The 121,896-nt window shown below is 43.0% G+C and overlaps 3 protein-coding genes across 4 annotated transcripts; 2 read left to right on the top strand and 1 right to left on the bottom strand.

Moving 5' to 3' along the window:
* Positions 1-498: 498 nt before the first annotated feature.
* Positions 499-22,720, top strand: TMCO1 (transmembrane and coiled-coil domains 1; the record flags this gene model as incomplete). The annotated part of the gene is made up of 7 exons (XM_084249113.1): positions 499-786; positions 1,210-1,287; positions 3,735-3,794; positions 7,612-7,658; positions 10,330-10,397; positions 12,825-12,969; positions 22,622-22,720. The coding sequence occupies exons 1-7, from the start codon at positions 717-719 to the stop codon at positions 22,718-22,720; spliced, it is 567 nt and encodes a 188-aa protein (XP_084105239.1). The 5' UTR covers positions 499-716.
* A 15,926-nt stretch (positions 22,721-38,646) lies between these two features.
* ALDH9A1 (aldehyde dehydrogenase 9 family member A1) lies at positions 38,647-62,171 on the top strand (the record flags this gene model as incomplete). 2 transcript variants are annotated; one of them, XM_084249111.1, is made up of 11 exons in its annotated part: positions 38,647-38,827; positions 41,384-41,529; positions 47,331-47,460; positions 48,592-48,726; positions 49,728-49,924; positions 50,906-51,046; positions 53,533-53,721; positions 53,948-54,035; positions 57,075-57,216; positions 59,710-59,822; positions 62,033-62,171. In XM_084249111.1, the coding sequence occupies 11 exons, from the start codon at positions 38,647-38,649 to the stop codon at positions 62,125-62,127; spliced, it is 1,557 nt and encodes a 518-aa protein (XP_084105237.1). In that variant the 3' UTR covers positions 62,128-62,171. The 2 variants fall into 2 exon arrangements, with proteins under 2 accessions (XP_084105237.1, XP_084105238.1); XM_084249112.1 differs by lacking the exons at positions 38,647-38,827; positions 48,592-48,726 and having other exon boundaries at positions 41,470-41,529.
* A 5,243-nt stretch (positions 62,172-67,414) lies between these two features.
* Positions 67,415-72,582, bottom strand: MGST3 (microsomal glutathione S-transferase 3; the record flags this gene model as incomplete). The annotated part of the gene is made up of 5 exons (XM_084250358.1): positions 67,415-67,551; positions 68,435-68,507; positions 70,518-70,575; positions 71,094-71,167; positions 72,466-72,582. The coding sequence occupies 5 exons, from the start codon at positions 72,580-72,582 to the stop codon at positions 67,415-67,417; spliced, it is 459 nt and encodes a 152-aa protein (XP_084106484.1).
* Positions 72,583-121,896: the final 49,314 nt, after the last annotated feature.

Here is a 121,896-nt window from a genome sequence, read left to right as displayed (position 1 = left end):
TATTCTTTAAATTCTCTGCTTCAATTCCTTTCGCTAGCTTTCTCTGACCACGCGCTCGGATGGGTCACCGCAGAATCTGGTCATACACCTATAAAAACCCTTGTCACACCATATACTCGTTTCTCTCCTTCACTAGGACGTGATTTCCTTGACACCAACAGCCCACGACGAATTGATTTTTCGTACCCAGTTTCACATCCGTGGCCGGGAGCCTAAACACAGGCGTCCTGCACATGTTTGCAGCAGTTATTCTTCCTGCTTCACGCAAACAGGCTAATCTATCCGATCGGCCTCAGAATCTGTCTCTGCTAAGGTTGAAGAGCCGACGAGCCCCGACAGCCACAATGTGGCCGAGGAGCAGGCGTGGCCACCATCCTTGCGGGGTATTGCTTCCGGGTTAGGCTCTGCGTCTGCCGCTCAAGTACCAACTCTCGCGAGATCTGGCCAGAGACCCGGCTCTTCAATCCTGGCTCGCGACCTGGGTTTCCGCTGTGTGACGCCGCTACTCAACATTCCGGAACAAGCCCTATTGGCGCTGCGCCCCGGAAGCGGAAGTGCTCTTCCAGACTGTCAGAGCCCGTGTTTGGTGGAGGTGGTGGTAGTGGTGGTGGACTGGAGTTGGTGGTGCAATCTGGGAAAATTGTGTTCGTTCCTTTTTTTCCTGGTTGTGGAGCGTTTCCCCTGTGGCGGGTGGGAGTCAGACACGAGAGTGAGAGATGAGTACCATGTTCGCGGACACATTGCTCATCGTTTTTATCTCTGTGTGCACGGCTCTTCTTGCTGAGGGTGAGAGCAGCTGCTTTTACGTTTGATCAGCCCCCAAGGGGAAGGATCCTAGGCCCAGGGCCCCTCGCGCCAACAAAGGAGAGATCGCGAGGCTTGCTTATGGGGAGGGGCAGCGTGTCATCTTTTCCATTCTAGGGAATCTCGGGGACTGGAGCTGCAGGGGTAGTGGGGAATCCCCTGGCCAAGTGTTTTTGATCGATGGTAGATTTCATTGTGTATTTGTGAAGACACCTTATATCACGGTCGTTTGGGTCGAAGCGTCAGTTGTCTTAACATTTGAAAAAAGTTAAGTACTGCTAAGTATATAGCAGCTACTGGTAGTTATATAGCAGAAAGTTGAAATCCTTCCTTATGTAACAGTAACCACTAATAGCGGTTGTGACTGTTCCAAACTTTATTATTATGTTGCTCTTAATATTTAAGGTATCACCTGGGTCCTGGTTTACAGGACAGACAAGTACAAGAGACTGAAGGCAGAAGTGGAAAAACAGAGTAAAAAATGTGAGTATGGTAGCATCCTTTGGAATAGCTTCAACATGTCATGCTTCCTGAATGCATGCTCACAGTAGGAGCATCAACTGATATAAAAACTTTATAGGAGGGCCTCACCTGGTGGCGCAGCGGTTGAGTGCTGGGCTGCGAAGCTGCCCGCAGCCTCTGCAGTGCCGGTCTGATTCCCTGGGCGAGGGTCCCACGTGGCGCGCAGACCTCTCCTGCAGCACCTGCTGCTCCCCTCAGCAGTGTATTTCATCAGTCTGCCTGTTCTGTTCCCTGCTCTGGCTCTGGTGAATTCTCTTGCCCTCCCGCGCTTCTGACTGTACCCAGTGCTTGTAGAAAATAAATAATTCTAAAAAAACAAAACAACAAACTTTATAGGAATACAAATATGAATCCAACTGAAAGTTTGTGTAGAAATGTAAGACTTTTATGTAAATTGTATAACAAAAACTAAAACAGAGTAAGAGCCCTGAGAGGTAGGTGTTATGTACTGTGATTATTCTCAAGAGATCCCCTCCATGGTGGCCAAAGGGGTTAAACGCCAGCACTATGAAGTAATACATAACTATTGCAGCATGGGTTTGATCAGCAGCCAGGGAGGTGAGCTCCATGGTGCAGCAGCTGCGGTGTAGGCCAGAGATATGGGGAGGTGAGAGGATTCACCAGAGACAGAGCAGGGAGCAGAACAGGCAATTTTACTAAATACACTGCTCAGGGGAGCAGTAGGCAAGACAGGGAGGGAGCAGTAGGCAAGAAGGGAGAGGGCTGCTGTGCCATGTGGGTTAGCTCCCTGGCCAGGGATGGAACTTAGACCTTAGCAGTGATAGCACTGAGACCTAACCTCTAGGCCACCAGGGAGGCCTCATAATTATAATTTTTAATATAATTCTTTAATATTCTTGCTTTTAGGGTAAGTATCAGGTGAGGTGATGTTGGTATTACGGTGTTATGGTCTTAGGTACGCTAGAGTGTTTATCAAAACTCAGTAAGCATGTATTATTTTCATTTATCTGTCTACAATTGTACCTATTATTTAGGTAACCATAACTGAATGAATGTATTCCTGTCTTCTATAGTGAAAATGAGAATGAAACTATAGGCCACTGTAGTAACCTGAGAGCACAATTGAAAATTGTGCTTACACTTTACCTAAGGAATCACTCTCAGCTGATAAGAAAATCTCAGTTTTGTGATTGTATTTTCTTTTTTTTTTTTTCCTTAAGATATTACTCTTCTAGAGGTGAGTGAAGGTATTTCAACTTTTTTTTTTTTTTTTAAAGACAGATTTTTTTATTTATTTTATACAAGCACTGGGTACAGTCAGAAGTGCGGGAGGGTGAGAGGATTCACCAGAGCCAGAGCAGGGAGCAGAACAGGCAGAAGGACTGAAGTACACTGCTGAGGGGAGCAGCAGGCGAGGCAGAAGAGGTCTGTGCGCCATGTGGGACCCTCACCCGGTGGCCGGGGATTGAACTGGTGCTGCAGAGGCTGCGAGCAGCTTCGCAATCCAGCGCTCAACCGCTGCGCCACGGGGGAGGCCCCTGTGATTGTATTTTCATATAATCTTTTATGGGTATTTGATTAATGATGTTTACAATATTGTTTTCCTTAGAACATTGTGTCTACTTTTTACTGTCAACAGGTATGGGAAAAGATGCTGGAAACGGGGGAAGGAGAACACAGTGACTATGATGGGACTATGGGTGCTTTGGTGGTGGTAAAACTATGGTGACCATACCTGAGGGGAGAAATCCTTTATTGTGAAAAAACAAAGATGTTTTTAAAAAAAATCAGTTGAGAGCATAATCAGTCAGTTTGTAATTTTCTTTTTTTTTTTAAAGATTTATTTTTTAGGGCCTCCCCTGTGGCTCAGTGGTTGAGCGCTGGGTTGCGAAGCTGCCCGCAGCCTCTGCAGTGCCAGTTCAATCCCTGGCCGCCTGGCGAGGGTCCCACATGGCGCGTAGACCTCTCCTGCCGCCCACTGCTCCCCTCAGCAGTGTACTTCGGTCCTTCTGCCTGCTCTGCTCCCCACTCTGGCTCTGGTGAATCCTTTCACCCTCCCGCGCTTCTGACTGTACCCAGTGCTTGTATAAATAAATAAATCTTAAAAAAAAAAGATTTATTTTTTATTTATACAATAGCTGGGGTGCAGGCCAGAGGCGTGGGAAGGTGAGAGGATTCACCAGAGACAGAGTGGGGAGTAGAACAGACAGACCGACCGAAAGCACTGCTGAGGAGAGCAGCGGGTGAGACAGGAGAGGTCTGCCATGCCATGTGGGAATCTCCCTGGCAGGCCGAGAATCGGACCCGCACTGCGGAGGCTGCGCTGAGCCACCGGGGAGGCCCCAGTTTGTAATTTTCTTGTAGTCTTTCATTGGCTCAGTTGTGATAAGCATCCTTTGTTTCTTTAGCATAGTGCATAATTTTGACTGTTACTATTTTGTTTTCAGTGGAAAAGAAGAAGGAAACAATAACAGAGTCTGCAGGTCGACAACAAAAAAAGAAAATAGGTAAGATGAGTTATTGGTATACATAAAATTTAGATTTTCTTGGCAAAATATTTTTGTGATGATACAATGAAATTTTTAATAGTGATAATAGTGTTTGCATACATACTTTATTTTACTTGATTCAAACTTTTTTTTTAAAGATTTATTTTATTGTTTATAAAAGAACTGGGGTAAGGCCAGAGGTGTATGTGGTGAGGGGTGAGAGGATTCACCAGAATTAGAGTGGGGAACAGAACACGCAGATTGACTGAAATACACTGCTGAGGGGAGCAGTGGGTGAATCAGGAGAGGTCTGCTGTGCCATGTGGGTATCTTCCTGGCCGGGGATCGCACTTGTGCTGCAGTGGCTGTGAATAGCTTCATGGGTTGCATCTTAAACCCTTGCGCCAACAGGGAGGCCCTGATTCAACTATTTTTAGGACAAGTTTAAGCAGGTGCTCCTTTTTGTTCTTAGCTTTGAAATTTTAGTTTTAGTGTAATGTTGACCTTCACCACTTTTCAACTTGACTGAGGATTGCTTTAGTTTGTAAAGCCTTTCGTTTTTCATATCTGAGATTTATTTCTAATTAAGTCTGCGTTATTTGTATACATTGTTGCCATAGCTTCCTTACAAGGTTGACTTGTAATGGTAATCCACTAAGTGGTAGGAAATTTTTTTTTTTTTTAATAGAGGCATGTTTTATTTATTTATTTATTTGTTTGTTTGTTTTGTTTATACATGCACTGGGTACAGTCAGAAGCACGGGAGGGTGAGAGAATTCACCAGAGCCAGAGCGGGGAGCAGAGCAGGCAGAAGGACCGAAGTACACTGCTGAGGGGAGCAGCGGGCGGCAGGAGAGGTCTGCGCGCCATGTGGGACCCTCCTCCGGTGGCCGGGGAGCAGCTGGGGATCGAACCGGCCGCGGGCATCTTCGCAACCCAGCGCTCAACCGCTGCGCCACCGGGGAGGCCCGGAAATTTTTTAAGTCATTGTTATCTAGTTTTAAAAAATAATGACAGCTTAAAAATAATGACAGTTTTTGTTTTGTCAGTGTAATTTAGAATTGAATTACAGAATGTGATTCTATTCCAAAAAGACAATTTGTAAATTATTAGATATGATTTGTATTTATATTTTATTATGCTTTCTGATTCTGAAATCAGGAAAAAATTGTTGTGAAATTGTCTTTGGTTTAGAAGCTTTGTCCCTATAACTACATCACTGCTTTTATCCCAGGACAAAATTCTATGGGAGAACATTTTTAAAAGCCATAGAAGGATTTTTAAGCGGGGGAGTACCATAATTTTGCCTTTTAAGTAAATCTGACAGGCTGCTTTGTGGAAGGTAGGTTTGAGTTAACATATTTGGAGGCAGTGAGATTGGTTAGGAGTTTTCAAATAATATAGGTAAGAGATGTTAGAAATCCTAACTAAGGAGGAGGTAGTAAGGAGGAGAGAGGTTGGATTCATAAATATCTAAGAGAACTAAATATCTAAAAGGAATATTACCAGGACTTGGTGTTGGTTGAGAGTAGTAGGGTGTCAAGGATCCACCAAAGTTTCTGACAAACATATTTTCTGTACCTTTCTTTTTAGATCTCCACCCCAAGCCTTCTCCTTCATTGGTAATCCAATTCCTCTTTAACTTGCTTCATGCAAATTCACCTCATCAGCTCTGACCCCAGTTTTCAGCCTCCACAATTAAAAAAAATTTTTTTGCTACATTGTAAGATGGAAGATAGACCTTAACTCTGTTCGTTCTTGTTCATTTCCTACTATATGTCTTCAACACCTCTACTCTCTCCTGCCTGTGTCCTTTTCCTCCCAAGGAGTACAGACTGCAGCAGTTAAGGGTATAGGATCAAATCTTCATTGCATGATGAATGGTTTAGAAACTATAGTCCAATCTGAAAGTCTTCCTGTAGGCCTGTTCATGTTCCTTTCCTTTTCTTGCCTGAATTTACCAGTCCTTAACACCAGTTAAAAATATTGCAATGTCATGTTTTTTGTTTTAGAGGGTTTTATATTTTTATTTTATAATCTGCCTGTGAGAGGATTTTTATGTGTTATGTTCATTCATTTAATCCATTTAGCTCAAAAAAGTACCTGGCACATAGTAGGCAGACATAAATGTTTGTTGAATAAATTAATCCTGGTAATAAAAATACATGATCAAAGTAGGTGGTTGCATGATGTGTACAGAGACCGTTGGTCTGGGAGTCAGGAAGCTCAAACTTGTCCTGGCGTGGCCATAAAACAATTTTGTGATCTCTGACAAGTCAGTGCCCCATTGTTGGGTCTGTTTCTTTGTAGGTACAGAAATGATGTCCCTTATGTTGATGGAATACAGTTTGGGTTCTGTGCATATGATAAATGAAATATATGTGTCATTTCCTAGCTAAGTGACATAACTGGTTATTTTTAGACTTGACTATGATATCAAGTAACCTAAATTTCAAATTTGTATTAATTGGCTTTTTTTTTTTTTTTAAATAGAGGCATGCTTTATTTATTTAGTTTGTTTGTTTATTTATACATGCACTGGGTACAGTCAGAAGCGCGGGAGGGTGAGAGAATTCACCAGAGCCAGAGCAGGGAGCAGAACAGGCAGAAGGACCGAAGTACACTGCTGAGGGGAGCAGCGGGCGGCAGGAGAGGTCTGCGCACCATGTGGGACCCTCCTCTGGTGGCCAGGGAGCAGCCGGGGATCGAACTGGCGCCGCAGAGGCTGCGGGCAGCTTCGCAACCCAGCGCTCAACCACTGCGCCACCGGGGAGGCCCATGTATTAATTGGCTTTTAAAATTTATGTATTCTTTTTTTTTAATAGCGGCATATTTAATTTATTTATTTATTGGTTTGTTTGTTTGTTTTTTGTTTATACATGCACTGGGTACAGTCAGAAGCACGGGAGGGTGAGAGAATTCACCAGAGCCAGAGCGGGGAGCAGAGCAGGCAGAAGGACCGAAATACACTGCTGAGGGGAGCAGCGGGCGGCAGGAGAGGTCTGCACGCCATGTGGGACCCTCCTCCGGTGGCCAGGGAGCAGCCGGGGATCAAACCGGCGCCGCAGAGGCCGCGGGCAGCGTCGCAACCCAGCGCTCAACCGCTGCGCCACCGGGGAGGCCCTAAAATTTATGTATTCTCTTAAAGAAACAAAGATGGGTTAAATATGCCAGATGGGTAATTAATATTTGAAGCCGAAATACAATTATTATTTTACACTTATGAATCAACTAATTTGGTAATTACTGCTGATATAATAGGAGAATATCTTAATGTACTGTGTTAAAACACTTAACACAAGAGGTAATTTTTAGGGCCTCCCCGGTGGCGCAGCAGTTGAGCGCTGGGTTGCAAAGCTGCCCGCAGCCTCTGCGGCGCCGGTTCGATCCCCGGCTGCTCCCCGGCCACCGGAGGAGGGTCCCACATGGCGTGCAGACCTCTCCTGCCACCCGCTGCTCCCCTCAGCAGTGTACTTCGGTCCTTCTGCCTGCTCTGCTCCCTGCTCTGGCTCTGGTGAATTCTCTCACCGGCCCGCACTTCTGACTGTACCCAGTGCCTGTATAAATAAATAAATAAATCTTTAAAAAAAAATAAAAAGAGGTGATTTTTAAAAATTAAACTTTAAATATTTTTATTTATTTGACTGGAAATATTTTCATGCTCTGCTGCATTTTAATTTTGTGTTAGTACAAAGTAACAATATTTTAGGTGTTCTGCTCATCTTTTTAAGTGATATTAAGGCAGAAGTATTTATAATACCCAAGCTGTGATATTTTAATATCTACTTAATGCTCTGTATTGTGTGTAATTAACCATTTAATTAATTCTTCTCAGAGAGGCAAGAAGAGAAACTGAAGAATAACAACAGAGATTTGTCAATGGTAAGAGTCCTAACTATAAATTCATGGTAAATCACATAAATTTTTTTAGCCAAAGACCCTGATTTATATTAAGTGCACTGTACTTTCCTTTTTAGAAAGTTATAGTCTATGCAGGTTATAAATAATATTGTGAATATTTCTGGACCATATGGAAGTAAAAAATAGGCTAGTGGGCTGAACTGTCCCTTCAGTAATATGAATAGCTTGTTTTTCTTTTCCATTTCAAGTGAGTTGGCTTTATTCTAGTAGCACAGAATTCAGGATAGAACAAAGACTGAAGACAAGCACCCTTTGGCAGAATTCTCCACTGGGTTTACTCTGACTTCACAGCTAACGTAAAAACAGCTGGGTGAGAAGAACTGAAGAGAACACAAGCCTGTGTATGATTTTTTTTTAAAGATTATTTATGGTTACAAGAAGTGGGGTGCAGGCCAGACATGTGGGAGGTGAGAGGATTCACCAGAGACAGAGTGGGAAACAGAACAGGCAGATAGACCACAGTACACTGCTTAGGGGAGCAGCGGGCGAGTCAGGAGAGGTCTGCTGTGCCACGTGGGTGTATCCCTGGCTGGGGATCGAACTCACGCTGCAGAGGCTGCAGACAGCTTCACAGTGCTGCACTCAACCCCTTGCACCACCAGGGAGGCCCTGATTTTTTTTTTTAAACAAGAGTTTATTCTTAAATGTACAACAGACTCCAAGACACCCTATTCTAGCAATTGGTGGCAACAGATATGTGAGGGAATCCAAATGTTTAAATAGGAGTGTAATGAGGAACACCATTGCCTCAGGCACAAGCAACAGCTTAGTTTTTGCCAGATTCCTTAATTCCACCTGTGGTCTTGGGGCCTTCCCTTCCCTTCTCCCCTTCCTGTTTCTGCTTGAATGCCTTACCTTTTTTTTTTTTTTTTTTTTATAGAGGCATGCTTTGTTTTGCTGGTTTGTTTGTTTGTTTTGTTTATACATGCACTGGGTACAGTCAGAAGCGCGGGAGGGTGAGAGAATTCACCAGAGCCAGAGTGGGGAGCAGAACAGGCAGAAGGACCGAAGTACACTGCTGAGGGGAGCAGCGGGCGGCAGGAGAGGTCTGTGCGCCATGTGGGACCCTCCTCCGGTGGCCGAGGAGCAGCCGGGGATCGAACCGGCGCCGCAGAGGCCGCGGGCAGCTTCGCAACCCAGCGCTCAACCGCTGCGCCACTGGGGAGGCCCTGCCTTACCTTTCTTGTCCATCTCCTTGGCCTGCTTCTTGGGCTGCTTCAGGGTCTTCTTGCCACCTTTGTGGCCAGACATGGTGCCTCATGAATAGCTTTGTGAGACTGTCTTGAAGATTATAGCTTGTCCCTTTCACAGACTTCACAATGTGTACCCCTTAAATTTTCAAATGAAATTACTTATTTTCTTTTTCTTCCTGAATCTTTGATTTTATGGTGACCTGGATGAGGCATTATAGATAGGCTCTATTGTTGTCTTTTGTTCTGAGTGTTAGGCATACCATATAGTGGAAAGAAAAGTGATTTCATTACTCATTTCTTATTTATAAAGAGAAGTTTGTTTAAGCGTATTTTTCTAAAGTATAGATAAGCTAATGATATGATTTGACTGATTTTTCTACTTAATTTCTGTATGTTTAACAGAGCATCTGAGCTCTGCAACAGTAGTCTTGTGCTTACCAAGAGACCTTTGTCATATTTCTCTATCTTCTGTTTCTTGAAATTCTTATTATGAAAGATTATATTTAGGGGGCCTTCCTGATGGTGCAGGGAGTTAAGTCTCAGCACAATGAAGTTATCGGCAGCCACTGTAGCACAAGTTTGATCCCTCGCCAGGGAGCTGACCCACATGGCACAGCAGACCTCTCCTTTCTCACCTGCTGTGCCCCTCAGAGTGTATTTCAGTCAATCTGCCTGTTCTGCTCCCCGCTCTGTCTCTGGTGAATCCTCTCACTGCCCCCCTCAATACCTCTGGCCTATACCCCAGTTCTTGGATACATAAATAAATCTTTAAAAAAAGAAAGATTATATTTAGAAGTCCTTTTTTTTAAAAAATAGCTTTTCTCTTCTGTGAATTGTTATTACACGTTCACAGTAGTAAATTTGGAAATTACAGAAAGAAGAGATAAAAATTGCCCAATAACCAGTCTTAGCAGTCTTCTCTTTATTTATACTTTTATGGCATATATCATTAAGGAAGTTTGAACTAGAATAAGTGACAATAGTTTAAACAGATAAATGGTTTTTCTTTTCCTTGCTCAAGAAGTCTAGAGTTGGCAGTCCAGGTGGTGAAGCAGCTCAATAATGTCATCAAGATCTCAGCTTCTGCCATATCTAGTTTAAGGTTGTTGGTCGTTTGATAACTGCTTATCTTCAGGTGTTATATTCTTAATTCTAGGCAAGAATAGTGGGCCAAAGGTCCAAGGGATGTTGGCTGTGTTTGTCCCTTTTTAAAGGGCCTATCAGTACTTGTACTTATAATTCATTAACTAAAACTTAGTCACATGGCCAGCCCATACTATTTATCGGAAGGTGTCAAGGTAAAGAGGTAGAGGATGGGTTAATCAAATAACTTTTTTACTAAGGAGTGCATATAAAAAAATTACTTAAAATCCAAATGTGGGTGTGCTGTTAGTGGTTTTTCTTTAGTGTGAGCTGACAGTTCTCTGGTCTCCTTACAGGTTCGAATGAAATCCATGTTTGCCATTGGCTTCTGTTTTACTGCTTTAATGGGAATGTTCAATTCCATGTGAGTGTCTTTTTATATGGCTTTATCTAACTTTTGCTCCAAGTGAACGTTACATGTGAGCAATTAACTTTTTGGTAATATTTTAAATGTTTCAAAATTACAGAAAAATGGCAAGAATAGTATATGCACTATCCAGATTCACAGTTAACAATTTGCCCTATTTGCTTTTTCCCCTCATTCTTTGTATCATGTATACACCCACACACATATATGCATGTACTCATACATACATTATTTTGTATTTTCTTAATCACTTGAGTGTACATTATAGGCTTCATGCCCCTTTACCAATCAGAACTTCAGTGTTTATTTTTTAAGACATATGAGACATTCACTTACATAACCTTAGTTCAATTTTCAAGTAATCAAGATTACCAAAATCTGGGAAATTTGATTTTGATAGAGTATGTTAGGTTATAATTTTTTCACACTTTTTTTTTTTTTTTAAGATTTATTTATTTTTATACAAGAACTGGGGTATAGGCCAGATGAGCGGGAGGGTGAGAGGATTCACTGGAGACAGAATGGGGAACAGAACAGACAAATTGATGAAATACGCTGCTGAGGGGAGTAGCGGGTGAGACAGGAGAGGTCTGCTGCACCAGTGGGATTCTTGCTGGCTGGCCGGGATCGAACCCGCACTGCAGAGGCTGCGGACAGCTTCACAGTGCGGCACTCAACCCACTGCACTACCAGGGAGGCCCCATCACTTTAATTTTTATAGTTTCCATTATTGTCTGATTAGATAACTTTTTCATAGAAGCATATAATAGAAGTTGATATCCCCAGCACAACAGCATAAACCCTGATCATATTTTCTTCTGGCTTTTTTCTTTTAGAAACATTTCCTTGTCTATCTTAGAAATATAAAAGGAATTGTTCTCAGATACTAACACTATGTTAAAAATTCTCAGAATATTGTGTTTATAATTGAGTCCTCTACTTTTTTTTTTCATTTACCACTAGATATTACATGAGTTTCTCTTTAGAAATGTTTCTCCTTTTTTTTTAACATTTTTTTTTAATAGAGGCATGTTTTTATTTATTTATTTTGTTTGTTTGTTTGTTTTGTTTATACATGCACTGGGTACAGTCAGAAGCGCGGGAGGGTGAGAGAATTCACCAGAGCCAGAGCGGGGAGCAGAGCAGGCAGAAGGAGCAAAGTACACTGCTGAGGGGAGCAGCGGACGGCAGGAGAGGTCTGCGCGCCATGTGGGACCCTCCTCCGGTGGCCGGGGAGCAGCCGGGCATCGAACTGGCACCGCAGAGGCCGCGGGCAGCTTCGCAACCCAGCGCTCAACCGCTGCGCCACCGGGGAGGCCCCGAAATGTTTCTCCTTTTAAGTGTTTGTGTTAGGAACCTTTCAGTCTTTGGAAAAGAGGATTCTTTTTTTTTTTTTCTTCTTCTTTTTTAAAGAACACAAGGGAAGGAAATAAGGAACTTTTTTTTTTTTTAAAGGGCTTTTCTCTCTTTTTTTTTAAGAATTATTTATACAAGTTCTAGGTACAGTCAGAAGCATGGGAGAGTGAGAGAATTCACCAGGGTCAGAGCGGGGAGCAGAGCAGGCAGAAGGACCGAAGTACACTGCTGAGGGGAGCAGCGGGCAGCAGGAGAGGTCTGCACGCCATGTGGGACCCTCCTCCAGTGGCCGGGGAGCAGCCGGGGATCGAACCGGTGCTGCAGAGGCTGCGGGCAGCTTTGCAACCCAGCGCTCAACCGCTGCGCCACCGGGGAGGCCCTGGAAAAGAGAATTCTTAAAGTCTATTAATGTCGTGATTTAGCACAGTGGTTTTGTAAGTGTAGTCTGAGGATCCCTGGAGGTCTGGGAGACTCTTAGGAAGCCCTGGAAATCAAAATTTTTCTTGTAACATTTTTCAGATGTTATTTGCCTTTTTTACCCTCATTCTCTTGTGAATGCACCTCAGAGATTTCATGATATGTAATGTTGTAACAACCTGAATACTAAGTAGCTATGAGAATTAGCAGTTTTCTATTAAAACATTATTTGCCAAAAAGTGTTTTTTTTTAACTGAATCTTTTTCATTTTAGATTTTACATAAAACTATTTCTATTGACATATAATCGCTACCTTTTAAATGATTTAATAAATATTTTAACATTTCTCAGTTTGAATTTGTAAAACAGTAGTAAATATTGTTATAGATAGATATAAACAAAAATGTTTTAGGGGCCTTAGTAGTGTTTTAATGTTAAGGGGTCCTTATATTGAAAAAACTAAAAATGACTAGTTTAGAAAAAGACTGATCAGAAAAATGTAGGCCCTTCCTTCTATCCTTGGACTTTAGGTCACCCTTTCTTTGTTTTTTTAGAGATCAAGGGACTCTATTTCTGTCTCAGATTCTTCTCTGGAACTAAGCAGCTTGTCAGTCTTCCAAAAATAACAGTTCTTTGTTTTTTCCTTTTCAGATTTGATGGTAGAGTGGTGGCAAAGCTCCCTTTCACCCCCCTTTCCTATATCCAAGGACTGTCGCATCGGAATCTCCTGGGGGATGACACCACAGACTGTTCCTTCATCTTCCTGTATATTCTCTGTACCATGTCTATTCGACAGGTGAGTGACCACATTCACTATTTAAATGTGTATGTAGGTCCTTCCTTGCTCTCCTACTCTATGTTAGCTCTTAATTCTGTAGTACTGCAAGTGTCTACCTCTTGCTACGAGATCTTCCATTTGCTTGTTTTAGAATCCCAGCATTATAGTTAGTAAAGCCGTTTTAAAGTGCATTGGTCTAGGTTATTGATTCTTAGGGATGGGAGGTAGCCGTGAAGCCAAGCATGGCTCCCATATCCCAATCTTAGGTGCAGCTATCTAATGGTATAGAAGTAAAGAGTAGTTTTTGTGTTCCCAGCATCATCTTTTCTTTTTTTTTTTAAAGATTTATTTATTTATGCATACAAGAACTGGGGTACAGGCCAGAGGTGCGGGGGGTGAGAAGATTCACCAGAGACAGTGGGGAAGAGAATAGGCAGACTGACTGAAATATACTGCTGAGCGGAGCAACGGGTGAGACAGGTGAGGTCTGCTATGCCATGTGGGTAGCTCCCTGATGGGGGATCAAACTTGTGCTGCAGAGGCTGCTGCTGCTGCTGATTGCTTCACAGTGCTATGCTCAACCCGTTGTGCCACCAGGGAGGCCCGGCATCATCTTTTCTTATTATTCCAGCAATTTTTCGTACTTTAGGAACACAGATAAGTGTAATAAATGGTGATTTTAAGTTATTCACCATTGTGATAGTTTGGTTTATAGAGTTTACATTTGACCAGCAAAGTGATCAGACATTTATAGTGAAAGGGACAAGAGCTAAGAAAGATGTATAGAGGGGCGGGTGATGAGAACATCGAAGAGAGACTTAATATTCAATTAGTCGAAGAGAGACTAATATTCAATTAGTGGAGGAAGATTCAAGCAGAAAGGTTTAGAGAATGAAGTGATTTTTGAGATGGGACTTAAAAAGGTGCTGGGGGGGTTTAATTAACGTTTCTCGTTCAAGAACTCCTTATATTTCAAGGCACTGCAGTTTTTGGATACACTGCCAATCAGCAGGCATTGTGGTGGAGAGGCTGGCTGGTTGTGACAAGTAATGCTTTCTCACTTGTCTGTCGTCTTCTGAATTCTGTCTTTGCATGTACAAATCAGTAGGAAATAGAATTTTAGTTTGAAACTCACAAATATCTTCAGGATCTTTTTACTGCTTTCTCCGCCTTTTCTGTCTCATCCCCACAAATACAAACCTCCAGTCATTCTGACTTGCCGGGCAGTTTTCATGTTTTACTCACCTAGATTTACTTTTTGTTGTGTTCTTCTTTATATCCGGATGCTCCCTTCTCCTCCTTTCACACATTGAATACAACTTTATATAGTTAAGGCTTCCCGAAATCATTTTGTGACACTTAATACATCCTGAAGCATAGATGTAAGAGGGTCATGATGAGATGCAGAAATATCAAAAGACAATTATAGGGCCTCCCCGGTGGCGCAGCGGTTGAGCGCTGGGTTGCGAAGCTGCCCGTGGCCTCTGCGGCGCCGGTTCGATCCCCGGCTGCTCCCCGGCCACCGGAGGAGGGTCCCACATGGCGCGCAGACCTCTCCTGCCGCCCGCTGCTCCCCTCAGCAGTGTACTTCGGTCCTTCTGCCTGCTCTGCTCCCTGCTCTGGCTCTGGTGAATTCTCTCACCCTCCCGCGCTTCTGACTGTACCCAGTGCATGTATAAACAAAAAAAAACAAACAAACAGACCAGCAAACAAATAAATAAAGCATGCCTCTATACAAAAAAAAAAATAAATAAATAAAAAAAAAAAAAGACAATTATAATAGTTAGCAAAGAATGTGTATGACAGGGCCTCCCTGGTGGCGCAGCGGAGTAGTGCCTCAGCACTATGAGGCAGTCCCCAGCTACTGCAGCATGGGTTTGATCCCCAGCCAGGGAGCTGATAGATGCAGAAGATCTCTCCTGTTTCACCTGCTGCTCCCCTCAGCAGTGTATTTCAATAAATCCACCTGTTCTGCTCCCTACTCTGTCTCTGGTGAATCCTCTCACCCCCCCCCCCCCATATCTTGCCTACACCCTAGTTCTTGTATGCATAAATAAATACATCTTTTAAAAAATTCAAATAACAGAAACAGACAGCATATCAGCGCTTGTATACTGAGGCCTGAGAGCCAAAGCATACAGTTTGTGATATTAAGTTAAAATAGGAACATCTACAGCTCCTAGACTGGTACAGCTTAGTGAAATAATTGCTTATTGAATACAGAAAACAGTGGTAAAGGAGCAGCAAAAAAACAGAAAAAAACAGTGCTTGCAGATTTTCTTAAGATGACATTTTTTTAAAATCAGTTAATCCTTTAATCAGTTAATCAGCCTAAGATAGGGCAGTTTCATTTCACATATTGAAATATGGTAACAGGTCATAGCAATTGAAAATAAATCGAATTATCTTTTCTTATTTTATCTGTCTCCCTTTGTTTATTTCCTCATTGTTTAGTGATTAATGATGAGCTATCTTGACCTTCACATCACAACTATTTCCTTTGTGTGAATTTGTAGCAACGGAAATGATAGCTTCCATCAGAGGTGTTAAGTTAGTCTGGGGTAGTGACAGAATTCAATAATAAAAGGAAGTTTTCTTAACTTTTTTTTCTTCTTATGAGTCAGTAGTAGATTGAATAAGTTGGTGATAGCCTCTAGATATAGTACACTAAATCTCAGTCAAAAGCCACTTAAATTGACCTGGTAGATAGCTAAGGAAAGACCGATCTATGCTTATAAATTTATATGATGGTAAAAACTGTGAAAAGAATTCCCTTTCTTTTTTTTTTTTAGATTTATTTATTTATGTGTACAAGAGCTGGGGTGTAGTCCAGAGGTACAGGGGTTGAGAGGTTTCACCAGAGACAGAGTGGGGAGCAGAACAGGCGGACTGACTGAAATACACTGCTGAGGGGAGCAGTAGGCGAGATAAGAGAGGGGTACTGCACCATGTGGGTCACCTCCCTGGCCAGGGATCAAACTTGTGCTGAAGTAGCTGCGGATAGCTTTATAGTGCTGATGCTTAACCCCTTGCGCCACCAGGGAGACCCCAGAATTCCCTTTCTTGAAAGCAAAAAGTAGTTTTGAGGAAAAGTAGAAGAAAACGTTTATCTGTTTTTTCCTTTTGCCATTCATATTTTAATATATAATTTTATGCTTGACTATAATCTAAAAAAAGTATCACTGAGGATTTGTCATTGTCTTCTTCAATAGCTACATATTATCAGAACAGTGATAAGAATAAGTAAATCTTATTTTTTCTCACACTTTTGACTTTTAGGGGAAAGAATTTTGATAAACCTTGTATATTTGTTTTTATTTGTGATGTCAGTATATTTTAGAGTCATGAAAATGATAGGATCAGATATCTGCCCTCCCCTGTACCTCGCTATTAATTTATGTCACTTAAGGTATAGATAGAATTTAACTCATTAGTGTCAATATAGCTTATCTACAGGGTATTTTCATCTGATGTATTCAGTGAGAGAATGTATATGGTTCAGAAAATGATAGCTAAATACTAGTTGAGAAAAATAAATTACTGAGGCATTGTCTTAATCTGATATCTCTGTGAATTATTTCAGTGCATGAGTTAAGTGCTTTATTTAGAATATCTCCTGTCATTTCTGAAGATTGATTCACGTCTTTATACTATGTCAGATTCTCTCTGATGTTGAGAATACAAAAGTAAAAAGCGATGATCTCTGCCCTGTGGCATTTACATGGGAAGATAAATCCATAAGTAATAGTAGAATGTGATTCATGCCATTTGTGTGTGTGTGTGTGGAGGGGGTAACATGATATAGGAGAGAAAATAAATAACCAGGAGTTCCTATTATGAAACTAGGGTTTTATATAAAAGGGCCATTTGCACTGTATCTTAAAGAATGATAAGGGCTTTCCAGTCTCACTGGAGTGTAGTTAGCATGGGAAACAGGATGAGTAGATGTGTGGAGGCTTGAAAGTGTGCAGTGAATACAGGGACTGTTGGACCCAGAGTTGGTAGCAGTATATAACAGTGTTGTACATTTCAGTACAACACTGATTTCTTTCTTTGTGTGTGTATTTCTTATACTGCAAATCTGGTAACAAATTCTCTTAATGTTTATTTATCTAAAAAGATCTTTTTTAAAATCTTTATTCTTGAAGAATATTTTCACTGTACATAAAATTATGGGTTGACTCTGCATTTGTTTTAATTCTTTCAGCATTTTAAAGTGCTTCTCTGCTGTCTTCTCGCCTCTATTGTTTTTGATGAGAAGGCCTTCATATTTTGTATTTCTGGATAACATGTTCCTTCCTTTTCTCTAGCTGTGCTCAGATTTTTCTTTTTAAGTTTGGCTTTGAGCAATTTGACTGTGATGTACCTAGGTTATTTTAAAACATTTTATTCTACTAGACTTGCTGGTTTTCACTAAATCTAGGACAATTTCAGCTATTATTTCTCTAGTGATCTTTTTTTGCCCTATTCTTTCTCTCTTCCTAAAATTCTGGTAATGTTGGTTTATAACACTGCATATGTTTTAAGGGTATATCTCTTCTGGAGATAGGGTAATTTCTATTACTCTCTCTTCAAGTTCTTTTACTCCTCTGGCATCTCTAATCTGAGTTGACTCTAAAAACATTCAATGTTTTAAAATTTTTGATGCAGTGTTTTTTTCATTCCAGAATTTCATTTGGTTATTCTTTTCCTTCCTCTCCCTTCCTCCTTTTCTTCCTATCCTCTTTATTTTTCTTCCTTTATCCCTGCTGAGATTTCCTACTTGTTCATAGCTTATGAATGCTTTTTTAAAAATGTCATTAAGCATAGTTTTTTAGAAAACTATGCTTTAAAAAAGTTTGTCTTCTAGGGCCTCCCCGGTGGCGCAGCGGTTGAGCGCTGGGTTGCGAAACTGCGCGCGGCCTCTGCGGCGCCGGTTCGATCCCCGGCTGCTCCCCGGCCACCGGGGAGGGTCCCACATGGCGTGCAGACCTCTCCTGCCGCCCGCTGCTCCCCTCAGCAGTGTACTTCGGTCCTTCTGCCTGCTCTGCTCCCTGCTCTGGTTCTGGTGAATTCTCTCACCCTCCCGCACTTCTGACTGTACCCAGTGCATGTATAAACAAAACAAACAAACAAACCAGCAAACAAATAAATAAAGCATGCCTCTATTAAAAAAAAATAAAAAGTTTGTCTTCTAATTCCAACATCAGGATTGTCTCAAGGTTAAGCTTTATCTGTTAACCTTTTCTCTTAAGTGTGCGTCTTGTTACCCTGTTACTGGTATATGTTTAGTAATTTTAGATTGTATCTTGGACATTGTGAATGATGGGTTGTATAGACTCTGGATTCCATTATTCTTTGAAATAGTATTGATTTTCTTTTTGCTTAAGTAGACAATGAACTTGGTGCTCATTCTCCAAACTCTTCTCCTCTGTGGTTGGTAGCACCAGATATTTCAGTTATTTTAGTCCTAACTGGGCTTCTTGAAGGCTGTTTCATAAATGTATAGTTTGAGTCAGCCAGAGATGTGGGCAAACTTTGGATATAGAGTTTTAAGCTCTCCTCTGTCAACTCTATTTTCCAGTATGTTTTACCTCAATTATAAGCAATTTTTGCCCTAACCCTGTCCTTTTATTCTCAAACCAGCAAAGGCTACACATTCTGAGTTTGACACACCACATGGTGCCCATCTGGGGTCTGCCATCCATTATGAGATTTAAAAAATCTCATTTGCATTCTAATATTCTTGACTAATCCTCAAATAATTGACTAAACAAGAGATGTAGGGAAATTTTCATTTGAAAAATGGTTAAGAGGGAGAGAGAAAAAGAGATTGATCCCTGACTTTCCCTAAAAGACCTTTATTACACAGGAAGCCCTTGGACAACTAGGACAGAAAATATTCACTGAAAATGAATATTTCTTTTGGAATTTCAGTTTACTCTTTGTAAAATATGTGTTGAAGTCTGCAATATAATTTACAATATAGACATTTTCTAGAATGTTAGAGCCACAGCCACAGGAGACTATGGCTCCTTGAAGGTGCAGATAGTCAGCAGGAGACTTCATGTTCATGACCCTTTTTTATCTTTTTCTCTACTGGTTTTTTACATGGGATTTTGTTTAAAGAAAGGAATGTGGCTTATAGTTTCTAAAAATGGTTGATCTAGTCATCTCCTTTTGAGTGCAGGAAATTGAGATTTGGTTAAATGAAGAGAAATTGCTTTTTGTTTTCTGGAGTCTTCTGACTGCTAACTCAAAATATTTAAGATATACCAGTATTGTATTTTTTCCCAGTAAATATTTCATCTCTATGCCATTCTCCCAAAAAGCCTTTGCAGATATAATGTGAAAATCTTGGGACTATTAGATGGTATATTTGAGGGATTGCATTTAATACCAGCTTTATGAATGTAGTAAAGATTGTATTATGGGAACTTGATGAGAAATTGTCATCAGTTGGAAGCTAAGTCTGGTTGCCAGGAGGGAACTGAAGATTGCCTTGGTGGAGTTATTTTAGACCAATGACTAAGGGATAAAATTTAGCAGAATGTGTTTATTGCCTGTGACCTGGGTCTTCCCAAAATATCCAGTTAGCAACCAACAACTTCCTTGTCTTGATCACCGGTTCTTTCTTATCCTTTGCGAAGAGGAAGGAACGCAAATCCTGTGGTGGTATTTTTCTGTTTTTGTTTTTTTTTTTTCCAACAGAAGGCATGATTACGGGAAAATGTCTTTCCTTTGTTTTTTCCTTTAAGGCATGTACTCTTCAGTGGCTATCCAATTACACAGGACTGGACAAAAATTCAAAGTAATTATTTTTGTCACAATCCTTACCACATATTCTACGTTGCATTTCTGTTATATTCAGTATTATCTTCAGTATATATTACAGTGCCTATGTTTTAGCAAAATGGATATTTCTAAATAAAATCTTGCTAATTAAGAAGATCTATCTGAAAGGGGCCTCCCTGGTGGCGCAGGCAGTTGAGTGCAGCACTGCGAAGCTGTCTACAGCCACTGCAGCGTGGATTCAATCCCCACCTGTCGTGGAGCAACCTACATGGCGAGGCAGACTTCTCCTGTCTCGCCCACTCCTCCCCTCAGCAGTGTATTTCAGTCATTCTGCCTGTTCTGCTCCCTGCTCTGTCTCTGTTGAATCCTCTCACCCTCCCTCGCCTCTGGCCTGTACCCCAGTTCTTGTATAAATAAATAAATCTTGTTTAAAAAAAAGAAGATCTGACCTCAGAAATTTGAGGTCAAAAGAAAATTGACCTCAAGGAGGAGAATTAAGAGAATATAGGGAGGGCCTCCCTGGTGGCGCAGTGGTTGAGCGCTGGGTTGCGAAGCTGCCCGCAGCCTCTGCAGTGCTGGTTCGATCCCCGGCTGCTCCCTGCCCACTGGAGGAGGGTCCCACATGGCGCGCAGACCTCTCCTGCCACGCCCACTGCTCCCCTCAGCAGTGTACTTCCGGTCCTTCTGCCTGCTCTGCTCCCCGCTCTGGCTCTGGTGAATCCTCTCACCCTCCCGCGCTTCTGACTGTACCCAGTGCTTGTATAAATAAATAAATAAATCTTTAAAAAAAAAAAAAAGAATATAGGGAAGGGCCTCCCCTGGTGGCGCAGCAGTTGAGCACTGGTCTGCAAGGCTGCCCGCAGCCTCTGCAGCGCCGGTTCATTCCCCGGCCGCCGGCGAGGGTCCCACCAAAAAAAAAAAATATATATATATAGGGAAGAAGTCAACTTTAATGGATGATTTTGTTGAAAGATATAAAGGGTATAACATATACAAAAATACCTGCTACATAGTGGGAAACTCATTATCTGTAGGATATTTTATTTTATTTTATTTTATTTTATTTTTTAAAGATTTATTTTATTTATTTATACAAGCACTGGGTACAGTCAGAAGCACGGGAGGGTGAGAGAATTCACCAGAGCCAGAGCGGGGAGCAGAGCAGGCAGAAGGACCGAAGTACACTGCTGAGGGGAGCAGCGGGCGGCAGGAGAGGTCTGCGCGCCATGTGGGACCCTCCTCTGGTGGCCGGGGAGCAGCCGGGGATCGAACTGGCGCCGCAGAGGCAGCGGGCAGCTTCGCAACCCAGCGTTCAACTGCTGCGCCACCAGGGAGGCCCATGTAGGATATTTTAATTAATTTTTTTTAATTTAAAAATTTTTTAAAGATTTATTTATACATACAAAAGCCATGGTACAGGCCAGAGATGGGGGCGGGGGGAGGGTGAGAGGATTCGCCAGAGACAGAGTGGGGAACAGAACAGGCAGACTGACTGAAATACACTGCTGAGGAGAGCAGTGGGCGAGACAGAAGAGGTCTGCTGTGCCATGTGGATTGCTCCCTAGTGAGCTGGGGATCAAACTTGTGCTGCAGAGCTGTGAATTGTTTCATATGCTGGTTTTGTTATATTTATATAATTTAAGTTTGTTATATTAACTGATGAAATGGAAGATAAAAAGTTTTTTTTTATGAAAACTAGTTTAATATGTGTGAATTTCTTTAAAAACTTTGGAATTAGCTACAAGTGTGACAACTGAAAAAGATGAGGGAAGGTGTGAAAAATCTAGGAGGATTCTGGACTCAGATTGCTTTGCAAGAGTAAACTCTCTTACCCGTTCAAAACAATTGAAATGGAATGTTTCAGTTTCAGCTTCAAATCATGCAGTAATAACGAAATCCAACCAGAATATCCATTCTCCAAAAAAGACCTTGCTATAAGAAAAAGCTGAGGAATGTACAGTTGTCCCACGGTATCCAAAAGGGATTAGTTCCATGACCCCTGCCAATACTGCAGTGTATGGATGTTCAGGTGCCTTACATACAATGCATGGTGTTTGTGACCTGTGCACATCCTCCCTTATACTTTAAATCATCCCTGGATTACTTCTATTCCCTAATACAGTATAAACGCCATGTAAATAGTTGTTATGCTGTATTGTTGATTGGGGAATATTGATAAGAAAAAGTCTGTACATGTTCAGTACAGACATAAACATTTTAAGACTAATAATTACCTAGTACGAATTTTCCACCTGCACTTGGCTGAATCTGCGGGTAGGGAACCACATCCTACTGAATGAGGAAGATAATGAGGTGGCTAAGTAGGACCTACATACTTTGTTTTTTTTTAAAGATTTATTTATTTATGCATACAAGAGCTGGGGAGTAGGCCAGAGGTGCGGGGGGTGAGAGGACCCACCAGTGACAGAGTGGGGAACAGAACAGGCAAATCGACCGAAGTACACTGCTGAGGGGAGCAGCAGGAGAGGTCAGGAGAGGTCTGCTGCGCCATGTGGGTTGCTCCCTGGCTGACCAGGGATTGAACCCGCGCTGCAGTGGCTGCAGAGAGCTTCGTAGGTTATGTCTTAAACCCTTGCGCCACCAGGGAGGCCCAGGACCTATATACTTTATGTGCTTTCTGTTAAAAGATTACCTCTTATGATTCTTCACTTGAAAAAAATCTGCCTCATTGGTTAGTACACTAAGGTCCTATCAGGGAAGAATGCTTTTTGTTCCAGGGGTTCCATAACTTTGTAGACCTTTTAAAAAATAATATAGTGGTAATCCTCCTATATTAGGTCATAGTTGTACTTTCAGGCCTTCTCTTCATATGAGGTTTATTAAAATACTCTTCTCTATCTCTCATTAAAAATCATTTATTCTATTTTCTTCACAGAACATCCAGAAGATTCTTGGTCTTGCCCCTTCACGAGCTGCCACCAAGCAGGCAGGTGGATTTCTTGGCCCTCCACCTCCTTCTGGGAAGTTCTCTTGAAATCAAAAAGAACCTGATAATTCCTGTCATACCTTTTCAGACATTCATATCAGACTGGCAACTATTTTGTAGCAAGAGCCATAGGCCGCCTTAGCACTCAGGCTGCATTTTATTTTTTAGTTATTTCTAGACTTTTTAAATATGATTCAAATGAGAATGGCACCCAACAAATGTGATAGTGCTTTTGGTCACAGATTTAAAATAAAAGTGTTGGTTAGATAAATTCAAGTGATGTTTATATAATGAGAAGCAAATAGCATCTTTCTTGTTTTGCTTACACCAGTATTTTCTGTGAGACTGACTCTAGGTTGTACTATGTGCCATGTACCATGGGTGTGGCTATTCATGAGCATTTAGAGATCAGAAAGAAAAGTTTAGTTCATGTAATTCTTAATTGGAACTATTTAAATGTGCATTTTAAGCCAAGTATACGACCTGAGCTCAATAGCGGCCAAAATTTTAGCAATTTCATCTACAAGGAGAGATCCTTTTTGTTTGCCATATTTCTATCTAAAACATGCTTTTAGTAATCTGAACATAAATGTGGTAAACATCAGCAGTGTTAAAATAAAATAAAGGATTGAAATAACAGTTTTTAATGTATTATTTTATCATACCACCTCCTGTGCACAATATGGAGTTGTCCTGTTAGAGGAATTGGAACGTGTGAGTGGAAAGGAAAATAGTAACTCATGGGAGTATAAAAATGAGGGTTCTTAGCAGTTCCTTTTACACCCTAGTACCAACTATGGGATTTTTGCAAAGGTCTTCCCATGGAGGCGAGCCAGGCGAGGTTAATCTTGTAGAGCTTCCTCTTAGCCACACTGGTCTTCGGTTTTTGCCATGCTCTTGTAAAGGATGAAAAGATGCTTGCACAACAATCTTCCCCTTAACTCGTGGAATTGAAAATCCTGTATGAGTGATAACTCTAGCAATAAGTACACACATTTATCAGTAGTTTCCTTAGGCGCATGTATTACACCAGTCAGAGCAGATTCTCTGTTTGTGAAGTAACAATCATTAAACTGACAGCAAACTTCCCCATGACATGAACTCTAGAAGACAGTGGGGGTAATAGCTTCAAACCTGAAGAAAGTATCACCTAGAATTTTATACACAGCTGAACCATAAGATGTGGGCGTGGGGTGGGGCAGCATTTTCAGAACTACAAAATCCAAGATAAATGATTATTATTAAAGGATATATCCAGTGACAAAGTAGTTTACCCACCCAAGGGGAAAGTGTGAGATGCAGGAAATAATGGTAAACATAGTAATTGATAAAATATGGATAATGTGTTATGGATTATTATTATTATATTATTATATATTATATTATTATGGATTATTATTATTATGGATTATTATTATATTATTATACCATTAATTATATATTATATATTATATTATTATAATTATATATTATATTATATATTATATTATATATTATATAATTATTAATATGATTATATTATATTATTATAACACATTATTATAATGTGTAATGGATTATTATTTTAAATGTGTTATGGATTATGTAGTTTAAGGCTTATCTCAGGACAATCCCATTACACAATTACAGTTCTAAACCCCATTTAATAGGTGAAGAAACTGGGGCAAGAGAGGTTAAGTAACTTGCTCAAGATCACTTAGCTGGAGAGCAAGAGTCAGGTTGAATTCAAACAGTCTAAACCCAGAGTTTAGGCTATGTTATAGTCTATGTTAGATTATGTTATAGCCTTCCCATAGGTGTATGACAGTTCTTTTTCCATCACCTTCCTGTGTCTCCTTTACCAAAGTATGTGAGCTCGGGCCTCCCCTGGTGGCGCAGTGGTTGAGCGCTGGGCTGCGAAACTGCCCGCAGCCTCTGCAGAACGGGTTCCATCCCTGGCCACCGGCGAGGGTCCCACATGGCACACAGACCTCTTCTGCTGCGCTTGCTGCTCCCCTCAGCAGTTTGTTTCGTTGGTCTGCCTGTTCTGTTCCCCGCTGTGGCTCTGGTGAATTCTCTCACCCTCCCGCACTTCTGACTATACCCAGTGCTTGTATAAATAAATAAATAAATCTTTTAAAAAAAAAAAGTATGTGAGCTCTAAAGTTGGGACTATGTCATATCTTGTTTGATCTTTTTTTTTTTTTAATTTATATAATAGCTGTGGTACAGACCAGAGGCACGGGAGGGTGAGAGGATTCACCAGAGAGAGAGCGGGGAACAGAGCAGGCACACTGACTGAAATACACTGTGAGGGGAGCAGTGGGCGAGACAGGAGAGGTCTGCCGCGCCATGTGGGAATCTCCCTGGCCTGCTGGGAATCGAACCCGCCCTGCAAAGGCTGCGGACAGCTTAACAGTGCGCTGCGCTCAACCGCCTGTGCCACCGGGGAGTCCCTCTTGTTTGATCTTGTTTCCTCAAGTCACATGAATGGGGGGGACTGAGCAGGAGGTCAATAAAAGCAGATGAAAAGGAACAGGAATCTGCTTCAAGGTTACTTTTGTCGGATGGGATGCCTGATAATGCATAGTAATGACCGCTAATGGTCTTTTCTCCATGTCATTAACTTTTCCTGGCAGAATTATAATTAAAAGTTATAATGAAGAAAATGATTATGATAACAAAGATGACCAAAATTATAGAATATCTCAAAGCATAAAAAAAGAAAGAATCATACTCAGAGTTCTGACATCACCTTTGTAAAATGAGAATATACTTTACCACCCACCCCTGTGGGCTTTGCAGCTAGTGCTTTCTACTCAAATTTCCTATGGATGACATTTCCTGTGGATGAGGTTTTCATAATTTGTATTTCTTTTTTTCTTTATTGAGGTGACTGGTTAACAACTGTATATGATTTAGGGAATAGGTTCACACCTATGAAATTTATTTCAGTAAAAGTGGGTGAATAAGAGAGAAGGAAGGGGAAAGAGAACATCTAAAGAGTTAGTTACTCTATTTTTTTTTTAAGATTTATTTATTTATTTATACAAGAACCGGGGTACAGGCCAGATGCATGGGAGGGTGAGAGGATTCACCAGAGACAGAGTGGGGAACAGAACAGGCAGACTGACAAAATACACTGCTGAGGGGAGCAGCGGGTGGCAGGAGAGGTCTGCTGCACCATGTGGGACCCTCGCCCGCTGGCTGGGATCGAGCTGGTGCTGCAGAGGCTGCAGACAGCTTCACAGCGCTGTGCTCCACCGCCTGCGCCACCAGGGGAGGCCCTAGTTATTCTTAATGGGTATATTACGATGAAGTAACTCTATCAAATTAAAATTTACTACACAGAAGACTAAGGGCAACTGCAACCTTGCAATTATTTTTTTTTTTAAATTACTTGCCCAGAAAACTGTTTAGACTAGTCATTAGGATGACATAGATCTAGATCATGACTGAGTCACCGGAGATGAAATTTCAAGCCAGAGGAGTCTATGAGCATCTCTTCAAACACAAGATTTGGCTACTTTGTCTATGGAGAAGATAGATTGTCCCTCTGAATTTAAAAAATATGTTTTTACTTGGAATTGGTGTTTTTAGTTATTAAGTTATTAATATCCGCACTGGGCTACTCAGATTGTACTTACAATATGCTAGTCAACGCTGTGAAAATGCAGGTACAGCTGAATTTAGGAACAGAAAGCATTCCAAAGTCTAAGGCAATTTGAAATTGAAAAGCAAACGTATGGGTTCTCATATCTCCTGACAGCGTTGTGTCCCTCTTTTCCCATGTAAGTCACCCTCTTCAGGGTCAGGGATTTAAAGTGGCATCAGGTTGATGAGTGGCCAGAATTCCCTTCCATCAAAATCAAAGCAATTTTGCCATATGCTAGTATATAGGAGGGGTTTTTCAAAGAATAAGTGTAAGTACTGCCTTTCAATACAAGTAAAAAGTATCATACTTTTTCATTCTTTTACGAATTAATTCTGCATGAGTTAGGATCTTGCTTTGAGTTTTAAAACTTTTAAAATTAATTCTTGCTTTGAGTTTTAAAACTTTTAGAATGGAGAAAAATCTCAAAATAAAAAAAATTTTAAAAAGTATAAAGATATCAAGATACCTACTATTGAACTTCACTAATTATTAACTCAGTCTTGTGCCTACTCTGTACCTGCTTCTAGTCCTAATTTTTTTGAAGCAAATCCTAAGCATCATGTCTTTTATCTATAATATTTCAGAGTTTTAAATTATGTAATCTCAAAGCCATTTTCACCCCCCAATTGATAATTCCTTGATATTATAAATCATCTATAGGTGTTAAGACTTTTTATAGTTTCTTTTAAAATTTGTCAGTTGTTTACATGTCTTTATAACTTAGGGGTTACATTTTCATTCCTCCACATGTGCACGTTTCACTTACCTTCCACCAAAACTCCTATGCCAGTGCCCCACCCCCTCCCTTCCCCTATACTCTCCCTCTCTCCTCCCTCCCCTCTGTTCCCTGTGGTAACCAGTATATATATTTTCTGAATCATGATCCAAATAAGATAACCATATTGCAGTTGGTTGTAAATATCTTCTATCTTTTGTTGTGCATTCTCAAACAAGAGTGCATCCGAGTCACCTAGAAGGCTTGTTAAAACATGAACTGCTGGGCCCAGTCCAATTTCTGATTCTAAATTGGGTGGAGCTTGAGAATTTGCTGCTGGTTTGAATCCACTCACTCATTAGCTCCCCACCTTTGCTGTCTTTTTCTCCCTCGCAATTTGTTGAAGAAATTGCAGTTTACTTTGCAGAATTGCCCTCAATTTGCAATTTTTATTTTATATCATTCTTCCTTTTTGTACGATGTATGTTTAGCAGTCCCTGTAAAATACTTACCACCAGTTCACCTGTGCACCATCGCCATAGTCCATTGTGCTCTTCCCTTCCCTGTTTTGATCCCTCTCTCTCCCCCCTCCCCTTGCAGAATGTTTCTGATATATAGTTGCCTGTTTATTTTGTTTTTTAATGGCATGCCTATTTTATATACTGTTGGTTGTCTCATTGTAGTGTTAGCAGCGTTTGATAATTAATTAGGAGTTGAAAAATGATATTCTAGTTTTAGTATCCTTTCACTTAACGGATAACATACCTCGATAGACAACAACTTCCCTTTGTCTATTGTTTGGTTATCCAGTGGTACAATATATGCTTGGTTCTCTCATTTTCAACACAGTGGGTGGTTTTCTACCATCCTCCAATGCTGAACAGTTGCATGTGTGTGTGAATATCAACTCATAAATTTAAACATACTTGTTTGACTTCAGTCCACTGAAATTATAATTCTTGTACATACTCAAAATGTCCCACTTTTGGCCAGTGAAAGGCTCTTTAAATTGGCTTCTGGGTCCATTTGCTATGACCCTAGGCAACATCCTTGCAAAGCAAGATGACAAGATGTTCTAGGACCACGTCACATTTCCTGTCTTACTGGAAAACAACACTTTCTCCAAGGAGCCCTCCTTGTTTTGTTTTGTTTTTTTAAAAACTGGGAAATGGTGTTTTCAAAGTCTTTTATAGACTAAGATGGGTAATACATTTTGTTGTTATTCTTGTTTTAAAACAGAATACATCATGAATTTGTACTGATACTCATCTCCCCTAATATTCAGGGATACAGAGTTTTTACTTCATTTCTTTGATTTGTTTTTCTTACACTAAAAATTCTAGTTTTCAGTACCAGGAATAATAAGTAGAGTATCACATATTTACTCAACAACATACTCTCTACCTCAATATTTACCCCTAAATCTCAGAATGTTAATACCAATGTTACTGCCAACAATATGATTACTAAAAATAGTTAAGTTGATTTGAGAGTTGGAGGGGGTGGTTCAGGAGGGATTCTTTAAGATACACCACACTCTGGGTTCACAGTCAAGTAACAGATTCAAGTTACCTAGTAGTTTTTTCTAGAGCTTATACCACCAACTAAATATACAATTACATTTATTTTGCTTTATTTTTAATTCGGGGGGCATGCTCTTTAATTTTAACTTATCATAAAAATGACATATAATGTTTTAATGGGTTTCTAGGCTAGCCCACAAAAGCATATTTAACCTAGATAAAGATGAGCACTACCTACCAATTATCAGACTTCTTTTATAGGTCTAACCCTATTCATGAGTCCTGAAGTGGGAAGAGGGGCAGGTACAGAGTATTACCAGGAACAGTTTTTTTTTTTTTTTTGAGATTTATTTATTTATTTATACAAGTACTGGGTACAGTCAGAAGTGCGGGAGGGTGAGAGAAGAGCAGAGCAGGCAGACTGACGAAGTACACTGCTGAGGGGTGCAGTGGGCGGTAGGAGAGGTCTGCGCGCCATGTGGGACCCTCCTCCAGTGGCCAGGTTGCAGCCAGGGATCGAACCGGCGTTGCAGCGCTCAACCGCTGTGCCACCGGGGAGGCCCACCAGGAACAATTTTATTTTAAACCAACAGTGGGGATGTCAGGAACACCATCTACCGTGACACTGCTCCCTTATTCTCCCACTTTTGTTGGGTAAAGTAGGGAGACCCAGGGGGAGGAGGATACCATGTGCAGTCACCACCACTAACTCATTCAGGTTCTTATCACTATCCCCTTAATTGACCTGCACCGCCTCCCAAGTAGTCGCTGTTACTCTGGTCTCTTCAAACTCCAGTCCATCGTCTTCTATCCTGTCCTGGAAATTAATCTTTATAAAATATGAGATAGATTGTGTTACTCCCCCAAAGAAAGTTGTCCGATGGCTCCCAGTGGTATTTATTTATTTAAGATTTATGTATGCATACAAGAACTGGGGCACAGGCCAGAGGCATGGGGGTTGAGAGGATTCACCAGAGACAGAGCAGGGAACAGAACAGGCAGACTGACTGAAATACACTGCTGTGGGGAGCAGCAGGCAGGTCAGGAGAGGTCTGCTGCGCCATGTGGGTAGCAAACTGGCTGGCTGGGGATTGAACTCGTGCTGCAGTGGCTGTGAATAGCTTCATAGCTTGCGTCTTAACCCCTTGCACCACCAGGGAGGCCCCGGTCTTTAAGTAAATGTAAGCGATTTAGCACAGAAAATCATCCCAGTATGGATCTCCAGCTTCTCTCATACATTCTAGACCCTGGTCAAGCAGATTTATTTTTTAAATTCTATGTTGTTTTGGGCCTCCCCGGTGGCGCAGTGGTTGAGCGCTGGGTTGCGAAGCTGCCGGTAGACTCTGCAGCGCCGGTTTGATCCCCGGCTGCTGGGCGAGGGTCCCACATGGCGCGCAGACCTCTCCTGCCAGCCGCTGCTCCCCTCAGCAGTGTATTTCGTCACTCTGCCTGTTCTACTCTCTGCTCTGGCTCTGGTGAATCCTCTCACCCTCCCGTGCTTCTGACTGTACCCAGTACATGTATAAATAAATAAAATTAAATTAAAAAAAATTCTATGTTGTTTTCTCTGTCTGCAATGTTCTTATTTGCCTAATTTTTCCTACTTAGCTCAAGCATCATCTCATAGTTTTCTCTGTGCTTTACATGACTGGGTTGTTTCTTCTCTCTGTGTTTCTGTTTGAGCTTTTCATATATGAGTTGTTTATAAAGATGGGTAAGTCTCTTAACTTTCTACGTGTCAGTTACTTTATCTGGAAAATGGGTCCAGTCATACCTCTCTTGTCCAGCATCCATTTAACTGAGTCTTCAGATGCAGCCTGTCAATGCTCTCGAGAAGCATGGCAACTGACGCCCACAGCCCATGATGCTCTCTGCCTCGTGTGTGTACTCCAGTCCCCACCAATGAATTGTATAAAATTACTTGTTTTACTCATTATAATTATATCTAGAGATTATGTAAATTAATGAAATATGAATGTAAAAAGAGAACTGCCTCTATGAAAACTAATTTGAATGGTTTATTTATGGAAGATTCAATAAAAGCATGTTGCTAAAAATTGTTTTCACTTTATGTGGGCGAGATAACAGAAACTGAGAGAAGTAGTAAACATGTAGAAAGATTCAGCATTTTATCCTTGCCTACTATTTTAGTTCATTCTCCACATTAAAGAAACCAAAACTGGGAATCAGAATTGATGAAGTACTCATTGTGGTTATAAAAATATTTTATTTATATTTATTTATTTAAGATTTATTTTATTTATACAAGAACGGGGGTACAGGCCAGATGCGCGGGAGGGTAAGAGGATTCACCAGAGACAGAGCAGGGAACAGAACAGGCAGACTGACGAAATACACTGCTGAGGGGAGCAGCGGGTGCAACAGGAGAGGTCTGCTGCACCATATGGGTTGCTCCGAGGTTGGCGGGGATCGAACCGACACTGCAGAGGCTGTGAACAGCTTCACAGCGCTGCGCTCAACCGCCTGCGCCACCAGGGAGGCCCCTTGTAAAAACATTTTAGAAGGCATCACATGAAACACAGCATTTTCATCACGCACAATTTCTGTTTAAATTCTTCCAATTTTGAAATTTTTTTTGAGTTGCAAATGTTTGATTCTGTCAAATTACTGCTAAAAAGTAAACAAAGGTAAGGATTCTTTGGAAAAGTATCAGTCATGATGAATTAAAAAAAAACAACTAACCATAATGCCCCCAATAAAAACAAACAAATGAGGTGATAGATTTTAGGTTTGGTTTATGCAAGAAGAAAACCAGTTTTCTGCAGTGGATTCCTACTCAAGGAAAAAGCTGCCCTCCATAAATAGTGAATGGGTATGTATTTTATGTTTTAAGTTAAAAGTATCTGAAGCTTGTTTGTACATTTTTTTGTGATTCCATTCTTTGTGGTATAATCTATATAGAACATTAGTTTCAGGTGTCCAACATACCGATTTGATATTTGTATATCCTGAAGAATCAAATGAATCTTGTTAACACCCATCACCATACACAGTCACAAAGATTTTTCATGTGAGGAGAACTTACAAGATCCACTCTCTTAACAACTTTCAAATATGTAATACGATACTACAAACTGCGCATGTACATATTGCACATGTACACGTGTATATGCTGGACAATACATGGCCAGGACTTACTGTGCAGCTGGAAGTTTGTACCCTTTGAGCCCCTTTACCCTTTTTGTCAACCCTGTGCCTCTGGCAACCATGAATCTGTTCTCTGTATCTGTGAGCTTGTTTCTTTTTTTTTAAGATTCCACATGTATGAGATTATGTCATTTTCTTTCCTTGTCTGACTTTGCTGAGCATAATGCCCTCAAGGCCCATCTATTTGTCACATGTGACAGTATTTTCTTCTTTTAAAATGGCTAAGTAGGGCCTCCCCGGTGGCGCAGCGGTTGAGCACTGGGTTGCTAAGCTGCCCGCAGCCTCTGCAGCGCCGGTTCGATCCCCGGCTGCTCCCCGGCCACCAGAGGAGGGTCCCGCATGGGGCGCAGACCTCTCCTGCCGCCCGCTGCTCCCCTCAGCAGTGTACTTCAGTCCTTCTGCCTGCTCTGCTCCCCGCTCTGGCTCTGGTGAATTCTCTCACCCTCCCCCACTTCTGACTGTACCCAGTGCTTGCATAAATCAATCAATCAATCAATCTTAAAATGGCTAAGTAATATTCTACAGTGTGTGTAGACCACATCTTTATTCATTCCTCAGTAGACACATAGGTTGTTTCATATTTTAGCTATTATAATGTGGCAGTGAATGTGTGGCTACCTATATCTTTTTAAGTTAATATTTTCATTTTGGGGGGGGGGATATATATATCCAGAAGTGGAATTATTGGATCATGTGGTAGTTCAATTTTTAATATTTTGAGGAATCTCTAGATTGCTTCCCATAGTGGCAAGAGATGATATTTTAAGTATCTTCCTCAGACTGTTAGAGCTAGGCACCATTTCTTTCTTTCTTTTTTTTTTTTTATAGAGGCATGTTTTATTTATTTATTTTATTTGTTTGTTTTGTTTATACATGCACTGGGTACAGTCAGAAGCGCGGGAGGGTGAGAGAATTCACCAGAGCCAGAGCAGGGAGCAGAGCAGGCAGAAGGATCGAAGTACACTGCCGAGGGGAGCAGCGGGCGGCAGGAGAGGTCTGGGCACCATGTGGGACCCTCCTCCGGTGGCTGGGGAGCAGCCGGGGATCAAACCGGCACCGCAGAGGCCGTGGGCAGCCTCGCAACCCACCGCTCAACCGCTGCGCCACCGGGGAGGCCCCTAGGCACCATTTCTAATGCAAGAGAATTATGTTTGGATACAAGGCCCACCTGACTACTCATAAATATAATCGAAGGCCTCTTATATGGGAGTGATTTTAGACTTCCATTTGCTGAACAGTCAGTGCCAATAAGCAGAGGTCATATCAAGAAGGTTGCAAAAAAGTCTTTCCAACTACTTTTCTCCCCATCCCCCTTCTTTAGGTCTTGGCTCAAAGGTCATTTCAGTAAAGACCTTCTCTGGCCTTTTATTTAAAACACCATGAATTCGGATCATTTTAGCACTCAATCACTTTTTTTGCTTGACTTTTCTCCATAATACCTTCTAATGTACCATAACACTCACCATGTTGTGATGTACCATATACTGTTCCTAGTAATTTACTTGCTTGTCTCTTTCCACTAGAATATATGAAGACAGGGATTTGGAAATATTCTATTCATGAATGTATCTTTAGCACCTAGAACAATGCCTGGTGTATAGTAGAGACTTACAAATATTTGTTAATGAATGAATGAGCAGTAAAAGTGTCAAGTGCTACTCCAAAAAAAAAAAAAAAAGGCAATACGAAGAGTCAGGAAAGCATCCACTGCATTTGGCAAGACAGAGCTTATTATTGCCCCATCCCAAGTGGTTTCATTCAAGAGGCAGAGAGATTAGGGAGTGAGTAGGAGTTGAAGGAGTAAGGACAGCAGGTGTGTCAGCAGGTATACTTTTTCTAAAGGCCTGGTTCTGAAAGAAGGAGAGATACAGGTCTGCAGCTACAGGAGATGTGGGTAGGGATGAAGGATGAAGGGACTGTTATTTTTAGATGAGAGAAACTTGGATTTATTTGAAGGCTGAAGAAGTAGCTTAAGTAAGTCACTGAACTGATGAATGGCAACTGGGATATGGGTTTCCTAAGGCCACCCAGCTGCGTCTCTTTGTACTATGCACCTTAGAAGAGACTAGAAAAGGGGGTGAGTGGCAGGAACAGTTCTCTGGGGCTCAGCCTCTGTTGAACTAGTACAGCATCTTCCCCACACTACCCACCTTAGGAAAGAGGAGGAAACCAGAGTGGTGAGGGGTGTGTGAGAAGAGAGCACGAGCCATAGCTCAGACTCAACCTGAAGTTGCACAGGGACTTGATGGCAGCTTGTCTGCACCTGTGAGTGCCCAGCAGTTTTTCACTGTCTTCCCCCACCCACTGAGATAAAAGAAATTATCTTTCTACTCTTTTTTTTTTTTTTAGATTTATTTATTTATTCACACTAGCACTGGGTACAGTCAGAGCACGGGAGGGCGAGAGAATTCATCAGAGCCAGAGAGGGGAATAGACTGACGAAGTACACTGCTGAGGGGAGCAGCGGGCGGCAGGAGAGGTCCGTGCACCATGTGGACGCTCACCCTGCAGCCGGGGATCGAACTGGCACTGCAGAGGCCACCGGCAGCCTCGCAACCCAGCGCTCAACCGCTGCGCCACCAGGGGAGGCCCGATCTTTCTACTCTTTCCCTAACTTTCTGGTGAACCCTTTCCTTGCTTTGACAAACCCGTAATTTCCTTACTGGTGGGAAATGGAAGGGACTTATTTATTTATTTATCTATCTATCTATTTATTTATTTATTTAAAGATTTATTTATTTATTTATGCACACAAGAGCTAGGGTACAGGCCAGAGGTTGGGGGGGTGAGAGAATTCATCACAGACAGAGTGGGGAATAGAACAGGCAGATTGAGTGAAATACACTGCTGAGGGGAGCAGCAGACGAGTCAGGAGAGGTCTGCTGCGCCATGTGGGTTGCTCCCTGGCTGCCCGGGGATTGAACTCATGCTGCAGAGGCTGCGGATGGCTTCATAGTGGGGTGCTTAACCCCTTGCACCACCAGGGAGGCCCTGGAAGGGACTTATTTTATTTGGGGGGCTTTTTTAAAGATCTAGGGCAATCTCTCTTGTACTCATTGGCTAGATTGGGGTCAGTGCCCACCCCTAAACCCACCAATGCCAAGGGGAATAAGACAACCCTGGTTGGCAGAAAACTCCTAATAGAAAACAGGTGGAAAGTACTTGACATCAATCTTGGCAATGAATTTTTGTAGCTGACTCCAAAGCAAAGGCAACAAAAGCAAAAATAAACAAGTGAGATGACATCATACTAAAATCTTCTGCACAGTAAAGCAAACCGTTGAAATAAAAGACAGCCTACTGAATGAGAAAAAATCCTTGCAAATCATATATCTAATAAGGAGTTAATACCCAAAATAGATTGCACATAGCTCAATAACAAACACAAAAACCAACAATTTGATTAAAAAATGGGCAGAGGGTCTGAATATTTTTTTTCCAAACAAGATATGCAAATGGCCAACAAAGTACATCTTATCTTAAACAGATAAGAAATAAATGGTAGGACACAGACGAGGGAACACTTGTACACTTGGTGTAATGTTAATTGGTGCAGCCAACATGGAAAACAGTATGAGGGTTCCTAAAAACTTAACAATAGAGGGCATCCCTGGTGGCGCAAGGGGTTAAGCAACCTCACTATGAAGCAATCCGCAGCCTCTGCAGCATGGGTTCGATCCCCCTGTCAGCCAGGGAGCAACCTACATAGTGCAGCAGACCTCTGCTGACTTGCCTGCTGCTCCCCTCAGCAGTGTGTTTCAGTCAGCCTGCCTGTTCTGTTTCCCTTCTGTCTCTGGTGAATCCTCTCACCCCCCCCCCCACATCTCTGGCCTGTACCCCAGCTCTTGTATGTATAAATAAATAAATCTTTAAAAAAAACTTAACAATAGAAATTACCTTATATCAGTTCCACTTCTGGGTATTTATGCAAACAAGCAAAAATATAACCAAAAGATATATATAACCCCATGTTAACTGCAGAATTATTTACAATAGCCAAGATATGGAAACAACCTAGGTACCCACTGAAAGATAAATGAATAAAGAAGATATGATGTATTTTTACAGTGGAATATTATTCAGTCATAAAAAGGGAAACCTTGCCATTTGTGATACAATGGATAAACCATATGGAATTATGCAAAGTGATACAAGTCAGACAGAAGGACAAATATTGTATGATTTCATTTATATGTGGAATCTAACAAAAATAAACAAAACTCATAGACAGAACAGAATGGCGGTTGCCAGAAGGGATAGGTGGTAGGGGATGAATAAAGTGGGTGAAGGGACTCAAGAGGTACAAACTTTCAGTTATAAAATAAATAAGTCATGGATATGTAATGTACATCATGGTCACTATAGTTAATAATGCTGTAGGGCATAAAAGCAAAAGTTGTCAAGAGAGTAAATCCTAAAATTTAACTTTGTGTGGTGACAGATGGTAACTAGAATTATTGTGACCATTTTAAAAATATTGAATCATCATGTTGTGTACCTGAGGCCAATATAATATCTCAGTAAAAACTTTTTAAAATAAAAGATAAAATATAACCCTGGTTGAGTTAGTCTGCTCAGGATTTACCCTATTTGTATGGGTGTGAATCAGACATTGGAACACACTGCACTCTTGGGAAAATGGAGAGATGACTTTTAGGTAGGATACAAACGGTAAGAGCAATGATTTAAAGAGGCAATTCAAGGTAGAAATTCCCCTCATGTATGAGGGGAATTCAGGCCCCAGTGGGTTCTAGCCTTTCTTATTCTGTATCTTGCTATTTGCTGCTGCCCCCTGGTGCAGGAATATTTCTATCATGACCTTTCTTAAAGCTTTGGGGCACTGGAAAAAGCAACTTGGCAGTGAAGATTTCAGAAACGTATTGGATATTTGCATCTGTAGACCTCCTTCCTGAAATTCCCTTTTTGATGTATATGGGTTTGCTTTTTGTAGTTTTCTGATTCTTCTCAATCTACTGCTAGGAGTGTGCTTCCCCCTAGTGGTGGAGACTGGCGCAGCCAACTCTTTAGGGGAATGTAGTGCTTTTGGTCTTGGAACCACCAGTCCACTGCACAGGGGAAGGCAGAGAGGGAGGGGCAGTGCACTACCCTGAGAATGGGTACTCTAACGGGGCCAATGGGAGGCGCCCTGTGGTTGAGCATCAAGGCACAGACCTCAAGAAAGCACAGTAGGCATTATTACATTTTTATATTCCTAGACTCTCCTACCTCTCCTCAAGCCTGCCACGAAACAAAACCAAAGTAAACAAAAGGGTTTTTTTCTCCCCTTTACATGGCAATAAGCTTTAAAAACAGGTGCTGAAGAGAGCAGGTGGGCCCAGACAGGTCTCTGACGCACCTTTTGACTCCCTTGTTTCCTATACTCTGCGCATCATCTTTCCCTTCCAGTGCGTCTTCCTTCAGTCAAGCCTGCCCTCCCTAACTCCCCTTTCCTCCATTTCCTTTATTCTCTCTGCTGAGTCCTCTATAGCCTCTGTTCTTTGCTGAGATTTTTGCCACAGCCTCAGTTCTATTACAGCTGAGTTTGGCCCCACGTGGTTTGAGTACTGCTGTTTCCATTCCAGGACCAATGCCAACAAACTCAGGAGCACTGAGGGGGTTACAGTTGGCAGAAAGTGCTGGCGAAGTTGACCAGAGGGCTTATTTCAACTTCAAACCTGAAAAACACTCCCTGGCATCTGCTGGTAGGTAAGGAAAAAACATGGAGAGATACTACAGCAGTCCCCTGAAGAGAAACAAGGCTGCAGGAAATAAGGGAATGTCAAATTACAACTAATCTCTGTTCATGGAAGTCTGCTGCAGTCCCTGGAGTTAAGACAGACAAGAAGGCCAACGTGAGACCCCTTAGTCCTAGGCTGCCCGAACAGGAGTGCGGGCAAGCAGCAGCAGCCTACCCCTCACCCTGGCGAGGGCTTTGTGCTTTACATGCTGTTCCTTAAGCTTCTGCGTGCCACTATTTGTCAGTAATACCATTTACACTGCACTTTCAAAATTTAAAACGCACACTCACATCACCTTATCTTATGTCTCCTTGACAATCCTACCCCTCAACTTAGCTGTGAAAAATTTTGTAGAGAAACTGCAGCTTTAGAACACAGTAGTGCCCCAAGCAGTTCTTTTTTTTTTTTTTTTTTTTTTTAAGATTTACTTATTTATGCATAGAAGAACTGGGGTACAGGCCAGAGGCATGGGTGGTGAGAGGATCACCAGAGACAGTGGGGAGCAGAACAGGCAGGTTGCCTGAAATACACTGCTGAAGGAGCAGCGGGGAGTCAGGAGGGGTCTGCTGTACCACGTGGGTTTCTCCCTGGCTATGGATCGAACTCATGCTGCAGAGGCTGCAATTGCTTCATAGGTTGCCTCTTAACCCCTTGCGCCACCAGGGAGGCCCAGCAGGTCTCCTGGCACGCCAAGCCGGCAGCAGGACCACAAGCGGCATCCCCGGAGGCGCGGCGGCAGACCTGCAAAGATGCCTCAGTTGGAAGGGGGAGCAGGGAAAAGAAGTCCCCCTCCCCCGCCATCCCTTGCCAAAGCGAGATAGACAGATAGACAGACAGACACCCTAGTGAGTCGTCCGGGTAACTGAGGGTCTTACCTGGATTACCTGGAACCCTGAGGAGAGGCTCCCCGGGCTTGCAGACTCCGCCCCGGAAGACCTTTCCTGGGACTCCAGCCCCCTGACTCCTCCCCCGCGCCCCGCTCCCTGGGACCTCGGCCCCGCCCCAGAGACTGCGGCCCCGCCCCCCGGGACCCGAGACCGCGGCCCCGCCCCCGGGGGCCGTAGTCCCGCCCCCGGGACCTAGTCCCCGCCCCCATAATCATGACCCCCGCCCCTGCCCCGCCCCCTGCCCCGCCCCCTGCCCCAGCGTCGCGTCGCTCGGCCCCGGCTTTCGTGCCCGCGCCGCGCAGCGCCTCCATGTTTCTCCGAGCCGGCCGGGCCGCGTTCTCTCCGCTTCTTCCGGCTCTTCGGCCCGCTGCTGTCGCCGCCATGAGCACTGGCACCTTCGTCGTGTCGCAGCCGCTCAATTACCGCGGCGGGGCCCGCGTGAATCCGGCGGACGCCTCCGGCTCCGAGAAGACGTTCGAGCCCGCCACGGGTAACGGGCCGGCCGGGGCGGCGGGGCGGCGGGGCGGGGCGGGGCGGGGCGGGGTGCCCGGGCGGCTGGCGTGGGGCGGGGGCCGGGGCCGGGGTCTTGGGGGGCCGCTCCCCGGAGATCACATTCCGCCGCCTGGCATCCTCGTTGGGCGCGTTCGGCAAAGGTGTGTGCACACAGGTGAGCGACGGTGTCTCGGGTGAAGTCGCAGGTGCCGCCGCCCAGGTTCGTGCAAACACGACCGCGGGTGGAGGGCCCCGGAGGGAGGCGCGGGAGCTGGGGAGGCCGGCCGGGTGCTGGGGGAGTTTTGCAGCCACCTGAGCAGAGTCCACGGCTCTCGTGCGCTGGGTCCGGCCGCTGCCGATTCTGTTGAGAGCCAGGACGGCCGTCCTGTATCCTGCGCGTGCACACATTTCCAGGGAGCGTGCACAGATTGCATCTAGTGAGCGTGAATGAGGACTTTGTTGCCACCCTGTAGTGTTAAAATGTTTCTGAACGGAACCGAAATTGGAAAAAGGGACGTCCTCTGTTTATTCAGGGCTTCATACACGTGTGGGCGCACTGTGCTGTGCCCTGGATTTGCCCCTGGAACTCGGAAGATCCGAAAACTAATAAAGAAGAGGGTTTTGGTTTTGCTTTATGTTGTGTTTGCTTTACTAGCTTTTACGAAATATTTGTGGGGAGAAAAATGTAAATGTTTTGTGTAAACCAGAACAGCCTGTAAGCCAAAAAGAGAAACTGGATTGCAAAGGCCTGCAGGATCCAGGATGGACCCATCACGATAAATCACAGCAGGAGGAAGCCACAGAGAGAATGGACCCTCCTGTGGCGGCTCCTGCTCCCCCAGAGAGCAAAGTTATCATTGCCACAATTTATCGTTAATATAAGAGTGGCTGTACTATGAAAGTACATAAGTCCCTCTTCCCCTGTGTGCTGGACTGGACAGTCAATGACGGGTAAGATCAGAAAAGATTTCTGACGACCTAAGACAGGCGCAGTCCCCAAGGGGATTTTAATGGTTCCCACCTTTTAACTATGGAAAATAATTGATGGAAAACAAGTCTGGGAAATGTTGAGACACAACCAAGGCATGTTGTTAATCATTAATAGTCTAGGTCTTGTGCTGAAGAAATTCAATTATGGTGAGAGAAACTGGTTCTATGACTTCTAGCAAATGTGTAACCAAGTAGAACTATAGGAATAATAAATAGTACTAGAAAGAATAAAAATATAATGTTAAAGATATGACAAAAATGTATAATCATAGTAAGAAATCATAATGTTAAAGAAAGCCTCCACTGGGGGTGTTACGATGAGTTCTTGATTCCTTGATAAATAATAGACAATATGTTATGTTATTCATGTTCCACTGCATTTACGATAAATCTGACGTATGATTAACCACATACCGTGAAAAACATATTGAGGTAATGACTTTAGAAATGTATAAAAAGAGAAGGCTGATTCCAATAAAGTGCACTCAGATTTTCACTCTCCCTTGAGTGTGTCTGTGTGTCATTTCTTTCGTCCCTCGCCCTAATTCCTTCGACCACCTTCTGCTCGTTCTCACTCAACCCCTGAGATTGTCTCAATCTCCCGCCGCCGCTGGGCTGGTCCGCGGCACCCTCCTATATGCATGAGGAAGTAGCCTCTTAGTTCCCATTCCTAAATTGATACAAAAGAAAAAGAAAAATTGTTTTTCATTTTAATAACTTACAATGTGTGATCCGTGGTCAATTGCTTTTCATTTTAATAACTTACAATGTGTGATCCGTGGTCACTACACTTACCTACTGGCTATTCAAGTTTGTAATGAAAAGAACAGATTTTTGAACTCTGGAAAAAGCTGAGTTCCAGTTCTTGTAGGAGGGGAAGCTAACTGCTCATAGACATAAAGAATTCATGTTAGTAGATTCCTCTCAGTCAGATGAGGGTCTAGAAAAATGAATTATTTCATATTTGCCCCCACAATAGGTTAGGGAATGAGATTGGAGGAAGAAAAGGAGAGATTGGGTGTTTTTACATATGAGAAAATAGTTGTCCTGTTTTTAGGGATATCCTTTCCTGATATTGCTTCTTATTAACCATATTCATTAAGTGTCAGTATTATGATAAAATTTATGTAGAACACAGAATCAGGTATTTTAAATCAGAGCTTACGATTCAGGAGAAAGAGTACTTTCAATTTTGATTTTGGAAGATTACTGAAATTCTCAAACTTTGTTAAGGAGCTTCACAAAGTCATTGACAGGAAATTCATGTTAGTAAACCCAGCTGTAGTATAGAGGAGGGCAAGATTTCTTAATCTGACTTCATGACATGATTGTAATTCTGTGATGTGGTTCAGCACATTTTCCTTGAGAAGTCTGCAGCTTGTTTTAGACTCCTAAAGGGTTCAGTGACCTTAACATGAGTTAAGAACTGCAGGAATAGGGGTGGTCATTGATCAAACCATACTGAAACACAAAGAGATCTGTCATAGTATATTTGGGTAGTTCTTAGGTTATTTAAGCAGGTGCCAATAGTTTGAAGTAACCTTGACTCTGCTGGTTTTTATAGGGCGAGTGATAGCTACTTTCTCATGTTCTGGAGAAAAGGAAGTAAATTTGGCTGTTCAGGATGCAAAGGCCGCTTTTAAAATATGGAGTAAAAAATCTGGCATGGAGCGCTGTCGAATTCTTTTGGAGGCTGCCAGAATCATAAGGGTATGTTTTAATTTATTCTCTTCTAGAAAGGTTCTTTTGCAGGGCTTGGAGGGTTCTTTGTGATGATTTGTAGGTAGACTTTGATGCTCTGTTAGGTTTTATCTTTTGTATGAATCAGAAACATTTCCGTATGTCCACTTTGGTATGTGAAACAAACTTTCTTACAGTAATTCCCAGATGGGTCTTGGCTCTGGGTGAAGGGCCCTTGGCAAGCTTGCTTTTCTGTCTTTGTTGGAGTTAGAATGTAGTCTCTGTAGCTTGTCTTCTTTTCATTACAAGTACTGGTTTCCTCTTTAGTCTTTCCTCTGATGACTCTCAAATCGACCTTTCATTTCCAGATTTGTTTTCTTCCTCCTAGATCGTCTGGAAAGATTTCCTAGATTCATAGATGTTGCCCCCTCTTAAAAAGAAAGTGGGGCCTCTCTGGTGGCGCAGTGGTTGAGCGCTGGGTTGCGAAGCTGCCCGCGGCCTCTGTGGCACCTGTTCAATCCCCGGCTGCTCCCCGGGCACCAGAGGAGGGTCCCACATGGCGCGCAGACCTCTCCTGCCGCCCGCTGCTCCCCTCAGCAGTGTACTTCGGTCCTTCTGCCTGCTCTGCTTCCCGCTCTGGCTCTGGTGAATTCTCTTACCCTCCCGCGCTTCTGACTGTACCCAGTGCATGTATAAACAACAACAACAAAAATAAATAAATAAATACATAAAACATGCCTCTATTAAAAAAAAAAAAAAAAAGAAAGTGAAGGGCCTCCCTGGTGGCACACGAATCAAGCGTCAGCACTGTGAAGGCTGTCTGCAGCCTCTGTAGCACGAGTTCGATCCCCGGCCAGGGAGCTACCTACATGACGCAGCAGACCTCTCCTGTCTCCCCACTGCTCCCCTCAGCAGTGTATTTCAATAGATCTGCCTGTTCTGCTCCCCACTCTGTCTCTGGTAAATCCTCTCACCTCCCCCACTCCTGCACCTCTGGCCTGTACCCCAGTTCTTGTGTGCATAAATAAATCTTTTAAAAAAAAAAAGTGAAACTTGTTACAGTCTTAAAAAAGCAGAAGTACTAGGCGCATTTTAGAGAAAGTTGGGAAATTTAGAAGAATGGACACCAAAATGAGAGTCTTGGTTATCTCTGATTGGTAGGACTGCAGAATTTTTTTTTTTTAAGATTTATTTATATATACAAGAACTGGGAGGGTGATAGAATTCATCAGAGACAGAACGGGGAGAACAGGCAGATGGACTTTTTTTTAATTCATAAATGTGTTAAGTCAAACTGTGAAGGGCCTGAGAGTTGCTGGATTTGCAAGGGTTTTCTTTTGTTTTTGTTTTTTTAAAATTTATTTATTTTATATAAGAACTGGGGTACAGGTCAGAAGCGCGGGAGGGTGAGAGACTTCACCAGAGCGAGAGTGGGGAGCAGAACAGGCAGATGTAGCGAAAACACTGCTGAGGGGAGCAGCCAGTGAGGCAGGAGAGGTCTCCTGCCCCATGTGGGGTTCTCCCTGGCCGGCAGGGAATTGAACTGGTGCTGCAGAGGCTGCGGACAGCTTCACAGTGCAGCGCTCAACCTCTGGGCCACAGGGGAGGCCCTGCAAGGGTTTATTTGTATCCAGACAGGAGGCTTTCTGGTTCAGAGAAAGACTTTTTTTACTCATGGCAAAACTCAGCAGCCAGAGCAGTAAGTTTTTCTGACCCTCAGCCCCCAGGGTTTGATGCAGAGAACCCTGATGCTTGCAGGGAATGGCACCACAGGAGAGGAGTTCTCAAATGATGAGATTCAGCTTATATGGGGGCTCTGGGCACATATGCCCTTCATTTCCTCTGGAGAGAAAGATCACTGCTAAAGCAAATCTCCCCCAGGGTTGAGGGCCAGGGGTCACTAGGTATGTTACTCAGGAGTCTAAGCAAATGTCTTTAGGTCCAGGAAGTAGAGAACTTTCTGTCTTCTTATCACTCCAGAGGCCTTTTATCTTTAGGGACATTGCCCTCCCCCTCCCCCTTCCCTCTGTACAAGAACTGGGGTACAGGCCAGAGGTACAGGGTAGGTGGTGGAGGATTCACAGAGACAGAGTGGAGAGCAGAGCAGGCGTATTTACTGAAATACACTCTTCAGGTGGTGGTGGGGGGCAGTGGGCACCGGGTGAGACAGGAGAGGTCTGCTGCGCCATATGGGTTAACTAGCTCCCTGGCCAGGGATGGAACTCAGGTGGTAGTGTTTAGTGTTGAGACTTAACCCCTAGGCCACCAGGGAGGCCCCAGAGCCTTAGCTTTTCTGTTAGCTTGCCAGTGTCTTTTGCCAGAAAGCCCGACCCAGGCAGAGATGTCAAAATATTCATGGAGAACTTTTTTCCCAGCAAAATAGTTTCCCCTAACTATTTTTAACTTGATAGATCACGAGTGATAACTCAAAGCTGATCATTTATTATTTTAATTTGTCTTTCATTTTTTTCTTGTGTACAAGCATTTAGGGTTACGCCTTCTTAAGAAATGTCCTCTTCATCACTGTGAAATGACTTTCCCTCACCTTCTCAGGCTGTTCTATGTTAGTTTTTTCTTTTCTTGCCCCTTGCACTTATATCTGTACCATTTAGTGGGCTGCATTGTAGTCTTTGGTTTGTTTTCTTTCCCCATGAGACCTTCTTAATTTCCCTGAGCAAATGATCGGCTCCCCACCTCCTTTGGTCCCTCCCTTATTTCTTTTTCCCCTTATTTCTTTTTTTATCTCCATCTGTTATTTTGGGTGTGAGCCTTAAACTAGAATTGGTAGTCTTTCACTTATGTTGAGATTTAGCCTTGCTTCTATAAGACAATTCTTTTCCCTAATCCCCTCCTGTTAGCACATCCCCCTCTGAGGGAGAGAGGCAGTATGAGTTAGACAGGAGGAAGATGTGTAACATGCTCCAGGACAGTTGGAGACCAGAGTGGAAAACACTAGAATTGGGTGTGAAATTCTTAAAAATGAAGCAAAAGTTGCTTGTAAGCAGGTAAGATTTAGGTACTGAATAAAAATGAATATTAACTTAAAAAATTATGATGTGAAAGTGCTTTTCTGTTACTGATTCTACTTTTAACGTGCATAGAAGTAGCATATTAGGTGCTTTGTGTATATAATTGTATTAATGATCACAAACATCTTGAAATATGGCTACCATTTTCCCTTAACTGGCAAATGAGGAAGCAAACTTGATCAGAAAGGTTGAAAAGCTTCTCTGTTGTCGAACAACGCGTGAGTGCGAGAGCTACCTTGCTGGTCTCCAAAGTTGAGGACTCTTGCTGAGTTCTGCCTCAGACCTTGTCATGTCCCAGAGGCTGTGTCTTTGCTCATATCGTATGCCAGTTAGACTTGGGCCCCCGCCTAGGGATTTGCCCTGCCTTTTGCTTCTCACCGTCAGGTGTGGGCACCTGGTCAGGTGATGTTGTGAAGCAGGTGGTACTGAGAAGGGAGGACAGGGTGGGTCACAAAATACAGGTTTCTTGGGAAATCCTTGCAGCCAAATGTTATGTGGCAGCTGTATTGTGACTGCTCTTGTGCTATAGAGGGCAGGAAACTCCTGTTGTTTTCCCTTTCTCTTCTGCCCCTCTTATTCCAGGAGGGGAGAGGGATCTTATTTTCCCTCCCCCACTATTAACTGTCAGTAGAAGTCCGCATGGAGTTTTCATCAGGGACATTTTTTGATGATCCTTGAATGGTTTATTGAAAGATCTTATAATGATCTTTTAAAAACAATCTGTGAGGGTAGAGAATGATGGAATACAATCTGTGAGGGTAGAGAATAATGGAATAAGACAGGAAAAATCTCAAAAGACCAGCTAGTAAATTGAGTTTTCTCTGAGAGTTGACATCTTGAAATAGTCCCCAAAAGCAATTACTTGTTCATTAAATTTCAAGAGACTAAAACTTCCTGTTTCTTAAATATTTACTAAGAACAGAAAGCTTTAGTCTCTTGAAATTTGTTCAGGGATGATCTGGTAAGCAGGTGCAAGCCTTTGTTCAGTTAGTACTTTCTGCCTGTCCTTGCTTATGCTAACACAGAAGCCCAACAGCATTTCACTTTTGTCAGCTTAATATTTCTGTATGGGTTTCAAATGTAATACACTGATTCATCAGTTTATTCATGCTGATTAGTGACTTGGTACTTCCTTTTGAGAACCTAGTTCCCCTCTTGCATTCTAGAAATAAAGTTTTAAGCCTTTGAAAAAAATGTTTCATATTAATCACACTCATCACATTCAGGAATGGGAATAGTTTATACCTTGTTGAAGAGCTAATGCTTGCTGTCCTCCTGGGTCCTCTTCCAGTGCCAGTTTAACTGGGAAGCAAGTTAGCTTGTTAAAAAGTGGTTTTGGTGAGTCAGGGAATGAGATGGTGAATTGTTAGTTTAAAGGACAATTTAATTTAGACCACATTTGAATGTGAACAAATTATTCTTTCTGAAGGAACATACCCATTCACTAACTTCAATATTTATTTAGAATTTACCAGTTTTTCTTTTAGAAGTAAGTTCCTTGAAGGAAAAGAGACTGGATCTCTTTCTTTTTCTTAGTATTGAATAGGGAAGAAATAAATGAAAGCACCTTAGCTCTCTGGTCTTTGTAGAAACACAGTGTGTCAAAATCTCACCTGCAAAGTGTCCTCTTCTCTATCTCATATCGATTTTCATATTCCTGCTCCCATCTTTTCTGAGATCTGTATAGTGGATTGGTGCTTGTGTTAGTTTCTGTTGCCATTTCTTTTTACTTCCGGTCAGTTTTACTATTTAACCAGTTTTAAAGAGAGTGCTCTTTTAGTCAGTTGTTTGATTCATCTTTTGTATGTCCAGAATTCCCCTATTTATTTAAGATTTATTTATTTATTTATACAAGCACTGGGTACAGTCAGAAGCGCTGGAGAGTGAGAGAATTCACCAGAGCCAGAGCGGGGAGCAGAGCAGGCAGAAGGACCGAAGTACACTGCTGAGGGGAGCAGCGGGCGGCAGGAGAGGTCTGCGCGCCATGTGGGACCCTCCTCCGGTGGCCGGGTTGCAGCCAGGGATCAACCAGCGCTGCAGAGGCTGCGGGCAGCTTCGCAACCCAGCGCTCAACCGCTGCGTCACCGGGGAGGCCCAGAATTCCCCTATTTATTTTAAATTGGATCCATAATAGTAGATATCTTTTTCTTACATATTTAATTCTTTTATCTTCTTTGGGACAAAAAGGGCACTAATTTTTAGCTTTTCTGTTTAGGTCTGCTTTCCCAAATCTCTATTCATTGTTAGATCATCTCTCACATCTCTTAAATTGTGTAGGCTACAAAAAGAGTTTTTTATAGGCTAAGCTGAAAACAGAGTTGATGAATACTGAGCATTAGAAAATAATTATATTATGATTTTGACATGTTCTGTTTCTTTGGGTGAATTAAAGGATATGGGTATACAACCTCTTAAATGCGATTGGTGTGTTAGACTGTTTTGTATAATTTCCTAAGGCCTATTCCCTGTTACACACACAAACATGCAAACATATATATGCATGTTTATACAGTATACATATATTTATTTCTAAAAATGCTCCTTTTCTAACTGATCCTAAATGAGGTATTCGTCTTAAATCTGTGACATTAACTCTGGCGGGGATAAGAGATATGCACAACAGGGCTGCTGTTTAGCAGTAAGCTTTTATTTTCTTCCTAATATAACGTTAAGTTTCTTTTATTTTCATGTAATGTACAAGCTGTTTCTATTTTTAAAAACTGGACATAATATTCTTTTTGAACGCTGCATATGTTGAGGTGTATGGAAATGTCTTAAATCTAGTGTTCTGTTTTACCAAAGGAACGGAAGGATGAGATTGCCACTTTGGAGACCATCAACAACGGCAAGTCCATCTTCGAGGCCCGCCTGGACATTGACACCTCCTGGCAGTGTCTGGAGTACTATGCAGGCTTGGCTGCATCCATGGCTGGTGAGCCCTCCCCCTGCCTCCTGGCCCAGGCTGACAAAGGAGCAGAGGGACAGAGCCTGGTGGGGAAGATAAAGATTGGGGCATCAAGACAGGCTTGGGATGAGTAGCTCTCCTGCCGGCCCGTGACTATGCAGGTCCCTCTCTTTTTCTTTCTCCCTTTTCCTAATAAACCTGTTCTTTTAAAATGTAAAAAAAAAAAAAAAAAAAAAAAAAGACAGGACTGGGTTAAAATCGAAGGATCTTCTCTTTCTATGTGAGTGATCCTGGGAATTGCTTTATTGTTCCTTATTTAAACTGGAGATAATAATCCCTATCTTTGTGAGTTATTATAGGACTAAGTGAGATAATGAGTATAACGCATCCAGCAGGGTACCTGAGCTTTGAACCTATTTGTTGAAAAACCAGTTCTTCTAAGAGTCAGTGCATCATATTTGCTAGTTTTATCTATTTAGTAAAACTTTTCTTTCTAAAATTTGCAGCAGTCCATGTTAATTTATCAGGATCCAGGAGGGCTGTGGGGAGTCTGGAGCCTGAGGTTTTGGGGTATTTAGGGTCTCCTGCCTCTGAGTCTCCCTTCACTTCCATTTCATTTCATCAAAGTTATCTAGTCAATGCTCAGTAAAGTTTTAGAGAATTATGTTGTTACATGTCCATGGGTTTGAGAGCCAGACAGGATTCTTTGCATGGAGAGAGTCTGCAGGAACTGTGTAAGAATGGGGACAGGTTATTCCTGGGTACTGGGACCAGCAAGGTGGCCAGTCTGAGTGGAGCACAGGTGAGTACAAGTGTGGGGAAATCTTGGGAAAGGCAGGGCTGCATTCTTTTTTTTTTTTTTTTAAAGATTTATTTATTTATGCATACAAGAGCTGGGGTACAGGCCAGAGATGCAGGGGGTGAGAGGATTCACTGGAGACAGAGTGGGGAACAGAACCAGCAGATTGACCAGAGTATACTGCTGAGAGGAGCAGCGGGGAAGTCAGGAGAGGTCTGCCGCGCCATGTGGGTAGCTCTCTGGCTGGCCAGAGATCAAACCCTTGCTGCAGAGGCTGTGGACAGCTTCAGGTTTGAGTCTTAACCCCTTGTGCCACCAGAGAGGCCCAGGGCTGCATTCTTTACTCCATTCCCCCTCAGGTGAACATGTCCAGCTCCCAGGAGGGTCCTTTGGCTATACCAGAAGAGAACCTCTTGGAGTATGTGTGGGAATAGGAGCCTGGAACTACCCCTTTCAGATTGCCTGCTGGAAGTCGGCCCCGGCGTTAGCCTGTGGTAAGAATGAGTTACTCCTCCACCAGGAACCATCCATTCTCTCCCCATTCACAGCTCCTTACCAGTACGTACAGGGACCTGTGCTGGGCATATCACACTTCAGGAGACAGGATTCACCACTTCCCAGACTTCAGGGAGTTTGTTGTGCAGGTTATACACACAGATCCTGTCTGTGTTACTCCCTTTTTATTGATCTCATGTATCTTTGTTTATGAAAAGGAAGAAAATTAATTTTGGTGATAAAGATCTTAGTTTTTACTGTCCAATTAAATTTGTGAAATTTGTAAGTTCTCTTCTTTTCTGTACAAGAAATCTGGACACAAATTTCTGTTGTTAGGGGGGTTAGTCCTTAGGAAGCAGTCCTTAGTCATTGAGGAAGCAGGAGATGAACTCCCTCCATTTGTGTCTTAAGAGAAATGATAAACAAGGCTTCTCAGAGACAAACTATGTTTGACTGACTCAAACCGTTTTCTCATACTATTTAAAGAGAAAAATCTTGGAAAAGAAGGCTTAATATATCAGAGAGAGAAAATATAAGTTTAGAAAAGCATTACCATTAGCACATTGTGTTGCAGTGCGACTTTTTTTCTTGTCGCACCTCCTTCATGTTCTCTTTTCATATTCCTGTGTGATAAAAGACAAGAAATTAAGTTGCTTTGGACACTCTCATCAATTTAATCTTTTTGGTCTTCAATTTCACCTTTGATACAGAAGGATGAATCATGCCTACTTCCTATATTATTGCTAGTGTTAAATGAGATAACATATGTGGAAAGGCCAAGAAATGGGATTATTGGTTGACAGTGGGTGGGAATGTAGGTCTGTTTAACAAGAGATATAAAAGTGGAAGAACAAGATACATTTACTTACAATAACATTTTTAGTCTATTGATGGGAGAACAGAAAACGACTGGGTTTTCCCCTACTTGTTATTTAGCCCTGTCCTCAGTGGATCATCAGTCTTCAAAGGTCTTCTTTTGTTGTGTCTTGGGTTTATGCAGGTAACGCCATGATCTTTAAACCATCTCCCTTCACACCTGTTTCTGTGTTGCTGCTGGCTGAAATCTACACTGAGGCTGGTGTGCCTCCTGGGCTCTTCAACGTGGTGCAGGGAGGGGCAGCCACAGGCCAGTTTCTGTGTCAGCATCGAGATGTGGCCAAAGTCTCCTTCACTGGAAGTGTGCCCACTGGCATGAAGGTGACAATAAAACCAGTACTCATTAATGACCATGGTGTTGTTAAGGGGCAAGGCAGGCCTACCCGGAATGTATCTTGGGGGCTTATCTTCTGACATTTCCTAACTTGTGCTTGGAGGGGACTCTGGGTACTGTGGATTTCCTAACTTGTGCTTAGAGGAGACTCTGGGTACTGTGGGCAAAGGTCTGCAGTGTGCTTGGGAGGCACGATGGGGGGATTGGCACGGCACGCTGGCATTAGGTCGGTGGGTGTGGAAGCCACCATCTGCCTTTGTCTGAGCATGCAGGGTCTGGGCTGTCACTTGTACTGTTTGGTGACTTAACTCACCTAGAACATCTACCTCAGAAGGCAGGGTATCTTCCCAGTTTGTTTCTGAGTCCTTGTTCTGACCTTGATTTGTGCCATGAGCAATTTTTTCAGCCTTGAACACAGAACAATGATGTAAAAGAGTTTTGGCCTGTGACCATCAGGTGAATTGACAGTGTTAGTAAAATGAACTGCTTCAGAATGTCAAATACAATTCTGTGACTTCTCGATGTTCTGGAAAAGAGTATTTTATTTTTTAAAAGATTTATTTATTTATTTATTTATACAAGCACTGGGTACAGTCAGAAGCGCAGGAGGGTGAGAGAATTCACCAGAGCCAGAGCGGGGAGCAGAACAGGCAGAAGGACCGAAGTACACTGCTGAGGGGAGCAGCGGGCGGCAGGAGAGGTCTGCGCGCCATGTGGGACCCTCCTCCGGTGGCCAGGGAGCAGCCGGGGATCAAACCGGTGCTGCAGAGGCTGCGGGCAGCTTCGCAACCCAGCGCTCAACCGCTGCACCACTGGGGAGGCCATGGAAAAGAGTATTTTAAATAGACACAGAGCAGAGTATACTGAGAACAATAAGATGGACTTGAACCTCATGTGTAATCCAGTTCACCTGGCATATAAGCTCACCTTTGTTAAATTTCTGAATGTGCCTATTCTTTTTCTGTCAGATCATGGAGATGTCAGCTAAAGGAATCAAACCTGTGACCTTGGAACTTGGAGGCAAATCTCCCCTGATCATCTTCTCAGATTGTGATTTGCAGAATGCTGTGAAGGGGGCACTGATGGCCAACTTCCTCACACAAGGAGAGGTATGTGCCAGTCTGGAGAAATGGTTACATGTAATTGCCACCCTTCATCTGACCATATGCTTTAAAGCCTTTTATTCTGAAATACTTTGAGACTTAGAGAAAACTTGCACAAACTGCATAGAATTCCTTGAATCAGATTCCTCAAATATTAGCATTTTATTACATTTACTTTGTCATTTTGTTTGTGTGTGTATATATATATATATATATATATATATATATATATGCACACCTTTTTTTCCTGTTATGTTTGAAAGTTATAGGCATAATACCCCTGTCCTCTTAATACTTACGTGTATTTCCTAGACAATTACTTTCTTTTCTATAAACACCATACACTTAGTTAAACCAAAAGCTTAATATAGTGCTCTTAATCTACAGCCTTCAATTCAAATTTCTCCACTTAAGTGTTTAATTAAGTGGTGTTTAAGCAAAAGAATTTTGTTTTTTTAAAATTCTGGTTCATGATCTAATTCAGGAAATGCATTTTGTTGTCATGTCTTTTTTAATCTCCTTTATCTGGAACTTAGTCTTTATCTTCCAGAAAGTTGACATTTTTCAAATAGTACAGGCTTTTTGGGGGGTAGAAATTACCTCATTTTCGAACTGTTTGGCATTAACTTTTGGTTAGATTCAGGTCATGTGTTTTTACTAAAAAACACCAAAGTTAACTGTTTCTTCTTCTGTGGTTAATCAGTATCATGTAGGGGAGAGGTGAGACCATCCTTTTCCTTATCAAATTTTGACCTTTCAGTGATGTTTGCTGGAAACAGTTTTCATTGAGTGCCAAATGGTGATTTTTCAATTCTGTTATTCCCATCTACACATATTAATGAACTTTCTACTGTAAGAAAGAACTTTATTTACATCAGCTGTGCACTTAAAGATGCTTGTTTCATTCTGTAGGTTACAATCCATTACTATTGTTTATTTTTTAAAACTTACATTTATTTTTTTAAAGATTTATTTTATTTATGCATATAAGAACTGGGGCGTAGACCAGAGGTGTGGGGAGGGGGTGAGAGGATTCACCAGAGACAGAGTGGGGAGCAGAACAGGCAGATCGTGAAATACACTGCTGAAGGGGAGCAGCAGGGAGCAGGAGAGGTCTGCTGTGCCATGTGGGTTGTTAGCTCCCTGGCCGTGGATCATACTCATGCCACACTGAGACTTTAACCCCTGTGCCACCAGGGAGGCCCTACTATTGTTTTTTTTAATGCTCAAATAATTACAGATTCTGCTAGTGATTGCTCCTTTTTTATGACCTTTTAATAGGTCCTCAATGTTCTTTACTTTCTATGTGGCAGGGTGTTCTGGACCCAGCTGTATTTTCCCTGGCTGAATTGTGGAGGTAGCCATTTCCCCAAGAGGGAGACAACAAAATGCATCTTCCTGGATTTCTTGCCATGCAAAGATTTGTCATTTTATGTAGTCAGATTTATTTCTCACTGCATCTAGATTTTGAGTCAGGAAACTTTTTCCTATACCTGGGTTTTGGAGAAATTCACCAGTATTTTCTCTTGGTAATTGTGTGGTTTCATCTCTTTTATTTAGAGTCCTGGTACATTTGGAGTTTCTTTTTTTGTGTGGCGTGAGCTATGTGTCTTATTTTCCACATAGCTAACCAGTTGTTCTAGCACCACTTGTGACTAGTTCATCTTTGCTCCAATGATTTGAAAGTCTACATTTATCATAAACTAAATTTCCCTGAGTACATGGATTTTTTTTTTGACTTTCCTAGTTTGTTTCCGATTTGAATGGTATTTTTGCTTTTGTAGGGTCTAGATAATCATAATTTCAAACATTTATTGTGAAACGTTCTGGGTGATTACACTCCAACCCTCAGTTCTTTTTTTTTTTTTTTTAAAGATTTATTTATTTATGCATACAAGAGCTGGGGTACAGGCCAGACATGTGGGGGGTGAGAGAATTCACCAGAGACAGAGTGGGAAACAGAACAGGCAGACTGACTGAAATACTGCTAAGGGAAGCAGCGGGCGAGATAGGAGAGGTCTGCTGTGCCATGTGTGTTGCTCCCTGTCCGGCCGGGTATTGAACTCGTGCTGCAGAGGCTGCGATTGCTTCATAGTATGGTGCTTAATCCCTTGCGCCACCAGGAAGGCCCCAACAACCCTCAGTTCTTAATCTGTTTTCACTCTTCAGTTGCTCCAACTCTCACCTTTATTCTCAAAATCTGGAGCAGCTGATCTGAGGACATAGGAAAATGCCATTGGTCATGTGGATCTAATGGTATTGAGAAAGTTTAAGCAAGCAGAAAGATAGAACCTTTATCGCAAAGGGCAAGGCAGTTTGTGCTTATTGAGTGGTATGTCCACAATTATGTAAGTGATCATATTCAGTGTGGAGCTAAGTTCTCAAGATGGAGCTAACCTTTTAGAAAAGTATAGTCTTTCTTAAGTTAAAGCTGTTGAATCCTTCCCCTTTCGTTCCCTCCCCATTTACACACATTTATGTCTGTCCTGTAGGTTTGTTGTAATGGCACAAGGGTATTTGTGCAAAAGGAAATTCTTGACAAATTTACAGCGGAAGTGGTGAAAAAGACTCAAAGTATAAAAATTGGAGATCCCCTCCTGGAAGACACAAGGATGGGTCCTCTGATCAACCGACCACACCTGGAGCGAGTCCTTGGGTTTGTTAAAGTGGCAAAGGAGCAGGTGAGAAACAGTGGCACTGGGATGGGGGTGGGGGGTCAGTTACCCCGAGTGCCCAGCTGACCCTTTCCCTGTGGTGAGAGTTGTTCTACCCTCGGTGTCTGGAGCAGTGTTCTGCTTATACTTGTAGGGGGAGACTGTGCATTTGTTCAGGATACACTTAATGTTTCAGGTGTGCTTGTGGGGTAGTATGTGAATATGAAATAAGCATTCTCTTCCTTTTTGGCAGGGTGCTAAAGTGTTATGTGGTGGAGACCCATATGTACCTGAAGATCCCAAATTGAAGGATGGCTTTTACATGAGTCCCTGTGTGTTAAGTATGTCCTCTTGTTAACTTTTAAACAGAAGTAAACATCAGATAGAAAAGAATATTTATAAACTATGTTGTTGCATCGGACAACACCACACTGACAAACGGGAGTCATGGAGCAGGCTACACAATGTAGGATGCTGCTGAAGAGCAAGATCCTGGCCCTTTTATTGACACACGTAATTGGTTGTGAGGAGATTAAGGGGATTAAAGAAAGGGGAAGGGTGTTGACACACCTTAACCCCCCCCCCCATGGTTCTAATCTTATCAACAGGGGGCTCCACCAATCAGCTTCTGGGGTCCCTTGTCATACATTGATGTCCCCCCCCCCACCCCCGCCGTTTCCGGTCATACCTCGTGATGTACAAGTTGGGAGTATGTGTTTTGCTTTGGTCCTCAGCCCCCTGGGCATTCTGGACAGATCTCCTGATGCACATGTTATGCATTGGTCCTCAGCAACACCCCCCCACCCTCCGGGCATTCCGGATGTACTTTGTGATGCATAACCTCCCCAGTGTGATCCAGCTTTGTGCTCTTGTTTGGTTTGAAGGGCTGAAGGGTTGGGTTCCTGTTCCTAACTGGCCAGACCACTTTGACCTTGTTTAGGTGACAAAATGGCGGCCGAATAGGCTGCCTAGGAGTAGCAGACCCACACTATGTAAATGGTGTAAAGTGAAGATTGGCAACTGTGTCTCCAGGACCCAGATTTAAGGAGAAATTCCCTGTTACCTTCCAATTCTGTATGCCCTCCTCATGGATAGGTTAGTTTACCTGGGGCTTACTAGGTGGACCCCTGGTTTTCTGAAAGCGAGGAATTAAAAAAAAAGTTCACATTTGATAAGAGATTAAGTATTGCATTTCATCTCTCAAGAAATTTGGTAAAGAATGTGTGTTCTTTGAACTTTAGGTCATTTATACAGACATCTCAAAAATACTGTGGTTTGTTTCTAGACCACAGCTTAAAAGCCTGTATTACAATAAAGTGAGTCATGAAGTCTTTGGTTTTCCAGTGCACATAAAAATTATGCTTACACTATCCTGTAGTCTGTTAAGTTGCAATAGCATTTAAAAACAATGCAAATCTTAATGACATGTGACACAGATGTGAAGTGAGCAGATGCTGTTGGGAACCTGGCACCGATAGCTTTGTTTGAAGGGTGGCCACACACCCTCAATTTGTAGAAAATGCAGCATCTACAAAGTGCAGTGAAATGAGGTATGCCTGAATAAGACTAATTTGTCAGATAGTGTGTTACTATTCTAAATAATTTTTTGACTTAGTAATTTTTAGCCTCCCACCCCTTTTCAATCTTCAATCTTTCTGGTTTGGATAATCAAGTACAGAATCATCCTTCTACTTCTCTCCTACCTTAGAGGTAACCACTGCTGCCATTCCCATAGTTTTCTTTATCATTTTACAATATATATGGCATCTCTGATAATAATATTGTTATTTTGTAGATTTAAAAAAGCCATATGTAGATTGAGTTATGTTGTATAATTCCTTGCCCTTTATCTTGAAAATACAGATTCAGCTGATTTTTGTCCCTAAGGTTCATAGCGGTTTCAACTTAGAGCCCTTGATATTTGATGCACTTTATTTTTTTTTTTTAAGATTTATTTATTAATGCATACAAGAGCTGGGGTACAGGCCAGAAGTGTGGGGGGGGGGGGGTGAGAGGATTCACCAGAGACAGAGTGGGAAACAGAACAGGCAGGTTGACCGAAGTACATTGCTGAGGGGAGCAGTGGGCGAGTCAGGAGAGACCCCCATGTCATGTGGGTCACCTCCCTGGCCTGGGATCGAACTCGTGCTGTAGTGGCTGCGGGTAGCTTCATAGGTTTCATCTTAACCCCTTGCGCCACCAGGGAGGACCCTCTTTAAGAATTTTAGAATCATCATCTTTGTAGCTGTGTGAGTGGTTGACTGACTAGTATAAAGCTGTATGGACAGTAGGGTTCTCAAGCTTTATTTCTGCCTCCACATTGTTTACACACATAGCAGGACCTCATGGTCACTGCCAGCATTGAGATGGCTGTCCTTCAGGTGCAGAGCCGGTGAACACACCACTCACTTGAGAGAGCATCTGTAAATATGTATATTTTAAAATGTCAAGTGTGAAGTCATTTTCGGGAATAACAACCAGTTAGGTGAACACCCCCCTCAGTTATTTCTAAATTTGTTTTTATGTTAGATTTTCTTATTTTATTGATATAACATCTTTTCTGTTTCTAACAGCATAGAACTACTAAGAAAAATGGAAAAGTATAAAACATTAATATGTGTAACATTTTAACAAATTGGGAGCATATTTTATTATAGTTTGCAATTTTTTTCAGTGAATGTTTTATCATGAGCATTTACTCACTAAATTTGCTTCAAACGCATTACTTTTAGAAGCTTCATAAAAATTCTTTGTTGGAATGTGTAGTTCATGTGATCATGCCCTCTGTTTGGATGATTGGTTTGTTACTTCTGGTGTTCACTGTTATAAGTCATGTTGTAATGAATGTCCTCACCTCCTTATGTTTCCTTATCATGAATCAAAAAAAGTGGACTTCGGGCCTCCCCCATGGCGCAGGAGGTTGAGCACAGCACTGTGATGCTGTCTGCAGCCTCTGCAGTGCGGGTTCGATCCCCGCCGACCGGCGAGGGTCCCACATGGGACGGCAGACCTCTCCTGTCTTGCCCGCTTCTTCCCTCAGTAGTGTATTTCATCAGTCTGCCTATTCTGTTCCCCGCTCTGTCTCTGGTGAATCCTCTCACCCTCCCGTGCATCTGGCCTGTACCCCGGTTCTTGTATAAATAAATAAATAAATAAATAAATAAATATTTAAAAAAAAGTGGACTTAGAATTACACAGAGCTATGACTCACTAATACATATGTTAAATTGTCATGCAGAAAAGATGTCCCAATTGATATTATACTGGCAGTGCTTTGAAATTTTATAAAAACTATGTATGTCACTGTTTTTTGTGGACAAGAAGACATTTTCAATGCCTGAAATAACATCCCTTGATGTTTGGTTTCATAATGTTTACAGCCAATTGCAGAGATGACATGACCTGTGTAAAAGAAGAGATCTTTGGACCAGTTATGTCCATTTTATCATTCGACACAGAAGCCGAGGTTCTGGAACGAGCTAATGATACCACTTTTGGATTAGCCGCTGGTGTCTTCACTAGGTATGTGGGGCAGTCACCCCAACATCTTTGAAGAAAGGGGCTGCCATGTCTGCTTTGTCATGAATGTAATTATTCTGATTCCCTCTTTGGAATTGCCCTCATGCATTTTCTCTCTTTATTTTTGTTTTATTTATTCCCCAGTTATATTAAGATATAATTGACATATAACATTGTATTAGTTTAAGGTATACAACACAGTGATTTGAAATATATATATCATGAAATGATTGCTTCACTAACTAACATCCATCACCTCACAAAGTTGCAATATTTTTTATGTTTAAAGATCTACTTTCTTAGCAACTGTCAAATACAGGATACAGTATATTTTTTAAAAGATTTATTTATGCATACAAGAGTTGGGGTAAGGCCAGATGTGAGGTGGGGTGAGAGGATTCACCAGAGACAGAATAGGGAGCAGAAAGGGCGGATTGACTGAAATACACTGCTGAGGGGAGCAGCGGGCAAGACAGGAGAGGTCTGCTGCTCCATGTGGGCCACCTCCCTGGCTAGGGACCAAACTCATGCTGCAGTGGCTGCTGGTAGCTCGATAGTGCTGCGTCTTAATGTCTTGCACCACCAGGGAAGCCCCTATGATACAATATTGTTAACTGTAGTCAGCATGCTGTGCTGTCCATTCCTAGAATTTATTTGTCTTTTAACTAGAAGTTTGAATATGTACCCATTGAAGCCCCTTCAGCCATCCCATTACAGTAGAAGTAAGAAGTGATTTGAGAGCAAAATATCTTTGAAAATGAGTGCACATTGCTTGATAGTATGTAAACTTTGATTAGTAGTTGGCAGCAGGAGATAGTGTTCTAAGGCTGCATTATGCTTGGGATTATACTGTTTGGTGACATACGAGATTAAGTTTTTGTCACTTTGTGTTTGGGGATCTGGGAGGGAAGTCCTGATGTAACAGCTTCTCCTTGCACTCTGAAGGAATGTTCTAATTTTAGAAAATGGTTTATCATCCTCAGAACATTAACAGTCAGGCTTCATTCCCCCTTCCTCAAGCCCACTAATTCACTCTTTGTCTCCAAAGATTTGCTTATTCTGAATATTTTGTATCAGTGGAATCATACAGTGTGGGACCTTCTGGGATGGGCTCCTTTCACTTAGTTTTCAAGTTTCATTTATTTTTTATTTATTATTATTATTTTAAAAAGATTTATTTATTTTTATTTTATACAAGCATTGGGTACAGTCAGAAGCGCAGGAGGGTGAGAGAATTCACCAGAGTCAGAGCGGAGAGTAGAGCAGGCAGACTGACGAAGTACACTGCTGAGGGGAGCAGCGGGCGGCAGGAGAGGTCTGCATGCCATGTGGGACCCTCACCCAGTGGCTGGGGATTGAACCAGTGCTGCAGAGGCTGTGGGCAACTTCGCAACCCAGCACTCAACCGCTGCCCCACCAGGGAGACCTGGTTGTGAGCTGTCTTTTTAACTTTCTTTTCTCATTTGCAGCATAAAAGTTTTATTAAACATTGATAATACTTTAATTATTCCATTTTTTTCTTCTGTCCCTTATTTTTCATGTCATGTCTAAGAAGATTATAGCTAATCCAAGGTCACAAAGATTTATTCCTGTTTTCTTTGAAGATTTTTATGATTTTAAGTCTGTGATCCATTTTAATTAATATTATGTATGGGGTAAGGAAAGGGTCTCTTCATTCTGTTACATGTGAATGTCTTGTGGTTTCAGCACTACTTGTTGAAATGGCTCCTTTTTTACCCACTGAAATGTTTTGGCATCTTTGATGTTAGAATTTACTTTTTTGATGCTTTTGGGATGAGACTATAAAACTCAAATCCTCAATTGTTTTACTTGAATGACAAAAGATTTTAAACAAGGCTTTGAAGAAATAAGACTTGGCTATATTTTGAGACCTTAAGAACTGGCAGTTTAACTTGACCTGTTAAAGTTGTAGAAGAAACTTGTTGCATTGGGTAACACCACACTGATAAAGAAATGGGACTCGTGGAGCAGGCTACATAATGCAGGATGCTGCTGAAGAGCAAGATCCTGGCCTTTTTATTGATATACAGCATTGGTTGTAAGGGGGAGGAGCTAAAGGAAAGGGGAAGGAGAGTAAGGAAAGGGGAAGGAGTAGAAGATCAGGGATTGTGAGTCTGCCCTCCAGGCACTTCTTATCTGTATTGTCATTGAGATCACATCATAATCTCCCAGCCATGGTTTTAATCTTATCAACAAGGTGGGCCAGTGATCAGATTCTGGGGTCCTTTGTTATACATTTGTCCTCAGCCCCCGCCCGCCCTCATGAGCATTCCCAGTTATACCTCGTGATGCATAGCCTTCCCAGCGTGATCCAGCTTTGTGCTCTTGTTTGATTTGAACGGCACCTTGCAGGGTTGGGCTCTGTGCCTAACTGACCAGGCCATCTTGACCTTGCTTAGAACTATAAGTGACAATATGGTGGCCAAGTAGCAGACCCACAGAAACTGAATAATGGACACGACTTTTCCTTCACAGGGACATCCAGCGTGCTCACAGGGTAGTGGCCGAGCTTCAGGCTGGGATGTGCTTCATTAACAACTACAACCTCAGTCCCGTGGAGTTGCCCTTTGGTGGATATAAGAAGTCAGGTGAGGAGCCGGCAGGTGTGAGAGAACCTGGGTCTCTAGAGAGTGCTATAATCTAGTTCTTACAGCCCAGGTTCCTAATTCCGTCTATGCATCTGAATCACCTGGGGAGATACAGAGATTCCTGGTCCTCCCCAGACTACCTGCACCCAGCTCTGAGAATCTTTTACTGCTTTTCTAAAGCTCTCCAGAAGGTTCTGATACAGAAGCAGCCTGGCTGTTAACTGCTGCTGTACAGCTCAAAAAGGTTTATCGTGGGGGAATTACTTTCCTTCACAGTCTGTGGTTGTTGTAAGCCCCTCCTGGCCTTCTGTACCAAGAGCTCACATACTGTGTCCCTAAAGCAGGAGCATATGAATTTATTTTCTGTTATACTAAATTAATAAAACTCCCTCAATCTCATATTTAACAGTCAGTCACAGTCAACGTCATGCCACTGGCCAGCCTATGGGGATATTTCCCTTAGCTACTGCCCAGTCATTTCCTTTACCACCGATCACTCGGCTGTGACCACAACAGGCCAGGTTTTCTAAGTCTAATGTGTTAGGAAAGTCCAGGCATCAGGGGTTTGTTGCCTGTAAATATTCACTGGTAGCCCTCACTCTTCTGTGTGAACGTTGGTCTGGCCTTTGTAGAGACACCATTTGTAAAGGCTTGTCTGTAGGAGTGCCCCGCTTCTCACACCCTGACCCCACGAAAACCCTCCTCTTGGGCCTTCTCATTTCCACTCTGCCTCTCCCCACCTTAGTCTTTTCTACACAGCACCAAAGTGATCTTAAAGCACAAATCAGATCCCTTCTGACTGCCCCTAAAACTCACAAGAAGCTTCTGGTCACTAAGGTCTGCTCTCCACACCGTGACCCTGAGGGAGTCTCCTGTTTCTCAGGCTGCAGGTTGTCACCCATTAGCAAAATCAGTCTAGTGGGTTGCAAACCATCATTTCCTTTTTACTGAAATCAGTTAGAATGGAACAGAACAGTTTATCACACATAGTAGGGTAAATATGGTTGCATGAAACTTTGGTGTCTGTTACATCTATTCATGTTTACATGTGACCTGGCTGCTGGGGGTCCGATTTCACTGCAGTCAGGTCCGGGCCACCTTCCCCTCACGCTCTGCTCTCCCATGTGTACTCTCCCATTTCTGTTCTTATATCTGTTCGGCCCCACCATCCTTTTTATTCAGCCTGGAATGGTCTTTGTTTATGCTTTCAGCAACTAGCATCTCTGTCCTTTAATTCTCAGCCTGTCACCTCCTCAGAAAAGCTATCCCTCACTCTCATCTAAAGTAATTCTCCCCACTATTGCTCTCTCTTATTACTTGTTTTCATCTACTCTGTGCTGCGAAAATGAAAGCTCTGTGAAGGCAGGGAATGTGCCTGTGTTGTTCACATGCCCAGCATGCAGTGGGCATGGGAGAAGCCTCTGTGGAGGGCAGGGAGGCAGCCTGGATTGGCCAGGTGACTGTGGACAAGTCACCTCCTCAGTTCCTCCCTTTGGGAGTTTAAACACAGTACTCCTAATGGCCTCAGCACTGACATTTTGTGATTCTTTTATCTGGATCTGGAAGGTGGGTTGGGATTAATTATCACTTTCCTGCTTAGAGGCTTTTTTCATTTCCCTTATTTTCCCACTTGATTTTTGCAATAGCTTTTAGAGGAGGCTGGTCAGGCTTTTCTTGATGTCATCTACAATGTCATCTACATACAGAGCACCCAAAACTGTGACTTAGGAATTTGCTCAAACTAGCAAGCCAGCAAAGCTAGCTTTCAAGCCTACGCCTTGGACTTCTACTTTCATACTTTTTTCTACAAAATTAGTAAGATAAAATAAAGGCATCAGGATAATGGTTGTAGAGAAAGTCTGTGCCTTCTCAGACATCAGCCCAGAGGAGTAAATACCTGCAGTATGTGGTAGGTCTCAGTGGCAGATGTGGTGACATGCACCGGTGGAGGAGGTGTGATCCTGCCTCTGAGTCACAGACAGTGCTGTGAACCAGTGTTACCTCAGTAAAAATAGATTCCTACTGGTAGGAAATGAGACCTGGCTCTTCCCCTGTCCCCATCCTCAAAAGCCAGTGGGACACTGTCCCCTAGACCAGCTCCACAGCTCCTGTAAGTTCTGTATTATTCTCCAGCCCTGCCTTTGACAATTGTCAGGTCCTCTCACACCACTGCAGAGATGGCTCTTAATCACCCCTTTTCTTCCTTTCAGGGTTTGGCAGAGAGAATGGCCGTGTGACCATTGAGTATTACTCACAGCTCAAGACCGTGTGTGTGGAGATGGGTGATGTGGAGTCTGCTTTTTGAAGACAACTGGTCAGCATGGCCAGGCTGTGGACTGTGGACCATGAGAGGCCGTTGAGTTGCTTGCTGTTCTAAATCCAGATGTGTGGCCATTCAGGATAGGGGAGTGGCCAGTGTTATTCTTCAGCTGCTAATCATCTTCCTAATTGAAAATGTGCACAAGTGCCTTTTAGATATTAAATCAACGTTGTGATCTATTCTGTGAGAGCAACATGATTCTGGAGAGCAGATTGGGGCAGGATTGCATCGACATATATCTGACCGTGGATACGGCCCATTTCCTAGCCGGCTTTAAAAAGTTTGTTCCTTTACAGGTTCCTGATTGAGTCAGCACAGATGATTTCTGCTCCCTGATATTTTTAAGTGCTGGCCCCTTATCACTCTCCCCTGACAGGAAGGGAGGGGAATAGATAATGGATGGGGTCATGTGCTATGTGAGTGAATGTGAACTTGCTGGGCTAGCACCGTGTTTCCACCTAGTGCTGTCTCCAATTCCTGAAGCAGAGTTTGCTCTCTGGGGTGGAAAAGTGACCACGTAAAGGTACACATTCGTGGATTATTGTAGCATACTGAAATTAAATCACACTGCTCATCCTTTCATGTCATGTTTTGAAACTAAATACATCTTAAGATCATAGTCTGACCAAGGATAGGGCTGAAGTTACAAGTACAGGACAGAGGGTTTGATCTTGTTTGCAATGAGCACACAAGGGCAGGCGGCAGTTGCTATAATAAAACTTTTATGGCCCAGGTAAGCTGCAGGCTCCCCACCCTCCGGAGCAGAGCTTGGCCTCGAAGGGCTGTCCGGTCGCCGTGGCCTTTGGGCTGTAGGGGCTTCAGGGCCTTTCAGCGGCCTCACTCTGCTGCTCCTTTCCATTCAGGGAGTAGTTCGCGTCTAGGAGCTATACTAGTGAGGTTCTCTAGAGGAACAGAGCCAACCGAGTAAGTAGGAGATCAGTTATAAGAAATGTTGCATGTGATTATGGAGTCTGAGAGGCCCCACAGTCAGCTGTCTGGACTCCCAGGGAAGCTGGTAATGTAAATCAGTCTGAGAGCGAGGGCCTGAGAGCCAGGGGAGAAGCTAGCTTAAGTCTGAATTCCGAGTCCTGAGATCCAGAAGCTTAGGTGTCCGACAGAAGGGTAAGATGGATGTCTCAGTACAAGCAGAGAGAGAGCTCACCCTTCTTTTGCCTTTTTGTTTCAGCCCTGAATGAATTGGATGCTGCCTACCCGCATTGGCTTTACTCAGTTCAAATGCTAATAACTTCTGCAAACAGTCTCATAGATGCACCCGGAAATGTTTTACTAGCTATCTGGGCATATGTGTCCAGTGTACACTTGCTTAAAGTGTCATGGTCAAATGGTTAAAATTAACCATTATAATAGCTAATTCTGTGGTCGTAGGTAAGGCAAGATTCTTGTTATAGGGCCTGTGTCTAATTATATGTGATAGGCAAATCCTGTCCATACAAAGGATGAGAACACTTGAATCTTCACAGATAGTGCAGATAGGACACTGAGCAAGCCACACAGTGTCGTAGGGGATTCTGGTGTGACTTAGACACTGGGAGAAGACAAGTTTCTGGCAGTTCCTCAAGGAGAAAGCAGGAGAGAGAACAAACACGTGAGTGCCCTCTGTGTTGTGCTGTGTCCCTCTCAGTTAATGCTACAGTGAGCACAAGAAGGTATTAGCCCTGATTTCTAGGTGAAGAAACAATTTATATACAGAAGGTAGCCATAGGCCCTTTCTTTTCTCCCTTTGACCTTCACTCTGTGCACCCCTAGATCTACCACTAGGGGTAGATCAAATGGGATAAAGGTGACCAAGCCTTAGCAATTAAATGAGGCTGTGAAAAACCACCAAAAAATTACTCAGCAGTGAGCCATCTTTTCAAAGTAAATCAGCTTTCATCATGCTCTTGCTTTAGATGCTACTCTGGCTTTTAATTGTGGCTGAACTTCTCACTGTTCTCTGATGTCAGCCTCTCCTACTCTTCCCCACTCACTGCTCTGTGGGGCTTGTTCTTCCTCAGGAATCCCACATGGCTGTTTCTTAAACCTGAGCATATATTCCCTCCAGGTCCTTGCCTTACAGGCTCCTTAAAGCTAGAAGCTAGAAGTGTTCCTCAGTGCTAGAGTAGCCACACATGCCCTCTACCTGGTGTCCTATTTAATGTATGTCAGAGCATTGCTGATCATGTGTTCTCCAATTAGAATGTAAACTAAAACCCACAAATGTCCTGTCCTGTTCTCCATGTTTGCGCGAGCAGATTAGCAGGCCTGACCTAGAACCTGGCTGCTCAGTGCAGGTCTTAGAGATGCAGCCTGAGCTCAGACTCTACATCCGAATCTGTATATTAACAGGAGCCTCAGGTGAGTCTTATGCATTGTTTTGAAGGCAAAAGTTCTCAATGTTGGCTGTGCATCTAGAATTACCCAGAGAAAGTTTTAAAAGTCCTGAGATTCTAATTTAACTGAACAGGTGTCTGGCCTGGACACCTGGATTCTCAAAAGGTTCTGCCCCAGGAATTTAATGGGCAGCCAATGTGAGAACTGCCTTCCCACTGTGTTACTGAAGCACAGTAGCCACTTGCCATATATAATCACTCTAATTAAAAACAAACAAGGGCCTCCTTGGTGGTGCAAGAGGTTAATTCACAACACTATGAAGCTATCTGCAGCTATTGCAGCAGAGTTTGATCCCCAGCCAGGGAGGTGACCCACAGGGTGCAGCAGACCTCTTCTGTTTCACCCACTGCTCTCCTCAGCAATGTGTTTCAGTCAATCTGCCTGTTCTGCTCCCCGCTCTGTCCCTGGTGAATCCTCTCACCCCCGCACCTCAGGCCTACACCACAGCTCTTGTATGCATAAATAAATCTTAAAACTAGGTAGTTGCTCTAGCCAAGTTTCAAATACTTAAAGCCACATGAGGGTAGCAGTTACTGTACTCAACCTGGGAGATGGGGAGTATACCCATCATAATTTCCACTGGATAGTGATGCTTAAGAAGGAAGGCACCCAAAGCTGTGCAGTGTTCAGTGGAGTTAGGAGGGCATCTTTGGAGGCAAGTGCTATCAGCAATGTGAAGCCGGGTGTTTGGAACATAGGGGATAACCTGGTGACTGACAAAGTTTCACCAGCAGGTGGCTCCTGTTCTATTGCATCTGGTGCTTGACCTCAACTGGCCTTGGCTGTGGGAGCCCCTAGCTGGGCACTGCACGTGCACCATGGGTTGACCCTCACAAACTTTAGACAAGTTACCATTATCCCCAATTTACTTCAGGGCAAACTGGGGCTTAGGGAGGTGAAAAACATGCCCAGGGGCACACAGTTGTTTGCTGGGGGGCGATGCTTCAGAGAGGTGTGGAGTGACCATGGGCTGTGGTTCTAACTCCATCTGGAACAAAACTAGGGGTGTTTTTCTATAGAAATAAGCTGCTTGGAATGTACACTGCCAGTTTAGCCGTAAGTGGTAGCAGTACTTACGCCAACTTCCCCCACAAGATAAGGAATTTAACAGTTATGAGCTTGCCAGACAAGGAGATATCTTCTCCAAAGCAGTAATCTACAAACTGTCAAGCCCTAGGGACCCAGGGAGTCCTGTGGGGGTGGCCTGGGTTCCCTACTCCATTCTCAGCACCTGTTTATGTATTGGGGTTCCTTATGAAAGTTTATTGGAGCCCATTCTGTAAGAGCAAATGATAAAGATGGATCACATTGAAAGCATTCCTTGCTGAGATTTGAAACAAAGGTGAAGACCCAGCTTTGTCCCCAGGTGTCCTCCACCTGCTCACTAATGCCTGAAACCTCCACCAGGGCTCACCTCTAGGTGCATTTCCTATGTAACAAAAACCAAAAAGACTAAACTAAACAAAAACCCAGCTTCCTGCTAACTCTTAATTGTATTATTTAAGTTAGAGATCGCCAAAACCTGCCATTCACCATCACCTTTATTTCATAAAGGGGTATCTTACTGTAAAAAAGAATACAAGTCAAGCCTTAGGAAAACAGCTCTCATTTTCCTTATTTTGCTCTAATGCGTGAAAATTTCCCAGGAACTAGCTGTGGGGATTATAGGGAACTAGCTGCACATTATCAAATGTCCGAGGGCTCCAGGGGCTCACCTGGATGAGACTGGGCCTCCTCAGTGGCAGACCAGAACCTTAAAACACTTCACGTCCTATCAGTGATGGGGTGATGGAGAAGGCATGGATTTGGGAGGCCTGCATGCAAATTCTCGCTAACCTTCGTAAGCTACTGAGCACTTGAAATATGCTCAATTCCAGTTCCTAAAAAACTGACTTTTTGTTGTTGTAGTTAAATGTTATTAATTGAAATGTTAGTAGCCACACATGGCCAGCAGCTGCCATGTTGGCTGGTGCTGTCTGGACTCTGTCGATGGCCACATTTGTTTTTTGGAGCAGCCATCTCATTCTGTCAACTGGCATCATTGTCTAAATCAGCAAAACCTTGTATGCCTTCCATTTTTTGTTGCTAATAGTACCCATCCCTATTTTTTTTTAATTTAAAGATTTATTTATTTTTATGCAAGAACTGGGGTACAGGCTAGAGGCATGGGAGGGTGAGAGGATTCACCAGAGACAGAGTGGGGAGCAGAACAGGCAGATGGACCGAAGTAACTGCTGAGGAGAGCAGCGGGTGAGACAGGAGAGGTCTGCCTCCCCATGTGGGTCTCTCCCTGGCTGGCGGAAAATCAAACTGGCGCTACAGAGGCTGCAGACAGCTTCACAGCACTGTGCTCAACTCGCTGTGCCACGGGGAGGCCCAGTATCCATCCCTATTTTTACCTGAGCCATCAGTCCTTTGTATCCAAATGTTAGAAGTTACTTTCATCTCTGAGCTGACTCTGCTTAGAAGTTTATCATTTCAGTTTTTAAGCAATAAAAGCTTCTTAATGAGATCTTAAAAACCAATGTTACCCTAACAACAAGTGATAAACTTGTAACTAGAGTTAAGACTTTCCACCTTTGACCTCCACATTTTCACCAGAGTGGCATGATTAGGACCATACTTCTACAATTAGATATTTCCCAACTCTACCTCCTTGGTAGCACCTGCTGGCAGGGTCAGGGGTGCGCCACACCTGTTTCTCCTCTCATCTAGGAGAAAAGGTCACTTGTTTTAGGAAAAGACTCACAAATAAATGAGAGTCAGGGTTAGGTTATGAGGCTGATGCCAGCTAAGTTTTTATTACATTAAAAAAAAAGTAACTGGAAATAAAAGTAAGTCACTTAAAATGAATGAGAGCTTCCAAACACCTGGTAATTCTTTAATGGCAGCATTTAGATCCACTGCCCAGGCCAGTTTTGACCCAACCAAGATGCTGGAAGGCAGAGCACACAGTTGTGCCCATCAGGGCAATGAGGGCGATGGATCCCAGGGCTCCCCGACTTCGCTTGCTCGGTTCTGAAAAAAAAAGAAAAGAGAAGTTATAGGGGATGCTGCAGAGGGACGCTGCTCACAGCATCCACAGCCATTCTGATGAGGCTTCTGGACTGGACATTAAAGCATCTCTCCTAAGAGGTCAACCAACTCTTTAGCCTAAAACTGTGGGCAAAGTACTGTGTCATAATAGGGCTGGTGGACTTCTGAAAAATCTTAGACTCTCTGGGAAATACGGTGGATACCACAGGGGAAGGGTGTGGGGTGGAAAGATGAGAAGCAGTCAATTTGATAGTGTATTGGTAGGCAACTGAGGCTCATATGCATATCAAGGTGTGAAGCTGTACTCCGAATTATACAGTTTTGTAAACAAAGGGCAAATCAGTAACATCTGATTTTAAAAAATTAGAAAAAATTTGGTATAATAGAGTAACATTGTTCTAGGACCTTCGGGAGTATTCCCCACTTCTCCAAAGAAGTAAGTACAGCTCAGAAAGCCTGTTTTTGCCTCTTCCCTCTTGGGAACAGCATTTAAAGTGGTAGGTAGAAGCAGGGGCTCTGGGGTTGCCCTGGGTTTGTATCTGGCTTAAAGTTGACGTAGCTCTGTGACCTAGAGCCTCAATCTTGCTAAACCTGGATTCCCCCATGTACAAATAGACTCCTGTTGACTAGATCATACAATTGTTGTAAGACTAAACAGCATATGCAACATTCTTAGAAGAGCAGGTGACACAGAAAATACTAACAGCAAGTCTGTTACTACTTAAAGGTTAGTAAAAGAGTAAATAATGGACCTTTCACCTAAAGATCAAGTTCCTTTCCCTTTTTCAGAAACTTGCTAACAAGACAAACGCAGCAGCAGCAAATTTCAAATGTGTGTCCGTGGCAGTTGCCCACCTATACTTACCTCCTGTGTAATAGCCATAAGCATAAAGAACTCGTCCAACAATCCAGGCTAAGCCCAAGCCAGAAACTATACGCTAAAATAGAAGAGCTACATTAGTATTTGCATTAAAGAAGCAGGCAATACTTTATTAACATGTGGGTTGATTACACAATGTTTTAGCAGAAAGTTAATAATTTCATGGAAATGGTAAAACACACTGACAAAATTAGGGTACAATTCAGATCTGTTTGGGGATGGAAGCTCGTGTTCACTTTCTCTTAGGTGGGGGGAGGAACCTGCCCACCTGGGGGTTGGAACCTGAGCCCTGGGGACTCAGGGCACAAGGGCACAAGGGAAGGAGGGGCCGGATGGAGGCCCAGAGTGAGCCAGAGGAGGAGATGACCTCTGTCAGGCTAGCAGAGAGGCCCTGTTGTCTCAAATGGGCCTCTAATTGGAGATGGATCTCCACCTCCAGCTACCATGTGAAGCTCCATTTGAACAACAAGGAGAATGAATGATGTAAACCCCAAAATGTGTGGTGTTGGAGGAGAAAGTCTCTATGTGTTCCCCAATATCTGAGGAGAGAGAGTAAACACTTAGGTAAGATGAAAATATTTCCATTTGGGTGCATCCTGGGGTCACCCATTTGGTCAGAGGGAGTCAGGAGAAAATAAGAAAGAAGCTATGTGAGAAACTACTTGTCACCCTTCTTGGTGACTCTCTGACTTAGTGGGGTGGTAAGGCTACTCCCTTAGAATTTTTAGTTGCTATTGGGGGATGTTAAATATCAGTAAGAATAGGAAAAGAATAAAAATAAAAACCCCAGCTCCTCAAGTCACTGTCTACGATCTCTGTGGTTTCTGCGAGGCCATTTTTACTAGAATTTCACGGAATGACCATCAACCTGGGAACAATATTAGCTGCCTGTCCGCAAAGTAGTTGTTAAGAGTGTTCGAAGGACTAAGCACAGAGAATGAGATCTAGGGAAGTGGGGCAGGAATGGGGGGTGCGGTGGACATCAGGCGATGCCTCATCTAGAGACCAGTGAGTCTATTCAGACCAGCCAACTTAGTCACTTGCTAGGACTGCAGCTCCCTAGGGCCAGGAGAAAGAAATATCTTCTCTAATGTTTCCTTGGAAAAATGTAAGACTTCAGGGTCTTAAACGATAGTGGCCATACTGGCCACTTCTTAAAAGCACAAGGATATTCAAGTGCAGACCAGGGGATTATGAAATGTTTAGCACTGGAAGTGTGAAGTGCCAGGATTCTGATAAGATCAACTCAGGAAATCTGGCCCCTGGAAAGGAAACACTTTTTCTCTAAGGCAAGCCCTGAATGGCAACTAATCAGGGTCAGATAAACTTGCTTTTGTAGGTGAATTATAGTGCAGCTCAGAGGGCCCTCCGGTGTTCTCATGGTCCACAGGACCCCTGACTGGCCCCCACCTCCAGTTCCCCCACTGAAGCTGTGCTGGCCTCATTGCTCACTGTGGACCTCACCCTCACTCTGTCTGGAAGATGTGGGGACATCTGCAGCACCTGCTTCCTCTCCTTCTTTAAGTCTTATTTAATCATCACCTTCTCAGCAAGACCCCTCTGCGCACCCACCCATTCAAAGCTGTCTCCCGCCCCAGTGCTCCCTTTGCACTATCCTTGTCTGCCCTTCCTGGCATGCATCATCTGCTAATGGACTACAGAGAGCAGTCAGGTGGATTTTTGTCTGTGTGACCTACAGTCTCTGACTCTTTTGTAGGCTGCTGTAAAATATTAATCACCCCAACTGATCAGCAAATGTTGCAAAGAAAGACTAGGCAAAAGAAGACTGATATACATGAACCTTTTAGAATTAGACAGACCTGGGTTTGAATGCTGATGTCTCTATTCTACAATTATCTGATATTGGGAAAGTTACATCATGTCCAAGACGTTTCTCGGAAAAGTTGACTTACTTTAAACAATTCTGTAAAAAGTAACTGAATAAGATTCTTTTAAATACATGATACTGAGACGGTGAAGATGTTTATTAAACATTCATTTCCTTCTCCCTTCCCTGACAGCTTAGTGCACTAAATGCAAATAGATGGAAAACCTTGGGAAAACTTACCGGGTGGTAAACACCTCCAACAGCTAGAAAAAATAAGAAGGGAGGATACACTTCCAACCTGGAATAGACAGAGACTTTTTTTAAAGAAGTGCCCTATTTAAGTATGCCTATGTAACACCTTGCATTCTTACTTGCTAAGTTAGAATCTTGAGTGTAAAAATAAACATTGGCTGGGGAAATAAGATGCAGTTACTAAGATCCACCTTTTTTTGCTTTGCCTGAGATTGGAAGAAATTCAGAACACGCTGAGTAAGGGAGCTCAAATCTAATGAACGGGGGAGGTCTTGGCAGACTGAGCAGATTTCTGTACAGAGCTCAGTGCCTCTCATGCCTCCGTATCAGTTTAGATGGAGCATCTGCCAACATTGGAGAAGGGTACTGCCACTTTGAAGACATTTTGGGGAGGACTATCGAGAATCCTGCCATTCTAATAACTACTAATCTTAATGTTAAATCTGTTCACATACATATATTTTTATGATACGTTTAATGACTGCCCATGATCATCATTATCCAGCACAGTGCTGAGTCAGATCACCCATTTTGCAGGTGGTGCCTGGCGGGGCCAACACTCACGTGTTCTGGTGGGCTCGCTGAATGCAGTTGAAGAGGTGCCCATTTTCAGGGTCGGTGCTGTACATGATAGGATACTGTTAAAAACAAAGTGCATGTTGATCAGCTGGTCAAAACACCATTAGAGTTAAAACAGCATTGATGCTTGTAATCTATCCCACAGCACCTTCTATCATGCCCCTCACAGGTGATACTTTCTGCTTAAATATTGGCAGCAACAAAGGTCTCAATTCTCAGAGGCAGATTCATTCTGCCTCTATTAATATTCAGTAAGAAGATTACGTCTGTGCCGTAGCTGCACAGGGGAGAGGCAGTGTGTGCCAAACTCTGTGCTTTTGACATTCTGCCATCACTGGTGGATTTCGGAGGCGTTGCAAAGATGCCACAGGAAGCGAGTGGCTCCTTCCTGAGAGTCATCACATACCACATCTTTCTAAAATTTCACTTAATGCGGGAACTGAAATTGAGTGCATGAGAATTTTAATGAAAGTGTCCCCTAAAAAAAAAAAAAAGGGAAACTAGATACAAAAACATTAAAAGAAAATCTAATTAGGGAGTCTAAACAGACACACACTTAAAATTGCTCCCCAGGGACAACGTCCATAACCACTCCTTCTAGATGAGCTAGAACTAAATAAAGTATTTACTAGGCCTCCTCCCTGGTTCTAATATCCCAGCCCAAGCTCACCTCAGTATCACCTATTTTTTTCTCTATGGGGAAATAGGAATATCATTTTAAGGCATAACTTTTAAAGTGGCACATCAGGAAACACAGTCATTATCAAACTCTCTTTAGAAAATAACACTCTTGGGCCTGCCTGGTGGCGCAGCGGGTTGAGCCCCACGCTGTGAAGCAGTCCACAGCCTCTGCAGTGCAGGTTCGATTCCCGGCTGGCCAGGGAGAAACCCACATGGCGCGGCAGACCTCTCCTTGTCTCGCCCGCTGCTCCCCTCAGCAGTGTCTTTGGTCCGTCTGCCTGTTCTGCTCCCGGCTCTGTCTCTGGTGAATTCTCTCACCCTCCTGTGCCTCTGACCTGTACCCCAGTTCTTGTATAAATAAATAAATCTTAAAAAAAAAAGAAAATAACACTCTTCCTAGCAAATAGCTCCAGCCAAGAGCAGATTGCTTGAATCCCAGCACACCTGGTCGTTTTGAAGACACAGAATAAAAACAAGATGGAAACGACTCCTCAGCAGAGCCCTAGAGGTTCTGCGTTTTGCTGCCAGGAGGGGGCAGCACTTCTGACAGGTACAGTTCTGGAACTGCCACCTGGGACCACGAGTGAGAACAGTCCTTGCCCACTCCTCCCTTACCTCCCCCTCTTCTTGGCCACCCCCTAGGGTGTATATACAAGCACAGCTGTGTCTCACTCACCTCCACCTTGTACTTCTTGCGGGCCTTGGCGACGTTGATGGCTAGGTGAGCTACCATGATGAAGCTGGCAGCGCCAGTTAGAACCACAAAACCATATTCCTTAGATAGCACGGCCATCCTGGCTCTGGGGAGAGAGAACACGTTAGGAGCCAGCCCAGCCCCGCGGCACCATCTGCATCAGTCGCAGGGAGCACGATGCTTCGTGACCAGCAAACACACACCAACAGCTGCAAAAAAAGGTTGGGACCTGATGTGTCTAGGAGGTTAGAGATGTTACTGTGCATCACACAACAGAATTTTAAAATTATCCAGGTATGGGAGGTCAGCTAGACTGGATATATACAAATACCCAGTCATTACCTGTACACCTGAAATGTGTATTATAATGTTGGATGTCAATGAAAGCTCAGTTTTGAACATTTATTTTAAATGATTCAAGTATGCAATATAGATACAGCACAGCTCATGATCATATCTTGTGTTCTCCTTGGGCCTGGGTGCTCTGGATCAACATTGCATTAACAAGATTTATTGAGACTGTTGCAGTAGACCCTGCAACAGAATGACATAGTCACTGAAAACCACTTTTTGGGAAAATATTTAATGTGGCAAAATGCTAAAGAGAGACTATAAAACTGTAAGTACATGGTGATTCCAGGGTTTCTGCTTGTGGGTGATCTGGCATGGGGGATCCTGTAAGGGCAGAAACCTTGGAGCATGTGCTAGTATAGTAGCAGAAATATCAAAGGCAGGGAAGGCCCAGTTCTAGTGCTTTGAAAGCAGAATATGACTCTTGCACCTGTAATGCTGTCAAGACATACAGTTAGGGGCAGCTTCTGGGGAAGCAGAATGCTGAAACCAAGGGCAACCCGTTGCGGCAGCTGCTCTGCTCTCAGAGGGAGAGATTGTGTTTGGGTGTCATCCTGTGCGCCAAGCAGAGAGAGTGTGCTTCCAGATACTTGTGGAATACTTGAAGCAAGCTGCAACTCCAGGTGGCTTTCAGGAAGGACCCTTAGTGATGAACTTAATGTACTATGTACAGTTGTTTTATAATGATGAATTCCTGAAATTTATACAATGTTATAATGCAATGTTACTTCAATAAAAAAATATTTTTTAGGGCCTCCGTGGTGGCCCACGGGAGTTGAGTGCAGCACTGTGAGGCTGTCCACAGCCTCTGCAACATGGGTTTGACCCTGGCTGGCTGGGGAGATGCCCACATGGCACAGCAGACCTCTCCTGTCTTGCGCGCTGCTCCCCTCAGCAGTGGATTTCAGTCAGTCTGCCTGTTCTATTCCCCACTCTGTCTCTGGTGAATCCTCTCACCCTCCTGTACATCTGGCCTATACCCCAGTTCTTGTATGCATGAATAAATAGATCTTTAAAAAATTTTTTTTTTAATAAAGAATCAGCTTAATTCACTCTGGGTTAAAAGAAAAAGAAACCCATCATTTTCCGAATCCTTATTTACCGAGGAGTCCAGAGATGCTCCTTAGAGTTGGCCTCTGTGGTTCAGGTGCAGATGTGGACACTGGGGAAGGGAAGGTGGTTCAGTTCATGGTGATTACACCCAGGCGGCTGCAGCCACACCCAAGGCTCTGCTGCCTGCAGCCAGCAGATAACTTCAAGGGCACAGGCATGAGCAGCTGATTACTGGCAGAGCTCTCTCTGGCATGAGCCTCCATTCAAAACACACACCACATTTTGTGGATTATATACTTGCCCTGGGTCACTAGCAACCCTTTTATTAACCAATGAGATAAGATTGTTGGGGGAGGGAACTGGGCCTAATACTTTGTCTTCTACATGATACCAGGCACACAAGAGTCCAAATAGTCCTTTCCATGCAGGTAGAGATTACTCTGCAATCCACTTCGTTCCACATCTAAGAGCATTTGCTAATCAGTAGGCAGTGTTACTGGTCACATATCAGCTGCATAAATTAAAATTTATTATGTGTGTAAATAAAAATGTATTTGGATATATATTTAAATATTAATTTATATTTGTAAAATATAAATTTAAAGTAATTTATACCCTTATACACAGCTGGGGGAAGTATGAAATAGAACCATTTGGCAGACAGCCTAAGGGGGCAGTTCTCACATTATTTGTAACTGTGGGCTCATTAATCCTAGTGGGACTATATCCTGAGGAAACAAGCATAAATGCAAACAGATTGACTTCAAAGACATATTCACTTCCACACTATTTGTAAAGGCAAGCCCAGGAATGGTACCGATGCCTAAGCATGAAGTACTAATTAAATAAGACACCCAGGGCCTCCCCTGGTGGCGCAGTGGTTGAGCGCTGGGCTGCGAAGCTGCCCATAGCCTCTGCAGCGCCAGTTCGATCCCCGGCCGCTGGTGAGGGTCCCACATAGCGCACAGACCTCTCCTGCCGAGCCCGCTGCTCCCCTCAGCAGTGTATTTCGTCGGTCTGCCTGTTCTGTTCCCCCTCTGGCTCTGGTGAATTCTCTCACCCTCCCGTGCTTCTGACTGTACCCAGTGCTTGTATGAATAAATAAATAAATAAAATTTATAAATAAGACACCCATAAAATGGGATATTATATAACCATTAAAAATATGAAGTACATATAAAATATATAATTTCTATATAAAATATGTTGAGATGGGCATAATATGCAGCATGCTAGGTGAAGACAAAAAAGTTCACCTGCAGTCTACTTTTAGTTTTCTCAATGACAGAAAAAATAGGAGGGACTCATAGGCCTTGGACCAGTCAACACTAACTACTTCTCACTCCGGGACTAAGGTGAGAGAAAAGGTGTGAGGTTAAGTGTTTGCAGTGTCACTTCCTAGAGGGAAAGGTGTATGACCATTATTAGCCGGGTGGCTAATGGGCAGAGGGTGGCCCTCTGGGTAGATTCAACTCTTACACCTGGAAAGAGCTTTCAAGGTATGAAGAGACCCAGAACAGCACACACCCTAAATGCAAAGATGGACTTCTCAGAGGTGAAAAAGAGGACACCTCCGCCAGGATGCACAGACCAAGAATGTGTTGTTGGCTTTGTTGCGTGGGACCCTCTGACAGCAGATTTCAGGGAAATGGCAGACGGTGGAAGTCCACAGGTTGGAGGTTAAGAAACAAGTGGGCTAGGAGGTGATGTATCTCAGGCAGTCCTACCTCCTAAATTTGCTCCACTGTTACATGCCTTATTGGCCAGTACAAGATCTACCTCAGCCTCTGAGTTTTCACTCCTGATCCAAGGAGTAGAGGGCCACCAGCACTGTTTGCACACTTGTTTCCTACTGGGAAGTTATCGATTACAAAATGCATTTAAAACCTGATCAATAAAAATGTTATATACTTATAAATGGGAACAGAGATCTTGTCTCCTGCTGATATTTCTTTTATAGCAACTGGCATAAAGACAGAAGCTCAATAGAGTACAGCTGTTCTTTGTTCTAGGTCAGTGTTCTTTTTTTTTTTTTTTTAAAGATTTATTTATTTATTTATTTATTTATTTATTTATTTATTTATTTATTTATTTATTTACACAAGCACTGGGTACAGTCAGAAGCACGGGAGGGTAAGAGAATTCACCAGAGCCAGAGTAGGGAGCAGAGCAGGCAGAAGGACCGAAGTACACTGCTGAGGGGAGCAGCGGGCGGCAGGAGAGGTCTGCGCGCCATGTGGGACCCTCCTCCGGTGGCCGGGGAGCAGCCGGGGATCGATCTGGCGCTGCAGAGGCTGCGGGCAGCTTCGCAATCCAGCGCTCAACCGCTGCACCACCGGGGAGGCCCTAGGTCAGTGTTCTTAAACCTCAGCAGTGTCAGAATCATCTGGAGGGCTTAACCCCCATCCTTCCCCTCATCCCAACCCCCAAGTTTCTAATCCAGCAGGATCACAGGATCTGAGAATTTGCACTTTTAACAAGTTTCTAGGTGATGCTGCTGCTGCTGTTTCAGGACCACATTGCATCTTAAGAATCACTGTTCTAGGGCCTCCCTGGTGGCGCAGGGGTTTAAGACACAACCTATGAGGCTGTTCACAACCTCTGCAGCATGAGTTCAATCCCCGGCCAGGGAGATACCCACATAGCGCAGCAGACCTCTCCTGACTTGCCCGCTGCTCCCCTCAGTAGTGTACTCTGGTCAATCTGCCTGTTCTGTTCCCCACTCTGTCTCTGATGAATCCTCTCACCACCCACACCTCTGGCCTGTACCCCAGCTCTTAAATGCATAAATAAATAAATCTTTAAAAAAAACCACTGTTCTAGATAAAAATTTTCAAGGGTTGATTTTATTCAACTGAAAAACCACAGGCATAGTCTTGTCTTGTTGATTCCCATTCTCCCAATTTCTTGGGACACTGGAGGAAACCCCTGTCCTTTGCCACCCCCGGGAACACATGAGGAGATCAGAGCAGAGAGTCCAGCTAAGCCCATGACATCTGCACTAAGTGCCCACCAGGCTTCTTCATTCAGCTCCGATACAGGCTCAGGTAAGACCACTGGGTGTCTTTTGAGACTTGACATCGTGAGCCCACTCTACAGAAGCCACTGGATTTTCAGACTTCTTTACATGTCCAGGGTCATTGCCAGATCAAAAACACTATGTGTCAGAGATGCCTCAAATCTTGAACATTCAGCCACATGACTTCAAGTGGAAGGGCTATTTAAGGATCCAGTGGAACCTCTAGCTAATTCTGCCTGAAATTTTTCATCACATCAGGCAGAAGAGCAAAACAGGAAATAATACACCAGCTCATACACCTGCTCTAAGACTTAGTTTATCCAGAGTGCTTCTTAAATGCTAGGTGGCATGTAGTTTACACCAACTAAACTCAATCCCCACAACAATCCTATGTGGTAGTTACTATGAATCATCCCCATTTTACAGATGTGGAAACAGAGGGAAGAGGGACTCAGCCACCTGGCTAAGGTCCCTCCACCAGCAACTGCAGAATTGAGGTCTGACTGCACACCCCAGTATCCATGCTCTTCACTATTATACCACTCTGCTGGGCTTGTCTTTTTATTTATTTATTTATTTACTTATTTAAAATAACCATCATATATATTTTTAAATGTTTATTTTATTTTATGCATACAAGAGCCGGGGCACAGGCCAGAGGTGTGGCAGGTGAGAGGATCCACCAGAGACAGAGTGGGAAACAGAACAGACAGATTGACTGAAATATGCTACTGAGGGGAACAGCGGGCGAGTAAGGAGAGGTCTGCTGCACCATGTGGGTAGCTCCCTGGCTGGCAGGGGGATCGAACTCGTGCTGCAGTGGCTGCGGGCAGCTTCATAGGTTGTGTCTTAACCCCTTGCGCCACCAGGGAGGCCCCTGGGCTTGTCTTTTACCCAGGAGTTACCTTACTCCTTCCTCCAGCCTCTGAGCAATGAGGAGAAATTCCTTCTTGAAGCTCCTGCTCAGAGGCAGTACTCAGCTACAGCCAGGCTTCCACTCTAGGTGCGAGGAGCTGGGTCAGGGCACAAATGCCCAGGCCAGGACAGACTGAGCTCCAGGGTCTTTGAGATACTTTCCATTCAGGATCCCATTCTCTCTGAAGGACAGTTTAACTTCTTCTTTTCCAGTGTGGGTGCCTTTTATTTCTTCTGGCTTAACTGCATTGCCCAGACCCCCTACAATGCTGAGTAGAAAAGGCAAGAGTAGACACCCTTGCCTTGTTCCCCATCTTATAGGAAAGCATTCAGTTTTCCCTGTAGACTGGGGGAGGAGGGGATCATCAAAAATGCCCTCTTGAGAACGCTTTAGAAAGAGAGTACTTCCATAGTAACTTTTCCTTTTATCAGCTTTTATTACTAGCCAAACAGAATTTTTTTTTTTTTGAGGTTCTACCAGTTTGGGGGAAGAAAACTAGGAAGAGTATTTTGAAGCTGGTGGGGTGTGGGGCATGAGGTGGCAGAAAAGCACCAGCTCTGGCAAGTTTCTAGGGGGAGAGGGAAGACAGCAGTGTCCTGTCACCAGCAGGGGCCTCAAGCTCCGTGGGACAGTGTGGGTTGATGGAATAGCACTCGGACAAGTCTTTGGTGGACACCCAGTGGATTTTAAGAAAGCCACAGGGCACCACTGCAAAGTCTTATTTTTGGATTGACCAAGCTAGGACTTAAGATGTGGCCGTGTCGTCTCACCCTCTAGAAGATGTGCTCTATGCCAGTGCCCATGCTGGCACCATGGAGTTTCACCACGATGTTGAGTGACAGTACACTCCTCTAGGAATCTTCTTTCCGGACAGATTCTCCCAGGAGTGTAGCTATTCCAGGGCCCACACTTCACTCGACCTTTCCTCCAATTCCTGCTTCTGTCCCCACCCACCTCATTTAGCTGGGGCAGGGGATCCTTCAGTTACAACGAGGATTGCCCAGAAAACTTCTTGAACTGCATTCCACTGAATACTCCTGGGCAAACTCTCCTTTACTCTCTTCTCAAGTCACTCCTGACTGCCAAGATAAATTCCCCAGGGCTCATCAACATTGCACAAATGGAGCAAAAGGCAGGTTTTATGGATCTGGACACTCACTCAAATACTTGTTATTTCTGAGTCACGAAGTTGCAACTTCTCTTTAATCAAATTATTTTTTAAGAAAGAGAGGGTTTTGCCTTTTGCTTTGTCCTTGTCCCCAACAAATAAAAGTCAGCTTGGACAATGGTAACCTCTAATTCCATGTGTGATATTATTCTCCTTAAATTATAATGCAGTTTCTCAGCTCTGTCTTTCTTTTTTTAAATATATTTATTTATTTATTATTTATACAAACACTGGGTACAATCAGAAGCGCGGGAGGGTGAGAGAATTCACCAGAGCCAGAGCGGGGAGCGGAGCAGGCAGAAGGACCGAAGTACACTGCTGAGGGGAGCAGCGGGCGGCAGGAGAGGTCCGCGCGCCATGCGGGACCCTCCTCCAGTGGCCGGGGAGCAGCTGGGGATCGAACAGGCGCTGCAGAGGCTGCGGGCAGCTTCTCAACCCAGCGCTCAACCGCTGCGCCACCGGGGAGGCCCAGCTCTGTCTTTTTTTAAGTATCCATGATGGGTCAGTGTTAATGTCCCATGATGGGACATGATGGGACCTTTCCCCAATGTTTCATTAAACTCCATATTTGGTTGCCTGTGTGATTAACCTAATCTTCCTATACATAGTCCCTTAATTTACATGACAAAAAAACAATACCCGAAGTCATGCAACCCAAGGATGCTAACTTAGAGGGTTGGTCTAATGATACCAATGAACCTCTGTGAGTCTCCAACATTGGATTGTGGTTCAAGAAACTCTGAGGTTACTGTGGGGATTGATTCAGCTCACTTAGAGAGCCCCTCAGTAGCCCCAGCCTCACTCTGCCTCCAGATGTTTCTACAAACAACAGTCCTCTGAATTATCTCCAGGAAGGGCAGCTGACCCTTCTGAGCCCATATATAGCTCAGTGGAGAGAGCCTGGAGGGAAACAGCAGAGAGCATTCCCCCATTTCTAAGATGGGAGAGCAAAAGGAGAAACATAGGATTTCTTTGGGTCCATCTCACATTTTTAAGATGCCAGCTCTGGTCACTTCTATTCCAAAGAGATGAAAAAAATCAAATACTTTGGAGTGTCAAAGTTTCAAATGATAGCTAGAATGAAAGGGAAAAAAAAAAAAAACAGTACATGGACATTTAATGGAAGGAAAAGAAGCCCATGGAAGGAAAAATAACTATTCCCCACAAATACATGTTCAGTAGATAAATCTCCAAGGGCTAAAATGAAAAGTCAGTTGACTAGGTATAGTATTATTTATCTGGGACTTGATTATTAAGTCAAGGGAAGCAAACAGCAGAGGCAGGTCATTACGTAGCTCTTTTTGAGTACTTTATATTTTTCAGTTCCTCATCAAGGTTGCTGGCAGACCTTTGGAAAGAGATTAATCTACCTGTCTCTGGATGTTGTCCCTTAAGAGATAAATGTTATTTTACAAATATATTCAGCTTTATATAGTTAAATAGCCACATCTTGGCAAGTTTCAGGTGTCATTTTATTTTTTTATTATTATTTTTAAAGATTTATTTTTATTTATGTACATAAGAACTGGGGTATAGGCCAGAGGTACAGAGGGTGAGAGGATTCATCAAAGACAGAGTGGGGAGTAGAATGGGCAGAGCTACTGAAATACACTGCTGAGGGGAGCAGCTGGCAAGACAGGCAAGGTCTGCTGCACCATGTGGGCTAACTCTTTGCCTGGGGATCGAACTCATGCTCCAGTGCCTGCTGATAGCTTCACAGTGCTGAGACTTAACCCCTTGCACCACCAGGGAGGCTTCTGTGTGAAAAGCACTAAGCACACACACATACCTGCATGGAACTGAATCCCCACTGGGGAAAAATGGCAATTCAGCTCTTCAGGAATCTAAGAATAGATTCATAAGAGGACAGAAAACCCCCCCCTGCTGGTGCAATGACAAACTTTCCCAAATAGATTCTGGACATATAAGGCTCAAGGGGCCAGAGTTCTCTGATGTATTGATACCTTACCCAGATGTGCTGGGCCATGCTGCACATCTGGAGCCCAGCCTCTCAGCAGTTGCATCCCAGGGACAGCCTATAGGCTATTTCCATGATGTGAAGGCAGCAAACTCATAAGGCAGGGGAGAGAATGGAAAGAAACCACAGGATGCAGAAGAAAATAAAAATTATACTAACTCATTCGATGAAACTGATTCAATAGGGTCACAGCAGGACAAAACGTCTCCCCTCAATGGTATAAGTCCCCACCTGCCATTTCCTCAGAACGAGGAGGAACAACTTCTTTATTCATGCCCTGCTAAATGCAAAGTACCAGGGGAGGCACAGGGTTGCAATGTTCATCAACACCCAGAAGAAGGTCCCAGCCCTCCAGAATATATAATCAAGTAGGGGGAAGATTACTTAGGGGGACCATGGGACAGGAATATAACAGATTGGGATAAAGGCTCTGAAGGACAGAAACAGTGATGTGAGAGAGAGAACACAGGTAGAGAAAATAGCAAGCATGTAGGCATGGAGACAGAAAAGGGCTGTCCTTGTGCAAGGAAGAGAAAGGAAACCAAAATGTCTAGACATTAAAGGGTACCGGTATAGATCAGAGGAACAGTGGTGGGAGAAATCAATTATTTTTTAAAAAGATTTATTTATTTAAGCATACAAGAGCTGAGGTACAGGCCAGAGTGTGGTGGGTGAGAAGATTCACCAGAGACAGAGTGGGAAGCAGAACAGGCAGATCTACTGAAATACACTGCAGAGAGGAGCAGCGGACAAGGCAGGAGAGGTCTGCTGCGCCATGTGGGGTACCTCCGTGGCCGGGGATCAAACTTGTGCCACAGTGGCTGTGGATAACTTCATAGTGCTGTGCTTAACCCCTTGCACCACCAGGGAGGCCCTGAAATCAATTATTTTTAATAATACTTATTAAATGTATATTATTTACAATGTGTCAAGAACTGATCTAGTAGCTTGCCAGTATTAAATCATTTAAATTCTCACAGCATCCCTGTATTATTACTTCTTCTTTGCAAATGAGGAAACTGAGCATCAGAGAGATTAAGTAATCTGCCCAAGGTCACACAGTTAACCTTGAGAAAGCCTGGATTTATACACAGGCTCCAGAATCTATGCTTCCACCCCCTGCCTAAACTGCCTCTTCAATGAGTTTAGAGAGCACATTTGCCCACTTCTGACCTCTTCTGAACCATTTCTACCTTTCTAGACCTTCTCCAGGGTATAAAATGTATTAACAAGAATAGAAAGCTAATAATTAACTACAAGTCTGTGACTAATGAAAGCCTGAGCTCTTTCTAATTGGATGGAAAAAACACTTGGAAAAGGTCCACACAGAGCTTTTATTTTAATGAGTGTCAACCCTGAGATATGACAAAAGGGCAGATAATACAAAGAAGGAAAAAATTTCCTCCAAAGTTTCAGGTATACGCAGAAATCGGCACTCCATTTTTATATCATGATTCCCACCCAACCTGCCTCTTCACTGGTATTACGCAGGAACTGGGGAAACTAACCCCCTACTTCGAGAAGAGAAAAACAAATCTCAAATGACTCACATTAACATCACTTGGATTTTCCAGCATAAGAAATATGTGCAGACTGTAATTCTTAGCAGCCGTTGAACCCCATTGGGGTTCCAGCATTTTTGAATGGAGAAAATGCCTAGGCAGCTGGCTTCTGCTGAAGCTCAGGTATAACTCTTTCTTGTTTGTCTGCACTTAGAAGGAAGTGGTGGCACAATCAGTCATATTTCTTAGGCTGGAGATTTAAATGTCACTTATTAAAAAAAAAAAAAAAGAGAAAAAAGTCACCAAAATATTAACCTCCATCTTTCGGTTATTGAACAAGTGAACTCTAGAAAGAACTCAGAGGGTGAAGAGTGACCTATGATTCCAAACACTGAAATCCTTAAAGGCACGTGCCAATGTATTAGGAAGGCTGTCTCATTCCTGCTGCTCTTTTCAAAACAAACATAGGGAGGTAGACACTGTAAGAGACAGCGAGGTAAACTCAGGAATTTTATTTACATTAACTTACCTGGTGATAACACCTAAATTGTTCTTTTTCAGAAGGATGGTATACTCATAAGTGGTTTTAATTAATTCAGTTGCTAAAACAACAGCAGTATACTCTTCTAAATAAGCATTGTTTTAAAAATGGCAAATGGTTTGTTTACAATGTACAATGCACAAACACTTCACAGCCATTGTGGCTGGCAACAGTGTTCTGAATTTAGATTCAGAGTATTTAAATATAAACACGGGGAGCAATATATTTAAATACAGCCAGCTGTGCAGTAGGCACTAAATTACTTTTTGACAGATTGCTCTGTCATCTACTTCATTCTAGATTGCTCTGGTGGCTTTCCAACCTTTCTCTGGATAATGGGGTAAAGTCCATCTTTCAAGTCATTTGATGTCTTTGCTAATCTCCAGGTTAAGAGATTCCCTTTCAGGATTGTGAATCCTCAGAACTAGATGGTAGGAGGAAGTCTAAATAAGACTGCCCTCCAGTTTTGTTCCTTAATTGAAGGGAGGCTCTGGAGTACAGTTTCAAGGCTGGTCACAATATCTCCAGGGTTTTATATATAGTAACATCTGTTAAAAAAAATTGCTTGACGAGGTTTTCTATTTCTGTAACACTGTGTCAGGAGGAAAGCTTAACAGAACCTCTTCCCAGGGGTGAAATTATTTGTTTGGATTTGAGATGTTAGTTTTATTTATCTCAGTTAAATTTAACTCTTGTGAGAAAAAACATTCTTGATCCCTTGAGTTGGATACTATGCTCTCATTACTGAATTCGTTGAACAGCCTGTAACTCTGACCAGTATCCTTGGGTGCTTCCCAGAAACTGCATTCAGGCTACCGGTGAGCTGCAGATTCCCAAGAGAGTCCTTGCTCTAGCTCCCGCTCCCCAACCCCTTCCAGAAATCTAAACGCTGCAGCAATTCCTCCTGACTACGCCCAGGTCTACCACACCTACACAGAACCATACGTACCACGGGCAAGCACAGGTCCTTTCCTCCAGGACAAGCGACTAAGGCCCCAACCCCATCGCTCCTTTCTGCCCCACCCACCAGTTTGCAGTTCCTGCCCTTCCTTTCCCACACTCAACAGTCCCCTAAGCTACTCGTGACTCCCAAGGAAAGTATTAGCAGAAGTCACAACTTCGGGGAATGACTCACCAATGAGTCTCCACCTGGGTCCACCGCCCTGCAGCCGCCCCATCGCAGTGACCCTGGGGCTCCCTGCAGCGATCCGACAAGGAGGGAAATTCTCTGACAGCTAAGGCAGAATCCTAATTGACCATTCCACCTCTTCCCGGGCAGTGTCTCCTCCTCTAAGGCAGCAGTAGGAAATGACCCACTAAAGCTTCCAATACACACGGACAAACGTTTCCATGTGGCAGGAGGAAAACAAACTAATTCCCCGGTAGGTTCTTCCCCAGGGCTTTAGCAACACATCTGCATCCGCAGCAGACACAGCCCCACTTCAGCGCGGTTACCCATCAGGCCTGCAAGGGCACCTGCCCCTGCAGCGCCCCGCCCACCCATCTTGTGCATCAGGGCTGCAGGGGCCAGGTCGGTGGGCTCGAGGAATCAGGGAGGAGGAACCCTGGGTTTGCACCGCCCGGGCAAAGGAGGAGAGAGGAAGAAAATGAAGAGGAAGGATTGACCTTGAGAATCTGCCTGCATAACAGATTGAGAGCTCGGACCCCGCTAGGACACTCCAAACCTTAGAGGAAAATGCAGGGCAGGTGGAGGGCAAACGAGTGGTAAGATAGAAATGTACGGATAATAAGGGAGAGAGAGAGCGCGCGAATCTCATCAGCTCCTGGGGGTTGAGGTGTGGGCGGTGCCCAGCGCAGGAACGTAAGTGTTCCCTTCTGTGCCCCCCTAAGAGACCGCAGGTGCCCGCACTCACCTGGATCAGCTCCGCTCGGCTGGTGCAGAAGGCAGCTGCGCAGTGAGGGTGCGGCGTCCAGGGCCTCGGGCATGGAGAGGCGTGGCCCGGAGCCAGCCGGCCCCTCCCCGCCCCGGGTAGCGGGAGGCCACACCCCTGAGGCGGGGCTCCCGGCATCCCGATCATGCCTTCTGTGTGTCCGGCGTCCTGAGTAGGCCGCTCCTGGCCCCTGATTGCGCGGCGGAGAGTGAATTTTCTTTGTCCTGATGGCTGCCCAAATATTGCCCCTTCAGCCCCCCATACATTTATCTATTCCTTTCCTCAAATGTCTTGGCGGCCGCCTTCCTAAACTTTGAACAAACTCACACTCTTCGGATGGGGTTGGCAGAATAGCAGCGCGTTTATAATTTATTCCCATCGGAGCCACCGTAGCCCCGTGGGGCGGTAAGGGCGAGGCCCGGGCCAGCACTGCGCGTGCGCGGAAGCGGGAGTGCCGGAAGTAGAAGAATGGAGAGGGTGCGGCCGGTGCCTTTTCTGCGGCTCTAGGTTGTTGATGCCGCAGGCGGTCTCCTGGCTGTGCGCGCCGCGTGAAAGGATGTTGAGCTGTTAGGGCCCGTAGGTATCCGTAACTAATAAATGCTACTACTCACTTTTCTCGGGAGCCCATACCGCGTCCTGTGTCACAAACGCAGCTAGCAGCAGTTTTTGCTCTCCTTGGGTGAATCACAGACCTTTCCCAGTGAATCCCAACCCCAGTGACATGCTGGTGTCCAGCCCCGCAGTCTGGATGGTGACCTGCAGGCAAGGCGAGATCCGAAAGACTAGGGCTTGCTAATAATTATCGTGGACTCTGCCGCAGGCGGCAAAGTTGACAGTTTCCGCGTGTGTTGGGTGCCACACTCCACGCCCTACGGTGGGTCGCCGCCTCTGGGTCTCCCTTAGTGTCCCTTCTGTGGAGGACTGCTCACCTCTGAGTAGAGACTGTGCTTGGGAGCCGAGAGAATACCCAGTGGAGGTGTGGAAAGACTGGACTCTTATCTCAGAAAGCTCCAGGCAGGGTGTTAGTTCATATTTATTGGGTTCTCCGAAGGTAGTGCTTACTAACACACAGGCGTGAAAGGACAAATTCTCCCTCTTTTGCAATTCAGAGACACTAAGAGGATGTGCATATACCCCCTGGCTTTGCCGGTTAGAGGCTGGGTCCCAAGACTGACCCTGGAGAAAATGATCAGAAATGGGGAAACAATGGAGATCTCACTTGGCTGCAATAGTGGCCAGAACGAACTCTCGGAGTGGTTTTATGGCCAGTCACTCCATTAAAAATGACAACTTTTCTCTCCAAGGCACTTATTATTCCCTTATTGTTTTATTTTCTTCGATTTGATATACTTTGGGATTTAATTTAGTTTGTGTCCCTCTACGGTATTGTCCATCTACCGCGGTGTCCCTGGTGCTCCCAAGAAGTCCTTGGTGCAGAGCAGGTACTCAATAACTAGTTGTTAAATGAATGCATGAATAACTAGTTCTCGTTGCCTAGCCATCTGGAACACCCTGAGTTCCTGACTTTTTTTTTTTTTTTTAAAGACTTCTTTATTTGTACAAACACTGGGCACAGTCAGAAGCGCGGGAGGGTGAGAGAACACACCAGAGCCAGAGCGAGGAACAGAACAGGCAGACCGACGAAACACACTGCTGAGGGGAGCAGTGGGCGCGGCAGGAGAGGTCTGTTGCGCCATGTGGGACTCTCTCGGGGGCCGGGGATCGAACCGGTGCTGCAGAGGCTGTGGGCAGCTTCGCAGCCCAGCACTCAACCACTGCGCCACCAGGGGAGGCCCGTTCCTGACCTTTTTTTGAAATCTGTTTTGCCAGCCTATCGCCTACTTTGTGAGTATCCAGAATATTCCAAGAAATGTCCTAGTAAGGACATTTACTAATAAATGTTTATTTACTAACAAAACATTTACTAGTAAATGTTTATTTACTAATAAAAGTTAGTTTGTATTTTGTGCCGAACTACCTACCTACTATATTGCAGGCTTCTCATCCACAGGATGTCCAAAACCACATCCATTACTTTTCCTGTCAAACCTTTATTTCAGCAAAAGGTATCTTCTAAGTAATTACTTTAGCTAGAAACTGAGCATTACTTCTTGGACTTGCAAGTCAGATAGTCCCGCAATGGAATCTTCCAGAATAGCCATTTCCTTAGTTGTCTGATTTTGGGAGAAATGACTTAAGTTCTCTGAAACTTGTCTTTTTATTTGCAGAATTAGTAGGCTAACATCTATTTTTGCTTGGCTGTTGTGAAGGTAGCACAGAGTCTGAGTCTACTTTAACCTCTTCCTAAATGGTAGCTGTTTTTATTACCAATTCTTGTGGACGGCACCCGAAAATGTTACAAGGCTCCTGGAATTTGGTCAACCTGTTGTTCATTCCCCAGGCTAATAGGAAAGCCACAAACCCCTGGTCAGTTAATCACCAGTAAGAAACAGATCCTCCACCCTGATTCCCTGGCATTTCTCCCTGGTCTCAACCCCATAAAACCAGGACTTCCACTGCTCTAGACTGAACATCTGACTCATTCAGTTGCCACCCTTTTCCTATTGTGGAATTCACAATAAACACCCTTTGTTTGAGTTTTTGATTGGGTCTTTCAAATTCCTGTCATTACATCAATAAAACCAGGCAAGAACTCTAGCAAAAACTGTTCCCTGTCTAGTTCATCTGCCCTAATTTAGACCTTTAAGTCTCTTCTGACTTGGACAGTTACATTAACTTGAAATTGGTTTTTTTCAAAATCCATTCCCTAGTGGACATCAGTTTTCTTTTAAAAACAGATCTTTCTGATGATTGACCATACCTTTAGGATGAGTTCCTGAAACTGGTATAGGGATGCTGTAGTGGGTTGAGGAGAGTGCCCCATAGAGAGCAGGTCATTGTCTGTGGGTTTCACCCATTGCACAATTGTAAGACCACTCAGGTTCAGGCAACAACAACAATGGGGTTTGTTTGACAAACGGGAAACAAAGAGTTTCTAAGGCTACAAGTGGCTGGTGTTCTCACCCCAGATAGTGTCCAGCAGTCCCAAACAAAAGGCTGCTCATTCAAGATGGTGCTGCTCTGCCAATGAGAGCCTGGAGCTTGTGGCACAATGGCAAGCAGCGGGCCAGGGTCCAACTTATGGTGGCAGCTGGTGGTGCTCATAGATGGGGGCACTGAGATGACACTCAGCACCCCACAGCAACAGACTGGAGGTTGGGATGGGTAGTACTGGATGCTTGATCAGACAACAGTGGAGGTAACAGCACCTGGAGATAGTGCTGGAAGGTTGGATACATAAGGCTAATGGAGCTGGTCTCGCCCTGAAGCTTGTGTGCTGCAGGGTTCTGGTTTCAGAATGAGTGTGGTTTGGAATGTAAGGACAATAGTCCTAACCAACTCCATTTCTTAATCTCTCCAGTAGTAACTGTATGTAACTGTATGTAACTGTATGAATAAAGTTCTCCCTCATGCAACATAAATGGCACACCCTAAAGTGAAGTGTGCTTTTTTCAAACTTGATCCCTAAGACTGCTTTTCCTCCTGTTCTGGAGCTAGAAGGGTGAGAAGTGTAATCTTGGGTGGCAGAGATATTCTCAACCTGAGTCTCTGAATGACTGCATGGAAGAGAGCTGCTTGCCAATCTGAAATGGATTCTCCAGAATGTTACAAAGTTTCATTTAAGTTGAGCCTTTGCCTTTGGTGCTCTATTACAGCAGTGTAGACTATCCTTAAAGTGTAAGTGTTAGAAACAGGAGTGAAATGCAGCTGTACTAGAAACCCAAAATATGTAGCATTCACTTAGCAGTTGGGCAGTGGGCAGTAAGAAAGTGGAGAAAGGCAGATCCTTTTTATGCTGGGGAAGTATAGCTGGTAAAACACTGACCAAGAGAACCAGGATGGCAGATACAAGTTCTTCCTGAGACTCTAGTTATGTGAGAAAGAGTTGGAAAGAGTCAGAATTTTTGGATGAGTTGCCTGAAGCTTGCTGCTTTTAACAAGGCACAAGTCCAAAATCTTTGGAGCCAGATGTGTTTAAGAATTCAAAATTTTTAGAAATTTAGAAAGTTAGCAGTGCATGTTTTTTGTGGCACAGTACATAACACCACAGCTGAATCTGGAGCAGCACCCCATAATCAAACACATTCCTGTTTCTGCAGTGAAATTGTATGATTATTCACACTAAGCAGGACAAGTAAAGTCTATAAACAACTCATATCAATTTAGGTCAAGTCTTACCACCATAGAAATAAGCTACCAAAATGTTTCTTTTTCCAGAGAATTTTGGGTTTCAGAATTATAGATAAGGGCTTGTGGACCTGAATCAAAAGAGAGTTCAGACCAGGCAGGAACTGACCTTCTTTTAAGTAAAAACGAACCAGACAGAATAGAATCAGGATTTGGGCCGTCTCTGGATTATAGCTCAGACTGCGGGAGACAGAAACTGTCCTTGCTCAAAGACCTCCCATTAAGACTTTGCTGTCAAAAAGAAACCAACTCTCAGGCCAGGATGAGAAAAAGGGCATTGCCTTCCTGCTAGGCTAGTTATTTCAGATGGCCTTGAAGTAGGCTTTATAAATTGGAAAAAGAAATCTATTCATAGCTACATATTTGTTTTCATTTCTTTATATAAAAAATTTTGTTTATTCAAAAAAGCATCTGCTATACCCAAAGGTTTTTTTTTTTTTTTAAAGATTTATTGATTTATTTATGCAAGCACTGGGTAAAAGCGCAAGAGGGTGAGAGAATTCACCAGAGCCAGAGCAGGGAACAGAACAGGCAGACTGATGAAATACACTGCTGAGGGGAGCAGCAGGTGTGGCAGGAGAGGTCTGCGTGCCATGTGGGACCTTCCCCGGTGGGTGGCCGGGGATCAACTGGGCGCTGCAGAGGCTGTGGGCAGCTTCGCAGCCTAGCGCTCAACTACTGCGCCCAGGGAGGCCCTATACCCAAAGTTTTTGCTTTGCTTTTTGTGATATAATATAAAGCTTTTAGAAACCTTTCATGCATGCTTAGAACACTATTCATTCTTTTTAAAGGTGGTATTTTAATACAGCATATTTAATTTAATACAATACTTTGTTTAAACAGCTCCTCATGGCAGTCAATTTAGTTGGCTCTATTTTACCCCCTTTCAATATTAAGAAAAAGGTGGTAACGAACATCCTTGAAGAGTTGAAGAGATTTTCAGCACATTTGTCAGTATTTCCTTCTGGTAAATTCCTGTCAGTGGGATTGTTGGGTCAATCGGTCTATACATTTTAAATATTACATTCGATTGCCAAGTTTTTCCCCAGAAAGTGTTCATGAACTTACACATCTACAAGTCCATGTCAGTGCACAAGAACTATGTTCCTCATGTCTGATGACATGGATTTGAGTGGTCCTGACACACTACTCCAGGGGAACGCCATGTTCCCAGCCTCTGGGACTCTATGCTGCCACCCTGCATGCCAGTCTGGTGGGTGAAACATTGCATTTCATCATCTCCGTTCTTGTTTCCTTACCCTTGTGTAAAAGTGAGAATTATTGTCTATCTACCTTTTTGTTTTCTCTAAGATGCTGTACAGCCTTTGCTTATTATTCTTCCCGGTGGCGCAGCGGTTGAGTGCTGCGCTGCAAAGATGTCCATAGCCTCTGCAGTGCGGGTTCGATTCCCCTCTGGCCATGGAGATATCTACATGTTGCAGCAGATCTCTCCTGCTTTGCCTGCTGCTCCCCTCAGCAGTGTGTTCGGGCCTGTCTGCCTATTCTGCTCCCTGCTCTAGCTCTGGTGAATTCTCTCACCCTCCTGCACCCCAGTTCTTGTATAAATCAATCAATCAATCAATCAATCTTAAAAAAAAGTCTACCTTTATAATTTAAAACAATTCTTTTTTTTAAAAAAAGATTTATTTATTTATTCAGGAACTGGGCTACAGGTCAGATGTGTGGGAGGGTAAGAGGATTCACCAGGGACAGAGTGGAGAACAGAATAGGCAGACTGACGGTAATACACTGCTGAGGGGGGCAGTGGGCAAGACAGGAGAGGTCTGCCTCGCCATGTGGGATTCTCCCCTGCCGGTGGGGATCTAACCATGCTGCAGAGGCTGCGGATAGCTTCACAGTGCATTGCTCAACCTCTTGCGCCACCAGGGAGGCCCTAAAAAAATTCTAATAAATTTATTCACTTATGTATATTTTACATCATTGTTCATTTTCGTACAATGTTTGCTTTCTCCTCTCAGGTGTAGTCCCCATAAAATTCTCATAACTATAAGAAAGAAAATATCAAAATCAACAAACAACTATGAACCAGAGACACTCTATGGGGGGTGGGGGGCAGGGAAAGGAGGGATTGGGGTCAAAATAATTGTAATTGTAATTGTATGGGGAATATAAAAATAAAATTTAAATTAAAAAAAATTCTCATCACCAGTTTATCTGTGCACCATCATCATAGTCTCTTATGCTTCCCTCCCCTGTTTTGATCCCTTTCCTCCCCCTACCTACAGAATGTCTCTGTGTTATAGTTGCTTATTAATTTTGTTTATTAATTATTATTATTTTTCCTGATCCCTTATGTGATTCTCCTATATTCCTCCTGTAAGTGAAACCATCTGATATTTTTCTTTTTCCTTCTGGCTTATTTCACTGACATAATCAAGGATGGCTCAACATCTGAAAATCAATTAATGTAATCCAACACATCAACAAAAAGAAAAATAAAAACCATATGATCATATGAATAGATGCTTAGAAAGCATTGGGCAGGGCCTCCCTGGTGGCACAGGAGGTTGAGCTTAGTGCTGTGAAGCTGTCCACAGCCTCTGCAGCATGAGTTCGATTCCCAGCCAGCCAGGGAGACTCCTACATGATGCGGCAGACCTCTCCTGTCACGTCCACTGCTCCCCTCAGCAGTGCTTTCAGTCTATCTGCTTGTTCTGCTCCCCACCCTGTGTGTGGTGAATTCTCTCACTCTCCTGCGCCTCTGGCCTGTACCCCAGGTATTGTATAAATAATAATAATAAAAAAGAGAAAATATTGGGCAAAGTTCAACATTCATTATGATTAAAGCCCTTGAAATTCTCCTGGTAGAAGGAACATACCTTAACCATTCCTGGCATACCTTAAGCCATTTATGACAAACCCACAGCCAATATAATTCTCGATAGAGAAAAACTGAAAGCCTTTCCTTTAATATTAGGAACAAGACAAGGATGTCCACTGTCACCACTGCTTTTCAGTATAATACTGAAAGTTCTAGCCAGAGCAATAAGACAAGAGAAAGACATACAAAGAATCCGAATAGGGAAATAAGTGAAACTATCATTATTTGTAGATGATATGATAATATACATAGAGAACCCTAAAAACTTTACAAAAAAATGAATTAATAAACCAGTTTAGTGAAATAGCAGTATACAAAATCAACACACAAAAATTAGTAGCCTTCCTATATGTAAACAATCAACCTGAAGAAAAAGAAATTAAGAAAACCATCCCTTTTACAATTGAAAAAAAAAATCAAATACCTGGAATAAATCTAACAAAGGAAGTGAGTGACCTATACAAAAAAATTATAAAACATTGTAAGAAGAAACAAAAGAAGACACAAAAATGGAAAGACATCCCCTGCTCGTGGCTTGGAAGAACTAACATTATTAAAATGGCCATCCTACTGAAAGCAGTTTACAAATTCAATGCAATTCCAATAAAAATCTCAATGACATTCTTCAAAGAAATAGAACAGATACTGATGAAACTCATATGGAGCCACAAAAAAACCTCAAATAGCCAAACTCTCCTGACTAAAAAGGAGAATGGAGGTTTCACACTCCCAGACTTCAAACTGTACTTCAAAGCCATAATAATTAAAACAGTATGGTAGTAGAACAAAAATAGACACACAGACCAATGGACTTGAATAGAAAATCCAGAAATAAAGCTACACAACTAATTTTTGACAAAGGGGCAAAGAATATGCATAGGAACAAGAAGGGGACTTTTGTTCAATAAGCAGTTCTGGGAAAACTGGACCACCACATGCAAAAGAATGATACCTTTATAAAATTAAGTGAAATTTAAGGATCCCAGTTGTTTGTTTTCTTGTACTGCAAATAAATTTTTCCAGGCTTGACAGTGCATTTTTAGGATATATCTAGCTATATTCTACTTTTTTTTCTATCAAAAAGAAATTTAAAAATTTGGTGTAGTTAGATCTATCAAATGCTCCTTGGCATGGTGTTCTTGGAAATGACCTTTCCATGCCAGAATCTAACATAAATTCATTCTTGCTTTATTTTGAAATTGTATGAATTTATTTTGTATGAAACCTTTGATACATCTGTAATTAATTTTACACAGTGAACTATAAATCCAGTCTTATTTTCCTAGTGATTCTTCAATTCCCCCAACAACATTGTATTTACTGACTAGATTACATAAAGATCCACGAGATGGAAATGATATCTTTACAATGAACTTAAATGCCATGCTCATTTAGGCCTATTTCTGAATTCTCTGTTCCACTGAGATCTTCTTCTTTTCCACTAATAAACAGTCTTAATCATGGCTGGACTGAGTTTTAAAAACTTGTATTTTTGATTGGTGCAGTCAATATGTTTGGCAGAGTTGGGGATGAGGAATCAGCTGCCATGATTGGTGGTAGTGGTGCCAAAGAATTAGTCAGTGTGGCCAGAACAACTAGGGCTAAGGATTTGACCTTTGTGGTTGGTATGTTAGCTGGGACTGGGGCCAAGGGCTGCCAGGGCCAGAACCAAGGAGATGGGCTGAATGTTTAGGAGATTACTTATACACTGGGAATTGAAGAAAGAAGTAAATGTGTTGAGAATAATGGATTCCAGGTTTTCACAGTCTGAAAAGGGAATTATAGGCATGCAAAAGCAAAGGCTGGAAAAAACACTGTGGTGTTGGTTTAGGGTTGGTGTTTTGTATATGTCTCGATAGACATAAAAATAGACTAATAGGCTGTGTGTATGCATTCATGCATTCCTAGTTTTGTCTCCTCTGAGGGGCTAGAGGCAATTATATCTCAGTAGCAATGAGTTTAACCAGTATAGAGAGATCTTGGTTTCTAAATACTATTTTCCACTAAAAGAGACCAAGTGTTCATGGATAAATGGTTGATTTCATGTATGCACAAACAAGTACAAAGTGATTTCTGGGGAGTACACACATATTCAATCTATTCTAGGGATTTTTTTTTTTTATACAGGCATGTTTATTTATTTATTTATTTGTTTGTTTGTTTGTTTGTTTGTTTGTTTTGTTTATACATGCACTGAGTACAGTCAGAAGCGTGGGAGGGTGAGAGAATTCACCAGAGCCAGAGCGGGGAGCAGAGCAGGCAGAAGGACCGAAGTACACTGCTGAGGGGAGCAGCGGGCGGCAGGAGAGGTCTGTGCGCCATGTGGGACCCTCCTCCGGTGGCCGGGGAGCAGCCGGGGATCGAACCGGCGCCGCAGAGGCTGCGGGCAGCTTCGCAACCCAGTGCTCAACCGCTGCGCCACCGGGGAGGCCCTAGGGATTTTTTTTTTAAATGAAATAACCAGCCTGTTTTTTGAGCATAATCCTGGAGCCTTGACCTGTAGTGTGTGTTGGTGGAAGCCTCCATCCCACAACAACTTCAGGGATTTGTTCAAAAGTCCCCTTCTCAATGACTCCTCCTTCCACAACCATCCTATTTAGAATTTCGGTGCCTATCTCCCACCTGGAATGCCTATTTCTCCTTTACTATTTCTTTTTTGTCTTTAGCAGTTCTCACACTCTAAATGCACTGTATAATCAATTTACTTATTTACCATTTTCTGTCCTGCATTACCATACACATGGCCTGGGGTTCTGTTTTGGTCAAATAAAACATGTCTATCCTCAGCACTTAGCACAGTGCCAGCCCCAAGAGTAAGTCCTTTGCCCTCTAGGGAAAGAATTCCCCAGGGAGGGTTAGTTGTGGTTGATCCAGTCAAGGCTTTGTTAGAGAGAGTGAGGGAACCAGGGCTGGGAAGGAGAATTTAGTCTGGATCTTCAAAGGGAGTGAGGAGATATTTAAAGGGTGATATTTAAAGATATTTAAAGGAGATATTTAAAGATATTTAAATTTAGTAGATATTTAAAGATATTTAGGAGATATTTAAAGATATTTAAAGGTGAGGAGCTATTTTAAGGGTAGGTCCATGACACAGGTGGGGAGCAGGGCAGTCTCACAGCTGGAGCTGGGTGAGGACACGGGCATGCGCCGCTGAGGCTACCTTCCAACTGCGCATGGCAAATCTCGACCTCCCCCCTCCAGGAAGCTGAGATAATCAGTTCTCAGGAGGTAATGCTTTTTGTCTTCATGGTGGGTTTGGTGGGCTTGCCAGTCTATCATTCAGACCACTTGTTCAAAGAGGATTTGGGGCAACTCCTCCTGCCGGCTGGCATTTTCTTTTACTGGGGCTGTCTCATATGGTACAGAGCAGGCGCTCAAATACTTGTCAAAAGAATTCTTGAATGAACACATGGATTTTGTAGTTTTCTGGCAGGAATACTCAAGTTTTAAAATCCATTTGTCTGAGGAGGAATTCTGTGCATTTGCAGTATTTATATAAAAACTACACACGCTGCATCTATGTGCTTCGTTTTTATTTTTTTTTTTAACCCCAGAACATGACTGGACCATGGAAGAGCCAAGCCTTCTCACATTCCTGGAATTCAGCCTCTCCACCGGCCCTTTTCTTTATGCAATTCCCCTTTTCCTCATAAGAATCTAAAATAGTTTTTTTTTTTTAATTCTTAGCTCCTTTCCCCTTTTAAAAGTAACATTACAGATAATAATATGGTTAATTCAAAAGTCACAAAGGTGAAGTCGTCCATCCTTGCTTGGTTAAGTCACCCAGTTTCCGTCCTCAGGAAAAAAAAAAAACAAACCAAAACAGGGTTTCCCTGCTTTTTGAAAGCTTGCATTATGCCACTTCTCTTTTATGTAAGACCTACACGAGTCTGTGAAGTAAAAGTTGAGAGGCTTTCCATTGCTTGCACAACAACAAAACCCAAAGGACACCAGCGTCAGCATGGGTTACCATGAGGCTGGTTCTGGAGGCAGCAGGAACCCCACAGCCAGAGTGGCCTTGCCACGCTCCTTCCCCACAACTGCATTCTTCAAGCTCGGTAGGTATCAGGCGTTACTGCTTTCACTCCACGTGAGTGTGACTTGAGGTTTGGCGTGTTATTTGGTATGATTTAGTAGGTTATCATTTTTGGGTCTGGGGACACTCACCAATTTTTCCATATAAATGGGTGGTGCTTGTTTCTTTGTTTTATGCTATTTCAGCTTCTGAAAGGTTTCATAGGAACACTCCATTGTCGAGTGGCAGGGGAAACCTGTCACTTGTGAATTCTCCCAGAGTTACTCTTGCAGAGACCTAGGAGTTAATATGGGTGTGATGGGCCTCCCCTGGCGGCACAGCGGTTGAGTGCTGGGCTGCGGCGAGGCTGCCCTCAGTCTTTGCAGCGCGGGTTTGTTCCCCTGCCGCCAGCAAGTGTCCCACAAAAAAAAAAAAAAAAAAAAAAAAAAAAAAAAAAAAAAAGGTGTGATGTGCATGTCTACTTTTTTTAAAAATCTGTTGCATAATAGTATATGAAAATGGATTATTTCTTGAGACCTAAATGAGGTTCCAGGTCTGTGAGTTCCAAATACTCCCATATTTCTCAGGGAGACAGCAGAGAATCTTTGTGGTACTGGGAAAGAATGCTGAAAACTGGGGTTGCTGGCCTGTGACCACTCTGGGTATAAAGGAAGCTGGAAAAGCCACAGGCATGTCCAGAGAGATCAATTGAGAGCTGGTAGCTGGGGCCCTGCCTGCCATACCCTGTTCCCACCTCATGTTAGGGCTGACTTTCTTTCTCAACTGGGAAGGATTTTTCCCCGTGGGACACTTGGCAATGTCTGGAGACATTTTGGGTTGTTATGATTGGAACTGAGCTACTGGCCTTCACTGGGGAGAGGCTGGTGATGCTGCTAAGATCCTGCTGTGCTCAGGAGAGTCCCCTACAGCAGGCAAAATAGTAGAACCCCTAATGTCAGTAGTGTCCAGTTTCAGAAGCTAAGGAGATCTACTTGGGACGTGCCTATAGGAAGACATTTTACTTTCCTAGAAGCTTAGCGTTTGGTGGGTGTCCAATAAATACTTGTTTAATAGGTGAATGAGTGAATGTCTGAGCAATGCTGTTTGAATTGGCTTCCGGTTTGTGAGTGAGTGGAGTTTTGGCTTTCTTCCTCCCCACCCTCTAGCCCCAAGCTGTATCTGTGCACTGCCCAGAGGGCATTGCCCCGGTATGGAGTATGTTATTAGCCTGTCTGTGTCTCCTGTCTCCTTGGCAAAGATCTGTCTCCTGGAGGCAGCTCCTAGCCTGTCCATCCTCAGATGCATCTTCTCCTATCAAATTCCGTAGTCCTAGAACAAAAGACATCCAACTTGGAAGAGAAGGACCAGGCCAAGCATTTCACACAGCTTTTGAGATAAAAAGCTCCCTAGGACCTTGCCAAAGTCACCTCTCCCTGTTGAAAGACTCAGGTGCAAAGTGGTGAATATAAAGAGAATAATGATTACCTGTCTCCTTTTTATCTTTTTTAAGTTAAGCGTGTCTGTATTTTATTTGAAATATAATTTAGGAGACAGTTATACTCTAAAATTAAATATAGAAATTTATTTATTTAAAAGGGAATGTTTATTTATTTTATTTATTTTTTAAAGATTTATTTATTTATTTATACATACAAGCACTGGGTACAGTCAGAAGCACGGGAGGGTGAGAGAATTCACCAGAGCCAGGGCGGGGAGCAGAGCAGGCAGAAGGACCGAAGTACACTGCTGAGGGGAGCAGCGGGTGGCAGGAGAGGTCTGCGTGCCATGTGAGACCCTCCTCCGATGGCCCAGGAGCAGCCGGGGATCAAACCGGCGCTGCAGAGGCTGCGGGCAGCTTCACAACCCAGCGCTCAACCGCTGCGCCACTGGGGAGGCCCAAATATAGAAATTTATTTGAAGTTTTGGGAAATCTAAATAAGGAGAAAATGGGCTATGGTCATTCATAATTTTACTACTAGACATTATTACTTTGAATGCTTTGTGTACATTCTTACCATCTTTCTTGTCTATGCATAGAAAAGAACATCTGTGTAAAAATATCAACATAGTAAACAACATATCAAAATGTCATATAGTCATTAGTAATTCCACATGATATTTTATAGGCATATGACATTGTACGGAAGTAGCCACTACTGTCTTCAAATTCCCTTCCCAAACAAAACAAAATCTGCACACATACCCTTAAGTAGTATGTCACTTATGTATCTATTTATCCACATAGCTACCTCTGCATGTATGTGTCTGTTAGTTAATTGATTGATTATTTATGTACGTTTGTATCTTTCATGTTTTTATGTGTCTGTATTTCTGCCTGGGGGTATTCTATTTACTCATTCATTTATCTATCTGTCTCTGTATCTTTTTATCTATCATACATCTGTAGGTTTCTATGCATTTATCTACCTAGATATCTATTTAAGGTGTCTATTTATACATTGTCACACATATTCATATATCTGTGCATTTATTTATTTTATCAACCCATCATCTATTTTGTATCTATCTGTATATTTACTTTTCTATCCATCATCTATTTATCTATTCATATGTATACATCCATTTATCTCTCCTTTATTTAACTATCTGTCATTTCTATTGATACAGACTTGCTGCTATACACACTTGTTTCTTACACTTACCACCTCATAGAGACCTTCCACATGAGTTCTTGAAGAGTTTTTTGTTTTCTTCTGGTTGGTGGCATTGTAGTCATCATCAGGATAATCATCATCATTCCAATAATACATGTAACATTTCTTTTGTCCTTATTTTACTGTTTATATAACATATATAGAGTAGACACACTCACACATATTTTATGTATCTTTTTAAAAAGGTCTTTACTACCTTTGCTCATACTTTCTTTTTGAAATTTTAGGGTTTATTTTATGTTCACTCCTTGGTGCATGTTAAATCTTTGATAATTTTTGTTTTAACCTTTGGGGCCCCAGAGTGAGAGAATGTGGCAGGAGCCTAGTTTTTTGCCTACCCGTTTGTCAGCAGGTCCATGTTTCCCCTGTTTGTTTAAAATGCCATATGTATTTGGGTCTATTTTTGGAGTCACCATTTTATTTCACTGATGTCTGTTTCCCTTTCCTTTTTAAATGTTGCTCTCAGACTGAGTTTTGCTAAGCAGAAACATCATCTTTCTCCTTAATCAAAAAGTCAAAGCCATCCATAGGCACCAGGAGGATATCTGAACAAGGTTCAATGGGAGAAGGATTAAGGTATGGCCCTACAGCACAGGGAGGTTCAGGGATACAAAGGCATAATGGTCTTGTGAATTCCTGGTTGGGAAAAAAATGTTCTCTATACACATAAAACTGCAAGTTAGGCAAACAATATAGAAGGGCCTATCTCTTGGGGTAAACACTGATTTCATTCAGAATAGTGGTGTATTTAGTGACTAGTTGATTAGTTTTTCTTTTTTTAAAAATGTTTATTTACTTATGCATACAAGAGCTGGGGTACAGGTCAGAGATGCAGGGGGTGAGAGGATCCACCAGAGACAGAGTGGGGAACAAAACAGGCAGATTGACTGAAATACACTGCTGAGGAGAGCAGCGGGTGAGACAGGAGAGGTCTGCCTCAACATGTGGGTTTCTCCCTGGTAGGCCGGGGATCCAACTTGTGCTGCAGAGGCTGTGGATTGCTTCATAGTGTGGTGCTTAACCTCTTGTGCCACCAGGGAGGCCCTGATTACTTTTTCTTTATTAAGTAGTTACAGTGAAATAACACTGAAGGCACCCATTTGTCAGTGCCTACAGGACTGTGTGGAGGTAACAGACTGCAGATAGAAAAGAGAGCTGATAACACTCAGTTATCTAGAAAGAGAAAATTTTCATTCATTGTTGCTAAACTTAAGCGACCTTTTAGCTACCATTATGGTAACCTGCAGTTCTGTATTCCTATCCAAGGTCAAAACTGCCCTTCAGAACTGGTCAATCAGCCACAGGGGCCAAACCTTACAAGGTGACTTTCAAATCAATCAAGAGCAGAAAGCTTGATCACCCTGGGAAGGGCATGCATCAAGAGGTATGACTGGGAATTCCTGGGGGGCCGAGGACCGGGTTTTGGCAAGGGACTGCAGAAACTGATCAGTGGAATGCCTTGTTGATAAGATTAGAACCATGGCATGGGTCTGGGGTATGGTTTCGATTACAACACTTGGTCATCAAGCTGATAACATGGTCATGTCCCCCCAAGCCCTCGATGACATTCCTGAGTTTCACCCATCCTTTTCTCCTTGTCCTCCTAACCCACATAGCTGATGCTGTATGATTATTCTATCAATAAAAATGGCCAGGATCTTGCTCTCAGGCAGCATCCTGCATTATGTAGCCTGTTCCATGACTCTCCTGTCTTTGTCAGTGTGGTGTTGCCCAATGCAACACATTGTTACTACTTTGAATGGATAAGTGATTCAGAACACAATAGCTCAATAAATCAGGTAATACAGAAAAGCAACTGTTGCCCATTCTACCTAATCCTAGTATCCTGGGACTACTACTTGTGAATTTTTTTTATTTGATTTTTTTGGTGGTTGCCTCCTGACCTTGATATATCATATTTACATTACTTCTTTTTTTTTTTTTTTGTAAGAGGCATGTATTTTTATTTATTTATGATTTTATTTACTTGTTTGTTTGTTTTGTTTATACATGCACTGGGTACAGTAAGAAGCACGGGAGGGTGAGAGAATTCACCAGAGCCAGAGCGGGGAGCAGAGCAGGCAGAAGGACCGAAGTACACTGCTGAGGGGAGCAGCGGGCGGCAGGAGAGGTCTGCGCGCCATGTGGGACCCTCTTCCGGTGGCCGGGGAGCAACCGGGGATCGAACCGGCGCCACAGAGGCCGCGGGCAGCTTCGCAACCCAGTGCTCAACCGCTGCGCCACCAGGGAGGCCCAACATTACTTCTTGATATATCAGTTTTAGACAGTGCTGCTTCTTTTTTTAAAGATTTATTTATTTATTTATACAAGAACCAGGGTACAGGCCAGATGTGTGGGAGGGTGAGAGGATTCACCAGAGACAGAGCGGGGAAGAGAACAGGGAGACTGACAAAATACACTGCTGAGGGGAGCAGCAGGTGAGACAGGAGAGGTCTGCCGCGCTGTGTGGGACCCTCGCCCGGCGGCCTGGGATCAAACCAGCGCTGCAGAGGCTGCAAATAGCTTCACAGAGCAGCGCTCAACTGCCTGCACCACCAGGGGAGGCCCTAGACAGTGCTTCTTGACTATGCTATGGCAGTGAACGTCCATCACCTGGGACCCACCTCCCTACTTGTGCAATTGTAGGGCCTTTCTCTCTTCCCCATGGAAGAGGGGGGTACACAAACTTTCAGTTGTTAACAATTCATTAGACTACCCATGGGTACTTGTGTGCTGTCAAACGGCTTATCTCTATTGCTTTATCCATTGTCTAGAACAGGATCCCTTGACTCCTCCACTTTGGCTGGCTTTTGTACTTATACTTTGCCATCCTTTCACTTCTCTCCATCATTCAACTATGTTTTTCTTTTACATAATCAAGATAGGTAATATCTACCCTCTGTTCTATAAGCATGGTTAACTCTCCAAGTTAGAATGACTTGGTAGACATTGTTCATTGCATAACCAAGTGTCGTATTGTTCTTCTTTTTCTGTCCCTCATTTATTTATCTTCTTTGTTTTGTGTTTTGTATATTATCATCTCTTTGCCAGTAAATGGAGAACATTGCCAATGTTCAAGTTCAAATGGAATTGCCCCTGTTTCTTAAAAAGGGACATAATGAGGGCCTCCCCAGTGGTGCAGCAGTTGAGAGCTGGGCTGTGAAGCTGCCTGCAGCCTCTGCAGCGCCGGTTCAATCCCCGGCCGCCGGAGAGGGTCCCCATGGCACGCAGACCTCTCCTGCCGCCCGCTGCTCCCCTCAGCAGTGTACCTCGGTCCTTCTGCCTGCTCTGCTCCCCGCTCTGGCTCTGGTGAATTCTCTCACCCTCCCGCGCTTCTGACTGTACTCAGTGCTTGTATAAATAAATAAATAAATATTTAAAAAAAAAGGGACATAATGAGCACCATGCAACTTTCCTTCACATGAAGGAGACTATTACTGTATATCAAAATTCTTTTTTCACTCTTTTGTCACTCCATGTCTTGGTTGGCTTAGGCTACAAAACCAAAAAACCATAGTCTGGGTGACTTAAAGAGAAAACATTTGTTTCTCACATATCTGGAAGTTGGAAGACTAAGATCAAGGTGTTGACAGGTTCAGTTCTTAGTGAGGGTTCTCTTCATTGCCATCTTCTTCTTGTGTCTCTCACATGGGGGTGAGTGTTGGGGAGGAGGTGGGTGAGCCCGGAGGGGTGGAGAAAGGGAGAGCCTGAGAACTTGGGTTTCTTCTTATAAGGATCTTGCAAGTCCAGGCCTCCCCCATGGTGCAGTGGTTGAGCACTGGGCTGTGAAGCTGCCCGCAGCTTCTGCAACGCCGGTTTGATCCCCTGCCACCGGGCGAAGGTCCCACATGGCGCGCAGACCTCTCTGACGCCCGCTGCACCCCTCAGCAGTGTATTTCGTCAGTCTGCCTGTTCTGTTCCCTGCTCTGGCTCTGGTGAATTCTCTCACCCTCCCGCGCTTCTGACTGTACCCAGTGCTTGTATAAATAAATAAAAAATAAAAATTAAAAAAAAAATAAGGATCTTGTAAGTCCTTAACAAATATTAGTCCCCATCAGAGGTGCTCCTTGTTCATGACCTTATTTACACCTAATTATTCTCCCAAGGGCCTTTTCCAAATACCATCACGTGGGAGCTAGGGCTTTGGCATATGAATTCTGGGGGGTACACAAACTTTCAGTTGTTAACAATTCATTAGACTACACTTCCCAACTTCCTTATACATGTAGTGTGTCCATGTGACTGAGTTATATCTTTTTTGAAGACAAAGTTCATCACAGGCCCCACACATTCCTGTGTGTCCATGGTGAGTGAGCCCAACTAGTTACCTGTGTAGGTCAAGGTGACTGGCTCTTCCCAGACTCATCGCCTCAGTGATCAGACACATAGGCTCAGATTGCATCCCTCAGCAGACTCCTCCACCCACCAGAACTGTTAGATGATATTGGGACTGATGTCCACAGATGCTCTGTTATCTCTGTTAGAAGTCAGATGTGCTAGTACATGGGAACTCTTGGACGTATCCTTATTAAGTTCTCTACTATTTTTTTTAAAGATTTATTTATTTATGCATACAAGAACTGGGGTACAGACTATAGGGGGTGGTGGTGGTGGTGAGAGGATTCACCAGAGACAGAGTGGAGAGCAGAACAGGCAGATTGACTGAAATACACTGCTGAGGGGAGCAGTGGGCAAGACTGGAGAGGTCTGCTGTGCCATGTGGGTCATCTCCCTGGCCCGCTGGGGATTGGGGATCGAACTCGTGTTGCAGTGGCTGCGGATAGCTTTATAGTGCTGCGACTTGACCCCTTGTGCCACCAGGGAGGCCCCAGTTCTCTACTATTGTCTGCGCACCAAGGGGTTCCGGGTCAATGCCCAAGCTTCAGGATGTTGGTGACAAAGACAATTATTTCCAAGGAGCAGGAAGATTTCTCCCCACTGAACGTGTTCTCAGTAGTTAGCTCTGTTTCCACCTCCTACCCCTCTGCTTGGTCTCCTTGGGCCCTTTGCTATTATGTCACTTTTCCAAATCCAGGTTTTTCATGACCTTCCTCCTCAAAGCTCAACCTTGTTGGTCCAATGGCCTTTTTGGAAACTCAGCCATGTTCAACCTGGAGGTCCCTGTGCCTCCCAACCCTACTGATCACACAATAGGTCTGGGGTCTGATCTGTTTTGACTTCTCCCTCCTCCCCTCTGCTGGTGCTCTTGAGTCTTCTGTGAGCCTTCTTTGTCAAGAGTCACTTACTAAGGCTTTACCATAGGCAGGCCTGCGCTAAAGACTGGGGTGATCCATCAGAGAGGTATGTAAGGCGTGGGAGGAAGGTGGTACTGACACAGGGCCAGAGGTGGCACACCTTAGCACTATCTCCTAATCTCTGCATCTGCAATTCTCTCTCCAAACCTTTTCATCCCTCAGGTGGTGAAAATACAAGGGCTGCAAAGCCAGTTTTCAGGCCAGCTTCAAAATGTGGGAGTGGTTGATCCTCAAGGGGAAAAAAAACAACCCAAACCGAAACAACCAAGTAATGGTTATAACCTCTGGGGAAGATAGTGAGGCTAGGTGTGGAAGGAGTGGCTCTCCTTTGTGAACTTTTTGAATTCTAAAGTTCTACTACCCATAAGCAGACATGTACTTCAAAATACAGTTGTTGGCTAACAATTACCCAAATCGCTTTTTAGCATATAAGGTAGACAGCCTCAAAAACAGAGGCAGTATTGCCTCAAGGAGAAACTGAATTAAAAGGGGCAGAGTCTGGCTGCCCTATGGGATTACCCAGAGAAACCAGGAGCCTGGCACACTTTGTCCTGGGGCAAAAACCCAGCCAGATGAAAGAAACAACTGCTGTTTTCATGTAGATATTATAGGTCCATGGAACCTTCTTCCAAGGGCAGACTTTAAAACTTGAAATTTTCCTTACTAAAGCAGATTTCATAACCAAAACGTTCACTCGAATGTAGACAAGCTAGGAAGGAATTATTGGTTATTTTTCAAGTTCAGTGGTCCAGCACTGCAGGTGCTTGGAAGGCAACTGGAATGTTATCTACTCCTGATCCCAACTTAGTCATCATATAAATGATCAAAATTACTGAAGCCCAATTCATAAAAACTGTTGGGGCTATGTTTTCTCATCTCCTTTGACCCATTTTTTTTCTTTTTTGACCCACAGAAGAGATAGATTTTTATATTGTAACTAGTATAACACAGTCATAAAAGTTCACATAAACACATTTCTGGAAAAATTTTTCATAAAATAAAACCTCCTTTAATTACAAGTAATAGACTCAATTTTCTATTTTTGCAATTTGATATTTTTTTAATGTTGGTGAAACCCTCATAAATTGATTTCAGGGTCTATAGCTTGGAAACTCCTGAGCTGGACCCATAGCCATATAGTGAATCTTAATTTGAGGCATGTTTTCAGTGGGTCACTGCTGGTAAAATCTAAAAACACATCACCACCCGATGTACCAAATATTTAAATTTGATCTGCTCTCAAGATTGCTTTTGCCAAGGTCTATTTTTTTAAACATTATATTTAAGGGACTCAGTCTTAGAAAATTAAAATATAAAAATTTAGACCTTGCCAGTCCTATCGTAATTAAGAATGCAGTACAAAAATCTGTTTCATTTTAATTTTTATGGTAAAGGCACCTTTAATTTTTAAAAAAATTGTTTTATCACCACGTGTCCATACTTAAACACTTACGGTTTTTTCAGTTTAAAAAACTCTACTAAATCTTTTAAAAAGCCATGATACGGTCTAAAACAAAATTGTAAAAAAAGCTTTCAAATATGTATCAGATATTGTCATCTGGACCACAAGGCATCATTGTTTGCGCCTCCCCAACTCCCGCTCTTCCTTCATCTGAAAAACTTAAGCTGTTGTCCTAAAGATACAAGATAAGTGCTAGGGCTGGGACTTCAAGGAAGCTTTCTGGTTCCTGGACCATTTATCTTTGGGTAATAACTCTCTAATCCAAATCCAATGAGGCAGGGCTTTCCAAGTTCTAATGCCTGATTTATGTCCTTTGTAGAATATCGTATCATCTAAAAAACAAAGGTTGACATTGCTCAGAATTTTTTGGTCGGTAACATGTGGTAAACCAACAACTTTTCATTAGCTAGCCCTTTTGGAGCCCAACTTGACTGGTGGAAAGCTATGTCCAGTGGAAACCTGCTGTGTGCCTTGCTTAGACAATGGAAGGTCTGGCTTAGAGAGATGATGGAAGAGTCCACTTTCCTGAAGAGGGTGTTGCTGAGTACAGGACCTGCAATCAGGGCTAACTAGGAGAGAGGGAACCCATGGTGGTAACAATGAGAATTGAGACCTTTTGGAAGAAAAGAAGGACTAGGGAAAGAGAAAGGACCACAGATTGTTAAATGTGGAGGAAAAAAGAAGATGGAAAGCTGGGTTTGAAGGGCATTAAGAATTAAGAGAGTTATGGCAGCAGAACCAGTCATTGGGGAGAAAGGAAATGCTCTGGTTGTTAACCAGTGCCACCTGTGATGACCTGTTACCCCTAAACCTTTGGAAGTTGATGTCACTTGAGTTGTGCCCATAAGCAATGCTTAATTAAATCAGTGGATCTCAGGGTTTATTTGACTTCTCCTTGGTAGCCTGAGGATCTCATTGTGGACTACTGAAAGCTATGCAGGAGAGAGGAGATTGTCATATGATTCTTCCTCTGCTGCTGCTGTTAATAGGGTCACAGAATTATAGTTGGGAAATTCTATCATCAGTGGATGAGGATTCATATTCATTCTCATACTGTGGTAGAAATGAAAACAGAAGTCTGATGCTTTTACCGAGTTCTAAGCAAAACTTTGTTTATAAATTCTTTTCTTTTTTTTTTTTTTAAGATTTATTTATTTATACAAGAACTGGTGTACAGGCCAGAGGCACGGGAGGGTGAGAGGATTCACCAGAGACAGAGCAGGGGGCAGAACAGGCAGACAGACCAAAAACACTGCTCAGGGGAGTAGCAGACGAGACAGGAAAGGTCTGTGGGTATCTCTTTGGCCATCTGGGAATTGAACCCACGCTGCAGAGGTTGCCGACAGCTTCACAGCTTCACAGCACTGTGCTCAACCCGCTGAGCCACTGGGGAGGCCCTAAATTATTTTCTTGACACTAAGTATAGCCATGGTAAGAAAGGTGCAAAATGTTTAAGAAAGTACACCCTGCTCTCCTTACCCAAAGAATTATTCTTTTGGAGATACTCACATGGTGGCAAAGTGTGGTTTGGGACAATGACTTTATAATGACAATACTTAGTACCTATTTAACACTTCTGAATGCCAGGTTCTATTATAAGCACTTATATATATTATTAATCCATTTGATCTTCACAACAACTCTGTCAAGTTGGTGCCATGATGTCTCCTTCTTACAGACAAGGGCATTGAGGCTGAGAAATTTGCCTAGGGCCACCTATTGCCTAGGGCCACCCAGATCACAGGTGCCTGAGCTGGGGTCTGAAACCAGGAGATTGTGTTGGTAATTCCCAGCATGTCCTGCCTCCCTCATACCTACATTCTGTTTAAAAGGTTCAGTTATGACCTGCCTGTGAACTCTGATTCTTCCTTCATATATCCTGCTAGTTCTATACTATTCTATCCTCCTGAACTGTTTCCTCTGACCAGGTGCTTCTGAGCAAAAGCTCTCACTTCATTTTTTTCACTCATTTTTTTGGCTCTCCTCCAATGATCCCTTTTCCAAACTCTCAGACTATCCCAATTCAAGAACAAACGGTGCTGTCCAGAGTATCTGACATTAAAAGAAATGATGGAAGAGCAGGAGTTGGGGAAGATGATTCCTATTTGATTCATTCCTCCCTAAGGCTTAGTGCACAGAGAGTCATTTAGACAGACACAAAGTGAAATCCAAGAACAACACATACCAACTCCTTCAAGTTGGGGGAGTTATGCTGAGATCTTCAGATCAACGAGTGGATCAAGTGACTTAAGACATCAGTGAGGTGGATGAGCAGAATGGAAAAGGGAAAGGGAGAGTTAGGAAACAGAAGCTATACAACTGCCACTTCAGTTGTTAGAATATTAAAGATCCAGCCTGCTGTTTCTTTAAGAGGAACGGTGGTACTCACAATTAACTTGATGGTAGAAGGTGGAGCTTTGCTAACTCCACCACCTGAGCCAGTGTTGATTTGAGTAGGGGGGGAGTTGAGGCTTTTGGAAGTTAAACAGCTGGTGAGGAGGGGTGTGTGCAGAGAAGCTCTCAGATTGCCTGGTGTGGCTTTGGCTTAGACCTCAGTCTCTGTTTAGTGGACTCTCTCTGGAATAGGACAGATATCAATAGCATCTGGCTGTGTGCCAGCCTGTAAGTACCACCTCCCCTCCCTTTTTTCCTGACTTCATGTGTAAATAAATCCTGTTACTGTTGTTTCATTCTGTGCCTGCTTGTGGGTTGCTCTGTAGTCATAAGCCCACAGTTGAGGACCCACCAACTGGATCATTCCCCCAGCTTTGTTCAGTTTCTTTTCCAGCCCCCTTTGCTGTGCTCTACAATTTCAGAACTCTAGGAAGAAACAGATGCTAGACTCTTAATGAAGATAGATCTTAAAATTAAAAAAACAAAACAAAACAGGAGAAATTCCTGTGGGACAACTAGAGAACTGACTGAGCAGAGCAGCTCAGGTGAAAATGAATTATCAAAACTGGCTTCATAAGGGAGTGAGGGAGCAAGTAGCACTGTTATATCTTCATAAGGGAAAGAGAGATCTTTCATTAATAATGTCACTGGAAAAGTGACTCTCTATTGCAAGTTCAGAATTACAGCAGCCTCAATGAAAAAGGGGTAAAATGAGTGTAATGCTATGAGTGGAGGGAAGCAACTTCAGTGGAATGGAATGTGAGCATATTGAGTTAGTCAAGCTGTCAGAAGAGAAGGGAAAAGGGTAACAATGATTTGAAAAGTACAAAGCGGTTACATATGTAGGGCTTAAACAATCATTATTCTCAGAATAGGCATGATTTCAGATAAAGGTGGTCTGCACAGTTGAAAAGCAAAGTTCATGTTTTATGTGCACTTGATGAAACAACGCAGGTGACTCTAAAATAATTCTGATAAAGGATTAGCTGTATTCTGAGACTTTGTTCTGAAGCTTCCTGACTGCAGTACTTAATGCACCAAATGCTGACTGAGACGCCTTCTCTAGTCATTCTGGCATCCTGCTGTATCCTCAGGCCTCTGGATCTATGAATTGAATCAATCCTAAGACTGACAAATATCCCTCCTGGATTTTTAGGGACAGGACTAATTTAAACCAGCCTCAACTTCCTCACAAGTACAGCAGCTTTCCTTCATGTATGATGAGCCAGAAAATATGGTCATTTTGCTCACAGAACCGAAGTTTAGAAGTTTGATTTTTTTTCTGCTTTTTTTACTGGCTCAGCTGGTCCTGTTCTTCCAGTCTTTTCAAATATTTTTCCTATTCTTTCCTTTTTGTTATCTTCTACCATATTTTTCTTTTCTTTCTTCCTGAAACTCTAGTTGTGTTAGAGGTTTCACTGATTTGCAGAATGAGCATGGCAGAATACCAGTCACCTCATTGCATTCAATTTCTTGTTGACAATATTTCTTCCTCCTTGGGTGGGGTAGAGATCGTGGAAGTGGGTGGAGGTGGACAGTCTGTTGCCTTGGCAACCAGGGAGGCACTAGGTCTGTTCCCTGCCTGGCAGAGCACTGAGCCTGGTGTGGACCAGGACATGCCAGGGTCAGAGGCCCCAATCCCTTCCAGAAGTCTTTCCAAGATTGATGAAGGAGAGATGGGTTAGCCTGAATGACCTTCTTTCTGTCAGTGAGGGGAGCCCTCACTTTTTATTCTTTATGTCTGAAGTGTAGTCAGTCATGCATGCATAATTATGTATGGGTCGTCCCAAAGTTCCTAATTGCCTAGTGAAGTGGTAACAAACATTGCCCTTAGTAAGAGTAAATCATATGGACCACTCCACTCTTTTCCAAGAGCTCCCCGCCTCCCAAATTGCTAAGTCAATGAAATGAAGAAGTACTGTTTGGAGAAAAGAATGCTGTTTGACATTGGAGCAGGAGGAAATCACCTAATGATGCAATTCTCAATCTACCCCTTTCATTAAGTGACACATGGTGGTACTGACTCTTATTTGTCAACCTTAAAAGTAACAACTCACTTGCCTTGACATGGACATAAGAAATACTTTTATTTTATGGCTCAGTGTAATTGGTTAAGATAAAAAAAAAAACTATGAAAAAGATTGGCTATCAGCCTTTCTCTCACTTTGAAACAGAGCAAACCTGGGAGAACCTGGTTGACCCCATTGGTAGGTCCTTACCAGCATGCTTGAGATGACAGGACATGACCCCAAAGCAGATCTGGTGAGAAACAGTAGCAGGGTTTATTTACATAGAAAGTGAGAAAAGGGAGCACTAAGAGGCTGAGAGAGAGTATTTATAAGCTGACATGTGACCAGATGCCACGTAGCCTGCCCCAGATATCATGTGCTGAGCAGAAACTGAGGTTCAAGCCAAAGTCACATGTGGCAAACTGGTAATTTCTCTGCAGACACCCCTCCTCACCAGCAGTTTAACTGCCAAAGCCCCAGAAGCTTTTCAACTCTCCCAAAGTCCTGAATCAGTCTCTTTTTCCATCAGCCCATGCTCAGGGGTGATGTCTAGAAAACTCTACCTTCTGCCATTGAGTTGACTATGAGAGCCACCCTCTGGCTTGAGGTCGGTCCTCACTGTTCCTCTTACAATTTCTCTACCTTTTCTATGAAAAAAATTGTTCCCTGCTTGTTATTTACATGCTTGCTAGATGCCCGTGATGTGCTTCTTCTCTAATTTCATGTACAGAAATTACATCATGAATCTTGCCATATTCTGAAATTTTCAGTTACATTAATATGTATAACATGCAGAAAGAGTAAAGGAATATATTGAACTTACTGAGAGTGGGATTAGGGCTGGGTACTATCAAGGGCATTCCCCGTCACCTCATTCTGAATTGCCTTGCTTTAAAGATAACAGACGTGGTGTTTCTTCTCAGAAGGTAGAAGATACCAATGGAGGAGTACGTGGCAAAAAGGGAAAGTGAGAGCATGCTCCTGGCATTCTTGGATGGCATCAGGGTGGACAAATTTCCCTTTTGCAAAGCAAATTTAATTTTATTGCTATGCATGTGTGTACCTTTTAAAATTAAGGCTTGGGCCTCCCCTGGTGGCACAGTGGTTGAGCGCTGGGTTGCAAGGCTGCCCGCAGCCTCTGCAGCGCCAGTTCAATCCCCGGCCACCGAAGATGGTCTCACAAAATAAACAAACAAACAAAAACCCCATAAAATTAAGGCTATAATTTTTTTTAAAAATAGTTTTTAATTATTTATGTATACAAGCGCTGGGGTACAGGCCAGAGATGCAGGGGGTGAGAGGATTTACCGGAGACAGAGTGGGGAACAGAACAGGCAGATGGACTGAAGTACACTGCTGAGGGGAGCAGCGGGATAGTCAGGAGAGGTCTGCTGCACCATGTGGTTTGCTCCCTGACTGGTTTGGGGATTGAATTCGTGCTGCAGAAGGTGTAGATTGCTTCGTAGTGCAGTGCTTAACCCCCTGTGCCCCCAGGGAGGCCCCAAAGCTTTAATTGTTTAAGAGAGGTTTTAGGTTCATAGCAAAATGGAAGTTTAGAGATTTCCCATATACCTTCCTCCACACATTCATAGCCTCCCCCATTATCAACATCCCCACTCCAGAGTGGTTTATTTGTTATAATTGATGAACCTGCAGTGACATATCATTATCACCAATGTTCATGGTTTACTCTTTGTGGTGCACATTCCATGGGTTTGAAAAATTTATGTCTTTATAAATGGCCTCAAATCATTTGGATCTAAGTTTGTGAAGTAAACAGGTTAATGGTTGAGTGACACCAGTTTGCAGTTTAAGAGAAAGAAGGAAGAAGATAAGGGGAAATATGACCATGAAATAATGTTCTCATTTTTTTACATAGTTTGAAGGCAGATCCAAGAAGAATCCCATAAATATTCTGAGCAATGTGGTTTTATCACCAGGAAGCAGGCATATAGCTTCTCATGGGACATCTTTGAAACCCTCATTTGGATGTGTGAATTCTGATAATCGAAATTAGTCCATCTTTCCTTTTTTTCTCTTCCTCTCTCTTGCCCATCTTTGCCTCATTTTCATGATAGATTTGGTTCATTTCATTTAAAGCTGCTTTGAAATATGAAAATATGTATATACATGAGCAGTGTAGTACTATTACTTTATGCATTAGCAAATTTATTACCAAAATTCTTAGCCATCCCTAACTATATCATTTGACACTCAGATTAAAACAGGCTATAGGTATGATACTAAAAAATCATGTGGATCAAAATTGAAAATATTGAACAAAATATTTTCCTTGTTGACTTTGAATTATACTTTGGGAAGTATTTCAGAAAGTATTTCTGCCCCCATGAAATTAGTAGGATTCTTAATTCTCTTTTAACTTTTCTAGCACTTATGCTAATGAACTAGATAGTTTGAATTATATGAAATTGCCAGGATTTTGGAATTATTTGGCCAAAACCAGTCACCTGTTGGTAATTTCAAGTGACTTAACCTCGTAGGTGAATAGGAAAAATTTTATTTAAAATATTTCAAAGTTAAACTTTTCTAAAAATACAAATGATTATCTTCAATCATTGATTTTATAAGTTGAGGTTTTCTATGTTGGGTTTACTTATAGCAGAACTCACAGTTTACCAGACTTTTCTGTTTTGCACATGTGTGGTATCATATCCTGACGAGAAATTCAGGAATTTAAGGGCAACTAGAAACCTTTCAGCACATGTCTTTCGCAGCATTAACCACAGTCCTCTCTGACAAGTTGGAGGTTGCTGACTTTGAAACACAGCCAGTTGCTGAGAGCCCAGTGTATATTCTTTCCATGACCCTTAAAAACTAGCCTGTTTCCCATTAATGATTTTTTTTTGGTTTTGTTTGAGACATGCTGTAGTCCAGTTTCCTGGTTAATTTCCAGATCTTCTGCCATTCTTCTTGTACAACTCATTTTCTTTGTGGTGGGTCTCACCAAAAGATACTGTGTACAGAAAAGGGGGCTTCTGGAAATTATCATGTTTCAGCAACAAAATTGTTTAAACATCTGACTATCATTTGCAACTGAACATCTCTGGTCTCATCCATGGAAAATATCACACATAGCAGAGAAAACTGAGAAGAACTGGCAGAAGACAGCTGTGGAGTGTGCCTGTGTGCTGTTTAAGTGGGTTCCTGGGAGACCTCAGGCCAAGGGTTTTTTTTACTTCAACTTAACTTGTTGGGTGTGTTCCCTTCTGTGGAGAGCTAAGGCTCACAGTCTGGTTTTGAAAGTGAACTTGAGAAGTCAATTAGTCCATCTTCCTCCCATCTGGAAACTCAGCATCATGATTGACATAAAACCTGACCCCAAGGCAAAAGGAGCCTCTTTAAAATTCTTGAGCAGGCCGGGGGCATACCTGCTGGCGCTCACCCTTGCTGGTGTGTCCTGGTCCTACGCCACACTGATCCCAGGGCCCTGTGGAGGAATTGCTTTAATCAGGGAGTGACCATCTTTAGCTTCCAATGCTGTTTCCATCTAGATTAAAGGTGTTGAATTAAGTAGGGCTGATTCCACAGCCATAGGAATGTACCTTTGAGGGAAGCAGAAATGGTTCTACTTTCTTTAACATGAGAAAGAGAAGTTCTTTGTTGTCCCTGATAGACCATGTGCTTCTAGTATATAATCACACTATTATTAACGTAATCTACAGGAGAAAAACTTCAGGATAATTAGTGAACAAGTCAGTCACCCAGAAGATGCACAACCAAAGAAAATCAGGCTTGATTAGTTCCCTCACAATTGAAGCTCCTGGTTAATAATTATAGCTATCTTAATTGAACCCCAGGTGGTAGTTTTCTGTCTATCGTCTGAGGAAGAAATAGATTCTGATTCCATGTCTGTGATGTTGTAGTAATTAATGTAATGAAATGCCTTTGTTTACAAGAACATGTTTGCATGTCTTTAAACCAGCACTATCCAATACAAACAAAGTGCTGTCAGCTATGTAATTTAAAATTTTCCAGCAGTCCCATTAAGAAGTAAAAAGGTGGTGCAGTGCTCCCTGATGGCCTAGAGGTTAAGTTTCAGGGCTACCAGCAACAATCCCCAGCTGACCCACATGGTACAGCAGACCTCTCCTGCTTGCCCGCTGCTCCCCTCAGCAGTGTATTTCAGTCAGTCTGCCTGTTCTGCTCCCCACTCTGTCTCTGGTGAATCCTCTCCTTGCACCTCTGGCCTACACCCAGATTCTTCTACACAGAAATAAATAAATCTTTAAAAAAAAAGTAAAAAGGAACAGGTGAAATTAATATTAACTATATACATTATTTAACCTAATCTATTAAAAATTGCATGTCACTATAAAATTGATATAAAGACCTTCAGTGATTTATTTGATATTTTTATTTTTGTGTGAAGACTTAGAAACCTGGTGTGTATTTTACATGTACAGTACATATCAGTTTGTACTAGCTACATTTAAAATGCTCAGCAGTCACTGTAGGTAGTGGCTGGTGAAGTGGACAGCACAGATTTTAACTGTTAACTGTGTAGTTAGGCAGAGGGGTTTTGAAGGGAGAGAAAGTAGAAAAGAGAGAAAAAGAGTCCCTTCTGAATACCTGGTTTCCCAGAGTGTGCACCCCTGGGTTCAGCATTTAAATTTAAATTTAAATTTTTAAAAAAGATTTATTTATTTATGCATACACAAACTGGGGTATTGACTAGAGGTGTGGGAGGATGCGAGGATTCACCAGAGACAGAGTGGGAAACAGAACAGGCAGATTGACTGAAATACACTTCAGCATTTAAATTTTAAACCTAAAACACTGACTTCCTTTATTTAATAACCCAGCAGGAGCTAGTGGTCAAAATGAGAAAACTGTCTTAGAGACTCAATGTCTGCTCCACACACATTGGAAACGTGAGGCTGAGGTGTCTCTGCCTGGTGGAGTGAGAATGGACTTTGGGATCAGGACAGTCTAGACTTCATGCCAGCTCTCCAGGGTCTGAGCTGTGAGCTTCCTGTGCTAATAATGGGCACAAAAATTATAGTCTTGTAGGGCTTTAGGGGGATTAAGTTAGATTCCTTAAGTAAAAGTACCTGTGTGTGGTGTCTGGGAGGCACTCAGCCTTCTTGTGCTGTTATCTGTTTCTTTCTCCATCTCTTTTTCTCATCGGGGCACTAGGTTTTAGCTAGAAAGCTCTCATTCCCTCTTTTAGCTTCTGAGCTGATTTTCTACTCTACATTCCCAGAAGCTGAATTTCTGAGACAGCCCCTTCTCACAGGCTTGCTGTAATTGTGATTGTGTCTTAGATATAAAAAAACCTACTGTTGAAGCAAACCCGAAATAATGGACCACTGTCCATCCCAAATCCTTGAGGATGTTCCATAAATCACTTTCAACTCAGTGGAAAGACCACCTGTACTTTTGGGTTTGACCAATGGGTGGCAGCATTGTCTAAGTCATTGATTTCTGAGTTACTTTCATTTTTTTCGTGCTTTGTAATTATCTATGGTTCATTCTTTCAGCCTGGGAGAGAACTTCTCATCAAAAGGTCTAGGGCACTACAGTACAGTGTCATGAAAACAGCAAGAGCCTTTATAAGCTGAGGCTGCCGACAAGCTTCAAAGATTGGTTGGTGGCTCACTGTAATAACTGGGAAATAATTTTCTTCTCTCAAGCCCTCTTTGTTGGAACTGTCCTATTTGAATTTAAGAGGATGCTCTTAAAAATATATTTTAAAGGGCCTCCCCGGTGGCGCAGCGGTTGAGCGCTGGGTTGCGAAGCTGCCTGCAGCCTCTGCAGCGCCGGTTCAATCCCAGGCTGCTCCCCGGCCACTGGAGGAGGGTCCCGCTTGGCGTGCAGACCTCTCCTGCCGCCCGCTGCTCCCCTCAGCAGTGTACTTCGGTCCTTCTGCCTGCTCTGCTCCCCGCTCTGGCTCTGGTGAATTCTCTCACCCTCCCGTGCTTCTGACTGTACCCAGTGCTTGTATAAATAAATAAATAAATCTTAAAAAAAAAAAAGAATGAGCACATAATTAAAAATATATTTTAAAAATATCTCCCCTTGGAATTTATGATATAGTCTCCAATTCCATCACTCAACGTGACAATGAATGAAAATCTTTAGCTTTTACATTCCTCAGATATCTGAATTAAAGACAATCTAGTCATATTTGCACACTGAAACTTCTTTTAGCCTTTAACTTTGCTGCTTTGATCAGGTTCCTGACTTGGTAGGGAGCAAGAGGTTAACTAGAGAACATGGACAGAATGCTGAAAAGCACTTAGGGAAAAATAAAAACCACCCATTAGCTTTAAAAGCTATATATAAAACTTGAAAATAGGATAGAAACTGTTTTTGTTCCAGAGACTTGGACTAAATCATAAAATTATTTTTGAATGTATGGAAAGAAAAAATATTCAATTGTAGATCAAGCTACATGAATTTTATGATAACTGTACCTTTATGAAGCTGGAGTAGAATGTGTGAGCATATCTGAAACAGAGGGAATGGTGGGAAATGAGTTTGGAAGGGGGAGTGAGGTAATGAGGGGCCTTTTACCCTGTATTGAGTCTTTTGGAATTTTATCTTATAGGATTTGATGACAGATGGGTCTGGGGCCTTGGGGAGTGGGAGAAATATGGTTGATTTTCAGGCATTTTGGAAGATTGAATGAATGTTTGTAACACAAGAGAGGGGCAGGGTTGTGGGAAGTAAGAAAGATGGTGAGCTTGTTACAGAGCAACCCCGATATAAAACAGGTTGCCTGGCTGTGGGTCCTCACCCACGTGCTTCAAAGGGACTTATTAATACTCCACTACAGGCACACACAAAAGGTTAATAAAAGGTTTATTTACAAGGGAAATGAGGAAATGTACAACTCAGGGAGAAAATATGGAAATAAAGTCTTTAAAGCGTCCTACCTGATCCACCGACCTGGAAACCCAATGGCACTCTGAGAGCTGGCTGAGAGCCGCGAGCTGGCGGAGAGCCAAAAAGAGAACCCCCCCCCCCCCCAAAGCCCACATGTCTGGTTTTATACCAAACCTGGCTGCTTAACCCCACCCTCAGGTTCCAGCAACCTTCCCTTTGGTGGTGATGGGATTTGTCTTTCCCAATATCCTGATGGCTTTGGCCTGGGGTGGGGGTGGAGTCCACAAAGCCTGTATGGAATTAGCTTTAGGACATCCTTTTCCCCCTAACAAGCTCACTTTGGGGACTTCAGAGGATCCTTTCCAGGTGACTGCTGGCCCTATGGATCTGGTCATCAGGAGAGAGATCTAAATTTCCTGAGGACCAGCTTCTGTACTAATACTCGTGTTAAATTCTTTTTTTTTTTTTTAAAGATTTATTTATTTGTTTGTTTGTTTATTTATACAAGCACTGGGTACAGTCAGAAGCGCAGGAGGGTGAGAGAATTCACCAGAGCCAGAGCAGGGAGCAGAGCAGGCAGAAGGACCGAAGTATACTGCTGAGGGGAGCAGCGGGCGGCAGGAGAGGTCTGTGCGCCATGTGGGACCCTCCTCAGGTGGCCGGGGAGCAGCCGGGGATCGAATCTGCGCTGCAGAGGCTGCGGGCAGCCTCACAACCCAGTGCTCAACCGCTGTGCCACCGGGGAGGCCCTCGTGTTAAATTCTTGCAACAACTATAGAACCACATTTTAAAGATGAGGAAGGTCAAGCTGTAGACCTTTTCCATTCAGCAAGTGGTGGAGCTGGGATTTGAACTCAGGTTGATTCCACAGTCTGCATTCTCAGTCTCTGCCTTCCACTGGGGCCATCTGAGTGGAGGGGTAGTTAAGCAACATGTAAAGACAAAACTTTCAGGGACAAGCTGTAGACTGAAAAGAGGACCAAGTCTGGAGCTCTGGGGAAATTGTGGGACAAGTAGCCGTAAAGGAGTCCAGAGGACCTAAGGTGGGATAGGAAAACAAGGAAAGAATAAGATCTAGAAACTGGAGAGGAAAATCTCAAGGAAAAAGGGGTCACCAATGACAAACACTGCAAACACAAAGAAAGACGTGGACTGAACAGAACTTTCAAATTTGTCACTCTGTGTTATCCTGGTTTCAATCCCACATTTCCAGATGCTGGTCTAGCACTTAGGTGTTCCCAGGCTTCCTCACCTTCTAAGTTCCTTCCCATTAATCATACTGTCTCCTCAGATGTCCAGGATATACACTTTGGGATGATGTTTGATGTCCTTGTCCCACATGACCACAAATGACCAAGTCCCATGGACACCCAACTTAATAGCATTTCATTGGTCTACCCCTTCTGCCTCTCCAGTCCTCTCTGACATCCAGTTCTTGCCCCTTTACCCACACCATTGTATTTCTATCCTCATCAGTCCTTTTGCCTCTTCCTGCATTCTCCTATCTATCTTGTCCATTAATTCTTTTGAAGTATCTCTCGCCATACCACTCCCAGCTCAGAAACATTCAGTGGCTCTTCATTTTTTTTTTTTTTACAAAATAATTTACAAATTGTTACTGAAGGCCATCAATGAAATTGCTCTGACTTATTTCCCTCTCCTCCCATTCCCTCTCCATTATGTACTTTGCAGCGTGTTTTTCTAGCCAGAATGAAAAAAATATCTCATCGCCCTTGTCTCCCCCTCAGATCCATTGCTTAGGTCATTCCTTCTGACTGGGTACACTTTCCTTTCATCTCTCAGGTCCAAATCCTACCCCTCCTTCTGCAATGCAGTTTTCTCTGGGAAGCTATTCTTGACCTCTTTCCGCCAGAACTAATTTCAGCCTTCTCTGAATGCACCTGAATTTGGCACTTTATTTATACCCTCTTAGGCAGTTAATGCTTTCCATCGTGTATAGTATGATTATTATTTTTTGTGTATGTATCTTGCTTAATTTTTGAAAGCAGGGCCTATTAACTATTTTTATATTCCTCATTTTGCTTGTCACATGGATATTTTTATATGTCAGTATTTTGGCGAATATTTATTGAAAGGATGGGTAGATAGCCAACATTGTTGCCAGGGTCTGTGTTATCTCTGGACAGTTCCTTCTTAATCATCTCTCTCTCTCTTTTTTAAAGATTAATTTATTTATGCATACAAGAACTAGGGTACAGGCCAGAGGTGTGGGGGGTGAGAGGATTTACCAGAGACAGATTGGGGAGAAGAACAGACTGACTGAAATATACTGCTGGGGGGAGCAGCGGGCAAGACAGGAAAGGTCTGCTGTGCCATGTGGGTCACCTCCCTGGCTGGGGATCAAACTCGTGCTGCAGTGGCTGCAAATAGTTTCATAGTGCTGCGACTTAATCCCTTGGGCCACCAGGGTGGGTTTGGTCCCTTAATCATCTCTTTAGATTGGACCTTCTTAATGCCCTGACCTCTGACTAGATGGTGAAGACCCACAGCTTAAGTTTGAGGAAAGTTAATTTTGAGTTGTGTCAGAAGGCATAGGTAGATGCTTGATTCTGGAGATATGATCCAAAAAACTAAATTTTTCTCTTTGGGAAAAAAATCTATAGTTTTCTGGAGCATCCAGTCTGGTTATTCTTTAAAAAATTTTTTTTTGTTGAATTAATATTGGTTTATATTGTTATTTGCATTCTAGAAATGTGGGGTGCCACCCTTCAGGTGTTGTTGCCATGGTGTAGTCACCACCAAAGAACCCGTAGCCCACTACTGTAGGCCCTTGTGTTCTCTCCTTTTGTTCTCATTCCTCCCCTTCTCCCTGGTTACTCTGGAGATGTTTAATGTGGTTGTCCTCTGCAGAGGGCAGGGTTTAGAATGTGCCCTTGAAGGTGGGTAGACATTAAAGTAAAAAGAAGGTGCTTGTCCAAGGAATAGCATTCTGGAATCCTTTGGAAATATCTTCATGTTTGGTGACTGTATACCATTTCCAGGATTTCCCTTGAGTCACAGATAGAACCCGATTAGAGAATCAGGAGCCATAACCAGGGCACTGGATCCTGTTTGGTGGTGCCTGTCTGTCCTGCCTGTGAAATTCCATCTAGAGTGTGGAGTTTCCGTGACTGAGCCTTCTATCCTACACAGGTCTCTTTGGTTTTCCCTGGCTTGAAGGTTATTTTCCTCTCTAGCCACATGTGGATGAGCTGCTTGTTAAGGAAAATGTGGTGAAAACCAAAGGAGGGATCAGTGAAAAATGTCTGAAGGTGTTATGCTTATTTGTGCTTCAATGTCAAGTTTAAGCCTTATGATTTGGGCTCGTGCTCAGTTGGCGCTCTTAGTTTCTTACCAGTATGGGTACAGCCCAACTCTTCCTTGGTAATGGAATTTAGTTTTTGTGACCTTTTCAGTGCTGTGGTTGATGAAAATGCAGATAATCTAAGGGAAAACTTGCACAGAAAGAATGGGCTATTCAGGATTTGTGAACTCCTGAGACAATCCACCTATTTGAGCTTGTGTGTCCTTGAGTAGGGAAGACCAAGGGAAATTAAGTTTGTGGCTGATCATCTGTCTAGTATGGAATCTAACGAAGAGAGCACTTCAGTCATCTTTCAGAAAAATCTCTTCTGAGCTGCTTCTCGTTCTCTTTCTCTCTTCTCAGTGATATGCTAACCAGTAGACAATTGTGAGCCAAGCTAAATGGCACTTCTTTGTTAAAAGGAAATGTTCCTCCAATTCCAGGGGGAGGGAGAATAAGTAGGGTAGGAGAAGATACTCATTGCTGACTGCTTTTCTTGGGCAGGAGCTGTAGAAGCTTTCTCTTTTTTATCCTTCCCGTGGTCCATGGGTATCCCTTTCCCAGATGTGAAGCTGAAAGGTCAAAAAAACGATCGTAGGTATAGGTGCCATCCTCTGCTAGCAAGCAGATGTCCTTGTGTTTCCATCCTTCCTCTTTCCCACTGCCTATGTACATTGATACCTTCCTTGAAGGGATCACTTTGGAATCATTTTTACTGGAAATCAGTGAATTCATATGTGCTCACAATTTTTCATCTCCTATTTTTATTTTTTAATTAATTAGTTTTTAATTGAAGGGACATTGCATTATGCCCTGATATTATTTTGCATTTTAGAAGGAATAGACTTAGTTCACTCTTCCTTTGGTTCTGTGTTCTACATGCTTTCCCATCTTATTTAGCTCTTTTATAACCTATGTCTTAAGCGTTTGCCTGCTGTTCATTAGACACTGGAAAAAGGGAGTGATTTCTATTGGGAGTTTCTTGTAAAAAGGGCATCAGATCAGAGATGCCGTTTGTGCTATGACTAGCTGAGGTTTGGAATTTTATGTGGAATCTGGGGTTGAGAAATAGAAATTCAGATTTAATATGGATGGTCTAAGGATTCTGGATTTCACTGTACACAGTTACACAGAAACTAGTTGGCAGAATCAGCTGACTCACCACACAAGCAAAGGTAACTCATCTTTAAGATTCTAGTCACAATGATTAAGAGTGACCCACTAAGAAAACAAACTATTTTGTCTCTAAGTAGCTGATTAAACCTTCAATAATAATAATTGGGAGTGATGCTTATATAATATCCAAACCAACATAAAGACTTAAAGCTGGCAGACTTAGGAATCTTGTCCCTAGAACACTTTATAGTTTACTTCTTATTCCTTATGAAAAAATGAGTTTTCTCGTGTGATCATTACCACATCCTTGTTAAGACAATCCAGGTCTGATTGTGTGATCAGCCCCCTTTCTTACATGTATGAAGATATTTTGGTGAACACATAGGAGGCAAAAATAAAAAAGTAACACATTCTCCCTGCCTTCTAAGAGGAAGGGCCTTCCTGATGGACAGCTGCTTTTGTTCTGTGGAGCCACAGAATGAGAATGGTTAGAACTGAACAATTGAGCCGCATCAGCCAGGGCAGAGTAGAATTGGAGGGAAAGAAGATTCAAAGGGGGAAGCATTAAAGGGTGACAGTAAATGCAGGCTGAGATTTGAGAACTCATTTTTGGGCATTTGAAGAGTGTGGCACATGAACTCGGTCACATACCAGTGCTCCGAGAGAGCAGGAAGGGGATGGGGGAAGAGTTTTTGAGAAGTTTTATGATCATTCTGAATGGAATGCTTCTTTGGTGCCTCTTGAAGAAATTGCAGCAACGATTTCCATTTCTTTTCAGATGTCTTTGAAGGCCCGCTTGTTCTTTCTTTAGATTCAATGCCTTT

This window comes from Talpa europaea (genome assembly GCF_964194135.1).
Source record: "Talpa europaea genome assembly, chromosome: 12".
In the NCBI taxonomy this organism is placed as follows: domain Eukaryota; kingdom Metazoa; phylum Chordata; class Mammalia; order Eulipotyphla; family Talpidae; genus Talpa; species Talpa europaea.
Note: the sequence above shows the minus strand (reverse complement) of the source record. Positions and strands in the feature narration are given on the sequence as shown.